Source organism: Bidens hawaiensis, unplaced genomic scaffold (assembly GCF_021521415.1).
Source record: "Bidens hawaiensis isolate Kalapana, Puna unplaced genomic scaffold, B.hawaiensis_p1.1 tig00032538_1, whole genome shotgun sequence".
Classification (NCBI taxonomy): Eukaryota; Viridiplantae; Streptophyta; class Magnoliopsida; order Asterales; family Asteraceae; genus Bidens; species Bidens hawaiensis.
In genome coordinates, this window is record NW_027505257.1 from 1,574 (window position 1) to 145,752 (window position 144,179).

The 144,179-nt window shown below is 37.7% G+C and overlaps 7 protein-coding genes and 4 pseudogenes across 10 annotated transcripts in view; 3 read left to right on the forward strand and 8 right to left on the reverse strand.

The window, feature by feature from the left end:
- LOC143611921 (succinate--CoA ligase [ADP-forming] subunit beta, mitochondrial-like) overlaps positions 1-3,357 on the reverse strand; it is a 4,923-nt pseudogene extending 1,566 nt beyond the window's left edge. The window contains exons 1-3 of the transcript XR_013149865.1: positions 3,249-3,357; positions 2,657-2,767; positions 81-192 (exon numbers count right to left, since the gene is read on the reverse strand). The product of XR_013149865.1 is annotated as a succinate--CoA ligase [ADP-forming] subunit beta, mitochondrial-like (transcript). The remainder of the gene's footprint in view (positions 1-80; positions 193-2,656; positions 2,768-3,248) is intronic.
- An 11,270-nt stretch (positions 3,358-14,627) lies between these two features.
- LOC143611916 (rho GDP-dissociation inhibitor 1-like) lies at positions 14,628-16,768 on the forward strand. Its single transcript, XM_077086023.1, has 5 exons — positions 14,628-14,855; positions 15,553-15,616; positions 15,748-15,969; positions 16,382-16,506; positions 16,607-16,768. The coding sequence occupies exons 1-5, from the start codon at positions 14,628-14,630 to the stop codon at positions 16,673-16,675; spliced, it is 708 nt and encodes a 235-aa protein (XP_076942138.1). The 3' UTR covers positions 16,676-16,768.
- Positions 16,769-17,826: 1,058 nt separating this feature from the next.
- On the reverse strand, positions 17,827-21,195 carry LOC143611915 (phospholipid--sterol O-acyltransferase-like). The gene is made up of 14 exons (XM_077086022.1): positions 20,970-21,195; positions 20,750-20,894; positions 20,126-20,295; positions 19,973-20,049; positions 19,652-19,865; positions 19,400-19,568; positions 19,222-19,321; positions 19,055-19,149; positions 18,851-18,902; positions 18,676-18,747; positions 18,404-18,572; positions 18,223-18,327; positions 18,054-18,138; positions 17,827-17,958 (listed from the first exon to the last, which is right to left on the reverse strand). The coding sequence occupies exons 1-14, from the start codon at positions 21,145-21,147 to the stop codon at positions 17,877-17,879; spliced, it is 1,713 nt and encodes a 570-aa protein (XP_076942137.1). The 5' UTR covers positions 21,148-21,195; the 3' UTR covers positions 17,827-17,876.
- An 8,027-nt stretch (positions 21,196-29,222) lies between these two features.
- Positions 29,223-34,457, reverse strand: LOC143611919 (putative disease resistance RPP13-like protein 1; annotated as a pseudogene).
- Positions 34,458-41,106: 6,649 nt separating this feature from the next.
- Positions 41,107-45,055, forward strand: LOC143611922 (exocyst complex component EXO84B-like). The gene is made up of 7 exons (XM_077086025.1): positions 41,107-41,274; positions 42,085-42,182; positions 42,267-43,317; positions 43,432-43,860; positions 43,957-44,145; positions 44,227-44,363; positions 44,620-45,055. The coding sequence occupies exons 1-7, from the start codon at positions 41,107-41,109 to the stop codon at positions 45,053-45,055; spliced, it is 2,508 nt and encodes an 835-aa protein (XP_076942140.1).
- A 573-nt stretch (positions 45,056-45,628) lies between these two features.
- Positions 45,629-47,062, reverse strand: LOC143611917 (multiple organellar RNA editing factor 2, chloroplastic-like; annotated as a pseudogene). The gene is made up of 4 exons (XR_013149864.1): positions 46,730-47,062; positions 46,028-46,125; positions 45,868-45,933; positions 45,629-45,778 (listed from the first exon to the last, which is right to left on the reverse strand). The product of XR_013149864.1 is annotated as a multiple organellar RNA editing factor 2, chloroplastic-like (transcript).
- A 16,734-nt stretch (positions 47,063-63,796) lies between these two features.
- LOC143611923 (magnesium transporter MRS2-3-like) lies at positions 63,797-66,193 on the reverse strand. The gene is made up of 6 exons (XM_077086026.1): positions 65,560-66,193; positions 64,906-65,082; positions 64,701-64,829; positions 64,472-64,628; positions 64,193-64,386; positions 63,797-64,099 (listed from the first exon to the last, which is right to left on the reverse strand). Exons 1-6 carry the CDS (start codon positions 65,992-65,994, stop codon positions 63,797-63,799), a joined length of 1,395 nt encoding a protein of 464 aa, XP_076942141.1. The 5' UTR covers positions 65,995-66,193.
- Positions 66,194-67,437: 1,244 nt separating this feature from the next.
- On the reverse strand, positions 67,438-73,377 carry LOC143611924 (uncharacterized). Its single transcript, XM_077086027.1, has 9 exons — positions 73,188-73,377; positions 72,425-72,514; positions 71,877-72,322; positions 71,603-71,771; positions 71,333-71,506; positions 71,116-71,219; positions 70,921-70,989; positions 70,793-70,833; positions 67,438-67,499 (listed from the first exon to the last, which is right to left on the reverse strand). Exons 1-9 carry the CDS (start codon positions 73,356-73,358, stop codon positions 67,438-67,440), a joined length of 1,326 nt encoding a protein of 441 aa, XP_076942142.1. The 5' UTR covers positions 73,359-73,377.
- Positions 73,378-89,642: 16,265 nt separating this feature from the next.
- LOC143611925 (plasmodesmata-located protein 2 pseudogene) lies at positions 89,643-91,352 on the forward strand (annotated as a pseudogene). Its single transcript, XR_013149867.1, has 2 exons — positions 89,643-90,346; positions 91,138-91,352. The product of XR_013149867.1 is annotated as a plasmodesmata-located protein 2 pseudogene (transcript).
- A 20,902-nt stretch (positions 91,353-112,254) lies between these two features.
- LOC143611927 (uncharacterized) lies at positions 112,255-115,125 on the reverse strand. Its single transcript, XM_077086028.1, has 3 exons — positions 114,367-115,125; positions 113,458-113,630; positions 112,255-112,387 (listed from the first exon to the last, which is right to left on the reverse strand). Exons 1-3 carry the CDS (start codon positions 115,123-115,125, stop codon positions 112,255-112,257), a joined length of 1,065 nt encoding a protein of 354 aa, XP_076942143.1.
- Positions 115,126-135,812: 20,687 nt separating this feature from the next.
- Positions 135,813-144,179, reverse strand: part of LOC143611918 (DNA glycosylase/AP lyase ROS1-like) — a 9,791-nt gene continuing 1,424 nt past the window's right edge. Inside the window, exons 1-18 of the mRNA XM_077086024.1 lie at positions 143,764-144,179; positions 143,161-143,663; positions 142,064-143,061; positions 141,549-141,895; positions 140,131-140,221; positions 138,581-139,562; positions 138,416-138,495; positions 138,257-138,341; positions 138,098-138,189; positions 137,955-138,023; positions 137,750-137,869; positions 137,221-137,652; positions 137,078-137,114; positions 136,939-136,996; positions 136,716-136,855; positions 136,569-136,634; positions 136,336-136,489; positions 135,813-136,252 (exon numbers count right to left, since the gene is read on the reverse strand). The exon at positions 143,764-144,179 is cut by the window's right edge and continues 1,424 nt beyond it. Coding sequence (XP_076942139.1) covers positions 136,140-136,252; positions 136,336-136,489; positions 136,569-136,634; positions 136,716-136,855; positions 136,939-136,996; positions 137,078-137,114; positions 137,221-137,652; positions 137,750-137,869; positions 137,955-138,023; positions 138,098-138,189; positions 138,257-138,341; positions 138,416-138,495; positions 138,581-139,562; positions 140,131-140,221; positions 141,549-141,895; positions 142,064-143,061; positions 143,161-143,663; positions 143,764-144,179 — 4,783 coding nt within the window. The 3' untranslated portion in view covers positions 135,813-136,139. The remainder of the gene's footprint in view (positions 136,253-136,335; positions 136,490-136,568; positions 136,635-136,715; positions 136,856-136,938; positions 136,997-137,077; positions 137,115-137,220; positions 137,653-137,749; positions 137,870-137,954; positions 138,024-138,097; positions 138,190-138,256; positions 138,342-138,415; positions 138,496-138,580; positions 139,563-140,130; positions 140,222-141,548; positions 141,896-142,063; positions 143,062-143,160; positions 143,664-143,763) is intronic.

The window sequence follows — 144,179 nt, forward strand, 5'->3', positions numbered from 1 at the left end:
TCCATCGGTGATATAAAAGAAACAACTTTTCCTCTTTCACTAGTCAAATTAGTGAAGATGAGAAGAAAATGATATCATACCAGCAATCTCTTCTACTTTATCAATTGTGACAATGTGAACACCACCTTGAAGACCACTTGTGAACTTCCCTAGCCCTCGTCCACCAGCAAGGATTTGGCTCTTAACCACCAACTGAATCAAAAACAAAACAGATATGAACCCACAAACATGTGTGCTACCTAGGGGTGGCAATCTTGACCCAAACCATTTCAAATGGGTCAATATGGGTTGTTTTAAAAATTAAATGGGTTGATTTGGGTCAAGGATTTTAACTAAATGGGTCAAAATGGGTCATTTGAAATTTCATCTTGTAATTTTTGGGTCAAATTGGGTCACCATATTCAAATAAATGGGTCGATGTGGGTTAGTGTCCTAAGGAAATGTGGCAGGTTTTGGATCGGAACGGGTTTCTGCACGAGATAGGTTTCGGCACGAAACGAGTTTGAGATTGGAACGGGTTCGGTTCAGGTTTCAAGCCAACACGAGTTTTCACACGGGACGGGTTGGGTTTTGGTTTCTTTTTGGTCGATTCCGGACTCGTTTTTGGTTTTTTTTTGTTTCGTTTGTGTCCATTTTTTTAGTTTCGTTTTTGTTCGGTTTCAGTTTTTTAGTTTCGTTTTTATCGATTTTTTGATTTCGATTGATTTGGTTCGGTTTTGGCTTTTTGTTTCATTTCCGTCAACTTTTCGGTTTCGGTTTGATTTCTTAGTTTTTTTTTTTAATGGAACGAGGACAACGGAGGAAACATTTTAGTTTTTTTACTTTTTTTGTTTTTGATTTATAATTTGAGTCATGATTTTTTTATTATTATTTTTGAATATTTTTTTGAGGGGTTTTTGTTCTTAATAGGAATCAATCAATCAATCATGCCCAGTAAAATCCCACCGACAGCAAAGCTATAAGTAGGGTCTGGGGAGGGTGGGATGTAGGCACACCGTACCTCTATCCAAAGGAATAAAGAGGTGGCTTCCAAAGAGACCCTCGGCTCTAAGTACATGTGTATGAAGCAAAATAAAGGAAATCAAAGTTTAACAGTTATATAAAAACTACTACTATTTATAATAATATTAATAATAAGATCACAGTTTAACAGCTATATAAAAGCTAATAATAATAATAATAATATATGTAAGGGAAATACCATTATGGTATGTGACCTAAATAAGTTAAGTCTAAGCCCTAAGGTATTCAATTCTCTCTAAAAATCCTTAACTTTAATTCTACTTCTCCACGAATTCCTATCCTCAACCATGTCCTCGGAGAGGTTTAGGTCTATCAAATCATGCCTAATCCTCTCATCCCAAGTCAATTTCGGTCGTCCTATACCCCTCCTCCCCTCTATAGTAATGTTTTCTACGGATCTAACAGGATTCGTCGTCTGTCTTCTCTTTACATGTCCAAACCATCTCAATCTCCCCTCTCTTATCTTGTCTGCTATGTTCGCCACCCCTAATCTCTCGCGAAACACAACGTTTCTTATTCGGTCTAGCCTTGTGTGCCCACACATCCAACGTAGCATTCTCATTTCTGCTACCTCCATCTTCCGCACTTGTGCCTTCTTGATGGCCCAACAATCTGTTCCATATAGCATTGCAGGTCTAACTGCCACCCTATAGAATTTTCCCTTTAGTTTAGTCGGGAAACTCTTGTCGCACAATATACCTGTGGCTGCTTTCCATCTACACCATCCTACCTGAACTCGGTGGGTCACATCACTGTCTAATTCCCCATCGCTCTGTACAAATGATCCTAAATACTTGAACTTCGTTACCTGCGGGACCACCTGCCCTTCAATTGTGATCTGTGCGTCTTCATTGTCGTTTATCCCACCAAAATCACAGTGGAGGTACTCCGTCTTAGATCGGCTAATCTTTAAACCTTTTGTCTCTAAGGTTGTTCGCCACTCCTCAAGCCTCATGTTTAGATCTTGTTTTTTCTCAGCAAGTAACACAATATCGTCTGCGAACATCATGCACCACGGGAGAGTCCCCTGAATCGACTTTGACAACTCATCCAAGACTACTGCAAAAAGAAACGGGCTCAACGCTGACCCCTGGTGAAGACCTACCTCTACAGGAAAGAAATCAGTATCCCCCACTGGCGCACGGACACTTGTTTCACTCCTGGTATACATATCCATAATTATCTCTGTGTATTTCCTGGGCACTCTTCTACCCTCCAAGCACTCCCAGAGCACCTGTCGTGGCACACTGTCGTAGGCCTTTTCTAGTTCAATAAACACCATATGTAGATCACGCTTCTTCTCCCTATACTTTTCCATTAATCTTCTTAATAGGAAACCCCTTAGAAAAAAATTCAAAAAAAATAATAAAAAAAATCATAACTCAAAATATAAATAAAAAAAATCTAAAAATACTAAAATGTTTCTGCCGCTATTCTCATTAAAAAAAAACCCGTTCTAACTCGTTCCGACCCTAACCTATTATGACCCAAACCAAAACAACCTATTTTTAGTTGACCCGTTCTGACCCAAACCCATTTCAACCCAAACCCAATTTGACCCATGACTCGTTCGACCCAACCCATTTGCCACCTCTAGTGCTACCAGACAAAAGGTAAAATAGACAAATATTACCTCCTTTTCATTGGGAAATGTGGTCTGTATGGCTTTTCTTACTTCCTCAACAGAAGAAACAGCAACACCTTTCGGAACATTAATTCCGTATTTGCTCGTCAATTCAGCTCCCTGATTTCACAACTTCATGAGTAAACGATAAAGAAATATATCACAGAATATATATAAAATATCACATAAGAATTTATCCATCATATGAAAAAGAGACAAATATTATGTAGTCAATGTGTCTTAACACATGATAAAAGAGCATAAAGGAGGGATCTTTCAAGCTGATGCAATCTATCAAGATCAAGAAAACATGATTTCTTTGGGCGTCATAGTATTCGGGATAAAATAACATTTTTTTTTTCTACAGATGAGTCCCAAACATCAAAGAAAAGAATGAGATGGCAATGTTAAAATCAGTCATTGATCATCAAGTTACAGCATTTCAGTTTATGTTGCATACTGAGAAAGGGTTGCTTGAGCATCAAGTAACCATACACAACAAAACAATGAATATGCTGCAATTTAACCAAAAACACTACAAAATAAAAGTCAAGATTCAGCAAAATCATTCAAGTTGTATGCTGTAGGGTTGGATTAGAACCTGATACTCATGGATGTTGAGACGGCGGAGTTGCTGCTGCTGCCAGTTTCCGGCAACCTTGATGGATTTACTTGCGAGCTTGTTCAATAATCCTCTCACCATTTTTATCTTTTTTAAACCTAAGAAATTAAAGTTGAACAACACAACAGATCGACTAAAGAATCACAAGTATAATAATAATAATAATAATAATAATAATAATAATAATAATAAGAGAAATCAAGAAAGAAACCTGGTATCGAGAGAGACCGAATCACAGAAAGAAAGAAACAATTGGAATTGGTGAACCTTCTCTTTCCTTTCTTGCACTTTTTTTATATTTTTCGAAGACTTTTCATTTTGCATTTTCTTCAAACAAAATATATTTTTCACATAAATAACTATAATTTTACATAAATAAATATAAAAAAACTATTTTTTAGGGAAACTAAAATCAATTCGTAATGTATATTAGGTTTTGGCTAAATAAAGTTAAATGACACTACTCACGCACCATAGATGCTGAATACAATGTTGGATGCACCTTGTTCAGGTGTGAGTCCATCACGCCGCATATCATCCTCTATTTGGTTTAGCTATAGAGAGAGAAGCATTTGTGGGTTCAATGCGAAAATTGTTTAAATTACATGAAAAAAAGTTTATATAGGTCGTATGAGGTGATGTTTGTCAAATTATATGACCATATGATATGATAGACTGACATATAATAGAAGGGACCTGTGCAACTATTTCTTGCCATATCATATAACATGTAAGATGTGACAGGCACGCTGGTGTACAAATCTAAATGTGATGTTTTTATTTGTAATAGAAACTTCATATAAATTAAATATATCTATCCATGATATAGTGAAAATCGCGTAATATGTTTGAACATGTGATTGACAAGCATGATGTAAGTTACAAAAAGTGCAAACTAGCATATATAACCAACACATGTATCACATTAAAAACAAGTATACAAGTGTATGTGCAGTTTGCGAGTCTTTACTTAAACTAGTTTTTGTAATAAGTAATTATATTGCAATACATCTCATTCACCTGTATAAACTAGCAATATAAGTAAATCTTAAACAAAGAAAATTAAAATTAAAAGTTTTCGCTAATCTAGTACTATAAGGTAAATTTTAACCCATAAAATAGTAAAGACAAAATTAAAACCAAATAAAATGATTCCCATCAAGCATAAGGATTTAAATATCTAGTCACTTTAGCTATATTATAATTCATTTATTTAGTTTAATCTTTCAAAATTTTCCATTAACTGAAGTCCATTCTGTTGCATTGATATTGTTGCAGGCTTGCTCTATGAAGCAAACTGTCTACACAAACAGGCTCTAATTTAGGAAACTGGGTATAATGTTTGGGCCGTGGGCCAAATCTGTATAAATGAAGTGTTAATGAGCCTGTTTATTATAGAGGAGGCCTAATGAGCCTAATATAGACTAAAGGGCTCAGCTGACTGGCTGCTTATGGAGTTATGGGGTGCTTGGGATAATGGGATTCTTTATTTAACCTCCTTATAACTTATGTAAGTCATAAGTTATAAGCTATCAAGTTGTAACTTATGACTTATTCACTCACAACCTTTAACTCTCCCAAACACCTTATAACTTATAAGTCATAAGGAGATAAAATAAGCAATCCCAAACATCCACTGAGAGAGTTTGAGCTGTAGGTGTACTAAAGAAACCAAACCTATCAAACCATTTGGACAGACAATTTTATGTAGCTTGTAGGCAGTAAATCCCTCGGGCTATTTGTCCAACCGGTTACAGGGCAAGTCCACGTGTATGATCTAACGGTTGTGAGATCGGTAGGTGCTAAGACCGTCATCGGTGCAAGGTGTTAAATGCTTTCACAAACGTGCTCAGTTTTTCATATAAGATTTTTACAAATATACCTAAAATATATGTTTCCTTTCTAATCCTACTAGCATTCTTATCAATACTTGCATTTTCACATTTTCACTACCTTTTATATTTATATTTTGGAAATCAAATTCTTTTATCATTTCTGTTACTTTATTTTCGTGTTATTTAAGTCGAAAAGTATAAAATTAAACGTTAAAGTTTTAATCAAAACCCGTTTGTGGATTTCCTATTTGCTGAAATCATGAAATTGAAACTATCCACTGTTTTTGCTTTGGTGGTGTAATTAAAATATGCTTTATTTTTTCTTTAAGATCATTAGGTCGTTTGCTTTTGGACATAGAACTTAAACCAATAAGCCAAAAATTTGAAACTATCACGACTAATGTTGTATATCTTGAAATTGTAATAATCCGTTATTTCTGCTGGATCATTTGCTTGAAAATCTTAGGAATCATATAAGAGAGAGAGATCATAGTTTACATTTTATGTTGTTTAATTACAAGGGTATTTTGATTATTTATTAATAAAAAAATTAACAGACCAATTAACGCATTAGTTATCTTAAATAAGTGGCAATAAATTGGAAACCACGATGTCAAAATAAGATGTCAAAATAACGAAAATGAGATTTTGGGTTGAAATGACAAAATTGACCAAACTATATGGACAGAAAAAAACACTTAACTTTGAATTTTATTAAATTATCATATTAAAACCATACGACCAGATATTGAAGAAAAATTATTTAATTATTATTTTCCTTTTTCATTATGGGATTATCTTTCATCCACTACCTATATATTTATGTATCATTCTCTCATTGCTCTACTAGAAACTCTACAGGAAACCAGAGCCGGCTTAATGAATGCGGAGGCCTAAATCGAAACAAGATTTTGTGGCATTTTCATGACAATTGTTAAGAAAAAAGAATTTGATTATTACAAGTTTTGAACTCATAACATATACTTCATTAACAACCAGGCCTACCACCACACCAATACATCACTTTGAGTTTATTTTACCCATTATAATTATAATATATTAATATATAATGTTTTTTTCTAGACTTAGGGGCCAAACTAAGTGTGAGCCTAAAGCCCTAACTTGTTTTTACTGTCCTACGAGTCACCCCTGCTAGAAACTAGAAACTGATTCTATATCGAACATGACCCGCTATGTATATTCATAAAACATGAAGAAACATCTACCTATATATTATTATATTAAAGCAACAGAATTTTTTCACATGTCATTCAATTAGACCCTCCACATAGGCTCCAAGTGTAGAATTTTCTATTTTTACAATTTTTTCTTCATGAATGATAAAAAGAAAACTATGTTGTTGGTGGGAATTGAACTCACCATTTTGCTTTTAAATGTTTATGACTTACCAACTTAACTAGGATGAATTGATGTTAGTATTCTCTTTTTCTTAATTGGTATAGATTCATAACCTTCCATTTTATTACTTTTAAAAAGCAAATACTAATTATTTTACTAATATATATATGTTTAGAAAATTGTTTATATTTTTATTAAATTTAACTTTTTTATTTTACTTTTTAATTACCCGTGTATCACACGAGCTCTATCCTAGTATATTAAATGTAAAGGATATATCATTTCAAACTTTGAACTTCACAACGCTACCAAAAAAATGTGTGGAATGTGAAGCCGATGATTGCGCAAAACCAGATTCCGTGGGGCTAACATGATTAACATCTACATGTCCCCCAGGATACTGAAGAAACACTAACCGGACCCCGGGCAGATTACTGGTAACCTGGGGGTTAGATAGATGTTTCCCACGAGGGGTTAGACCCAGAGAAGATGGTTCTTCTGATAACCTGCAAAACAGACACCGTGAGCTTGTCACTGAGAAGGGGGGGTTCCTCCTTGTGACCACCCTCCGGCGTGAGAATCAGACTAGATTGCTCTTTAAATATAAGTGTATATTAAGAGATTGCTAGAGCAGATATCAGGTATAATATGATGATACAAGATAAGATGAGATGGTCATACCATTTGGTGGCCACTGTTGGTGGAACAGGAATACTGTTGGTGGAACAGGAATACTGTTGCAGCCGGCCACACCTCCTTGGAAACCTACCTTCGGCTATAAATACCACAAATGGTATGACCATCTCATCTTATCTTGTATCATCATATGATACCTGATATCTGCTCTAGCAATCTCTTAATATACACTTATATTTAAAGAGCAATCTAGTCTGATTCTCACGCAGGAGGGTGGTCACAAGGAGGAACCCCCCCCCCCCCTTCTCAGTGACAAGCTCACGGTGTCTGTTTTGCAGGTTATCAGAAGAACCATCTTCTCTGGGTCTAACCCCACGTGGGAAACATCTATCTAACCCCCAGGTTACCAGTAATCTGCCCGGGGTCCGGTTAGTGTTTCTTCAGATACCTATCAGTATCACCTACTACTTACTACGCAAACTAAATGCCTATAAATGTCACATGTTCTTTCTACGTTTTAAATTAGAAAATAAATATCAAATTCAACCATGAATATATTTATAAAGTTATGGAAACAGATTTCTAAGATGACTTTATTTTTTTTGTAAAATATTGAGCCTTCTACTTATCTTTCTTATATATATGCCCTGTAAAAAAGGTGTGACACTGACGTTTATGAGTGAACTAAATATTGAGAGATGTGGATCGAAAACGATTGGAAATATGATTACGAGGCTGTGGCAAATATCTATCACACAATCATTATTATTACATGACAGAGAAAATTGTTGTTATTTTCACATTTACATATGAGTGTGTCATGCCGGACCATAAGGTTTTATAGAATTGACTCGATTCATATTTGATTGATTAATTTAAGGTTGTGTTAAACTTACACGTACTTCACCCTTATTTTTACTTATTGCGTCCTCCCATTCAACATTTAACTTGTCACATGTGTAATATTATTCATTACGAGACTAAAAGACATAAAACCCTTCATAATTTAATGATTTAGGGTATGATGAATATATAAGACAGTGAGATCCGTTTCGTCAACACTTTCAACTTGTAATAATTTTATGTTTTAACACTAGTTTGACTAATACCTATCAGCTAAATTAGTTACACAAAAATCTAATGATAATTAGGTTACTTTAATTGGTTTACTTAAGTAATCAAACTAAGAAATTATGGATCGATTTTGATTGTTTATTGGCTCAAATAGAACCAAAAATTAAGGGTTTTTTTTTATTTTCTTATTTTTTTAACGTTCCGTTTTGGTTTTCAGTTTGATTTTGATTTTATTATTTGAACTTGAAATTTTTTGTGCTGAGTTTTCATTTTTTCGTTTTTTTTAATGCCAAAGTAATCGTCTACATCCCCTAAATAGAGCAAATTCTGCCCTTATCTCATATTATTCATATATACTCTACAAATAGTTTGTTACAAATAATGTTATTATTCACGCTTTGTAAGGAGGGATGGGGGCGTTCATGGGAAGGGTAACCTGAGTGGCTGCACCATTGCCAGATTTGTGGGTACCCCATCAAAAATGCCGCTGTGTGTGTGCTATACCCGTTGAAAGAAGATGAGAGAGAGAGAGTGCTTGTATGAAGACGACGCATGGGGGCGGGTTCATGGGCAGAGTTGGGCCGGTATTTACAAGTTTTGGCAAGTTCAAATGAAGTGGGTGACTTGTTGGCTGTTGTTTGGATTTTTGTCGTGTTCCTGCCCCCATCCACCTGTAAATAGGTTTGCTATGAATTATATTACACCGAGTATGCTTTGTTTGTTTATTCGTTATGCAACCAACCTGACCCTGCTATGAATTATATTTTACCAAGTATGTTTTATTTGTTTATTAATTATGCAACCAACTGACCGTGTTGACATATGAACAAGTTGTTTTGGGTTAAACATCATATGTTAGGCATATATTGGCCACTTCTCGAATCCAAAGACTTAAAACGGCTCAACAACTAATTACTTGATTTTAAAAAATATATATGTGTAAGTACTTTTTTTATATTTAATATATATTGTTTATCTCATTAATGGCTATTGAATATGTCTAGTAATATAATTAACTTAATAATATTAGGATTATTAACTAATACTTTTTGTACATCAGTAGTGTGAATGTTTGACATAACGTACTGCCTTAGAAAACATGGTCATATGGTTTTTTATTTATTAATGCATGGACAATTCCAATGTTCTCATTGTGTCAAGGCGGGGAATACTGACAAGGCCACTTTTAAACTACAATCTTTATTCTTCTGAATAAAAAACTGCATTAGATTATTGTGGATGTTTAATTTAATTGCAAGTATGTGTGTACATGTGACATAATACAGATGAACTTAACAATGATTTTAAAATAGTATGTTATAGGATAGTGTAATTTTATGTCACACTTAAATTCTATTTGTATACTGGTTATCTGGTTCATACCTTCTTGAATTGAGTCGAGTGAGACGATTATGCCAACTAAAAGTTTTCATGTATACGATAGTTTGTTATGAATATCTCATCTAACCTTTTTCTCCTCTCACTTATAAAGTTCTTGAATAGTTCTTGACTACTATAGAGGGAGGGTAGCAAAGCAACCCACGGATCCTTTATCCGACCCGCAGATCGTCAAAGACATCCGCCACCTACGGATCCATCAACCAACCCGCGGATCGCCAAAAGACATCCGCGCAAGGAACAAGTGGATTGGTAAAGCCATCCACAATCCAAGACACTTCGTGGAACTCCCTCATAACCCGCGGACGGTCACGCGAGCATCCGCGGGAGGAATCCACAAATAACTCAAGGGACTCATCATACATATGATCCCCACGTGATATGGAAGAGCAGTTGTAACAAACTACTTCTAGAATATTCCCTCAAAACCTCCTGATAGCAACATCGGCCAATGGAAAGAAGACACCTGTACACGTAATGGCCATCCCACGACGTGCACAGATAATGGCTACACCATAAACGGGTCCAGGCTGTCACATCAAATAAAGGCCCGACACGTGTCCATTCAGGCAGAGAAGGAATAACCTGATGGTGACAACTCCACCAATCACCTTCCCTCCACCTTCAGTTATAAATACGAAGATCATCTCTTCGAGGTATTCATTCACACTCTCACGCCTTACGCAATATACCGGTACTCGTATTATTTTCGATTAAGATATAGTACTGATTCTCACGCCGGAGGGTGGTTACGGAAAGACCCCTCACTCTGTCCTTCCCGTAACGAGACTCAACGGTGTTCTGTTTTGCAGGTATTAGCTGGGATCTGTTCTCATAGCACTTCAGTATACCCACATCTGGGGAAATACCCGATCAGACTATCCAGTTCGGTCTGGTGTTTCTTCATTGGCGCCATCCGGTTTTAGCTAGATACACGGTTTTTTGCGGTTTTTTCGATTCACTGTGATCTGAAGATGAGTCAGAACCAACAGCCATCTGCTGCTCCAGCAAGACCCCGTCATACTGAAATTCTGGACAAATCAGTCCATGTAGGACAGGTGTCGGAGGAACCTCGCCGGGGCACCAGAACTCCCGTCTTCGAAAACAGGACCGGAGAAGTTCCAAGGTTTGAAGACTTTGCACCCCGCAGGAACACCAAAACCCCGGTCCGGGAAGACCAGGCCGGAAAGTTCCCAAGGCACAAAGTCACTGAGATCCATCGGACCACTCAAACTCCGGCTCTGGAAGACGAAGCCGGAGAATTTCCCTGATACGAAGGGGATGAAACGAGAACTTACAGACCAGATCTGGTAAAAGCATTCTCACCCCAAAAGAGTGGTACCAAGAAGAGAAACATCGACTAAAAGAGGAGTATGAGCGAAGAGTGCGGCGAGATCAAGTCCAAGCCAGAACGTTGACGTACGACTCGCCATCTCCGTCTCTGCCACCAGTACTCCGACGCACGCAAGATCTAGAATTGGAAGACAACTCTCGATCAGCTGGTCGGTCACTTGCAAAGAGCCGCGAAAGAAGTTATCACACTCAGCGTACCCTGTCCCATAGAACTCCACGGGATACTCGACAGAAAGAAACGTTTCAAGAGGAAGATTACGCGAGTGATGGTAGCTGGGACTATGGTAGGGAAACCTCCAGCCATCCCAAGCCGTTAGTCAAACATGCTGAATACTTCAGTGATGCGGAAGAAGACTTCACCAAGCCATACCGTCCCACTGCGTTGGCGGAAAAGTCGAAGTTCATCTCGCGAATAGCAACCGCTCCTTTCCCAACTAATATCAAGATCCCGAGTAATTTGGGAAAATACAATGGGATGACTGATCCGAGTAATCATCTGCTGAACTTCACAGCAGTTGGCGGAGTGAGCGGATGGACGTTGCCCTATTGGTGTCACATGTTCGCATTGACACTAATAGGAGCAGCCAGAGAGTGGTTTGAGAAGTTACCGGACGGTTAAATCAAGAGCTGGGACGACCTAGTAGCAAAGTTTTCACAGCATTTCAGTCAACAGCGTAAACACACTCGGGACCCGTCAGAGATCCTGAGTGTTGTCCGCCGAGACAATGAATCACTGGAAAGCTTTATTACCAGATTCAACAATGAAAGCTTAAACATTGGTGGAATCAGTGAGGACATGTTAAGAGGAGCGTTCCGAGTAAACGCAAAGAGCCCAGAAATGGTCAGATGTTTGAAAGGCCGGGATGGCATGCCACAGACTTGGGACGGTCATGTACGCGGCCAGGGTCTTTGCAGCAACAGAAAAATTGTTAGGGCGAGAGGCGCCTAAACAGCAAACAAGAACCGAGCCACGGAAAGCTCAGTCGAAAGAGAAGGGTTCAATATGGTCAAGGATTAAGCCCCCGGAAAGCTTATCCAAGCAGTTTGATGCCAGGTCACTGATCGGGCAAAAACAAAACGATAGAACTAGGGGCAAGTCCGACCGGCAACATTAGACCCCTTTGAAAAAGACCCCGTTCGAAATCTTAACAACAGAAAACATCGAATTCAGGAAGCCCCAACCGTTGATCAAGCGGGTGAACCTGAATCCGAACAAGCATTGCATTTTCCATGAAGATATCGGACATGACACAAACGAGTGCATAAGCTTGAAAAATGAGATCGAAGTCCACCATCAAATCTGGAAAACTGGACCATCTGCTCAAAAACGTGCAACAAGGTCCACGGAAGAACGTAACTCCCGCAGACAAGGGCCCCCCCGCGAAAGTAGATTAAGGATTTTAATGTACACATGATCCAAGGGGGACCCGCTCGGAAGTTTAAGCGGATGGAGGCAAACGAAGATGAGTGGAAAAGTGAGCCCGTAGTTTTTCCAAGAGTAAAAGGAGGCCCATGCATGAAACAACCTATAATCATCACAGCCTTGTTCGATCACTATCGGTTTCAATATGTCTTCTTCGATACTGGGAGTACGTCCGACATAATGTACGAACAGTGTTTCGAACAGTTAGATGGGGAAGATAAGGCCAAGTTGAAGCCCGTGCACGCCCTAGTCTCCGAGTTTAGATACGAGGTTATGAACCCCAAGGGGGTCATAACATTCCCAGTCACGCTGAGTGACGGAATCCACACAAGGACCGAGGATGTTGAGTTCCTCGTCCTACCCGCGAGATCCAAACACGACATAATCTTAGGACGGGAAGCAATTGGAGACTTCAACGCCAACCCCTCCACAGCACACGGTGCAGTGGGTGTTCCCACACGAACAGGGGTAGCAATCATCCGAGTCAACAAACATTGCTACGCAACAGAAGGATCGAAGCCTGCGAAGGTACCCAAGAAGGCACTGCGGACAGAGCCTGAAAAATGTGTTGTCAATCCGGAATACCTGGAACAAACCGTCACAATCGGGGCAAATATCTCAGAAACAGTGCGCGTCTTTCTAAAACAGTTGCTGATCAAAAACACAGATATCTTTGCCTGGAAGCCTTCAGATATGACAGGCGTCCCACGAGATATTTCAGAATATCGGCTATGGGTCAACCCGGCGTATACACCGATTGTTCAGAAAAAGAGGAAGATGGATCCCGAACAAACAAAAGCCATGAACGAGCAAGTGTAGGATCTGTTGCACGCAGGAATTATTCGCGAGATTCAGTACCAAACTTGGATCGTGAACCCGGTGATGGTCCCTAAAAGCAACGGTTCATGGCGGATGTGCATCGACTTTAAGGACCTAAACAAGGCCTGCCTCAAAGATTGTTACCCGCTTCCAGAGATTGACCTTAAAGTAGACGTAGTGGCACCCTTCAAACTCAAGTGTTTTCTAGATGCTTACAAGGGTTACCACCAGATACGTATGGCGGCCCGCGATGAAGATAAAATCGCTTTCCGAACATACCAGGGCACATTCTGCTACAAGATGATGCCATTCGGTCTAAAAAACGCGGGAGCCACGTATCATCGTTTGATGGAGGTGTACATGGATGATCTGGTCATCAAGAGTGTGAAGGAAGATCAAATGCTTCGGGACATCGAAGACGTTTTCTCCACACTCAGGAAAATGAACATGAAACTTAACCCTTCGAAATGCTCTTTTGGCATGGAAGAAGGAAAGTTTCTGGGAGTAATTGTCGCCGGGAAGGTATTCAAAGCAAACTCGGAGAAGGTACGGGCCATCGCCCGGATTCAAAGCAAACGTATAATAAGATACAAGGAATCAATCTTTTTTATGTGATCAAGGTTAACTAGTAATGTAACTGAAGTAGACATCGACAATAAACATTATCTTCATGTTACTTTGTTTGTATGTAATATATTTACTAAATGCATAAGTTATTTTGCTTAACTTTACCAAATAAGTTTGTTTATATCTTTAATGGTCTATCAAACACGTGCATTAACCTAATCACCTATTGGTTCAGGTGTTTAACAGAAGCTATAGAATGCATAAGTTATAAAATGTTTGCAATTTCCTTATGTTGAGATAGTTGAGAATTCCAATAGTTTGGAGACTTTATTTGGGAAAGATCTTGATGTAATAGACGCATACATTTTTGTATTGACTAATTCAACGATTGTATAGTCTTTCCTAGCGCGTCAGGTTTTGCCAATAAATTACATCAATACTTGTGAAACAAAGATGATCAACATCTTATGATTAATTAAAGATGCGTTTTTTCCACACCGACACGAAAGAAAATATTATAGACATGTATGTCATAATATAACTATAATTTTTTAAAAAAATATTATGATTTAAGTATTTAACTAAAATATTGTTTTTCTATATAGATAAAAGATAAAAGTTAACACATAGAAAAGGATCAATTTCTTGAATTCACATTATTATTATTTTATAAGTATGCGACCAAACGACCGCACATATTTTAAGGCAAAAAGAAAAACATTCAAACAAATAAATATTTGATACTGACTACTGTTACCAGTGTCTATATCATTATCATATCAAAAACCCAAAAAGGAAACAAGGAAAAAAAGAGGGCTTTTAATTTTTTGATTTTCAAAATCAAAACCATATATTTTGTGTGATTACTCTCACAATACAATACAATTGCAGAAAATGGAAGGTGGTAAGGGAGCAGAAGCAGGAACATCATCTGGGTCTTCATCACTTCCTAACAAAGATTTCAAGAACAAACAAACAGAGGATGAAGTTACTGAAAACTTATCAAAGATTAGGGTTCTTGATGATGAAGATGATGTTGATGATGAATACCATGAAGAGGGTTTCTCTAAATTTGTCCCTGGTCCTCTTCTTCCTCTCAAGGAACAGATTGACAAGGATAAGGTTTTACTTTTACTTTATTCTTTGTTTTTTTTTTAAGTTGTTAAATTTATTTATTTATTTATTTTTCATTTGACTTCTATTTAGTGTTGGTTTGATCTGTTTTGATTTAGGGTTTGCATACTTTTAGGGCTTATTTCATATGTAATATTTGGTTTGCTCTGTTTCAATTTAGGGTTTGTGAAAAGATAAGCCCTTGTACACTTATGTGGTTTGGGGTAAAATGGGTATTTAAAGATTTGAAGTAACTTATGCTATTTTGCTTAACTATGATAAGATTCAAGTTTATAAGTAAAAAAGTTAAGATCTTGCTCTGTTTTGGGATTGCTTTTTGTAGTTTCTGCATTTTCAAGAATTGGGTACATATGTTCAATTTGTATTATTGTAAAAATCTTCTGATTTAGGGTTTTGGTAAACTATAACTTGAGTCTTTTGTGAGCCCTAATTCTAAATTTATCAAGTGTTTTGCACTTGGTTTTTGGGGCAAAAGTAGTGTTTGATTTGGCTATGATTTTGTGGTTAACAATGTCAAGATCCAAATTTGGAAGTAAGTAAATACAATTCTTTCTCTGTTTCGTTGTGTACGGCTGTTATTCGTGCATTTTCAACTTCCTAGTTAAGTTTTTGCTTCACTATGCAAGAATCTTGCTGACAGTAATCGAGCATGATGGTTTACTATTTCAGTATTTTGGTTTTACAGGACGATGAAAGTTTGAGGAGGTGGAAAGAGAAGCTGCTAGGTTGTGTTGAAAGTGATTTGAATGGTTAGTTTTTATCACATTGTTATTATAATCATGTTTTTGTGTTGAAAAGTTGTATGTGTTTTGACTATATGACTTGGATTCCAATTTTGAATATTGAATTTTCTGCTTCCCTGATGATGTTTTTTTATTAGGGGAAAAGGATCCGGAAGTTAAATTCCTCTCAATAGGAGTGATATCAAAAGATGTTGGGGAGATCACTGTTCCATTACCGGTCAAAGAAAGTCAAAGTGGCGGCCCACTCTTTACGCTTAGGGAAGGAGTTCAGTATAGGTTTAAGCTAACATTCAATGTTCTCCACAACATTGTTTCTGGTCTCATGTGCACCAATACTGCGTGGAAAGGAGGAATCCAAGGTAATATTTTTAATTTTTTATATATACATCTTGCATATATGCATAATATCACTCACTTTATGTATGTATGTATCATTTCATTCGACAACAAATGGTAAAACTTTTCTTGTGCTAATCCATAAATGGTTACAAGATTCTTCCTTTGTAACTTCCATGACTCACTTTTGAGGTAAAAATCAATACTTTTACCAATAAAAAAAATGAGCATGGGTTTTGTTACGAGTTAACAGTTTTTATTCATGCTTGTATTTACAATAAAGTTATATATGTTTATCATGTTCTCATGAATAGTTACAGAATTCATACCAGCTTTGAATGTGAAAATATCCACATTTGACTTTAAAAGTCAAACCATGCTACAATGTATGAATTATTTAATAATTTTCACGTTATTTTACTGCTTTGATGACAGTGGATCGAATCAAAAGTATGTTGGGTACATTTGCTCCCCAAAAGGATGCATACGTTGAAACCTTAGACGAAGAGACCACGCCAAGTGGCATTCTTGCAAGAGGATTATACACAGCAAAACTGAGGGTAAGTTTTGTTTTTCGTGAGTCCTGTTTTTATTTGCCTGTCATGCTAATGATGTTAAAACAGCTTATCCTCAACATTCTAATCGTGTTTGGTAATGCAGTTTGAAGATGATGATAAGAGGTGCCATTTGGAGCTCGATTATTCTTTTGAAATCAAGAAGAAAAGTTAGTATTCGATTCTTCAAGTCTAAAGATGATTTCCACTCCCAGTTTTTATGATTTTTTTTTCTAGTAAACTGAAGGATGTTTGGTGAGTTATTAGTTTTTATGCTCAATCCAAAACAAGACTGCTATATCAACTTGTATTTTATTCAATGTAAGTTGTACTTTGTGGATTTCATCGTTTGAAAAAGGTTGTTTCTTCACAAAAAAGATTAATTATTTACCAAAGTTTGTATCTTTAATTTACCAAAATATTAGACCTGCCCTACTGGTATAAGTTTTTTAAAACAAGACCTTTACGATCTATCGTATTATTCGTATGAAGTGGTTTTTGGCCACACCTAGTAAAGCTATTTAAACAAACACTAGGACAACTTTGCAATAATTAGGCTGAGAGAATGAGCTTTTCAGAATGGGCCTAAAACTGACTGTGCTACTCTAAAGTTAATGGGTTGTATCGAGCCCAAACAGGTGCACAAACCGGTTCGGGCTTGGTCAAACCCAGTCAACATCAGTTTTTGACTCAAACCTGTCCGGGTTGAAACCAGTTTTGAAGAGGAAGGATCAGTCTTGTCCAGTTTGAAACTGGCTTTTAACCGGTTTGTTTGGGTTTAACCGGTTTGTAAGTATAGAGTTACAGTCTTACATATTGATTTCAACCGTACAGTTAAGATCCACATAGTTTCCAATTCAGGTCCGCTTTGAGTTCAAAACCAGGTTTGGTTCCCAACCTCATTTTTTGGCACCTCTAAGTCTCTAACCGTAGTGTTACACAAAGAACCACCATCATGGTAATCGGATTAGCACACAACAAAATTGATCTATACACAACACATGTACATGCAGTATACAACATATGGTACAAGTATATAAAACATGAGTTTGCTGTGTACTAATTATATCTGAGTAACAAATATCAGAAGTGTAAATGAATGATCCCAAAGTATACAACTAACAACTTTTCACAGCATGTCATAAAAATGACCAAATAATTAACTTTTTTCACATAAACAAAATTCTGACTCAAGACAAAACATGATGAATGATACATCATACATCTAAAAGAAAGCCTGCTCCTGGATGGTTACCAATCTCCTGTATGTATGGTGTGCAGTTCATCATGACACATCAATGGTATTATCCCACCATCATTAATCAAAACCGGATCATCATCACATTTCCTGTTGGTGTTACGCTGCATCAAAGTTTTTATACATAACTCAGAAGGAGATCAGCTGACGAGCTTTTGACCCTGCAACTTTGACCCAAGTGAACATCTCCAAAAACATATCTGCATCATTTACATACATAAACTGTCATTATACACTCATACATACATACATACATACATACATACAAAATCATTATCTTAATGACCAAATTTACCTATATTCACAATACTCAGGCCAAGCACAACGAGCTTTCCCATAATCCCAATAGCAATCTTCATCCCTCAAAGGTCCACGCTTGCCTGTTAAACAGACAAGTCAACTTTTGAAAAGTCTTTGCTTTGACTTTAATGCTTAACAAAGATATACAAAGAAGGAATACAGACGTTTAGTAACAAATTTTGATTTCTTATCAGGATGAATATCATGCCACATCTCAAGCCATAACTCCCGCATTAGAATAGGCGATCGCACAATATTCCTATGATTTGCTGCCACCAGTGTTGTACGCTCGGTTAAAATATTTCCATATGTATTTTTATAAAAATCTAGTAAGTAATTATATACCTTTATCAAGTTCCCAAACAGCTGTCCTTTGTCCTGGAAGGCTTTCAGAGTCTTCATAATAAGTTATGTATTTAACACGAGGAGATCGTGTCATGTTGGGGATTATGTCTTCCCCGAGCTGGTGTTCTACATCTAAATGTACCTGCACGTCTTGACCTTCATGCTCTGACTGAAACAATAACATAATAATTTCTTAACTGAAAATGTGAATTTCTTGCTTGATTATTTGGTAGTTTTACAATAAAGTTAATACTATAGATACTGCATATTACCTGAGGAGTTCTTGTTATGTTAACCTTTGGTCCCAGCCAATTTTTGCAATAAGAAAGAGAATTATATGGTACCTGTCAAAGTAATATTTGAGGGACATTTTCATGCAAAATAAGTATGGTGGTTTTATAAGATATAAAATCCAAATTAAAACATCCAATTAAAATCTTAGCTTACCGTCTCATCACCACTTGCAGCCCCAGGATTTCCTTCAATCAAATTCCCAGACCTAATATGAAAGAAAAGAAGTAACTTGTGAGCTGTTGTCTTGTCCGTTTATTTTCTATGAACTTTATGGATTCATAGGCTATTGATTATTAAATAAAATGATCATGAAAATGGTAAAAATGATCATGAACATGGTAAAAGAGAGTTTGTTACCTGGTATATAAAGATCCTTCAAACTCATAAACAACATCAGTCATAATCCAGTTGTCAGGATAAGGCTTGCCACTTGGCGCGAAATAGTAACCGACCTATTTGAAACAGGTATATAATATTCTATGGTTTATTGAATTGATATTGAGATTTAGCATATTAATCAGTACCTCAGTTCTTGAATCTACTCCATATATACAAAAGATATTCGTCAGAGGCGGTCTTTCCCAAGGAGTCAAAGGGTTTATAACTGGATCACTATGATATAGCCTGAATAATGATAAAGAGTTTGGTATCAATTGAGTACGGAGATACGCCATAAATAACAAACAATTATGCTTTACTCACTTGTCTAATTGGTAAAGAAGCCTTTTGCTATCGGGATCATAATCCTCAATCGCTTTAAAAAACATCCCGTCCGCTATTTCACGAGCAGAAAAGGATAATTGAGTGGGGACCCCACATTCCATATTAGATAAGTTAGCCTGCATTTCATCTCCAAAGGATGGATAAGCTTCTGCAAAAATATTAAAAACATTAATATAGTCAACAATCAACACCAATCAAATTTATAAAACACTAATCAGACTCATTTCATACCTACAACAGACGGGATTTCAATATTGATTATGTTAGTTGGAAATCCAGAATAGTTTATTCGATATTCAAGATCATCACACTGATAAACACTATGTTTTTTTCTTCGCCCACCAGAAAAATGCTTTGAGTACACGTTTTCACTCGTGCAATGCTCTGAAAAAGGTGACATCCATAGTGAAGATCCAAATGAATTGAACATTAATCGAGCCGTCCCCTGTATCTCATCAAATTACCGACAAAGTTAAAACGATAACTTAATTTTCAACCTGCTTGACCCATACCGGTCAAAATTGCCATAAAAAAAAGAAGACAAGGATGAACCTCGGGTATAGGAAGACCAAAAGTGGATCCAGAGAGTGTGGCTTCTACTGTCTGAACCGAACCAAGAAGAGGAGCTCCTGAAAACCAAGTTGCATTAAAAGAACAAAACAAAACTGAGCTATATGTACCTTGACCAAAAGAAGTCAACCGTACCAACAGCAAAGTAAGCATGAATATGATCATGTAGCCACTGGATATATCTTTTTGGGGATATTTCTAGCTTCAACCACTCTAAAAAGTACCGAAAGACATTGTTACCGAGCGAGTGAGCAAATACAATAGACGGGCCACCACGATGTTTAAGAGCTATTTCAAACGTAAGCCTGCAAATAAAAAGACACCACGGTTTTTAATAACTTGGGATAAATGGTTCAAATATTCAAACTCATAGTTGTCAATAGCGAATAGCGGTAAATAGCGACGGGTCACCTATATGCTACGTAGCGAATAGCGGTAAATAGCGACCGCCATTTTATATTTAGCGATAAAGAGGTAGAAAATTTTTAAGCAAATAATTAGGGTTTATATTCACAAAATAAGCTTTTACGGTGGAATTTGTAGAACGTGCAGCTGTTTGGTTGATAAGCAAGCCTAAAAAAATAGGTTACTCCAATTTTTATATTAAAAAATAAAATAAAAAAAAAACCCTAAATACCGCTATATCACGCTAAATGACCGATATTTAGTATATTGCGGCCTATAGCCGCATCGCTACGTAGCGCGCTATAGCGACCGCTATCACCGCTATTGACAACTATGTTCAAACTATGTACAAACTTTAGCTTGTGAAAGTATAAATCCCGCTCCTCAAGCTTTGACGGCGACAGTCTCCAATCATATGGAACAGCAAGAATAGCATTGGCCTCAATCCCAAATTCAATGCACCATTTAATCCATTCTTTCCACACAGACGAAAGCGGCCCTGAAATTAAACAATTTATTATCAACAAAGAAAATTTACAAGAAAAGGTGAAAATGAGAAATGAAAATCCTTTACCTGTTATATACCCTGGATCAAGCTCTGTGATAGCAGAAAGGCCACTATCGGGTCGGGACTTGCATTGGGAGTGATCAGTCTGATTGTAAGGATCCAACATCATGCACTTAAGCCAGCAATTCATTGCAGAAAGACACTGCATCGTAGATTGTAGCCTTCTTCTATCATCCACCGACATTATCCGATAAAAATGAGAAATAGATCCTCATTTAAAACGATACAATATCTAAAGAGACCACAAGGACTCATTCCAATTTACAATAATGAATAAGTTAAACCAAGTACGAGGATAATGGTCCCTAGGCTCAAAATCACGAGAGAAGTCATTTTTCGTGAGAGAACTAGAGAACTCCATACTGTAAATATGCAGTACATCATGCTACACATATGCAGTAAATATTACTACATATATGTATATGCAGTGTATACTGCATATATGTAGTAGTAGTAGTAGTAGTAATATTAGTATTATTATTGTTATATGTGTAGTATGATATACGGCATATATGTAAATCACTTCTTCTCATTCTGAATGAGTGAGTGAGGGTTAGTTGGGGGATTTGGATTGGATTGGATTGGATTGGATTGGATTGGATTGATTATAATTTCCTCGGAGACTTTCGTCGCCGCAGGGGAAGTGAAAGTGTGGAACCGTGGATTTGATTATTGTTATTATTAAACTTTTTAAGTTAGTCACTTTATTTATTACATTTTCTTTCATGTCTAACTAACTAATAAAGATGCTTTTGAGATCAAAATGAAAGTTAAATAAAGTCACTTTCTTTAACTTCCATTATTCCATATATTTTCAGAACTAAACATTTATTTTAAATAAATTAGTTTTTTTACTAATAAACCTATACTAATAAAAGAAAATAATGAGGATGCTGTGACAGTTATATATATGTTTTTTTGTTAAGTTTTCCCACTCATAGTACTAATATCTTTTTTATAAACATTCTTGGAACTTTCCATATCATAAATGAAAATTTTTGTTTTGTTTTTGTTTATATATTCTAAAATTGGACAATTCCTAATAAAACAAATAATGTTTATTGCAATTTAGATGAAAAAATATACAACTAAAAAAATGCAATTGAAATATTTAACTAATTTCAAATTCTAATTTATAATCTTAAATATATATAAAGGAAACTTTTAAAAGCTCTTTGGTTGCTCTCCAGATCCTCTCAAACCACCAGATTTCTTTATTTGTAAATGGAGGCTTCTCATGCATTTGATTCGAATTACAGGAATGGGTCTTACCAAACCCATATAGCCCTTAAAAGGGTTATAGAATCTCATTAAATTAAAAATTAATTTCAACAAATATTTGATACGAAAACTATAAATATAGATATAATAAAAATTAATATTCGTTTTTTTTAAAAGATATTAATTATAATTAAAAAACAACTTAATAGTAAAAAAAATAAGCGGGTCATGGGCCTCACCAAACCCAGATAGCTTTTAAACCGGGTTATAACATCTAATTTATTTGTGAAACCCTTTTATCATCAAATCATGAGTATATTATTAGCTTCTTTACAATAGATAAAATTAAAATTCAAAACATATATAAATATTATAAACGAATAATGTAAAACAACCCCCCTAATACAGGGGATAAAAACTAGTTATACTTATACACGGTCAATGTGCAAATTAAATATGTAAAGAAAACTGTATAAATTGTGTAAACATCATATGCGCAACAAATAGAATTTTTTTAGTTTTAGTTTCACATATTTTACTATATACAAATAGAATTTTTTTAGTTTTAGTTTCACAATTTTTTTAGTTTTTAGTTTTACTAAAATAATAATTTTTTTAGTTTTAGTGTATAATAATGGCTAAAAATTGTCTAATCTTCAAGCGAGCGTGCTAGAATTATTATTTTAGTAAATAATAGGCTTTAGACTTTTAATATTTCTAATGAGTGCATTAGAAAATGTGGGCTTGTAAACCTATAAAGAAAGTTTTATGAAGGCTTAATTCTTTTAACGAGCATGTTAGAAACTATTATTTTGGTAAAATAATAATAGTAAATACGGTTTATATATAACTAATGGTTATAAACATTTGTCTTTAAATGTTTTGACTTCTAACGAGTGTGTTAGAATGGATTTATTTTTATAAACCACAATGTTTTAAAAATGACATGTGATTATTTATTTTCTAACGAACGGTTAGAAATGGGTTATATTATAAACTAAGTAATGTGAAGTTGTTAATCGTCTACCGAGCAACTTAGACATGGTGTTGTCTTTGTACAATAAACTTTCAAAACATTTGGTAAATGTTTATTTCTAACAACCAAGTTAGAAATATGGTTTGTTGCAAACTGTAATCGATAAAGCGTTTCGTAAACATTAGTTTTCTATTATGAAACCGGTTATAAAGTTTTGCAAACATAAAGAGATATTTTGAAAGGAATAAAATATGTGTTTGCAAATATAAATGGTTCATTGCTTATACGAGAAGTGACATGTTGGGTAGACAATTGATGGGAAAACAACTTAGTGTTGTTATAAACAAAATTAATTGTCCAAATATTACTACTAGCGTGTAGAATATTATTTACCATGTTATTGTGGTTGGACAGGTTTTGACTGTTCAAAAGTCTCGGTATGAAATGAGGTAATGACGATATGACTTCATGGAACTCTATTGAGGGAGTACCTTAAGCAAACCACAAGACAATATCATTGCGTTGATCTTGGTCAAACGATGAAAGTGTTAAAGATAATAACACTTTGAGTAGTTGTTGTCAATTTGTCCATTGGAATTGTTGTTTAAAGTGTTGTACACATTATCTTGTAATTTCGGTTGTATTATTTGGTGTTCAATATCTTCGGATAACACGTGCAATTTTACAACAAAATAAATCAATGTGTACTATGACATACGAAATATTATTATAGATTTCATTTAATGGATAGTGCAAAAATACATTTGCACGACAATCAACTTGAGAGTTGTTCCATTGACTATGAGTTCGTTGACAAGACATCAAATATCTAATTACGCCAGGTACAAACGTGACGAGTATATTAAGATGAAACACACAAGAACGAGATATGCCATTAAATGTTGAGAGCATTGACATGAACTGGCACAAGTGTGTTTCGTTGATTATGAACATATGAAAGAAATATATGTTATTATTGTGAATTACTATAATAAATTTTGTAGTATGTATTATAAGAGAATTACAATAATGATGAACATGCTAGTACTTATATCACTATTAATAATACTTGAATTATGGTGGAGGATTTGTTCCCCAATTTAGGCATATGTAACTGCCCTACTGTTGAAAGTCAATTTGAGTGATTCCATTTCAACCATGATTGTAGACAAGTACCATTTATCTTGTGATAAATATGTTCATCAAAGTGACTTGAATTATAGACTTTTGTTTAAGTCTCTATGAGTCAATAGTTAAGGCCTTGGAGGTTAAAGGCAAACGAGTTATAACCTTAGTAAATGAGATTAACTCTGGTGTTAAGATGTTCTAAAAGTGAGGTTTAGGACGGTAAATGAAATAGGATTATCTTGTCTAAACTAAGAAATGAATGTTGGGAAGGCTGTGAAGAATCAGAATGATGCATCTTCTGTTCATAGGCCTAAGTATTATAGTCTAAGCATGCTAGACTAGTACTTGTTAATTATGGTGCTTGACGAAGACTAATTAATGTGGAACATTCATAACATGCATAGACAAGTTAAAACGAATTTCATTTAATCTAAAGGTAATAATATAACTCTTAAGGATCTTGAGTAGATCTCAACTTTCCAAGTTCTCCTAGTTGTGACTAAGTTTGTGATGGCTTGTTAACTGCCATATGATAAGGATTAGCTTAGACACTAGAAAGTGGTCGAAACTTATGATAATGCATGAGTTGGTTTATTGGTAACATTAATGAACTCAATGATACAATGTCGTGGTATTGTTCAAATCATGAGTATCGATGTATGGTCATAAGTAAACTTAAACAAACTATGTCAAAATGCAAGAAATGTGGGGGATGGTAATTGAGATGATATCTCAAACCTTTGACAAAAGCAAAAGCTTTTCTTTAATTGAGATGATTGAAATAAGAGTAAACTTTGGTTTTCGTCCCTATGGTTTGTCCAAATCTGCGATTTTAGTCCAATAGTTTCAAATTTGCGATTTTCGTACATGTGGTTTCATTTCACTTGCAATTAAATCCTAACCCACTAACTCCGTTAAATCTACCTGGTTATGTCCATCTGCTTGAGGGGCAATTTTGTCACTATACTCCCAAAAGAAACCCCAACCAGCCCTAAACACAAACAACGAGATCTAAAACAATCAATCAACAACCAGATCAAATCAATTTCAACATGCGTTGACCACTAACCGTAATCGTAGACCCGATATTCAACACACGTTGACCTCTAACTAGACCTTCAGTCCCATCCATAGCAATCGTCCTAACCATATTCTCCCCCAAATGCTGAGCCACTTCCAGCACCAGCCTTATCGAGTTATCCAACACCTCCAATGCTGTCAGAATCGCCGGAAACCCTTCACTAAACCTCATGTCCACCACCGCACCTGGCACACTTGTTCAATCGCTCCGGCGCCGGTGAACTCGTCGGTGATCTTTCCGGTAGAAGATCCTTCGCCGCCGGTTGTCGGAGGTGGTTTGGCCGAAGCGGCGGCGGCGGAAGTGGAGTGGTTGACTACGCGGTTGTAGAGTGGTTAGGCGCGCGAGATTGAGATAAGGCGCGCGCGAATCTGGTTGTGTGGGTGAATGAAGATCAGGATCGGTGGAGGGAGGAGCGTGGCCAACACATGTATATGAAAAAAGGGTATGGGAATTAGGTATTTAGGGCTGGTTGGGGTTTCTTTTGGGAGTATAGTGACAAAATTGCCCCTCAAGTAGATGAACATAACCAGGTAGATTTAACGGAGTTAGTGGGTTAGGATTTAATTGCAAGTGAAATGAAACCATAGGGACGAAAATCACAAATTTAAAACTATTGGACTAAAATCGTAGATTTGGACAAATCACAGGGACGAAAACCCAGTTTACTCTTGAAATAATATCTCAAACTTGTGTAGAAAGGAAAATCTTTTTTTTTATCCAATTAGTAAGTTGGATAAAACAAAAGTAAGAGCTTACTATGGTAATCAAAAGGAAGATTTTCTTTATACCATCAAAAAGTTGGATGATGTTATCCAATAACACTTCAATGTGGGGGTGTATTGCATTTGAACTTGGAATGTTTGGCAATAAATATTATTGCAAACATGTGGCCTGGTAGAGTACGCAATGGTTAAAATGAGCTAATTGGTAATTAGACTCGAATGCCAATTGGTTGAAATCAGAATCTAGTTAGATGTCTGATATTGGCATAATGGAGATGTGTTTGCCTATAAAATGAAAACTTTGTTCTTCAAAAGACGGTCGTTATAACCGAATTCGGTGTGAATCTAAAGGTTATAGTCTTAGAAGATGATAATAGGCTTGGAAGTTAAGAACACATCATAACAACTCATCTTAATTGCGCAATTATCTAGTATTGACTTGACGGAGTCATAGATAATAATTTTGGATCCAACAACCTGAGGGTTGATGAAAGATGGAGTTGTGGAATGAGACTAAAGCCCATGAATAAAGTGAGTGCAAAGGAAAACCTAGCCTATGAGATTGGAGATCCCATGATCTAGGTTCAATAGGACAAACTAACTGCATGAACTAAGGGTGGTCACTGTAGAGGCATAGCTTACGTATAAGTTGACGCATAAGCTAATATCTATATTCTCCTAAATTACAGAGGGTGTCTAAATAAACATCCTAGTCCATTCCAAAGACAGTTAGTGACAAAGGGGAGGCTAAGCATAACATATGGTTAATGATATAAGGATCATGATAACCATTATGTTTTTAATGATTTGAAGGTCAAATCAACTATGTGATGGTTAATGATATGTGGATCATGGTAACCATAATGATTTGAGGATCAAATCACCTATGTGAGAGAGAAGTGGGGTCGCTTCAAATGGATTTATAGGGGCCCAAATCCTAGAGCTATTGCAGAACCAGGCTAGTGTTCCATGACCAGAACGGACACGACAATGAGGGGTTAACCATACCAGGAAGAATGTTGTGTGAAATGTAATAACGTCTATATCTAAAGGGGATTGGTTCAAGGACACCGCGTCTACCAACCACTAGGGGACTAAGTATGTTTCACAAAGAAAGGTTCAAGGCTAACGCTACCTATCCTGCAACGCTCAACTGCTGTAACTTTATTTGAAACGTGAGTGTACGGATCGATCTCCATTCATGTGGGGGATTGTTGGAAATTTTGGACAATAATTAATATTTATTAGTACTTGTACTAATAAATAAATACATTAATTAAACGTGTCCAAAGAGTAAAGATGAATGCGATATCGATACTCTAAAGTGTATAGTTGAGAACTTGAACATTAGTAAAAATAGAAATGGGTTTGTCCTACATTGGTAGAACGCTTGAGAGCCGCCTTAGCATTTTGGTGGTTGAGCCAAGTGACATGTGTCAATTGTGTAGTATGAACCCGTGATGAGTCAGCAGCTAGGTGTCGTCTTCTAGTTATCCGCGCTCCACGTACTGCCAAGTGTCAAACTCATTGGTGAGTCAGATGACACGTGTCGTCACTTGCTTTATCTTGCGCCAAGTGTCGAACTCATTGATGAGTCACGGGACACGTGTCACGTGGATACCTCTGGATGTGACACGTGTCACGCTGACTCATGACCGGAAATTTCTATAAATAGCAAGGCAAGGAGCTCATTTGGAACATCGAAAACTCGGATAAGTCACATCACTATACACACTCGACCTGACCACACAACGCCAAACCAGCTCGTTTTCTCAATTCCAACTCTCTCTAGATCCCGAACTCTCATTACAAATAAAGTTCGGGTGCTAAGGTAATCCTCGCAGTACATACTGCTTCGGCTGTTGTACCCTGGGAAACAGACGGACTCGCGGAAGTTGCCCGAAATCTGTTTTAAGGGACCTCTGTTTAACAGAAATCCTCAGCCACAACCGGGAATCTCAGTTTTTTCAGTTTTGCAGCTAGAAAGGTGTAGACGTTTTCAGGTAATCAAGACGGATCACCAAGGAAAGAGATGTACAAGAAGACATGACTCGGAGGTGATGCTCGGAACTCGGTGAACACGAGCTAGACGATGTGAGTGCGATTCCGGTGCGGATTCAACACGATGATTAACTCGGCTCCGGCCCGGTTTCAACTCGTCAAAGAATTTGGTGTTAGAGCACAAGTTAGGGACTTCGGTATGAATCAATACATACATATATGTATATATATGTGTGTGCTATATTTTTTGTTATTCTCGTTTAAATTTATATACGGTATATGTACCACAATTTCCCAAATTGTATAAAGAGATTATTTATTTGTTTTGTTAATATTGTTTAATAAAATCGTGACCCATGTCCTACAGCCCACACTACCCTTAGACTTTTTCGTGAAGTACATTTTTAGCGAAACTCTTTCTTCTTCTTATTCTTCGTTTTATGTATCGGCTAGCCTACCCTTGAATAATTTTTTTTAGCACGTGCTAACCTCAAAATTTCTTCAAGATCCACCATCGGAACTCTGGGATTGTCACATGGGTACAAACATAGTTAAAGTGATTCAAATCAATAATAATCCAATAATTTGATCATATAAATAAATGAGTTCAGCACTTGATTTACCAACAAAGCATGATCAAGAAGAATTTGAAAGTGAAAATAATCGTATAATTAAACTCATACTATAATTATTAGTTTTCATTCCACATAATTATTAATAAAGTTATGTATTTAGTATTGTTGTATTTAACTCCTCTTTAATTTATTTGATTCACCCTTTGATACAATTGCTAAACAAGACAAGAATCTAAAGCAAACATGCTATAAATATTAATTACATGTCAAACTGGATTAACAAAACTATATTATTAAATGGTATTCCATGCAAATAAATCCTTGGGATGCCATGTAAGTTTGATTAGTAAGACAAGATTAAAATCAAGTATTAAAAAAAAGGAGGATAACCAATAAGCATGCCCATGTTAACAACCAGACATTGAGATTATATTTTAAAATTGCTCGTTTGACAAAAAAAAAATGCAAAATGAATCTCATATTTAATTTAAAAAATTAAATGGAGGGAGAGAGAAAGAGAGAGACCTTGATATTAACTTCATGATTGAGGGACCTTCATATGTCGATACGGGGGATATGGGAGATGAGGGTCCGGTAATAGCCCCTTTTACTGCATCTTTCTTTTAGTTTTGGGCAATCACCTGATATTGTTAAACTCAAAAGTGAAGGCAACAACGTCTTTGGTAGATCCAACATGCTTTGGCAATTGGAAAAACTAAGATGTTTGAGCTGCTGGGGATAGGACAAGTTATTCAGGTTGGGGCAACCATTGAAAGTGAGATTTTGGAGGGAGGTGAGGTGTTGGAGATGGGTTAAGTTATTTAGATTAGAGCAGTTGCGAAAATGAAGATGTTGGAAGGAGGTGAGGTGTTGGAACCCCATTGAAACTGATTTCAGTTCCTTAAATTCATCTATTTTAAGAGAAGTTAGAGATGAAGGAAGAAGATGAGAAAGTTGACTACAACTACATGCTCCATATTCACCACCGTATAATATTAGATCAACAAGTGAGGCTGGAAATTTATGTGGGCCCCAATCTGAGAAGGGCCTCTTCAGCTTCCCTAAGAATAAGGAATGCAAATTGGGAGGCCAAACTCCACAAACATCCATACGTGGACAATTTGTTATTTCTAGTTCCTTTAACGATGTTAAATTGGCGAGCTCGTTGTCAGGAAACGACTCCAAACTTTCACAATTTATTATTTTCAATGTGGTGAGGTGATCAAAGTAATTGAGATCAATGACTGGTTTTAGATTTGACCAATCAATTATCCTTACATATTCAAGTATTGGCATGTTGTTTATGTGGTTGTTGATCTTTTTTCCACCCCACTCCCTCTCCAATAGTTTATCACAACCAATAATTTCAAGTAACTTAAGCTTCTGCCCTCTGATGGTTAGGTAAAAGTTAGTTATTATTATATATTAATTAGTTATATTTAGTTAAATAAATGAATGAACATTGGTACTTCAAGCATTGTTTACGTGTTTCAGGATATTGGAAGATATGGAGCTTAACGAGGATATTTACGGGCTTGGAACGAAGATCGAGAAGTGTGAGATTTACACGCATCACGAGGCATTCAAGAAAAGAAAAATGAAAATCTGAAGTTTTACATCTTCGCGATACGCGAAGATGCAACGAAGGGCAACTTCGCGATACGCGAAGTTGCAGGATGTCTGCCGTGACTATTTTGTCCTTCGCGATACGCGAAGAAGAATGCTGGGACATCTTCGCGATACGCGAAGATGCTTAAGTCGGCCAAAAATTTAGGTTTTCCCTATTTAAACCCCTTAACCTCCCCATTCGGCTAATCAAGACTTCCAGAGGCAGAAGAGCTGTTCTAGGGCGACTTTTATCCATCCCGAAGCTTCCGGTTCCATCATTGATCATATGTTCATCAAGATAAGTGTTTTAACGATTATGTCGATGCTCGCCTAAATCCCGTGTTCGTTCTAGGCTAAGGTTTTGTGTAAAATACTGTTATGATCAGATTCTTATGCTTAATGATTATAGCTTGATTGATTTTATATGAATTTGTCTTGCTTAACTAGTTATTTGGTTGATTAAAGTTTGTGTTTGCGATTATTGATTTGTGTAACGTTTGTTTGGTTGTTCATCAACATTTAGGGTTTAAGCTCTTGTGTCATTGAACTAGAATCATCAAACCTTATCATCGAGTTTGTTGTCCTAGACATAGATTTGACAATTGTGGAGTCCAGGTTCATTTGTGTCAACAATTCGGTTAGGGTATCGTTTGTCATCATAAATCAAACCATAGGACTAGCAATTATTATAAAACCAAAGACTAAAGAATCTGTGATTAACGTATGGAACACATAATCCGAACCTAGAATGAATGCTTTTTAATTAATATTGTTTACAAATCTTTTTAAGTAATAATTAGTTTTAATTAAATCTTTTTATAAACCGCTTGACATCGTCTGTCCGCTTAGATTAAATAATTAGTTATAAATTAAATAAACTTGTACTTTCCTTGAGTCCCTATGGAGACGACCTTACTTACCCGTACTAGTTATAGGTATTTAAGTCTTTAATTAATTGTTTTTTAGTAGACCGCGACAACCTACGTCACCCTCCTGTTGGTATGGAGATAGCCATAATTGAATTGCATTCCAAGACTCTCAACGTCTCAATGCTATCTGGACAAGTGAAATGAACCATATTGTTGCATGCGTATACTTCCAGCATCCTAAGAGACGCTAGGTGGTTAATCTGCCTCCTGTTTTTCTCCTAAACTCACCAAGTTATCGCAAAAATATACTTTCAAGGTACTTAACTTCACAAGAACATTGCTCACAACTGATTCTGACTCCCACATATATCTTATTTCATTACACCACCATATGCTTAATTCTTCCATTGCAACAAGAGACTCTATAACACCTCTCCACAAAACATCATTAAGCCCTGAAATTGATATTAAGCCCTGAAATTGATTTTATTTCCAACTTGGTGATTGTTGAAGCTACTTGAAGCAACCTCCTCAATACACCATTATCACAACTAACTATTTGCAGAGCACGCAATGAAGGTAATGCCTCAAGTCCGACTTCAACAAATCTAGGACAATTTCCTATTAATTTCTAGAGCAATTAGCGAAGGTAGTGCGCTAAGTGTTACTTCAACCAAATTTGGACACCCTCTTATAAGAAGTTGTTTTAGGCATGGAAACACATCACTATTCATCGACCATTTCTTCCACTCATTCATTTGTGCAAAAATTAGAATTTCAAGTGTAGGAAATGCATGGCTATTCCCAAGTAACTCCATACCCACAACTTTCACCCCATATAAGCCTACAATAAGCAGTTCCTTAAGGGAGGGAAATTACGCAAATGGCGGTAGAGATTCACATTTTCGACAGCCACTTATTTGCACATGCTTCAAATGAAGAAATGAGGGATCCCCAATCCAATTTGGAAACTCTAATCCGCCGAATGACCTAATTTTTCAGTTGTACTAATTTATCATTACGAGGTTTCAGTTCATCTAGGATCTCCTTTTCAAGCACTCCATTTCTTGAATCATCCCACAAGTCACTCCAGGCAACTTCCAACTCACTAAGCCTCTTTTGTGAAAAGTCCGCCACCCTTACATCTATTGCATTGTGCACTTTCTCCAACCCCATAATGGAAACTTTCCCACTAAGATTCTCAAAGTATTTAAGTTTAGTTAACTCAAACCCACTTTTGCCTTCAATCATGATCTTAGAGAGAGTATGCAGGGTTTTTAACTCACAGATTCCTAACGGCATCTCATCCAAATTCCAAGTGTCCCTGATGTCAAGATGCCGCAAGTTTTTAAGCTTAAAGAAATTGTTGGGCAACTTAGTTATTCCACTACATCCGAATAGGATTAATGTTTGTAAATTACATAGATTGCAAAAATTTTCAGGTAAATGTGTGATTCTAGTTCGAGATAGATTAAGATACCTCAAGTGCCTCAAAGTACCAATGGAATATGGTATCTCACTTATATGAGAATAAGCCAAACTTAGAACCCTTAATAATGGTAGCTCACTAATTAAGTCAACTATAATCTTATTCGATAGATAGAATGTGCACCAACTTTCTTCCTCCCCAACGGACGTTGCCAGTAACGTCCTCAGACTTTTGGCTCTTTTGAATATATCGAACCTCTTGTAAGATACATATCCCTCACGTAGAATGACATATGACGGTACTTCATCTCCGACATCTCCCTCCTGATATTATTCTCTGTCTCATTTCCTAACTTTACAAAAGACTCACAAGCGATAATGTGGCCAAGTCATTCATCAGGTCATGCATCACAAACAATGATTCATTATTAGGTGCACGCTGAAAAAATGACCTTGAAAACAACTCATCAAAATATCCATGACCCAATCGTTCATCTGATAAATTGCTTGTAGTTGATTGATGCAGAAACCCTTCTGCTATCCACAATAAAACCAGTTCCTCTTTGTCAAATAGGAAGTCCTTTGGGAACAAAGAGCGGTATGCAAACAATTGCTTTAAACGTGCTGAAAGATCATGGTAGCTTAGCCGAAGGGTGGGGACAATTACATCATCTTTTGACCTCCATATCTCACTTTCTACCACTTCCCTCCAAGAATCTTCATCTTCTTTTGTCCTTAATGACGTCCCAAGTGCAATCAAAGCGAAAGGCAATCCATCACATTTTTTCACAATAGTTTCACCATGTGGCTTGAGTGACAAATGTGAATCAAAATTTTCTACGCCTAATGCATGGAGAGAAAATAAAGAGAGAGCATCGTCATGTGACAGACTAAATAGTTTGGTTATATGATTATAACCCAACTTTTTGAGCAATTGTTCCTTCCGTGTTGTCATGTTGATTTTGCTTCTAGGAGCACATGCATGAAACGGACTAACCAAGGTTTTCCAATCTTCATAACTCTCACTCCAAACATCATCTAATACCAATAAAAGTCTTTTCCCCCTTAGGTGATCTCTAAGCTCTACGTGAAGCAGATTTAAATCTGCAAATTCCTTGTATACCCTTGTCACAGATTGAAATATGGCTTTGCTTATACCAAAGCTGTCAAACTCATCAGAGACACAAATCCATGCCTTGAGTTGGAAGTGATCCTTGACTTTCTTTTCGTCATACAAAAGTCTAGCTAGAGTAGTTTTACTCACCCCACCCATGCCAACTATGGGAACAATGCTAATTGTTTTATCACACTGCTGATCCTCCAATAACTGGCGGACGAATGCCTCTTTCTCAGCTTGCCGTCCAATAATACTAGATGCATTAACCATAGAGGTTTGTAATCTTCTATTATTAAATCCTGGCCTTATTTTCTCTTTCACAATCAAACCAAGAGTAGCTTTATCGCTCGCCAGATCTTGTAATTTGGTGGTGATGTTGCTTAACTTGTTCTTGGCCGTGCTAGTCCTTAGTGAAAACCTTGTGAAACAAGTTGAAATTATCTTTCTTACCTTGCTAGTATGGGTTTCTGCTTCATTGGTCAACTCATGATGCATAGCTTCAGTTGCTAAATCATCAAGCATGTCATCTATGTCATAAGCCAAATGTTGGAAATCATTCAGCTATCGTTTCACATAGTGATTGGTTATCTCTTTCTGAGAAGCATCAACAAGCACATCTTGGATCTGGATTAGAAACCGCTGCAATTTCTCTATCTCAGAAGAATCAATTTCATTATATGGAACAAGTTTTTCCAAGCTGGCCGAGGTGGCAGAGGCCAGCTTCTCAAAGAGCACACCGAGAAAGGCAGAAAGCACGAGCTCAACCATTGTTTATGATTTGTGGTGATTAGATTGTGATGAAATGGGGTGGGTTGTGACTTGTGGCTTCAATTATTGTTTTGCACTTTTGCAATTTGCACAGCCAGATTTGGCCTACTTAATTCCTCTAAATATTCTAACCACCAAGTTGACTTTAGTTTATGCACGACCAACCAGTTGTTGAAACACCCACCCCTGTGTTCACTAAAAAACTTGGTTTTATAATTAATTCATAGATGAATCATGTGATTAACATACAAACAATGACAACACTCCAAAAGCAGCCGTCATTAATTATAATTTAATACACGAAAATAACAGATTTGATGTAATACCCTAACCCGGAACAGGCTGACGTGCCACTATTACAGATATCATAAACCAAACACAATCCATTTAAAAGAAATAAAGAGAATTCAAAGGCAACCAACGAGTCAAGATAAACCGAAAGAAAATTCCTAAGTCCAATTTATTATATGTGAAAATAAATAAAAGTCCTTATTCATGAGCTTCATTTTACTCTCATCACTGATTTCCCTGATTTCCCGCCAACAAAATAAGACAAACACAAACAAGAAAACATAGCTGAGCCAAAAATTGCTTAGTAACGGATAGAACAATAGTACATGTAAAGACGAACTTACGAAAAGCAAACGAAAATATAACTGACATTAAAACCATAACTAAGGCTAACTGAAAATAATACGGATATTGAAGAAAAACTGATGCTGACACTAATACAGAACATAACCAAATTTCTACAGAAACCAAATCAGATACTTAACTATAATCACAAACATATACAGAAAATAGATACAAAAAAACATATATCAAACTACACGACAATGGTATATTAACAAAAATAAGTCGTGTACACAGAAGCACCCAGAGCCAGAAACAGAGGGGTACACATCTAGCTAGTCCATGCACCTATGAGATGGTACGTGTGGCATACATGAATTGTTCCATCCCCCGAAAGTCAGAAGTCATAAATCAAAACCGAACTAGGATCGATCCATACGCCCCTAAGTGGCCCTAATACTCAAGTACTAGTTAGAGACGCCGTGAACTTTAATTACGCACTGTCACGACAAGTGCCATACCGTTGACGCCCCAACGACAAGTCAGAAAATGCTCGGGTAACCGAGTACTAAAGCTAAAAGCATATCATTAAATATATTCAAACGAAAACATGCAACAAAGAGTACAAAACATATGATCTATGGCATGCTACAAAATATATTATATATAATAACTAAACTCAAAATGTAACTGACGCATAACGAAAATCCATACTACAAAGTAACGGTATAGAATACTAAAAGTGAACAAAAACAGAAACCGTACTACGAAGTAACGGAATAGAGTTAATACTATGAGTGAAAGAAACCAGAAACCGTACCTTAATAGCCGATAATCAAGAGAATTAATTATAAGTTGTCCTTAACTAAACACGAGAGCCTTGATAGCCGAACGGACGAATCAAAGACTACGACGATGGCGTATGAGTGCAGCGGCGGCCGGTAGCATCTGATTTGTGATGGCGGTTTGAGTCGAAAAATAGAAATCGGTCACAAACGAAGGCTGTTGTTTCCTTTGCGGAGTGCAATGGAACCGAAGATGAATAGCGATTGATGAAGGCAGAATTGGTTGCAGTTTTTTTTGAGAGAAATATGAGGTTGAGAGAGTATAAATGGCCGAAAGGAAAACGCGTTTGACAAGAGTTTTATCCCGATGAATATGGTATTGTAGCTTAATTGCATTAAAAGGTGATGAGGCTAGTTCAAAATTTGTATCTTGAATAATAGGATCAGGTTCCCTTCAAGGATTTGATTATTTATCTATTAGTTTAAATTATAAAGTGTTTTATCTATTGGAGTTTCCAACGAAATTTTAAAAATATCTTCAAATTCAACCTCTATTAATATGAAACCATTTAACTATTATAATTATTATCTGAAAATTCGGGTTATTACATTTGATGTCCCTAGTTTAAATTAATTCGAGAAGAAAACGATATTAGCTATAATTTTTTTCTAAGGCTAGCTTAATTCTTTGGAAATTGCTTAGAGTGTTGGTGATCGACATCTACTTGCATAAATAAACGGCAAATGAATAAGAGGCTGATATCTGAAATACCAGAAAATGTTCATATTTTGTTATAACATGTATCAACTTTCAAATCCTGTAAGAACCAAAATGTTGTTCGAGGTATTAAATCACAAATATTCAAGTTGCACTCGAGCAACATGTTTAGAAAAACATATAGGCAGTTTCCAAAATAAATTTAAATTGATCATGCACCGAATTTAACATATATGGCTTAGATCCAGACATATAATTAGTTCCTTACTTCCTTATATGTTTACTGATACGGTGTGTGTGTATAATACATTGTGTGTGCATAATACATCATATTACATTTCTAAACTCTTCACGGCGGTGCAACCACCATCTTCAATCGCTAGCAGCTTAGCTATATCAAAAATCACAATCAGATGAAACTTAAAAGTTATACTTAGATTGAAAAACCAAGTCAAACACAGTACCTTGAGTACGTAGCCATGGCCAGTTGTCAGTTTGTAGTGAGCAATGTATGGTCATACTCGTACATATGTTAGTAGGCTGATTTGAGCTTTAAGAATGAAGAGCTATAATAAATCTTAGCTAACCATCCTCATTGGTTGGGGTTGGTTTGCCATAGCGATTAAAAAAAAAAGAAAATCAATTTTTTGCAATCCCAAGTTACAAAGCGTTTACAAAACAACCTAATTCACAACTAGTTCACCTATTTTTTTTTTATTTTTTATTTTTTCACCAATTAGTTTATTATTAAACAAAGCCACATGTTTATATCCTATTTGTTCTTATTACTTTTCTTTTTTCTTTATTTCTTTTTAAGCTTTAATTTCACTAGTAATTTAATTTTTTGTTAATAACTTGTAACAGTTAACTTTTAAAAAATATAAATATACAGCCGCGCTTAACTTTTTATTGTGAAAAATCCGATATAAATTTTATAAAAAACAGACTTACTTCAAAAAAATATTTTTTAATATGGGTTCGTACTTTTTTTGGATAAAACTTATATAGTTTGTATCATTTGTAAGTGCAATTTTATTTTCAGACTACGATTGTAAGTTTGTTTATGCACTTTATTAACGATATTTGATTAATATAAATATTTTAATTGTTTTTTTAAATTAAATATATATTGTTTATTTTTAATAAAGATTTTTTTATATTTTTAGACACTTTTAATAAAAAAGCAACAATTATAAATTTATATTTATTTAATTAAAAATAGTGAAGTTTTGGTTGCTAATGGGTGTGAAAAGATTGATTTGGTTGGGTTGTGATGAGTGGGTAAAAGAATGTGTTTTTAATGTCTAATATTGTATGTTTTAGCTATTTATATATATATCGAACACGATTACTTTGAGATCTTTTATGATTGCAGGTGTGTTGATGCTTAATGGAGCTTAATGGAAGTTATTGGGATGATACTTGAAAGTTAAAACGAAGATGAATGAGGATGATAGTCAAGATATGGAGAAAAAATGAAGAAGACCATACAGGCCGCAAGTTGTGCTGTCAGTGCCGCAAGTTGTGGTCTTGTCTGGTAAGAGAGGCCGCAAGAAGGGCCGCAGATCAAGCAGTTTTGGTAAAGGAGGCCGCAAGTTGCGGCCTAGTTCGTAAAAAGACGCGGATTTTAGGTTTTTGCCTCCATATATATATATATAAATATATAACCTTAGGGTTACGAAAGGGGGACTTCTCCCAGCCGTTTTGGGGTTTTAGGAAGCTATTTTCCACCATCCTAACACCTACCAATCATCACAATCATCCATGCTTTCATCCTTCCACACCATAATCAAGCTATTCAAGATGAAGATGCACGGATAAAGCTTCTGTGACCATCTCCGGGAGTAGGGTTGTGTTTATAAGCAAGATTTTTTGGTATTTTGAACCTTAATATTGGATGTTTGTTTGTGCATTCAACAGTTTTTCGTAATTGAATGTTTTGTGATTTTATCAGGTATTTGGTTTAAGGTCATCAACATTTAGGATTGAGTTCTTATCGTCATTGACCAATTTATCATTAACCATAACATTGATTTCATTCATCAAAACCTGAAACTGGTAATCAATTAGATTATTATTCAACTGTGCCAATTGTTCGGATTAAGTTCTGATAATCAGCAGAGCCAAATATTTAGTCTTTTGCTTATTGATTCAAACAAAGAGATTTCCAAATAGGTTTAATTACTTGTCCAACTTGCTTCACAACCTGAAACCTGGAGATTGGTTGTTTCCTCATAATTGTTTACAAATCAAAGTAACAGTGTTTTCACTTAGCAAATCAATATTTAATCTGCTTGACATCGCCTGTCCGCCTTAGATTAATTAATTAGTGAACAATGAACCATAGTAGCACTTTCCACTAATTCCCTGTGGATTCGACACCTTACTTGTCCTAGCTGGTAAAGACAATTTTTATAAATGTTTTTGATTTACCTGTCGACATCGATAAGGTTGGATGTGTGAAAGAGAGATAAATTAGTTTTAAAATAATGATTTGGTTGATTTGGATTGTGAACGACAATGGTCTAACGAGTTTGATAGATCTTCCCGTTTCCCCCCAAAAAGCACGATGTCGTCCCATTTTGTCTCAAATTTCCGTGTTTCGATTTATTTTTGAAAGATATAACATGCAGAAAGTACTATTTATTAAACAAAATTATTAATAAAAAGTACATAAAAATACTATTCTTAACGGCTTTTAACTTCAATTTTTCCTTCTAGCGTGTACTTAGTACGAACATTAATTTATGTCATCACATTTTTCCACTTTGAATACGTTTAATCCTAGTTATGATCTCTTAGTTCTCTCTCTTGCATAAAATAGTTGAAATCTCATTGTCAAAAACTAGGGATGTGCTTGGTATCATACTGATACCGATCCCGATTTTTAAAAACTTGGTAGAGGTACCGAAAATGCTCGGTACCAATGCGGTGTGGTACGTAGACATAAATTTGATAAATACCGGTACCGATCACGAATTTTCTGATCCCGATTTTCTGAAAACTTGATACCGGTATCAGTACCGAAATGCTCCTTTCGGTACCGATACTGTTTGCTCATCCCTACCAAAGCCAACATTTGTTGGTTCACAACGTCCAAGTCTTTGAAAGCATGGAACCAAGCCTTTGCCAATGCTACATTTTCATAGCTCCATGTTTATGGTATTCAGTTAATTCTCGGGTCAAGAACAAGAATTGTTTGCTCCACTGTGTACAGTGGCGGAGGTACCCTTCGGGTACGGGGGTCGGCCGACCCCTGTGAAAAAAATATATTTTTTAGTGCCATTATAGTGTTAAAATTCCAATCGACCACTGTGGAAATTTGACACCGACCCCTGTGGAATTACGAAATCAGAATGGTGATGAGCATCTGCGGAACCACAAGTGAAACTTTGCCTCGTTTTTCCGGCCTTCGTGTTCTCTGAACAGTGAGGCTACAGAAGAGAGAAAGAAGACAACTTAACCTAATATTAGTTTAGTATGTATTGGGCCTTTTCAAACTCAAAACCGCGGCCCACAAAGATTTATCCCACTAAGTATAAACAAATTAGCTTTTTTGTTATATCTTTTCTTGAACGTGAGCCTTTTTCGTTTTATTTTATTTGTAAATAATTTATTTGTCCGTTAGTTTATATATTGTCTATTAATTTAAATTTTTTATAAAACTTTGGTTTTTATAATATTTGAACAATATTTGTTGGTGTATAAAGATATTGTTTACTAAATATTTTTGAGATAAAACATTTATCAGATCCTAAAAGAACAAATAAAGTAATGCTAAAAGAACTCGATAAGTGATGAGAATCTAAACGACAGTTGTATTTGTTTCATTGAGAAAAATTTATTTACGATTGTTAAAAGTAGATAATATTGTCTTTTAATTATGCATTTCTAATGATATTATGTTGAATTATTTTTTTATACGAACCAACCCGATTCGATCTGATTGGAACGACCGAACCGAACCAGAAAGAAAGTAATACCGATTTGACCGGCCCAAATGACCAAACCGGACTGGAAAAAGAAAACTATATAACTGTGTATCGACCCAAAATTTTCCGGCCCCTGTGAGAAAATTTTCTGGATCCGTCACTGACTGTGTAAAAGTATAATTTAGTGTGAAATTTTTTTGATTTAGAAGGATATATAGTTGAGAGAGTATAAACATGTGAAAATATTGAGTGAGATGAGTGATATATAAAGTTAATTAGGTATTATTTTTTTCATTAGTGGCCATATCACACAAAGCCATCCGTGAGAAACCGGTGACAAATACCCGAACCGTGTGAGAAAAAAAAAAAAAAAAAAAAGATAACCGAACCCAGGAATGGTGTTCCAATTTCATCCCGCTCGGTGCCGGACTTCACGGGTGCACTCCGTATGGACTAACAACATTTCCCGCCAAGCAAAACGACAACATATGGAACCATTTTTACACGTAAAAAAACATACTCATATTAGCGACCAACCGAACGAAGAAACCGAAGATATATCTTTCTTGAACGTTTCAAACCAAACAAAATGGCGCAAACCCCAGATCCGAATCTTCTCTTTGTATCCATCATCACATATCATGGAAACATCTCCTCCTGCTTTAAAATTCCGGTTCAGAGATCACGGTATCGATCATATGGACAACGGAGAATCTGTCGTCGGCGATACGAGTACTGAACTCTCTTCTTTCACCAGCGATGAAGACTCCGACATCGAATCTGATGAGCTCGCTTCCATGACCGCCAAGGTATATTTGCCTTTACTCATTATGTATTCAAATATGATCATGTGCCGAACAAGGCTTTGTTCGTGTTCCTTCATTAAGTTTTTATCAGACAGTTCACTAATAGCTAACCGAACAGAACGCTTCACAAACACTAATTAATTGAACGCGATTCTTTGTTCATGTAATTCGTTCATTTATTAAATAAATGAACTTCCCATGAACCAATTCGTTAAACGCTCGGTTCATTTACAGCCCTACATATTGTTGTGTGAATTAATGATGAATTTTTAAAGGCAAATTGGAAATAAATAATCCTAACTTTTGTGTATTGACAATAATAATCCTAACTTTAAAATTCACTACCAGCGGTCCCAACTTTCAACTATTTTACCTCCATTAAAAAACAGTTAACGCCGTTATGTTTTTTCCCGAGTTTCAAACCGATGTTTTAGGGCTTTTGATCAGAAGAACGATACGATTCGACTGATGTAAAACTTATCTCGAAACACTGATTCAAATGACTTGATTTTTGTTAATTGGAAATTCAAACACCTAAACTGAAACATTGTTTCGACGCTTGGATAACCGTTTCGAGATAAGTTTTCATCGGTCGACTGATATCGTTCTTTCGATCAAAAGCCCTAAAACATCGGTTTGAATCTCGGGAAAAAACTTAACGGCGTTAAGTGTTTTTTAACAAAGGTCCATTGATACAAAAATAGTTGAAAGTTGGGACCGTTGGTAGTAATTTTTAAAGTTAGAATTATTATCCGCCAATACAGAAAAGTTGGGATTATTTATTTCCAATTTGCCATTTTTAAATCATGTTAGGGGATTAATCATCTATGCTTAGAACTCATTGAGCTGAAGCAAGCATCAGAAGTTGATTTTCAGGATAACTTAATTTCCAATTATTCATCCTTCATCAGGTGAACTAAAGCATTTGTTAATAATATAAACTTTTCTAACACTACAGGATTTATTAATTTGCTATTGGCCATCATGTATTACAGGGTTTTTAGAGAAACTGAAGGTATAAACAATGAAGTGATGCAGTTGCAGCATCATCTGATGGCCCAAAAGCAGCTCGTTCGAAACCTAACAGATAATGAATGTTTTAAGACCGCATCAGATGATCAAACTGACACTGTTGTTGATGAATCCATGCTTAATGATTATAATCCTACAACTTTGTTCAAGACTTGTGCTGATGAAGTTTTGGAAACCTTAGATAACCTTCTATTTGAGCATAGATTAGAAGAAGCGTTGACTATTTTCGAAATTGAAGACGGTGATTCTCCAAAAGTGAAGTTTCAAGAAGACATTTCACCAGATGTTTGGATGTGTTATAAATCTGACATGGCGGAACGAAGGGTCATTCTTGCGGATAAGCTGACACTAATGGCTGACAACACAAGGGTATCCGCCGCAGAAATGCAAAAATGGTTAGCGGGACTTTGCAGGCTCTGTTTTGATCGTCTTGCAACTAGGTTACTTTTCAAGTATTATCATACTCGTATAGCCTCAGGTGTAAACAATTTGCAGCCGTCATCGAGATCTCTACCTGGGATTTATGTTCATGATTTAGCAAAATATGTTTTTTCTATGGTGTCTCAAGCAGCAAAGAGTTTTGTTTTATTACATGGAGAATCGTCTGTATACGATTCAGAACTTATGAAATGGCTCGGTGAGGAAACAAAAGCTTTTGCTGATTGTTTCATCAAGCATGTCGGATCGATTTCAAAGATTAACGGTGGGTTGTCTGCAGTGGTTGATTCTGTGCACTTTGCAGTGTCATATTGTTCGTTGTTAAAAAGTCAAAAGTTAGAGTTAAAACCATGCTTGATTGAACATATACTTCCTTGTATGGAAGGTCTTTTTAAGGCTCATTTTGATTATTTTAAGAAAGTCATTAGCATCTTTACGTCTAGTGATGCTTGGGTTATGGGAAGATATCTTGTATCCGGACTGTTGTCAGATGTCAGCTCTTCATTGGTTTTGCAACAACATCCTGAATATTGTTTGCTCACCAACAGTGGTAGGAAGTTTGTGTCACTGCTACAGGTATGTCAAATTAGCATTTGACTTGAAAAAGTCAAACCTTTTCTACTATGTTGTAAAGAAGTACTTACAGTTCTTCATATGCCAAATTTCTTACTTCTGTTTTAACATTTGCAGACTGTAATCGAAGACGTTTCATCTTTGGTTTCTGTTTTCGGAAGCTCAATTCTTGAACAACTCATGGACCTATTTACCGAGTACTGTTTCATTCTTGAAAAAGCCATAACCTATGAAACTAATGATGCTTTAGAAGATGATTCATCAAGAATTAAAAATGCAGAAACACTGTCACAAAAAGTTTCAGTAGTTGCCAATTTATCAATGCTAGAATACTTTTACTCCAATGTTATCAGAAACCTCTTCAAGGGCATTAATCAGTTAAAGATTGTGATTGATGGTCACATGACATCAGTTTCAAACATTTGCAGTAGACTTAGATCTCACTTATGCAAGCAATTTATACATAGCTTAATGTCTAATGACGCCTCGTGTGACCATGTTGGCTTTGACTTGTTGCAAGGTCTTGTGCCTTCTCTTCCTTATCAGGTAACAATTAACAGTTTCTTTATCTAATAAATACTAATGCTATGTGCATGCGAGTGTGCGACTTTTTTTATCTGATCTTTGAAGTTATATGATCAGATACTGTTTCTGGAAATAAGGAAAGTAGAAGAACTTGCTGAAGACAATATTGTTGAATTTGACTGGTTGGTGAGCCTACTTACAGAGCTTATCGAGACAACATTCGACTGGATTTCCAAAAATGGTGAAAGTTGGGTGAACCATCACAAGAATGATGCAACTGATCAGCAATCTGATAGATTGACTCAGGTGATAATAATAATATTATAAAAGATTAAAATAGCACCTTAACTGCATTTTTTCGTGTATTGACTGCTGTTTTGACAACAGTTTGCCCTTGACATGCAATTTCTGGTTGAAATAGCAAGGCGTGGAGAATACTTAACCACCGATATGATCAACTATTCGACAGATCTGGTATCGCAGATGGAATCAGCCATAGTTTCTTCTGGGTTTGATCTAAACAGGTACATACAGAATCACCATTATTAACCATTATAGAACCTCTTTCCTAGATAACATCAATCATCATTGTAATAAAAGTATACTTTTTTATTAACATCTAAAATCAAGACCATGTTTTCGAAATATTTAATAAGAATCACTTCATCCAAACAGTAAGAATTCATTATAAGAAAATCATTTTATCTATGTGAACTAGAATTATGTTAGCATTACAAAGTTATAAACACGTGTTAAAATACATAATTTTGTTTTTGGTAGATATGTTGTTGATTTCGAGAAAGTTGCAAATTCTGCCACGGAAGCCATAAAAAAGCTTGAAACACTGGAAGAAAAAGCCCAACAGTTTAATGAAGACTTTGATGAGGTTGATGATGAAGAATACCAGCCACATTCTCCAATAAACTCCATTGAAGATGAGTGCTCTTCAGAAGTTTCCTTGGAAACAACAGATCTTTTAATTCAGGACCTTGAAGAAGATGACAACGAAGACGAGGTTGAAGATGAAACCGAAACAAATTTTGGGGTAAATGGATCAACAGGAATTAAGAAACTGGCTGAAAATGGTGATGCAGAAGAGGAGAGTGGTATGAAAGATGGTGAGGCAGAAGAGGTTGGTTCAACAACTTCTGACGAGCTTTCGGAGCTGAGAAAGATTAAGAGGGTTAGCAAAGTGATTAAAGATCAACTCTTGTAGGGAAATTTTGGTACGGAGATAATGTTGATTATAATTGGCATTTCTAATGCCTAATACATTATGCATAATGTCTTATTGAATGTTCAAAAGTTGGTTAATATTAAAGTTCCCACAGAAAGGAATTTCAGTAAGGGCCTTTAAAGAGGATTTGAATATCTGACTTGATGCGAAATTTATGGTTTAGGTTTAGCATAGATGGGTTTGGTCAGTTTTTAATCGTACCCACAAAAACGTTTATCTAAACAAGTCATGTTTGGTTAACCTTGTGGATTTACAGATTGACACTTGACATGCTATTGTTTACCATGTTTATTTGCAGTTTGCATTTTATAAAACTTACATCTAGATACCCAAAAGAAACTTTCAATAGATATGATTCAAAAACATAATCAAACTCAATAAACTTTCAATACATATGATTCAAAAACATAATCAAACTCGATATAAATACTTGGCTCAACATACCACATTACTTCATTAACAATAACCAGTCCACCAGTGACATTTCAGATGTCCAGATTCAAGCAGTTCATCACATGTTTAGGATTTGTAGGCATCACAAAGAAATTATTAAATTAAATTAACGACTATTTTCCCTACGCCTGACATATCGGGTTCGGTCATTGTATCTGGGTCTGTCTTGAACTCTCTGTGGAACCGGTTCCACCCTCCTTTGCCTTTCGGGCGACCTTTGAACTATCTCACCATTCACATACAGCTCAGCTGAAATTTCAAACCAAGAATATAATAGTAAAAGGTCACATAAACAAAAGTATACTGATTGCTAACTACTAATTGCACAGTAATCATACCTCCATAATCTTTGTTTTCAGCATCCACATATGAATCAGGTAGCACAAACAGCACACCAGGCAGCCCTATAATAAATATCCATAATTGTAATCACCAATTTCATAAAAAAAAAACAATCAAACTCAGAAATAACAATAAAAACCTAACAAAGCTACAAACCTTCTAGCTTATTTGATGTCTCTTCATCAATTTCACAGCCAAATCCAAAGTACCTCTCACAAGAAACATTATAAATCTTCTTCTTTGCTTCTTCCTCACTAACACAATACATCAATTATAATAGCATAATAACAACTATAACAAGTTTTAATTTTAAGAGTGTGCACAGTTCAATACTTAAATTTGGGTCGACTTTAAGCTAAAACCGTACCAAAAGCTCGATTTTTGAATTTTTGAAAACCATTCGGTTTCAGTTTTTTCAGTTTGCGGTTTGGATTTAGCCTGGTTTCGTTTATTTCAATTTGAGCTTGAAAATTTTGGGCTGAATAAGCTTTTTTTGCCCAAAATAATGAAATTGGTAAACCATTTTGTTCATTAAAACTAATTGACTAATATTCATTTGAGCTAAAATATTTGACTTACATATTTATTAAATTCTTATAAATTACTTAAAACAACAAATTAAACATAAAAAGTATTCAAATTAGGTTCGGTTCTTAACAAAAACATAAAACCAAACCGTTTTCGTATAGGTTCGGTTTTTCCGGCTTCGTTCACATACACGTATTGTCAAAACCAAAACTGTATTTGAAATTTAGAGCTTTGAGAACTAATAACCTCCAGACTCCAGTGATACAAATTAGTGAAAAATGCCTAAACAATACATATAAGCATGCATTTAATAAATTTAAAATCAAGTACCTTCCTAGCACTTTAGCTAGGGTTTCAACATAGCAATCAATCATCTGCTGCTTGGTGGCACCTTCTCCACCAGGCTTATCCATCACAATCAGCCAGTGCTCGTAATCGCATCCCGGATTAGGTTCAGCCGAACGGCTTGTGGCGCGAAGGCGCGGAGTGTGAAATGGATATTGTTGTACGGACGGGTCGAGAGAAGCTGGGAAGAGGTGGTGGTTTGGTGATGGAAGTGGATGATGAGAAGAGGCGTTTGGAGAACATGAGGTATGATGATGATGATGACCGGAAGAGTGATCGACCGATGGCCGTTGTCGCCGCCGCCGCCGCCATGGTGGTTGTGTGTACGGTAGTTGGATCAGACGAGGGTTTATTTTATGGATGTATTCACAAAGAAATCTGGCATATTAAACATTGGGCTTAAAATCATCAAAAAGCCCATTTGGTAAAACGCTTGTGTTCTTTATTATCGAACGATATTAAAATGATTTATTAAACCCAACTAGACCCAACTAGGCAACTTATATAATAAATTAATGCGCTACTTTTATACAATGTTTTCCTAACTTGATTGGACAATGAATCAGACGAGTAAAAGGTTCACTGGTTCAAGCAGCCAAACCGGTTTGACCGACCAAACAACTTTCATATAAAAAAATTATAAGTTAGGGCTAAAAATAAAATTTTTCAAAAAAATAATAATTTTTTATAGTAAAACCGGTTCAACCGGTCCGGTTTTTCGGTCGGACCGGCCGGTTCTTTGAGAACTGAGCGAACTGCATAGAACAGGACCGGTCATGAGAGTGAATCCCGGTCGGACCGGTTTGGTCCAGTCTCAACAACATTGCTTTTATACTTAAGTAAATAAATATCAATGTGGTGGTGGTTCATTGACAAAAACAAATACTTTAAACATCTTGGTTTGGAAATGATGACGTGGGTAGCCTTAGCCACTCATAAGTCAGGGAAGCTTAGGAGTCAAGAAGCAGCAAGCACAAGCTGCTAGACCAGGAAGTTTAAAGTTTTTCAACAAGATTCCTAAGTTAACTAGGGAAGCTTCTCGCTAAAGTAAACCTCAGAGAAGTTACCTCTTATGTGACATAAAGCTGGAACCTGCTATAAAGCAAGGATGTCGACCTGACAGACAAAAGCAGAACATAAGTTACATGAAAATGGTATTACTTGTCTGAACGAGTTGAAAGAGAAGTTGACCATTTCCCTTTAAGAAGCTTAAGCTTCCTTAAGAGAAGCTTCTTATTGCCTATAAAAGGAACACTTCAGTAAAGGTATCATTCATTCTCATTCACCCTATTTCTCTCTACTCTCTTATTCTTCATACTCCCTTATCAATCCTCGTATCATATCACTGATTCTCACGCCGGAGGTTGATCGTAGGAGACCCCCTCCTACGGTGAGACTAACCGATCATGTTTTCTTTGATCTTAGCAGGTTAAGAAGCTCTGCTAGTGACATACTCTTGGACTACCGTACCTTTATTGTTAGCTATACTCGTAGCAATAAGTGGCGCCCGCCGTGGGGTTGGCGCTACTTAGAACAAAGATTTCGGTAGTTTCATTCCCGTTGTTCTCAAGTATTATTCTTGTATGGCTGAAAAGAGTAATCCTAACAAGAGTTTTATAAATCATGTGGACCGGAAATGTTTTACGTAAACATTTAATTATCTAACGTATGCGTTAAAACAATTGGAAATGGTTTCTTTTATAGATTTTAACCTTAGAAAACGTACATGTAAATGTTTAGTTTTATAAAGTGCACGTTATAACATATTTTTTAACATGAGTGCTAGAAACCGTTTTAGTACATGGGTATTAAATCTAAAACATATAAAACTGTTTGATATTTTAGGTCATGATTTTTTATTTTATAAACCCTTATTGATATTATTAATATAACATATTGCAAAACTATGGAAACGTTTTAGAATGATTTTTAAACAAATTTTTGCATATTTTAGATAATTCAAAATGGTTCGGTACTCTTGCTAAAAATTGCATACGTTAAACTAAGATAACGTTCTCAATGATACTCTATGGTGGAAAACAACTTCTTGCTGTGTGAACAAAATTGATTGTACAGCTTCGCTACTTAAATGTAGTAATTGTAACAACTTGATGTTGTTTTGAGTATATTTGTTCAAGGGTATAGTTTCAATATTAGAATGAGGATATGAGAATATGAGAATATGTGTGAATGGAGTTTTATATGAGTTAGTACCTCAATACATTACTTAAAATGATATCATTAAATGATTTCGGTCGGATGATGAGAATGTTGAAGATAATAATAACACTTTGAGATTTGATATCTAGATGTCGTCTATTTATCCATTTGAATATTTATTATTAAAAAGTGCTTTACACTTTATGTTGTAGTTTCAGTTGTATTATTATTTTGTGTTCAACATCTTCGGATAACACATGCAGTTTTACAACCAAATACAAACAACATTTATTGTGACGTATAAATTATTTTATATAATTTTTTTAACAAAATTTTTTTAAGGATAATTTTAAATGGATATCGCAAAAAAGAATTTTGCATAAGAAACAACTTCTGAGTTGTTTCATTGACTAAAGTCTAGGTTGACACATCAAATGCATAACCACATTATGAGAGGGTCATAGAATAACGTGGTGAGTGTATTAAGAAGAAACACACAAGAATGCAATATTCACCTTCTTGGAAATTAGTAAATGCGAATTAATATATAATGATGTATTTAACTCCTTGGAGATTCACTAAGTGTGAATTGTAACATAATATACGTTAATGAGATATCTATATCCTTGGATATTCATATTTGAAAATTCACCGTGTGTGAATCATAAGAGATTTATTATGTTATTATTGTAATTGAATTCAAATAAATCTTAAGAGGTTTGTTATAATAAGCTTACAATAGCAATGAACATGTAGATGTTTCTACTCTCACCCCTTTTGTTTGAATTACGTGAAAGTTTGGCTTTCATTTTGGGAGAGTATCTCAATAAATAGTTTTTAAAGACAACAATGAAATGTATAAATCACTTTATACAAATGTGAATTCCAAGAGTTTGAGTGTCAATCTAGTTGACTTTATCTCAACATAATAGTGACTGTAGACGGGTAAAGTTCATCTTGTTGGTAATGAATGTATTTATAACAAACCATAATAAAGAATAAAATAATCAAAGAAAGAAATGAAGAAATGAGAAAGAAAAGAGAAGAAGTAAAAGGAAGAATTGAAAATATAAAGGACAATTCCATCCCACATTGGTGGAGGAAAGAAAATGAAAGGCTTTCACCATGGTATAAATAGGATTTCTAACTCTTGTCCCACATCGCTAAATTACAAAACTTTTAAGCTCTTTATAAGGAAGAGAGTTCACATGATAATATTCTTATGTGCCAAATCACACCCAGTAGTCCTAGCGGAGGGTGCGATGCACCCGACACGCACGGGCACGAGCTCGGGCGAAGTGCAATGTAGCGCTTTGATGGCGCACTTTGCACTTCGCACGCTCGCATCGCCGCGAGCCGCTTAAGGGCCGCCTTAGTATTTTTTCTCCTTCGCGATATGCGAAGGAGTATGCAACTTCGCGATACGCGAAGATTCCTTCGCGATACGCGAAGATGCTCAAATTCAAGCATAAATAGGGCAGCAATCTGGACTTCACAAACTTGTCCCAAAAATCATACTTTCTCTCATATTTCTTATGTCAGGTTGATATTATACCCGAGTAGTTGTAACGGTACCTCTCCGATCGAAAGGAACTTATACACGAATCCAAAAGCTCTACCTTAGCAAGGTATGACATTGTGCCATCGTGTAAAGTTTCATGTCTTGTGATTATCGTTATAATTATGGGTTTATACTAATATAGATATACTACATTGTGCTTAATCTAGGTGCTTAACATCAGAAGGCTTGTTAAATATAAACTTGCAAGGTGAGACATTCGAGTTTTTGCACAACTCACATTTGCGTGAGACAACTGATTTTCCAATGCTGTCATGATGATTTTCTAAATCCATTAAACTCATGACAGATAGTCCAAATATTTTCAAATGATTTTAAATACATTACAATGATTAAGTCTCTGTAGATTTACGGGATGGTTACTATTGGTATTGTGGAGTTTTGTATACAAGGCTTGCCTACTGGGCTATTACACGTTACTTATTGGACAAGTGTTAGCCAATAAGTAATATGACCACAGTCATAGATACGGTCGAGTGACAAGTACCTTTCGGTAATTTGTAAGCAAGCAGATGTAAAAACATCTTAATGTTGTAACTGTAAAACGTGTCATTTATAAATGAATGTACTCACCAGTATTTCCTGCTGATCAAATATTTTTAAACATGTTTCAGGTGACTTGTTAGAGACAAAGGAATGATGCATGCGGGCTTCCAGCTTAAATAAGTGGCTTGTCACCAAAATAAAGAAACGTGTTTTGTAAATTAGGGTTTATCCCTATAAAACTTATGTTTGTATAAAAATGGGTTTTATCCCAGTTTATGAAATAAGAATTATGGTGTTTTTATAACTCTGATTAATTTTCCTAACTACGGTTCTGATGAAATATTCTGCTGCAAATTATTTTAATAAACATCGATACTACCACTCAATGTTCACAGCTCCCCTCCCGTGATATAGGGGTCGGGGGCTGTGACAGCTGAAGTGGTATCAAAGCCACTGGTTTAAGCAATATAGGTATTTTAACAATACCTAATTAAGTGTTAGGAAATAAATGTATTAACTAACCTATGTGTTAATTTATGTGTTAACTTTATGGATGAAATTTTAACTACACATAAATATAAATAATATGACTTTTCTTTTGGAAGTCGTTGTTTTATTGTTTTTGATTAAACAGCATGAGTGAGCTTATAGAGGCTTTTGAGAACATATCGGTCAGTACGGAAGAGATGGAGACAGTAAACCCAACAACTGAAGAAAAACCAAATGAACCAATGGTATTCACTGCCCAGTCCTCGACTTCAACCCCAAATCAACCAAAACCAAAAAGAAGAAAACGATATATGGACTGGAGAAAAGGGATAAGAAAACAAAAAAGAAAAGTTATGATTCCAATACCAAAACCACAACCACAAATTCAACCACTAACTGAACCACAACCCCCTCCAACACAACCCGTCGCTGAACTTCCCATGGAAGAAAGGTTAGGCCAATGCCTAGATCAGTGTGAGTTCTTCCAACCAATAGCTAACAACAAGGGAGCAGGAACCTCGACCAACCCAAACCAAAACCAAGAAAACCCGCTTCCCCCTGATAACCTCATAAACCAATCTCAGTTTGAGGAATGGTGGACAAACGATTGGCAATTCCATACAATGACCACAAACCCGTACGCACCATACCAGCCGGAAACTGCCAACTACCCCACGATGACACTGGAGCTGACCACACAACTCCGTCATTACGGGCAAGAACTTAATGAAATCGCCAACCGACTGAGAAACATCGGGGATAGCATGATCTAGCGATTTTAGGATAGAGAACCCTATATAATATAAATAATATTATATATATATGTTAATTACCATAATTTCCTCTTTATAAAAAAATATGGTGTGTTATTTAAAATATAGTGATGCATATATATATATAGATTAGATATAGAAGTAACGCATATGTATAAATATATATATATATATATATATATATATATATATATATATGTATATATATATATATATAAAGAGTAAATGTTGCAAAGCTCGACGATTTTGACATATTCTGTGCCTATGTGTTAACATGTTTTGTGCTTATGTGTGGATAATACCTTGCTTATTTTATTATTTGATTATGATATTAATATTCCTTCTTGTTTGAAATTCAGATGTCAAATCAAGTTTCTGTTAACAACCGTGAAAACAATCATGAAAATTCCAATCAAGAAAATGCTCTGAATATGAATTCTATTGACAATATGATAGCTCGGAGAATTGCTGAAGCAATCCCACAAATTGCTGCAGCTATTAGACAACCAGTAACTATCATTAGAGATAAAACTGAGAGCAATAAACGAAAATCTGACACTGGAGCTAGTAATAGTGTGAATGGAGGAAATAAAAATAAACAACCTAAAAAGTTAAAAACTAATGGTTGTACTTACAAAGATTTCTTGGCCTGTAAGCCAACCGAAATTTCTGAAAATGAAGGAGCTATTTCAGCACTACGCTAGTTAGAAAAGATAGAAGCTGTTATAAGAATTAGTAAATGTGCTGAAGAAGATAAGATATTATATGCTTCTAATCTCTTTATTAATGAAGCATTAGAATAGTGGAATACAGTCCTCCAGGCAAAAGGAAGCAACATAGTTTACATTATGACCGGGGGTGAATTCAAAGAAATAGTAGAAAGAAAATTTTGTCCTCCACATGAAAGAGAAAAGATTGCTACTATGTTTTTGAACCACAAGATGGAAGGTGTGAAGTGTCGTGAGTATACGACAAAATTCTTTGAATATGCAAGAATGGTACCGGCTCTGGCTTCGCCAGAAACAGTACTAATTTCTCGTTATATTTGGGGATTAGTAAGTGAAATCCGTGATCTGGTAAAATCGGCTAGATCTCAGACTATTGAGGAAGCAGTTAAACTAGCCAATACCATGACAGGCGGATTAATCCGAACACAGGAAGAAAACAAAAGGAAGGATTTAGCCCAGAAGATTTCTCAAGAATTCCGAAGGAAAGGGGCAGGGAAATCCTATGCTTAGCCTTTCTATAAGGTCTGCAGAAAGATGCATTCAGGAAGATGTGCTTTTAAAAAGACCAAATTCTGCAACTACTGCAAGATGGCTGGTTATACAGATGAAGAGTGTAGAAGAAAAGAAACCTGTGTTTGCTATAATTGCGGAGAACCTGGCCACATCCGTCCAGAATGTCCCAAGTTGATAAAGGTGCCTGACAACAAAGCTAAGAATACAGATGGACCTAAGAGGAACGCACGAGCTTTTCAGCTTACTGCACAAGAGGCAACAATGATTCCGGACGTCATTGCGGGTACCTTTCTTATTAATGACGTTTACGCTAAAGTACTATTTGATTCCGGAGCAAATCTAAGTTTCATAAACAGGAATTTTTGTCAAGTCCTAAACTAACCATTAACCAAACTTAAACAAGTTTGCATAGTAGAAACAGCCGATGGAAATTCTACTTATATTCATGAAGTACTTCAAGGAGAAAATATAGACTTATTAGGTCACAAGTTTAAAGCAAATTTGTTTCCAATGAATTTGGTCAGATTCGATGTTATATTAGTAATGGACTGGTTAGCAGCCAATCATGCTCGAATCCTATGTAATAAGAATTCTGTTGAGATTCGTACGCCAACAGGAGAGATTATTACAATTCAAGGAGACAAAGTTCTTAGACCTACGAAGTTTATATCGATAATGAAAGCGGCAAATTTCTTAAGAAAGCATGGTATAGTATATATGATTTCTGTAATCATTAGCGCCAAAGGAAGGGAGCCAAAAGAAATTTCGGTAGTATCAGAACATTCTGATGTCTTTCCAAAAGATTTACCGGGACAACCGCCTGATCGTGAAGTAGAATTCAGAATTGATGTGATCCCAGGAACAACACCAATTGCTAAAGCGCCGTATCGCTTAGCGCTAGCAGAAATGTTAGAATTGAAAAGGCAATTAGACTATTTGCTAGAAAAAGGTTTTATACAACCAAGCTCATCACCCTGGGGAGCACCAATGCTGTTTGTTAAAAAGAAAGATGGATTGATGCGTATGTGTATCGATTATAGAGAATTAAACAAGTTCACAATTAAGAATCGGTACCGAGAATTGATGATCTATTTGATCAACTTTAAGAAGCTCGATATTTTTCAAAGATCGATTTACGCTCAGGATACCATCATTAAAGGTACAGGAAGAAGATATTCCTAAAACTGCTTTTAGACCCAGATATGGTCACTACGAGTTTACAGTTATGCCATTTGGTTTAACCAATGCACCAGCTGCATTCATGGATATGATGAATCAGATATGTAAATCGTATTTGGATAAATTTGTGATCGTTTTTATAGACGATATACTTATTTATTCCAAAACTAGTGATGATCATGTCAAACATCTTCATACACTTTTAAAACTATTGAGAAAAGAGAAGCTTTATGCTAAATTCTCAAAGTGTGAGTTTTGGTTACAAGAAGTGCAATTTCTAGGTCACTTGATTAATCATGAAGGTATTCATGTTGACCCTGCCAAAATAGAAGCGATCATTAAATGGGAAATTCCTAAAACTCCTACAGAAATTCGAAGTTTCTTAGGATTAGCAGGATATTATAGACGCTTCATTCAAAAATTTTCCCGAATAGCAGTTCCGTTAACAAAGTTAACATGTAAAAATGTTAAGTTCGAATGGGGAGATAAGAAAGAAGAAGCTTTTGTAATTTTGAAACAAAAGTTAACAAATGCCCCAATACTTGCATTACGAGAAGGAACTGAAGATTTCACAGTTTGTTGTGATGCTTCCAAGTCAGGATTGATGTGTGTTAATGCAACGTGAAAAAGTTATTGCTTATGCATCCAGACAATTGAAGAAGCATGAAGAGAATTACACAACACATGATTTAGAATTGGGAGCAATAATTTTTTCCCTAAAAATCTGGAGACATTATTTGTATGGCAGTAAGTTTACTGTATTCACAGATCATAAAAGTTTAAAGTATATATTTAGGCAAAAGGAGCTTAACATGAGGCAAAGACGTTGGATGGAAATTCTTAGCGACTATGATTGTGAAATCCAATATCGTGAAGGAAAGGTGAATGTAGTAGCCGATGCATTAAGCAGAAAAGAGCACGAGAAACCTAAAAGAGTACAAGCTCTAAGATTAGAACTTCAAATCAATTTATTGATGAAGTGAAAAATGCTCAAAAACAAGCAATAGAAGGAAATAACATTGCTAATGAAAAAATAAATGGTATAATTGCCAACTGACAAAAGGAAATGATGAGATCCTCCGATGGGGAATAGAATTTGGATACCAATCATTAGAAAATTACGAGAAAGGATTCTCGAAGAAGCTCATAAATCCAAGTATACGATGCATCCCGGAAAAGATAAAATGTATCAAGATTTAAAGAAAACCTATTGGTGGATAGGAATGAAAAAGGAAGTAGCTAATTATGTTTTGAAATGTATAACTTGTTAGCAAGTTAAAGCTGAACATCAAAAACCATCAGGATTACTTCAACAATTAGAAATGCCAGAATGGAAATGAGAATTAATAACAATGGATTTTGTTACTAAATTACCTACAACGAGAAGAGGTAATGACACAATCTGGGTGATTGTGGATAGATTAACAAAGTCAGCTCATTTCATACCAATGAGGGAAACTTTTAAAATGGAACAATTAGCTAAACTGTATGTAGACAAAGTTGTCTCATTACATGGAGTTCCAGTATCCATCGTATCTGATCGGGATAGTCGTTTTACTTCTCATTTTTGGAAGAGTTTCCAAATAGCCATGGGAACAAGGTTAAAATTGAGCACATCATACCATCCACAGACTGACGGTCAAAGTGAAAGGACCATACAAACGTTAGAGGACATGCTAAGAGCTTGTGTGATAGATTTTGGTGGAAATTGGGACGATCATTTACCACTGATAGAATTTTATTACAACAACAGTTATCATACAAGTATTAATGCTGCCCCATTTGAAGCACTTTATGGACGAAAGTGCAGAACACCAGTGTGTTGGGCAGAAATAGGAGGAAAACAATTATCAGGTCCTGAAATCATACAAGAAACTACTGACAAGATAATTCAAGTCAAGGAAAGATTAAAGACCGCACGAGATCGTCAGAAGAGTTATGCAGATCATCGATGCAAACCATTAGAAAGGAAAGTTAAGTCCAAGGTTTGTCTAGCCGAGATCGTCAGAAGTGTTACTAAAGGTATCTCCATGGAAAGGAGTAGTCCGATTTGGTAAGAAAGGAAAGTTAAGTCCAAGGTTTGTTGGACCATTCCAAATTATTAAAAGAATTGGACCAGTAGCCTATCAGCTGGAGTTACCAGAAGAAATGGCCGGTATACATGATGTATTTCATGTAAGCAACCTAAGGAAATGTCTAGCTGAAGAATCATTAAAAGTACCCCTTCAAGATATAAAGGTAAACGAAAAATTGAAATTCGTTGAGAAACCATTACAAATTGAAGATAGAAAGATCAAGAATCTCAAGCATAAAAGAATAGTTCTGGTCAAAGTAAAATGGGATTCAAAACGTGGACCAGAATATACATGGGAATTAGAATCAGAAATGAAACGGAAGTACCCACACCTATTTCAATAGATCTCGAGGACGAGATCTAAAATAAGGAGGAGAGACTATAACAAACCATAATAAAGAATAATATAATCAAAGAAAGAAACGAAGAAATGAGAAAGAAAAGAGAAGAAGTAAAAGGAAGAATGGAAAATATAAAGGAAATTCCATCCCACATTGGTGGAGGAAAGAAAATGGAAGGCTTTCACCATGGTATAAATAGGATTTCTAACTCTTGTCCCACATTGCTAGATTACAAAACTTGTAAGCTCTTTATAAGGAAGAGAGTTCACATGCTAATATTCTTATGTGCCAAATCACACCCAGTAGTCCTAGCGGAGGGTGCGATGCACCCGACACGCACGGGCACGAGCTCGGGCGAAGTGCAATGTAGCGCTTTGATGGCGCACTTTGCACTTCGCACGCTCGCATCGCCGCGAGCCGCTTAAGGGCCGCCTTAGTATTTTTTCTCCTTCGCGATATGCGAAGGAGTATGCAACTCGTCCCAAATTCAAGCATAAATAGGGCAGCAATCTGGACTTCACAAACTCGTCCCAAAAATCATACTTTCTCTCATATTTCTTATATAAGGTTGATATTATACCCGAGTAGTTGTAACGGTACTTCTCCGATCGAAAGGAACTTATACACGAATCCAAAAGCTCTACCTTAACAAGGTATGACATTGTGCCATCGTGTAAAGTTTCATGTCTCGTAATTATTGTTATAATTATGGGTTTATACTAATATAGATATACTACATTGTGCTTAATCTAGGTGCTTAACATCAGAAGGCTTGTTAAATATAAACTTGCAAGGTGAGACATTCGAGTTTTTGCACAACTCACATTTGCGTGAGACAACTGATTTTCCAATGCTGTCATGATGATTTTCTAAATCCATTAAACTCATGACAGATAGTCCAAATATTTTCAAATGATTTTAAATACATTACAATGATTAAGTCTCTGTAGACTTACGGGATGGTTACTATTGGTATTGTGGAGTTTTGTATACAAGGCTTGCCTACTGGGCTATTACACGTTACTTATTGGACAAGTGTTAGCCAATAAGTAATATGACCACAGTCATAGATACAGTCAAGTGACAAGTACCTTTCGGTAATTTGTAAGCAGGCAGATGTAAAAACATCTTAATGCTGTAACTGTAAAACGTGTCATTTATAAATGAATGTACTCACCAGTATTTCCTGCTGATCAAATATTTTTAAACATGTTTCAGGTGACTTGTTAGAGACAAAGGAATGATGCCTGCGGGCTTCCAGCTTAAATAAGTGGCTTGTCACCAGAATAAAGAAACGTGTTTTGTAAATTAGGGTTTATCCCTATAAAACTTATGTTTGTTTAAAAATGGGTTTTTATCCCAGTTTATGAAATAAGAATTATGGTGTTTTTATAACTCTGATTAATTTTCCTAACTACGGTTCTAACGAAATATTCCGCTGCAAATTATTTTAATAAACATCGATACCACCACTCAACGTTCACGGCTCCCCTCCCGGGGTATAGGGGTCGGGCGTTGTGACGGTATTTATCAAATGATTTGGATTAAGACTTATGTTTAAAGTCCATATAAGTCAATGGTGAAGCCTTGAAGATCAAAGGCAAAAGAGTTATGTCCTTAAATGAATGAAAAAGTTATGAATGTTCTATATGCAATAACTTGTGAGACTTTTCTGAATATTAAGGTTTGGGGATTATGAATAAGTCTTATAATTTTGTCTAAACAAAGGATTGAGTGTTCCAAAATGATATTGTAATTGTTGTGAATGATCAGAATAATGCATCTTCTGTTCACATGCTAAAGTATTGTAGTCTAAAGCATGTTTGACTAATACTTGTTAATTATGGTGCTTTGTGAAGACTAATTAGCTTGAAACATAGAAACATTAACACACGAATGAATTTGTGTATAGACAAATTTAAAGAAATTTTTATTTAATCTAAGGAAATGATATAACTTATGAGAATCTTAAGAAGACCTCAACTTTTTAGATATGTCCTAGATGGTGATTTATAATCCTTCAAATTTGATGGTTTGTTAACAACCTTATGACAGGTTAGCTTAAACGCTAGCAATTGGTGAAAGCTTACACCAAGGCATGTGTTGCTCTATGAATAAGCATCGACGAACTCACTGATATAAAGACACAGTCTTGTTCAAATCATGAGTGTACGTGGATGTGTGGTCATAAGCATGTTAATCAAACTACGTAAAAATGCAAGAAATGTGGGAGAAGTAAGTTAAGAAACAACCCTTTTGGGTTATATAGAAATGGTAATTGAGATGATTTCTCAGACTTGTGTAGAAAGAAAGAACCTTTCTTTACCCTATCCGAAAATTGGATGATGTTCTCCAATAATAACATTTAAATGTGCATGTTTCTTGCATTTGAACATTGGAAGGTTAAATGTGTAGGTTTGCCTTGAAATGAGAATTGTGCTTTTTAAAAGACAATCGTTATAACAAGATTCAAGATCAGTCTCGAGGTTATAGTCATAGAAGATAACAACAGGTAATATTAACTTACAAGTTAAGAACATGCCATAACAACTCATCTTAATTGCAATTCTTTAATATTGACTTGACGAAGTCATAGATAACTGTTTTTGGATCCAACAACCTGAGGGTTGATAAAGATGGAGTTGGGGAATGAGACTAAAGCCCAGTGGCGGATCTAGACCATAATCTCAGGGGTAACGTTAAAAATTTTTTTTACCATATTTTATACAATGAAAACGAATTTTTTTACCGTATTTCATACAATAACCGAATTTTTTTTACGATATTTCGTACAATAGTTTTTTTTTTTAACTTGCCTTGGACCGATGTCATCATTTTCTTTTATTTTCCGTTTAAAAAGATTGCTAATAAGACTTTGTTGTTTCATCTTCCAAGTTCCCTAATTTTAGAAGGGATAAAATTTAAACCATGAATCTATAATAAATTTCAATTTACATATAAACCCTAAATCCCTAGTCAATTAAAATTTCCAATTTATATTATCCGAATGTCTAACAAACCATAATCAATCATTCAATTGCTACCAATGGGGTGGTGCTCTATTGCCAAAGGCAAAAGCTTTAAAACACATGGGTTTGGAGGAGATGTCTTGGGTTCAAATCCTAAAGACAACAAAAATTAAAAGAAGTTCACTGTTAAAAGAATCATTTAATTGCCCATAAACAATTCGAAATTAACAATTTATATAAACAAATAAACAATTACAATTTTAAGTAGAAGAATACATAAATTGAACAAGTAGAATTCAAATTGTTGACGAGGGAGTGAGGGACTGAAGGAGCACCGAGCGTTGGTTACTCGGTTGCAGCATGCAGGGGGTTGGGCAGTGTGGGGAGGAAGCCACGACTGAATGAAACTTTGTTTATTGAATGTTGATGTCTGACCTAAAACAAATGTTTAAGGATAAAGAAAAACAAACAAATGGCTTTGTTTAGTTTGTGCTTAAATTTGGTTGGGCTTTAATTAGTTTCGGCTTTTAATTTTGTTGGACTTTAAACAAACAGGGGTAACGTTCTATTTTTTCAGGGGTAGCGAAATACGAAAACCAACCAAAGCATATAAAATTTGTACTACCGATGAAAAGTTGAGGGGTAGCGGAGGCTACCCCTAACTATATGCTAGGTCCACCCCTGCTAAAGCCCATTAGAAAGTGAGTGCAAAGGAAAACCTAACCTATGAAATTGAAGATCCCAAGATCTAGGTTTAATAGGACAACCTAACTGCATGAACTAAGGTAACTGTGGGGGTATTGCTAATATATATGTTTATGCATAAGCTAGTGTGCATGTTAATATATATCCTCCAAAATAGTAAAGGGAGTGTAATTACTTCCTAGTCCATGCCTATAACAACAGTGACATGTGAGGCTAAGCATAATGTACGGTTAATGATTTGTGTAAGTCATTATAACCTTAATGCTTTTTCATGATTGCGGGGTGCGCATTTCCTATAGCTTTCTGATATAAGGCTAAATATATAAAACCCTTGTATATTTAATATATAATATATATTTTATTAGTTTTCGTTCGGTTTTTATTAGAATTTGTATATTACTAATTTATTTGAATAATGTAGGTTCTGGGACTTGTTCATGGATAAAAAGGGCGAAAAAAGAGCTAAAATAAGCCAAATCGGTGAACCGATGCATCAAAATTGAACCGGGCTGCATCCGGAAACGAACCGGACCGGTCAGCCAACCCGCCGCGCGACCAGGAGGCAAAATCTCGCCGCGGGGCGCGACGGGGACCCAGTTTCTCGAATTTTCTTCGTTTTTTATCAGCTTTGGGCCCAGGAAACTTATATAAACACCCCTAAACTTAACCCTAAGCATACCCTGCGAACCAGAGCCAAATTTGGAGTTTCCAGGAGCTTAGGATTGCAATATTTGGTGGGTTTGAAGGCAAGGAATCAGCCGGCGAAGTGCTTATCATCCAAGGACGAAGACCACGGGTTTTTATCGCCTTTAATCTTCCGTTCTTATTTATTTTCGCCATGAATTTCTTTATTATTGTTTTGTTTTACTTTATGATGCTAGGCTAAACATTATAAACTGCCTAGGCTTATGATAAACCTATTTTGACATTGTGTTTTGATTTGGGATTATTTATCGTTATGGTTTTATGATTTAGTAAAAGGTTTAATCATATTAAATTGATCCATATGGATACTTAGGATTGCTTGATTGTTTGTTATTATTCCATGGCTATCTTGATTATTGTTTGTCATTTTTATAGGTTGCTATTAGGTCATCTACTTTGTGTTTTTGACTATTTTATGATTGACATGCATTAAGATCATAGGAATAATAATTATTAATTAATTAAACCTAAGTGTGCTACTAACCTAGATAGCTGAAAGGTGCTAGGTTATTGATAGATCTTTATTATTTAATCTTGCTAGATTTAGTTCTTCGTAAGGAGTCTGTATAGGTTTGATTATTTATTATTTTCTATTGAATCTATTAAATATATTAAATTGCCTTTGATTTCCACGCTGTAAGGTAGGATTTCGTATAAAGGAACTAAGTCATAATTAATTAGGTGATCGTAAGGAAACTTGATTCTTAATACTGGTGTGCGTTAAAACTTATTAGAAACTCATAGGTGTATCTTGAGAAGGGTTAGGGGTCCTGTTTGGGTTTTCTCTTAAGTGTTTATTTTACGAATCCCAGTCCATAACTAAATATCTTTTCCTGGTTAATTAACAACTGGAGTTTAGAGGATTCTAGCCTAGGTAATTTTCTCATCATCATCTGAAATCAAACTTGTGTTTCCGTTTATTTTACTTGTTTTTCTTAATTAGTTTTAATTTAATATTTTAAATAAAACCCCCCTTTAACAAACAAATAGTCGTGTCAGTATTAGTTGAGTCTAATTAGCTAGTTTACGTAATTTAAAGAGCCTCGTGGGTTCGATATCCGGACTTACTTAGCTGTACTAGAGTCGACCGGTTCACTTGCCGGTTAGTAGTTTTAGTTAAGTTAAGAGTCAAGAATTTATTACTTAGTGTCTAGATTAGCGTGTTTTTATTAGACTACTTTTAGCACATCACTTTCACAGAACCAGGCCAGTGTTCCAGGACCATAATGGACACGACAATGAGGGGATGTGCCCGCTAGGGAGAGTATTGTGTGAAGTGTACTGTCGTCTACAAAAATGGGGGTTTATTCAAGGACATCACGCCTACTAACCACTAGGAGACTAAGTATGCTTCATAAAGGAAGGTTCAAAGCTAACAACTACTTATCCTGTAATACTTAACTGTCGAGGTTCCATTGGATATTTTGTGTGTGTTTGCTGGAAAAATTTTTAATGAATGTGAGATCAGTGCAGATTCTTCATGTACATCTTGTGAAACTCTTCTTAATTTGTCCATAATGAGAATTAAGTTACAATTAATGTACATAAGTAAGAATTATTATTAGACTCTTCATGAATCCTAATGTTTATGTATAAATAGAGGCTTTGTGCCTTGGTTAAATATAAGAAAAAGAAGAGAAGTCTTAAATAAAAGGATGATCATAAAAAAAAAAGATGCTTAGTATATTTCTTTTTCAAAAAGTATTTGAAAGGAGTACTCTCTAAGTTTCATCTTCATATTTCCAAGTTCTAACACATTAAACTATCTGGTGTAAAAATGGATGTGTGACCTTCCTCGGCAGTACATACTGCTTCGGCTGTTGTAGCCTGGGAGACAGACGGATTCTTTAGTAGAGGCCCGAAATCTGTTTTAAGGGACCCATGTTCTAAGCCACAGCCGTCAACGTTAGTTTGTTCGTTCTTATAGCAACCGATTGTACAAGAAGGCATGGCTCAAGCACTCATTATACAAGAAGATACAGATCAAGATCTCGTTGAAGACTATTTAAAGATTGTTCTAGAATACGCCGTTCGAGCTTAGTTGAAGACCAAATATGATGAAAACTCAAGATGAACATATTATTTGAAGACCCTCTAAAGTACCCGCTAAAGATACCAGGTCGAATCAATTTTAGAATATGAAAAATTGTATTTTATATTTACTTGATTCAATTCTGTAAACGGTATCGTACTAGAATATTTATCATTACTAACGAAAGTATTGCTAGCGTTTAATTCGCATTTATAAATAAATGTGAACCATGTCCTACAACTTAGATCATTCAATCAGTTTATTGCCTTTTATGTCATATTCATAAGGCTATATATTAGGAAAGTTGTTCTAACAGTAACTACTGCAGAATCCGTTTGCTCTTGTACCAAAAAATGGCCATAACATACAAGAAGATGCTACCAGTAGTACCACCACCCACAGTCCATAGAAATTTATGCATACCAATTTCCTTGTCTCTATCAGTGTCATTTTTAAACAGATTGATATGAACATTCATTCCGAACACTCCCGCAACAACCACAAATGCACTCACCACCAGAGTCGCTGTTGTCAACATAACACCCATTTGTAGAAGCTGGTTCTGTTTGTCATCCAACACTATTTTGATGTAGTCTTCCGTGTCATCGACATACTCCCCCAGCTGCACCAGTCACCACACAAACAAACAAACATATATCCTTTCCTTTATAGCTTATACTTGAACAAAATATATCAAAATCGTGCACACACGTACCGTGGATAGTTTATTCAGAGTACCCTCGGTTTGAACAAAGTAAGCCTCGACAAGCATTTCCAGTTCCACAACATTAAGATACTTTTTTCGTGTTGTACTAGTCCGAGTCCCACCGCTGTGTGAATCAGCAGCAGCTCCTTCAGACGGGCTATCTGCATCTTGGGTCTCTGGCGTTAAACCATCATTGGAAACATCTGTAAAACAATAACCAACTATATGGCGCTAACTTAATATGACTAAATAAATTATATAAGAAATTTAATCAATCAAAGTTCCAACCTCTCATCATATTTGTATCAAGAATCTCTTCATCTTCGTTATTCACCAAAGAAGAAGACGAGGAAGAATTATCAAATTGTTGATCCAGCTTGTGAGTTAGATACATTTCGGCCATCTCTTCGTCATCATCTAGCAATTTCTCTAACTCATCCCTAACCTGTATCAATAAGGCAATAAGATTAATTAATATGTATTGACTTTTATAGTAACAAAACCATTTTCAACCAACCTTTTGTACGCATCCTGTAATCGCAACTAATCGGCTTTTGATTTGGCGGATGCGTTCCAAATTAAGAGTACTGATCTTTGAGGTCAACTTATCAAGTGCTGGATGAGCTTCTTGCTCCAATGCCCTTGCCTAATTTAAAGATGTGACATGACAAGGATTAACTTTTTATAAATTAATGCGAAAGAAAGGAGGCAGCCATACTGACTTCATTATCCAATGAAGTGCAAGCAGCCTCCAGGCAGGCCTCTAGTGCAATGAACTCAAATGGAAGAAGCTTGGGTCCGTTTCGCTTATCAAAAGAAGAAGCTTGAATGTTTGTTGAGGAGCTAACTTTTCTCAGCCGTGGCTCTCCCGGACCATATAAATGAAGCTCTGGTTGTAGCTACATATTAATAAACCCAACGTAACAATTAAAGAAAATACAATTTCTAGATCAAAAGAACTAGCGTCACACAGCAAGGCGGTTAAATGGCGTTTATTCGCAGGTTGACACGCACATGTACTATCTATTTGACGTTAGCTTTATTTTTTGTATCCTTTTGCATATTAATAATCTAAAATTACAAATTTACAGCCAAATATACAAATGTGTATAAAACATTTATGTTCAAATTATAAAACTTCATTACTCGTTCATCGAATAAATTATGGCATAAAATTAAAGTTATGCCATACTCATTTTTGTTAATCTAAAATAAATGGGCCAGCATGCAAACCTGCTAGGATGACCCGAACATGTCCCATCGAGCTAAATGTGTTCATAGATTTGACATGAAATGTCTTCAAAAATCAAGATTCATGCAGTTTCTTACATACAAAGCTATAAACAAATTAAGAAACAGGATAATATATATACAACCTGAGAAGTAGCCTGATGATGGCGCAATATACTTTGTTGAAGGTGGTCAACAAAGGGAGTAACAGATGGATCTTTAGAATTAAGCAACAGCATCTCTTGAGCAGTAACTATGGCCTTAATATGCTCAAGGTTAACCACGATGGCCCGTTCTCTACCAAAAACGGTAGACGGATATGCTAGAACCGGATCGAGGACACGAAGATCTCTCGCAGGTAGTCCCGTGCGACGCATGATGGAGTGCTTACCCGCCTCAATAATTTGTGCCCTTCCTGTGGAATCGAGGATAAGCCATGTCCTGACTCCTGTAACCTTTTTCCGAAGACCTGGTCCACCGACATTCAACTGTGCAGCAGCAGGTGGGAATGAGTGCCGGATGTCTTCTTCCGGTGTGATGAAGAATGGGGCGGTGGCTACGGGAGAACAAGTGCTGATCATGGCTTTAATGCTGCTGCCTATGATGGCCACTCTTGATTGATTTTCATATTTTATAGGGATAATAAGTAACAAGTAACAACCTCCACCAAGCAGCAGTGAGATGCTATAGATGCAACCAGGAAAAAAGATGATTCAAATATAATATTAGCCTGTTAGGTACCTTCATAGTTTGTACTCATATTTAATTAATAATGATTTTTTTTTCAATAGAAACTCAGTAATTAAAAATACATACAAGTTACAAATAATCTCTTTTAGTGATACTTTTCAATTACCAAAACAACTTTTTTCAAGGTGGATCTGATTATACATAAAAAAACTACTAGAAGCAACGAATCAAAAGCCGATTAGTTGCGGAAAAAAAAACTACTAGAAGCACCGAAAATAAATACGACAAAGATTTAAGCAATCTAACAAGTTTCCGTTTCTGTTCAAGATCCACTAAAGCAATGAGCTTTTCATGAGTCTGGTCTCCAAACCACTCTGACCATTATAACCACTACCCACCCCTTGTTGCTCCCCGCCTGCCGACCATACCCACCAACGTTGGTACTGTAGCCACCATAGTTGCCATAACCATAGGCTTGACCACCATAACCAGAAGCTCCAGTTGCAGATTGACTCATCGGTCTGAGAAACAGCCAGACCACCTCCACCAGCATTCAAACTCCTTAACCAACATTTAGACCACCATAACCAAAATCATCAATATGTATCATTTTCATTTTCTTGCTAACACAAAAATAGTTTAAAACCAGACACATAATTAGGTGGTTAGGGCATTTGGTTAGAGTTTGAAAGTGATAAGCTGATAGTGTTTTGACTGTTTGTTTCAAGTAGATGCTTTCTTAAAATCAAAACCTATAGCATAAAAGGGGTTTTACAAACCCAATTATGGATTTAATACATAAAATGATTTATAGACCATCAAGTAACCATGTGCATCACCAATCATATTATACATAATTATACAATGCCCAATTTATGTTATAACTATACTAAGCACTAACATTTAATGAAGTTAATGTGCTATCCCAACTACATATGACTAATGACATGAATATCTGTTGTATAAAATGGTTGACCAAATACTTTCTCAACTACTTACAGTCGCACCAACACGTCACAACTACATTTACAAGCATAATATAACTTGCATGTTTATTTTTCAAAAAAGTATGCCACAAACATTGAATATGTGCAGTAAACCTCTTAAAAAAGAGGTCTGAACGATATAAGTGACACTTGCCATTAGAAAAAGAAAATGCATAATTGTTCATTTATATAAAATCTCAAACTTATATCAAGATTTGGGTCGAAAGCCACTACATGATCTACATCACCTTTTATATCATTGAATAAAAACCAAAAAAAGAAGACTATAGAACGCTCCACGATTGCATATACACAACAGAAGGCTTACTGGCCAGCTTTCAAGTGACACTACGACTGACCTTTAAATACATGAAACATGTAGAGACACCAAATCCTCTCTACAACTTCACCTGCCACAAGATTTTCACCCTTTAATCTCATATCCCGTTAATTTTTACTTTTGTAAGTTTTCCGTGAAGTTGTAGAGAGGATTTGGCGTCTCTACATGTTTCACGTATCTAAAGGTCACTCATAGTGTCACTTGAAAAGCTGGCCAGTAAGCCTTATGTTGTGTATATGCAATCGTGGAGCGTTCTATAATCTTCTTTTTTTGGTTTTTATACAATGATATAAAAGGTGATGTAGGTGTGACGTGGCTTTCGACCCAAATCTTGATAAAAGTTTGAGATTTTATATAAACAAACAATTATGCATTTTCTTTTTTCTAAGGGCAAATCTCACGTATATCGTCCAGACCTCTTTTTTAAGAGGTTTACTGCAGATATTCAATGTTTGTGGCATACTTTTTTGAAAAATAAACATGCAAGTTACATTATGCTTACATATGTAGTTGTGACGTGTTGGTGCGACTGTAAGTAGTTGAAAAAGTATTTGGTCAACTATTTTATACAAAAGATATTCATGTTATTAGTCATATGTAGTTGGGATGGCACATTAACTTCATTAAATGTTAGAGCTTAGTTGGGCATCGTATAATTATGTATAATATGATTGGTGATGTACATGGTTAGTTTGATGATCATTTTATGTATAGAATCCATAATTGGGTTTGTATAGAATTTGTTCTGTACATGGTTAGAATTTGCCTTCTGTTTCGATGTAATCAAAAACTATAATAAGTTTCATAATATATTATTATTAAAATATATATATATCCCTTTTTATTAATGAGAATAAGTTTCGTATATGCTAAAGACTATATATTATTCTGTTAAATTTAATGAAATAATTAAGTAATCGTACACGATTTCTAATTTGCAAAATTAGGCCAGAATTAAACTACATGGTATTGTAGATGAACACTTCATATCGTTTATAGAAATTGCCGTGGCAGACCATTATTCCGATTAATTAAATGGCTGCTTAGGTTGAATAAGAAAAGGAATGTTCGTGCACATTAATATCTCTAATATCAATCAATTAGTTTTCGTACAAGTTAGTATGTTATGTATGTATAAATAGGCCACGACCATACTTAAACGTCCACATAAATCGAAACAAAACAACACAAGCATACTAAAAACCCGATTCAATGAATCATTTACTTTTCGGTCTTTTGGTTATAACTTCATGGTTACTCATGCATCCGTGTTTCGGTGGCACTTGGACACTGGTCCAAAGGAGCATCGGCATATCCGCCATGCACATGCAGTTAATGCCAAATGACCGAGTGATTATTTTTGATCGGACGAACTCAGGGAGATCAAACATTTCTTTGCCCATTGGTAAATGTTTCAATAAGAGTGATTGCACGGCGCATTCAGTAGAATATAATGTCGCCAGCATTAGCATAAGGACACTAAGGTTGTTAACAGATACATAGTGTTCGTCCAGGAGTTTAACTCCCGGAGGAAGGGTAGTTCAGACAGGGGGTGATAAGCTTGGTGCGCGTGTTGTGCGGGTCTTTGAATCATGTGAAGATACCAAGCATATACACAACAGAAGGCTTACTGGCCAGCTTATCACCCCCTGTCTGAACTACCCTTCCTCCGTTTATTCAATGATATAAAAGATGTTAAGATTGGTATCTTCACATGATTCAAAGACCCACTCAACACGCGCACCAAGCTTATCACCCCCTGTCTGAACTACCCTTCCTCCGGGAGTTAAACTCCCGGACGAACACCATGTATCTGTTAACAACCTTAGTGCCCTTATGCTATTGCTGGCGACATTATATTCTACCGAATGCGCCGTGCAATCACTCTTATTGAAACATTTACCAATGGGCAAAGAAATGTTTGATCTCCCTGAGTTCGTCCGATAAAAAATAATCACTCGGTCATTTGGCATTAACTGCATGTGCATGGCGGATATGCCGATGCTCCTTTGGACCAGTGTCCAAGTGCCACCGGAACACGGATGCATGAGTAACCATGAAGTTATAACCAAAAGACCGAAAAGTAAATGATTCATTGAATCGGGTTTTTAGTATGCTTGTGTTGTTTTGTTTCGATTTGTGTGGACGTTTAAGTATGGTCGTGGCCTATTTATACATACATAACATACTAACTTGTACGAAAACTAATTAATTGATATTAGAGATAATAACGTGCACGAACATTCCTTTTCTTATTAAACCTAAGCAGCCATTTAATTAAACGGAATAATGGTCTGCCACGGCAATTTCTATAAACGATATGAAGTGTTCATCTACAATACCATGTAGTTTAATTCTGGCTTAATTTTTGCAAATTATCAATCGTGTACAATTACTTAATTATTTCATTAAATTTAACGGAATAATATATAGTCTTTAGCCTATACGAAACTTACTCTCATTAATAAAAAGGGATATATATATATATATATATTTAATAATAATATATTATGAACTTATTATAGTTTTTGATTACATCAAAATTGAAACAGAAGGAAAATTCTAACCATGTACAGAACAAATTCTATACAAACCCAATTATGGATTCTATACATAAAATGATCATCAAACTAACCATGTACATCACCAATCATATTATACATAATTATACGATGCCCTACTAAGCTCTAACATTTAATGAAGTTAATGTGCCATCCCAACTACATATGACTAATGACATGAATATCTGTTGTATAAAATAGTTGACCAAATACTTTCTCAACTACTTACAGTCGCACCAACACGTCACAACTACATATGTAAGCATAATATAACTTGCATGTCTATTTTTCAAAAAAGTATGCCACAAACATTGAATATGTGCAGTAAACCTCTTAAAAAAAGAGGTCTGGACGATATACATGAGATTTGCCCTTAGAAAAAAGAAAATGCATAATTGTTTGTTTATATAACATCTCAAACTTTTATCAAGATTTGGGTCGAAAGCCACATCACACCTACATCACCTTTTATATCATTGTATAAAAACCAAAAAAAGAAGATTATAGAACGCTCCATGATTGCATATACACAACATAAGGCTTACTGGCCAACTTTTCAAGGGACACTATGACTGACCTTTAGATACATGAAACATGTGACACCAAATCCTCTCTACCACTTCACCTTCCACAAGATTTTCACAATTTAATCTCATATCCCGTTAAAATTTTTACTTTTGTAAGTTTTCCAATTAACAATTATAATTTAGTAATTAACCTTTTTACTATTGAAAACAAGACTGATACATGGACTGCCAAATAATTAATAACTAATACGTATAGATTCAGATGAAGAACTTACATTCTACATGTTCCTTGTTATCATCAATACAGCTGCAACATCTGTAGAATGAAATTTATGGTAACCCAAATCAAGAAACCGCTCAGCAATATGGAGAACAAGAATAAATTTTATAAAAACATAGATACCCAATTTTAGTGGTTTTCCCTTTGAATTGACTCAATAATTCACTTGCATACACTTCAAATAAATGAGACCTACAAATATCAACAAGCACATAAAAAAAGATTACTCAAGAAATTATATCATAATTTCTGGTTTCTGGTAAAATGAAATAATAATAATAACAATAATAATAATAATAAAACTATAAAAGCATGTACCATGGAGGAAGTGAGGCTGCTGCAAGTGCAGGGGAGAGTTTCCACAAATGATGAATTTGATTGCTTAATTTTAGTTCAAGATACTCAATGATTTCATGTTCCTTCTGCAACATGTTTGAAACATGGTCTTTTTATATAAAAGTAGTCCATTTGCCACACAAATGTAATAATATGTAGATCAACCGAATTACATTAACATTTGTAACAGAAAGACTACCTTAGAGTGTTCATTTTGCTGCATAGAATTGATGTTTTGAAATCTTTCAATGATCAATTTGTGCACTCCTTCATATAACGTGGAGATACTAAGAGGTTGTTCATAAGAATTCGACATGAAATGTTGAACTATATGATTCCATCTGCTTGATATGCATCCTACCAGTAAAAGCTCCTGTCACTATACAGTATGAGTGCATGTAGTTTTAATTTGTAAAAAAAAAACCAAAAAAAAAAACAATTCAAAAGAGGCGTGAAAGAAATGACTCACAATTGTTTCACATAAGTTGGCATTATCTTCTTCTGACACATCTAGCCGTTCAAAAACTTGTGCCCACTGAACTTTAGGGGCAGAAAAAATCATGCTTGCACCAGAAACTAATCTGATAGTCCGTTTATCAATTAGATATGAAAGGCTTGTTGTGCGCCAATGATGCCACCTGATTCAGATAATCAATTACTTTTATAATATGTTGCCAACAAAATGTTATACATCGTGGATCCACCACTATAAATCTTTTTTTTTCAAATACAATATTACTTACACATAAGCTGTTGGATGACTTTGCTGTTCTTGAAGCAAACCGTCATTCAAGTTTACTTGTGTTATGGTCTTTGCAAGAACATCTACACTTGCCTCTATCGATGAAACACATGAAACCGCAAGCTCCCTTTTCTTAATTCCCAGAATAGCAAGCATTGTCAAATCGGCTTTCATGCCATCTTTACCCTTCATGTGTAGGTTATAATCACCGGGACAAGGTATAGGTGAAAAGCCCATAATACCCTCCTCATTTCGCAGCTTCAACTTGTCCATATACACATCTAAGTAGTTAATTTCTGTCTTCTGAAGCTCATCAAGATCCATTTCAATAGTTGCTTTTACAACCGCTTTAATATGTGAATCCCTCATCGGCAGTGTGCGAAATAGATGTTCTAGTATAAAAAACCTTGCTTTACTAAGAGTAACAGATGACAGATGTGTAAGACCCTGCTTCACATCAACGGTGAGGATAGTTAGGTAATTTTACATTTTTCTCAACAAGTATATTGTAAAACAAAATTTAAACGATTGATAGTCTTAAATTCCCACCTGTGGGAAATGAGGATTGGATGTGAGTTCAGAAATGGCTGCATCAACTTCATTCACAGAATCTTGGTTTCCATCTATGCCCTTGAACACCTAAAAAGTTAGATAATCATGGGTTCAATGTAGGGGTGTGCATTAAACTGAAAAAACCAATATGAAACCAAACACACCGAACCGAAAGAAAAACAGACTTTTTGGTTTTATGTTTTTTTTGTAAAAAGTAAAAACCAACCTTACGGTCCGGTTTTGGTTTTGCATGTAATAAAAGCTGAAAAAAAACAAACCGAACCCAATTTAGAGATTTTCGTTTATTATTTGTTGTTTTAAGTAATTTATAAGAATTTAATAAATATGTACCTCAATTCTGAAATAACCCAAAATATATAATAATCAATTAGTTATTAGTTGACAAAATGATTTAGGTCCAAATTCATTATTTTGGGTCCAAATTCATTATTTTGGGTCAAAATTTGTTTTTTCTTATTTTTGCCTCAAAATTTTCAGCTCAAATGGCAAAACCGAAAAACCGAGACCGAACCAAAAAAACAAAACCCAACAGTTTTCTAAAATTCAAAAGCCAAAGTTTCGGTTGTAGCCCAAAACCGAACCTTGCACACAGGTAGTTAGGTCAAATATGTGTCTCATAACCCTAATCCAATGCAACCAGCAATGAAATAGAAACTGAAATCACTTAATTGCATCGATTCATATTATGTAATGAATCTAATTCGTGATTACTTGATTCAATTGGAACAATTTAACTCACATTCTCGAAGAAAAGGCCCCATTGGAAAGCTTTCTTGATGTTTGGCGGATCCCAGTTAGCAAATTCACCAGATGATTGATACCCAGAAGCTAAAATGAGGATATCAACAAACCCTTTGATCAGTTTCAGCAACTCTTCTAGTGAAATCTCAGGGTGAGACCAAACACCCATCTTCTTCTTCTTCTTCTTCTTCTTCTTCTTCTTCTTCTTCTTGCTCTTTTCCCGCCCTTTTTACAAGCCGAGTTTGTGCAAATATTTTTAGGATTAAATAACCAAAAAAATTGTTTGTATCATCGAAGGGGAAGTAGGATACAACATAGTGAGTGAATAAAAACATATTAATAGAATCATAACCGAAGAATAGCGGGCTGTGTTTGATTCCAATGGATTTGGGTCGGTGTGTGGTCGAATGTCAAACACATTTAGCTAAACGGGTTTAGTTTTGGTTGGCATGACGAGTTCATGGTTAAACCTATTTAACTAGCTGGATTTTTTACACATTTTATGTCGTGATTAAGTGTTATAGGTGAAAATTAAATGTTATAAGAGAACTGATATTTTTCTAGTTAAAAGATATTGTTTTATATATTTTTTTTTGCAAAAATTAAATTATAAATAATAAAATACAAAAAAATGATTAAATGGATTGTTGTTTTTGTCAATTCACAAACATTTGTGTCATGTTTACGTGTCCGGGACAATTTTGGGTTTGTGTTGCATTTTTAAGTTTGTGTCGTGTAGACATGGCAACTCTTGACCATGGCTCGTTTACCAACCCAGGTTACGAACACTCATAAATCAGAATTAACTCAACCGAATCAACCCACTGTTTTAGTAAAAAGTCATAAAAAAATATTGTTTTTTTCTTGAAAGGGTCAACAACCAAAGGAATGAATATGGATTCAATAAACACACCTTTAACTAATGATAAATTTCAAAAACATTTAGCTGAAATCCTTTTGAAACTTCAAGGAATCTCTAGTTAAACCTAGTTAGTTGGCTTCCAAAAACACAATCTAATTCGTGGTTTTTTTAAAACCAAAATGGCTACGGTTAAGTATACCGAAGTATCACCTTAGGGGCATTAACCACCCGACTCGGCACAAGAGGGCAGCCCGGAGAGGCATTATGACTTATGCAACAATGGTACCTATAGAGGCGAAGGAGGTGACGTGAAGATGAGTTGATGTCTGTTATAAGTAATAATGAAATACAAATCATCCCCTACCTACCTATACTTAACTATAAATATAAATCATAATTGGGAATTAATTGCATCGCCCAACAACATATATATTTAGGAGAGTTCCTATAAAATTAGCAATGCCAAAGTTCGTAGTATAACTATATTGGGGCCTGTGGGGTCCACATGGTCAAAGAAGAGATCAGAGGGACACAAGAGAGAGTATGACCATATGGGTTTTTAAGCTTTTCACCTTTTATTTTAGTATACATCTTAAATTGTGTTCTCAAATTTAAAGCCAACAACTGTATTTAACTATTTATAATTATCTTTCTTTATGATTTCCTTGTTTTCCTTTACACGTTTTGATCTTTAAAAACAACTTGAAGAAACACTAGGTGAACCCTGGGCAGATTATAGATAATCTGGGGTTTAAGTAATGTTTCCCACGAATGAGATCTAGCTGAGAAGGCTGTTCTTCAGGAGACCTGCAAAACAAACACCGTAAGCTCGTCACTGAGAAGGGGGGGTTCCTCCTTGTGACCACCCTCCCGCGTGAGAATCAGACTAGGTTGCTCTGAATATAAGTGTATATTAAGAGATTGCTAGATAACTGGATAGCAGATGATCTTACCATTCCAAGATGTTGGAGTATTTATAGCCGAAGGTAGGTTTCCTAGAAGGTACAGCCGGCTGAATAGTATTCCTGTTCAACCAACAGTGGACTATGCACAGGCCATACTGGTTGGTGGGTAGGTTACGGCCAACAGTAACAAAGTCGGCTGCACTATTCCACCAACTGTAGATTATGCACGTCCTATGTGCTGTGGATTATACGCAGGCCATGCTGGTTGGTGAATAGGTTACGGCCAACAGTAACACTATTTCACCAACTGTAGGCTGCGCACGTCCTTCAGTAAGGGTTGGTGAGTAGGCAGCGGCTAATAGTGACAAACAGTACTAGAGGGTGCTCCTCCTCGTACTGTTGTCGGTGAGCTGTCACCCTGTGATTGGCTCATGGGCTGCTCTGATCAGATTGTCTGTCCTACCCATACCTTGGTAGGTATAGTACAGATCTTTCAGAATCATACGGACTGGCTCACTTTGGCGGGATTGTTCCCGCCTTGCTCATTCCTTCATGTGACTACTGAAGTATCTATTGTCTTGTGCGTGTAGCCCTGCTGTCTGCGGGTAGCCTTCCCTGATGGCTTGTATCCGCAACTGCGGGAACAGGCGGGGTACTTTACCATTGGGAGGCTTTCCCTGCGTGTACAGCTTGCGTACTGCGCGTAAGGTTCTATGAGCATGGTGGGTCCTGCGGAAGCAGATGGCCTTTGCGCAGACGTCCCTGTTCAAGGTGAGTCTTGCGGGACCAATCTGGTCTCTGCTGGGACCTACCTCTTCAAGTCCCCCCAGTCCAATGTTCTTCTCATGAATGTTTAATAAAGTGAGGTGAACTTTTGGACTTTAAGCAAGGGGTTTTGAAAAGGGTTTTTAGTTTTAAGGTTCTCCGTGGGGATTCTTCCCGCGAGTTTCCTAATGTCACTTGCAAAAATTCCCGATTTTTTTGCTTGATCTTTGGGTATGATGCGGGTAGGTATGTAACCTTCTCGCAAGTCAGGAGCGTTGAGTCTCACTTGTGTGGATTCTCCTTGAGGATTTAGTGGTTTTGAACATAGTGATCAATTATGTTTAAACCACCAATTCCATCCTGGAGCCTCAAAACAATGTAGTTCTCGACGTTCCCGCTATGCGGGGATGTTATTTCCGTTTCCGCAAGCATTGCCCTGAAGATCCTTCTTGGTTTCAATTCCCTGCGGAGTGCTAGGTATGTGAAAGGTTTTGCCTTAACACTGTACCCGCGCTCGTCTTACGGTTATTTTACTTTCAAGGTACCCTTGGCGTCAATTCCCTGCGGGTGCTAGGTATGTGAAGGGTTTTGCCTTAACACTGTACCCGCACCTGTCTTATAGTTACTTTGTTGCCGGGGTATTCTTGGCTTCAATTCCCTGCGGGTGCTAGGTATGTGAAGGGTTTTGCCTGAACACTGTACCCGCATCCGTCTTATGGTTACTTGGTTACCAAGGTAAGGGGTATTTTCCCGCTTACTTTTGAATCTTTTTGAATTTTGAATTTTGAAATTCGAAAGGTTGGTAAGGATAAGAACAGTCCAAACATCTGAAACGTCGTGCGACGGTTTCTTCTGACTGTGTCAGGACGTGCAGGAAGTTATGGTGACGTGACAGAACATGGTCATTCCAGTCGCTTTTTCAGGCGCGTGGGCGTGATTTTTCGGGCGCGTGGCCGCGAAATTACTGGCACACGTCCTTTCAACAGCTGTTGCCAGCTTGCTTGTTGCCACGTGTCATAGTTTCATTGCACCCTTGATTTCTCTCTCCTCCGCATTAAATTCACCGCATTAATTGCGATTACTATATAAAGGGGGAGAGGGTTATTTGCAATTCACACTTTTCACTCTTCTCTTCATCTTCTTAGTGATTTCCGGCAAATACTCCCCTTTTCAGGCTAGCATTTTCCCGAAATCACTTTCTTCCCTGTGCAAAATGTCTTCTCGTGATGCTGAAGCTATAGCTGACGACAGGGGTACTGCTGGTGAGTGCCAGTGTGCTCTGCCCGGCGATCAGTACCGGTATGTTGTCAGGAAGTTCATGCTCGATCATCTCGAGCCTGAGTTTCCTGAATCCCACCAGACCGTGTACGATGCCCCCCGAGGCAAGATCGGGGTTTATGCTGCATTTTTTGTCTATGGGAATCTTAGATTCCCTTTGACAAAATTTGTTTACCGTGTCCTTGAGAGGCACGGTGTTCATTTGACCGAGCTGCACCCCATGGCGATCGCCAAGATTCGCCATTTTGAGTGGGTGTGCCGGATTTTGGGCATCGAGCCCCATGTAGACCGCCTGATGACCTTCTATACCTGGAGGTGCATCCAGGGGTGGTACACCCTGACGACCCGTATTAAGGGTCTGAAGATTTGCGACACCGAGCGCAGTCTTCGCGCGTGGAAGCAGGAATTCTTCTACATTTCTGCCCGCGCCATCCCCCTTGCCATGAAGTTTAAAAATGGCCAAGCGATAACGAGCCTTTACGCCCCCAACTACCAGGAGGCGGATTGGTTTTCGAAGATATCCCGGATCCAATCTCCGGTTTACCGGTTTGCGGAGTCCGGGATGGTCATGTTAGGGATGAGCCGGGTGTGGAAGGATGCGTCTCAGGTTCCCATCCTTCTCGAATACGGTTTGAACTCTATTCCCTATGGTATGTCTCGTCTTTCTTTTTGATACATGTTTGTCTTCTAACTGTTTTTTCTTTCAGAGGGGAACGATTTGGAGTCGCTCCTGTACCCGCGGGAAGCTGACGGTCCTGCGCGGATGGGTACTCGTGCTCTGGATGAGGGCGAGTTGCCCATCCTCGAGCAGACGGCGGATCGTTTTGTGGAGGTCTATCCGCTGGGCCACGAGATCCTGAGCCACCGGCGGCCAGGTAAGGCGATATTCTTTCCTGAATCCCTCAATGCTGTACCCGCTGCTGGAATTCTTGACCTGTCTTCTTCTGAGGAATCCTCAGATGCTCCCCCATTGGTGCGGAAGAAGAAGGCTGCTGCCGGCGGGAAAGGGAAGGAGAAGGCCTCCACCGCTGGTCCGGTGATTCTATCTGACTCGGAGTCAGATAGTGAAGAGGTGGCGGGGAAGCCCGGTGGTGAGAAGACCACTGCTCCGGAGGCTACGACCGTTACCTCCGGAGAACCAACGAAGACGACGGTGACCGGTACCAAGAGGCCGGCTCCATCGGGTTCCTCCCCGCCCGTCCGTACGTTCAGGGTCAAGAGAACCCGTAAGTACAATTATCGTCTTTGTAGATTTATCAATTCATAAATTTAACACTCTCTGTGCAGGCGTGGATGTTGACGCATTCCGGGGTGAACCGCAGGGGAGTATCTCCCCGCCAATGACGGTAGGCTCGGTCAGCCTTCCTGAGGCGTCGACCCAGGCGCCTGCGCCTGCATCCGCTGGTCCAGTTGCTCGTTCCTTTGAGCCAACTGTTCCGGCCGAGATGACGTCACCGCCGTCCGTGAGTGCGATTTTTACAGCATCCTTCACGGAGCCGGCGGTTACTGCTGCTGCTGAGGAGGCGGCGACCAAAGCGTCGACCACAACGGCGACCACGGCGGCTGCCACCATGCCCGCGCCACCGGCACCGACGGGCGGACCATCAGGTACGCGCAGGGCTTCCCACCGATCCTTGCCACCTTCCCGTCTGCCTGACCTGTTGGATGGATTTCCTTTAGGTTCAGGTGATGGGTTTGGCGGCTATCGGCCTGTCATTGACCCTACAGGTGCGTAGGGTTCCTTTATTTTTCCCTTATTTTTTTTTATCATATTTTCCTTACTGCCTTTGTTTCTTTTGCAGTGTCGGATTCCAATGAAGTGTATGTTCCGCGATGGAACATACGCCGAGGAACAACCCTTCGTACCCCTGTGGAGTGCGTGGACTGGGCTCGCCACGCTGCTCCTCATGGTGCGTTGGGGGAAGCCATGGCTAGCTACCAGGAGGGTAGGCTAACCAATGAGCTTCGGGTTCTCCAGGCCCGGATGCAGCCGTGCGTCGAGCTGCTTTGTCGTGAAAACGACAAGTTGAAAGCAGCTCGCGCCAAGGACGTATCTGAGGCGCGTGCTCTTCGGGAGGAGAACCAACACCTGGCGGCAGCTGCCGCCGACAAGGAGAAGGCCTTCAAGGCCCTCGAGGTTGAAGCTCAGGCGCGACTCGAGGCCCGTTCCAAGGCTGCCCAAGCTGTGAATGAACAGCTTCGGTTGGCCAGGGAGACTGCGCGAAATTCAACCGAGAGGGCTGCCAAGGCTGAAGCCGTTGCTGAGCCTTTGCGTGTGGAGAATGAGGAGCTTAAGGCCAAATTAGAGGCTCTCCAACGCGCTCATGATGCCTTGGCAATGGTGGATGCCAAGAAACTCCAGGAAATCCTGGACCAGAGGGGGGTGCTTGACCACACCGAGCGGAAGCTTAAGGGCGTCGAAGAGGCTGCCGCAAAGGAAGTTTTACTTGCCAACCTTAACAAGAGCGAAGCCGAACGCGCCCATAACGAAGCTCAAGCTGCCCTCCAATGGATTCTTCGAGAAGCGTTGCCTCAGGTATGTTTAGCTTTATCTTCACGCTTTTCTTTTGTAAGAAAAGGTTCTAATACTTGTATTTTTCCTTTGTAGGTTGTGCGTCGGGTCTTTTCAGAGACCTCTTACGATGATGCCATGAGCGCAGCCCTCAACGCTTCTCATGAGGATGGGGAAAAGGCCGGGTTCCTGCTTGGTCTAGGGTTTGTTGAGAAAGGCGTCCCGCCTTCCAACTTCCCTTTGTTCAATGTGGATACCGAAGCCATTTACGACCAAGCATTGAACCAATATGCCGTCTTCCCGCATCCAGTGGTGGAAAAGGTGGACGAAGTAGCTGTTGCTGATGATGGGCTTGCTGTCCTTAGAGCTTTCCTTGAACCGTCACCCTCTGTCGATGGTGCGGGTCCAAGTGGGAGTGGTCCTGAAGCATGATCAAAAGATCCCTTTTCGCCACTAGCATAGACATTTGCTTTTTTGTATGCGGGTATATACCCAGCAATGTTTGTAATTTTCAACTTGATGAAATAAAGAATGTGTTTTGTCCTTTTCTTTGTTTATTTTACGCATGTTTACACTTAGCAATTTCTTTAGTACTTAGATAAGTTAACTTTTTGACATGGTAAATGATAAGTTTATTTTTGCTTCCTCTTTCATGATTGTGCGGGTAGGACCGTCACTTGCACTTAGTAGGATGGCTAAACTTACATTTATCCTGCGTGGAAGTTTTCCTTATCTTTTCCTTGAAATTTTCCAAGTTTTCAGAATAAGTTAACCTTTGAACGTGGTAGATGATAGGTTGAAGTTTTGCTTCCTTGTTTGTGATTGTGCGGGTAAGACCGTCACTTGCACTTACAAGGATGGCTAAACTTTACTTTCATCTGACCTGCGTGTAGGTTTTCCTTATAACTTTTTAACATTTTTAGCGTTGTGTTTATGCGGGTTTTGCCGCCTTCCACACGCAACTACTTACTTCTTCTCGCATTGGTGCGGTGAATACCGGCACATGGGAAGTTCATAAGTTAAAGTTAAGGCTATCAACACATTCTGTAAGGAGAATCATTTCCATTAGAAGTGGCTCTAGGCCTTTTCTTTACAAGTTTGGAATTGATCTACATATAACATTTGCGTAATTGAGCTCCATTCCATGTTCTTGGGATAGGAGTGCCATCGAGCCTTTCAAGCCGGTATGCGCCTTTTCCCAGGACTTCTTTGATAATGTATGGCCCTTCCCAGACCGGGGCCAGCTTTCCTGGGCGCTCTTGGTTTGAAGCCTCGTTGTTACGCAGTATGTAGTCTCCTTCATTGAAGTTGCAGAGTTTTACCCGCGTGTTGTAGTACTTTTGCATTTGTCGTTTGTAATTTTCTTCACGCACTGCGGCTAAGTCTCTGCGTTCCTCGGTTAGCATAAGGTCTAACCGTCTTTCTGCATCATTGTCTTTTGGCTGGATCAAGACCCTTGGTGAGGGTAAACCAATTTCGACTGGGACCATGGCTTCAGTGCCATAAGTGAGACTGAACGGGGTTTCCCCCGTACTGGCCTTTTTCAGCGTTCTGTTTGCCCAAAGGACGTGCGGGAGCTCGTCCACCCAGCCGGATCTGTGTTTCTCGAGTCTTTTCTTTATGCCATCGACGATGCTCTTGTTTGCTCTTTCCACCTCACCATTACCTTGCGGGTGTGCCACTGAGGTAAAGGTGTGGGTGATTTGAAGTTCTTTCAGCCACTGCTGTAGCTTCTTGTCAGCAAAGTTGGTGCCGTTATCGCTCACCAGATTCTGTGAAAGTCCAAAACGACAGATAATAAATTCCCAAATAAATTTTTTGATATGTTTTGCGGTAGTTTGGGCTAAGGGTTTTGCTTCTATCCACTTGGTGAAGTAATCGATGGCTACCACTAGGAACTGAACGTTTCCTGCTGCTGTGGGAAATGGGCCTGTCACATCGATGGCCCACTTCTGAAATGGCCACGAAGAAGTGACAGGAACAAGTTCGTTCTTTGGGCGATGCGTGTTGGGTGCGTAAAGCTGGCAAGACCTGCATTTTCTGGTGTATGCCAGTGCATCCATATGCATCCCTGGCCAAAAGTATCCCGCATTGTTCAGCTTAGCCACAACAGCGCGGGGACCTGCGTGAACTCCACAGATGCCCTCGTGTACTTCCCTTAAAAGGTAGTCAGCATCTTGGTTGTCCACGCATCTTAAAAGTGGGCCAAGAAAGTTACGTCTGTAAAGGTTGTCATTGATGAGTTGATAATTCAGTGCTTTACAGCGTAGTTTTCTTGCCTGTGTTTTTGATTCTGGTAGCGTTCCTGCTGCAAGGTAATTTATTATTGGTGTCATCCATGTTTCTGTACCGGTTTGGATGACACAAATTTCCTTGTGCGGGACTGATGGTGCTTCGAGGAGTTCAATGCGGATGTCCTTTCCAAGGTGGGTAAAGGCTAGTGATGCAAGCTTGCTCAACGCATCCGCAGATTTGTTTTCGCTGCGCTTGACATGTATGACTTTACAATCATTAAAATCACGCATAAGGGTTTTTGCTTGGGCGAGGTACAGGGCCATTGTGTCGTTCACAGCCGTGTACGTCCCATTTATTTGGTTGGCCACCAGCATGGAATCCACGTGGGCTTCCATGTTTTTCACTCCCATTTTACGCGCAATTCTCAATCCGGCCAAGAGTGCTTCGTATTCGGCCTCGTTATTCGTACTTGGGAAATCCAACCGAATAGCGTAAGTATACTCTTGGCCTGCTGGGTTGGTTAATTTTAACCCTGCGCCTGAACCCTCGTTGTTGGCTGCTCCATCAGTGTAGAGTCGCCAGATATCGTTAATCTCCTGTGCTGGGGAGGGTTGAGCCTCCTCCTGGCACTCCTTCTCCCGCGTAGCGGGGACTTCTGCAATAAAATCGGCCAGGACCTGGCCTTTTATGGCTGGTCTTGGCTTGTACTTAATTGCATATTCTCCCAATTCAATTGCCCATTTGGCTAGACGTCCCGATAATTCGGGTTTGCCTAGAACGTTTGAGAGTTTGAAGTTGGTGAGAATGGTGATTGGGTGGCCCTGGAAATATCGTCTTAGCCTGCGTGAAGCGTGTATAAGTGCTAAGACTAATTTTTCGAGGGTAGAGTACCGGGTTTCTACGTCTGTTAGTACACGGCTAACATAATAGATTGGCATCTGGATGCCTTTTCGTTCTGTTAGCAGTACTGCCACGGTTGCTCTATCTGTTGCGGAAAGGTATAGGATTAACTCCTCTCCTGCTTGTGGTGCTGTAAGTGTTGGGAGTTCGATCAGGCGAGACCGAATCTCCTGAAAAGCTGCTTCCGCTTCTGGTGTCCAGCGGAAGTGCGTTTTCTTCAGGCAGTTTCTTAATGTTGACACGAAGGGAAACGACTTATCCGCATGGTTTGCCAAAAAGCGATTAAGTGCGACTAATCGTCCATTCAGTGTCTGAGCCTGTTTGATGGTGGTAGGTGATTCCATTTTAACAATGGCTTCGACCTTTTCAGGGTTCGCTCTGAAGCCATCTTTAGTAACAATGACTCCCAAGAACTTCCCTTCTTCCATCCCAAATGAACACTTGCTCGGGTTGAGCTTCATGTTTATCTTTCTGAGCGTGTTGAAAGTTTCTTCAATGTCTTTCAACATCGCTCCCGGTTCGGGGCTTTTGATGACCAAATCATCCATATAGACTTCCAAGTTTCTCCCGACCTGGGCCTGAAACTCTTTGTCCATCAGGCGTTGGTACGTGGACCCTGCGTTCTTAAGTCCGAAGGGCATCATTTTATAACAAAATGTACCATCGGGCGTCCGAAACGCGGTTTTGTCCTGGTCATCTACGGCCATGTGGATTTGATGGTACCCTTTATACGCATCCAAGAAGCATTTAAGGCGAAATGGTGCCAACGAATCCACTTTTAAATCAATTTCTGGTAACGGATAACAATCTTTGGGGCATGCTTTGTTCAAATCTTTGAAATCTATGCACATGCGCCATTGTTTGTCATTCTTCGGTACCATTACGGGATTTGCAACCCATGTTTGATATGTACTAACGCGTATGATGCCTGCGTCAAGGAGTTCCTTGACTTGGGTTCTACACGCGTTAGTTTGTTCCGGCCCCATTACTCTGCGCTTTTGTACAATTGGCGTAACAGCCGGATCGCACTTGAGCTTATGCTCCGCCTTACTTCGGGGTACACCAGTCATGTCAGCTGGTGTCCACGCGAAGATGTCAGCGTTTTTCTGCAGTAAGCGTTTGAGTAGGGTGCGGGTGGGATCAACGATTGTTGGTCCAATGGTAACGGCCTGGTCGGGGTATTTGCCATTGAAGGCCCAATTTTCCGGTTCGGTGATGGTTGGTTTGGTCATTTTTGGTTTGGGTTTAGATGAGACAGATGCGATGCATACCTGGGGAATGCCAGTGATCATCGCTATACCCTCAGCTGTTGGCCATCCCATCATGCCGTGGACCGAAGATACCACGGCGTTGAATCTTGCCATCCCGTCTCTTCCGAATAGGATGTCGTACGTGTGGTGTGGCTTTCTCATCACGACAAAATCCACGTCCTCTGTGCGTGAATGATTCCCATCGGTAAGAGTAACGGGGAAAGATAGGATACCCAGGGGGGTTTCTGTGCTGCCATCAAACCCTTCCATTGAAGCGTAGACCGTTTCCAAGCGTTCTTTGTCTTCATCATCCAGCTTGTCAAAGAACTGCCTGTAGATCACCGTCGACGAAGCGCCGTTGTCAACAAGAGTGCGGGAAGTGATGTAATGCCCCAGCTGGCTTTTTATGACAATGGGGCCTTCTTTGCTGGGGCCTCCTGGCACTCGCGGGAAGCGTACCTCAGCTTCCTTCCACGCGCATGGTTCTGTCGCTCGTCTTTTTCTCCCTGCGACTTTGCCATGAACCATGTTGATGCTGATGTCGACGGGCTTTCGTCCGTTACCTCTGTACCGGTTGTCATTTCTTCCTCCCTTCCTGATTGATGCCACGAGATGTGCAAGTCTTCCATCCTTCACAAATGTCTCAACAATATCCTTCAAGGATGTGCACTCTTCAGTACCATGGCCCTTTGTCCCGTGGAAATCACAGGATTTGCTTTGATCCGCATTAGGTTTCTGCCGGATCAATGGGGCTTTTGGCCATGGCAATTTTTCCGTGGCAAATATCTCTGTGACGCTCTTTGTGAGTGGCGTCCACCGGTGTTTTCGATTTGAAGGGTGTGTGTTGTCCCTTCCGCCAACGAGAGGGCGAGAGCTGGATGAGGTGTCAAAGTTTACCCTTGACTGCCAAATACCTAGCCGCCTCTTTTTGTTCTGCCGGGCGGTCCTAACGTTGTTTTCCCTTGTCCTCTGCGTGTAGAGGTGAGTACTCTGGGGAAGATCTCTTCCCAGCTGCTTCTCTGTCTCGGCAAAGCGCTTGGCTGCCGTCATGATGGCATCCCATGTAGATGGCATGCCGTCTTTACCCGTTAATGTGCGGATAAGTTCTGGGTACTCGGCGCCCTGGATGAAAGCGGCGCAAACGAGATCTTCGCTTACGTTGCCCAGACTCAGTTTCTTGGAGTTGAAGCGGGTGATGAAGTCTAGTAAAGATTCATCCTCCTCTCTCACGCAGTTGAGGATCGTCCACTGCTCTTCAGTATACTTCCTCTGCTGACTGAAGTGCTGGCTGAACTTATTCTGAAAGTCCGCCCAGTTATATATGTGGTGGACTGGTAAACGATCGAACCATGCCCTGGCTGCTTCGACCAGAGTCATCTGGAACATGTAACACCACGTGGGCTCCGTCCAGTTACTGACGGTAGCCCCTGCAATGAACCTGTTCAAATGGTCGTCTGGGTCGGATAAACCATCATAAGTGCCAATATTGGACATTTGTTTGGCACTTCTCGGGGCAATTGCTTCCGCAATGTCCCTTGCAAATTTTGACTTTCCTGCATTCGTAACAGTTGGTCTAAAGGTTTTGGAGAAGTCACGCGGGTTTTTCTCCGCATTCATTGGTTTAAAGGCTTCCCCAAAATTCCTTTTTAGCTGGGGGTCCGTTTCCTTACGCTTCCCTTTCGCCATATGGCGAGGGTTTGCGTCGGTGTCGGATTCCCCCTCGTCATCTGAGTATTCGCCCTCGCTGTTCATAATGAGGTGTTGGCGAGTACTGCCGAATTCGTCTGCCTGTTGAACTGAACGCAAGCGTTCGTCCAATTCAGCTTGGAACTCTTTCTGACGTGCCTCGGCCCACGCCTTCACTTGATCTAGTGTTTGGCGAGGGACCCTCATACGTTTTTCCAGCTGGGTATCGGTGAACCCCAGTGGAATATTTACTCCACTTGCCCCGGCTTGGGTAGCCGGGGTAGTGTTCGTAAGGATTGTATAACCGCCGGTGTTTCCCCCAGTTGCTGGGGTTGTTACCGGGGTTTCTTGGTTGGTTACTGGCATTTGGACCGGAGTAACGTTAACCATTCTTCAGAAAATTCGAAAAAACTAAATTAATTCTAGCTTTTATGCACGGATGGCGCCAATGAAGAAACACTAGGTGAACCCTGGGCAGATTATAGATAATCTGGGGTTTAAGTAATGTTTCCCACGAATGAGATCTAGCTGAGAAGGCTGTTCTTCAGGAGACCTGCAAAACAAACACCGTAAGCTCGTCACTGAGAAGGGGGGGTTCCTCCTTGTGACCACCCTCCCGCGTGAGAATCAGACTAGGTTGCTCTGAATATAAGTGTATATTAAGAGATTGCTAGATAACTGGATAGCAGATGATCTTACCATTCCAAGATGTTGGAGTATTTATAGCCGAAGGTAGGTTTCCTAGAAGGTACAGCCGGCTGAATAGTATTCCTGTTCAACCAACAGTGGACTATGCACAGGCCATACTGGTTGGTGGGTAGGTTACGGCCAACAGTAACAAAGTCGGCTGCACTATTCCACCAACTGTAGATTATGCACGTCCTATGTGCTGTGGATTATACGCAGGCCATGCTGGTTGGTGAATAGGTTACGGCCAACAGTAACACTATTTCACCAACTGTAGGCTGCGCACGTCCTTCAGTAAGGGTTGGTGAGTAGGCAGCGGCTAATAGTGACAAACAGTACTAGAGGGTGCTCCTCCTCGTACTGTTGTCGGTGAGCTGTCACCCTGTGATTGGCTCATGGGCTGCTCTGATCAGATTGTCTGTCCTACCCATACCTTGGTAGGTATAGTACAGATCTTTCAGAATCATACGGACTGGCTCACTTTGGCGGGATTGTTCCCGCCTTGCTCATTCCTTCATGTGACTACTGAAGTATCTATTGTCTTGTGCGTGTAGCCCTGCTGTCTGCGGGTAGCCTTCCCTGATGGCTTGTATCCGCAACTGCGGGAACAGGCGGGGTACTTTACCATTGGGAGGCTTTCCCTGCGTGTACAGCTTGCGTACTGCGCGTAAGGTTCTATGAGCATGGTGGGTCCTGCGGAAGCAGATGGCCTTTGCGCAGACGTCCCTGTTCAAGGTGAGTCTTGCGGGACCAATCTGGTCTCTGCTGGGACCTACCTCTTCACAACTAATAAAGTCATAGGGACTTTTCATGCTAAACAACAAATTAAAAGTGTTTGCATTTTGCGTTATTTGCTTGGATACTTATTTTTAACTAAACAACCTCAAGTTTCAAGCTTATTTTCAAATCAAATCTATATAGCTATTAAAAAAATTCATTTGTCTAATTATTATTGGTTCCATTAACTAATTTTCATATATATCTTACAACCTTAGAATTTATTATCATTTAAATAATTCAAAGTTAAATTCAAAATACCTTTGTAACGGGTTTTCTTTCCCCTAAATTATAACCCTAGAAATTTTCTGAAATTAAATCTTAGCATTATAACATAACAATTACAGTGCGGTTTCTCTCTACGCTCTCACTCCTTTTCTCACGCTGATTCTTCTTCTTCTCCCCTATAACTCCCATTCACAACATCGTTTTCCTTAAATCATGACGCCCACCATCAATTCTTAGTCTCTTCTATGTCGTTCAATTACAGGTAATGGTTTTTATTGTCTCTATTCTTTTACTTTTCCAAACCCTAAATTCAATCTTTTGGTCATCGATCAATTAGTCAATGATTTATGACACTTACATTGTTGCTGCATAAGTTTCATATTTTATTACTTGTATTTGTTATTTTACTGATTTTCATTTTTTTAGTTCAATCAGGTACATGATTTTTAACAAACATAACATTATTCATGAACATCAGGTTAGGGTTTCTTCATTTTCTAACTCTTTTTTTTAAATCAATAAATGAATAAATATAGCATTATTCATGGCATCAGGTTAGGGTCAGGATTGACTCAATATTGGATAGGATTAAGAAAGTAGAAACCGAGCAGTTCGCCAACAAATACCTTATAGGGTCTGGAAGGATGCTAACGGTGTTGAGCAGGTTGAGGTTACTCATTTTAACTTCATTTGGTTAATATAATTTTGCTTAGGAATATACATTTGTTTAATTTATTTAATGATAGGTTGATTTTATATTCTTAGCCCCGCATGAAAAATAATAAAACAAGTTCCACGCTCTTTGATCTTTTTCTAACGTAGCGTTTTATGTTTGTCATAAACTTCCTGATGTGTGTTATTTTGATATAGTCTTTAATTAAAATGCTTTTTAGTTAACTAAACATGATTAAACAGGATTTTATCAGTATAATTATCTGAATTTTCTAATATTCGATTACTTGCGGCCTACCAAGAGACTTCAGGTTTGATCTTGGTCTAGGTAAGCATTACCAACAGTTGAAATTGTTTTAAAAAACCTAGAAACTATATTGGCTTATAATTTATGGGCTGAAAAGTTACTAGGGACAAATGTGATATTTTTAAGATTATAAGCAGGCTCCTTTTAATTCATGTATGCATTGAAAATAGTTAATTAAAATGTCACGTGAATATTTGAGAAGATAATACAAACGAACAATAATATTGTATTATATCATTAAATATTATATTGTAATTGTGTAATTGTAAGATCTTCATGTTGGATTCATCATACTTGCAACGCCCTCCTTGTTATAGAGCTCCATTATAATATATGTTGTATATAAACAACAAAAGGTTTTGTTGTAACTGAAAATTCAGTTTTAAAAAAAACAAAAAAATTAGTCGTCGGTTAATGCTTCGGTTCGGTTTTTTCTGTTCGTTTTTCGGTTAATTTGGTTTCGGTTTGGTTAATTCGGTTTTCTGCCCACCCCTACATTCTACTATGTAACTTCATTTTTGTACGTTTATGATTTCAATACTTTCTTTCCGTATGAATATGAATTGCAATTATAAATCATGTTGTCGTCTCAAAAACGTATTCAAAAACATTTTGTCGTTTTAAATGACATGTGTGTACTCGACGATTTCTATATTTCCGCCCGTGTCGTACACGGGTTAATAACCTAGTAAGGTGTATATAAGAATACAAGAAGTTCTTGAAATGACACTTTATTTGAGTAACGGAAGAGCAAAGTAACATTTATAAGTTTGTTTTGGTAAATAATACCCAACCAGTTTTTTTTTCACATGGCTAGTTTTTTTCTCTCTTTCTTTTTGTTTATATATTGAACTAACCAATTAACCGAACAAGTTATTTTTTTTTTTTTGTGATTTTATCTTTCGTCAAATACTCGCCTCAACTCATGGGTATGATAGTGTTGGTTTGTTTACACCACGACAATAATCTTGGGTTTACTCTTTTGTTTATTTACTTATGTCTTTTAATAATTTTTCAAATGTTTTTCCATTCTCGTTTTTATGCACCGTAACATGAACCGAATCAATACAAACCAAATTCTCACCACGTCTTTGTCATAATGCACAGATTAAACCGTACTACCTCTAGTTTTCATACATGTTCGAATAACGTAAACCCGTAACGCAACGCATACCAGATCTCCAAAGTAGAAAGAAAGACAAATGTCTTTTTCTTTTCTCAAAGGACTAAACATGTAGACACACAAAAAACATAAGGACCAAAATTATAATCCCCTAAAAAACAGACACTAAAATTAGTACTATCATAATATCATTCACCACCTCTCACAAAAACCTCTTGTAGAAATGGTGTGAACACATACACTCACAATAACCCATTAACCCCTCAAATGGACCCACCTCCTCCATCTCATCCTCCTCCACCACCACCACCACCACCACCACCACCCTAATCTACAAAGGCTGCGCCAACCAAAACTTCCAAAACCCACTTGCCACCCAAAACCTCAAAACCCTTTACTCCACCCTACTCTCCCAATCCACCACCACCACCTTCTTCAAAACCACCGCCGGAGACAACGACTCCACCACCTCCACCACCATCACCGGCCTCTTTCAATGCCGTGGAGACTTATCAAACTCCGACTGCAACACCTGCGTCAAGAACCTCCCCGACACCATCCAACGTGTCTGCAACCATGACGTCATCGCCGCTCGAGCACAGCTGGTCGGGTGTTACATGAGGTACGAGGTGGCCGGGTTCCCACAAGCGCCGCCGACGGAGCTGTTGTACAAGCAGTGCAGTTCGCGTGACGCCGGTGGGTCTGGGTTTGACGGAGGTTGGAGGCGGCGTTGTCGTTGGTACCCAAAGGCGTTGGTAACGGACCAAAAGGGTATTATGCTGGGGTGTATCAGATGGTTATGTTTTGGGACAGTGTGAAGGTGATTTGGGCGGCGGAGAGTGTGTCAACTGTGTGAAAAGTGCGGCGGAGATCAGCCGGAGTGAGTGCCGGAGTTCGGTTTCCGGTCATGTTTTTCTTCAGCAGTGTTATGTTAGTTATACGTATTACCCCGACGGAGTCCCTGGCGCCGGTAAATTATTTATTATTTTTCAAGCTTATTATTTATTATTTTACGTTTTTAAGTTATTTTATTTATTTAGTAATTATATATTCGTATATTTTAATGATAATATATCTATATGGTATAATACAAATTATTTATTTATTCTATTGTAATTATTCATATAATAATAACTATTATAAAAGCATTATTAAGTAGGTTGAAATATTTTATTCAAGTAGTAGTCTCGTTTAGGTTTGCGAGACAACTCGGAGTCGGTTACTAAACAAGCTTATTTTCAGGCTTGAGCTCGGGCTTGCTTATTAAACAAATGTATTTTTAGACTTGAGCTTGGGTTCATTTATTAAACAAGCTTATTTTAAAGTTTGAGCCCGGGCTCGTTTATTAAAAAAACTTACTTTTAGGCTTGAGCTTGGGCTCGTTTATTAAACAAGCTTACTTTTAGGCTTGATTCTGGCTCATTTATTAAACAAGTTTATTCTTAGACTTGAGCTCAGGCTCATTTATTAAACAAGATTATTTTTAGGCTTAAGCTCAAGCTCAAGATTGTTCAAGCTAGAGTTAATTTAAGTTTTTAGCAAGCAAATCTCGGATAGTTTAGAAGTGGCTAGTTTGAATCCCCTAACTCTTGTAATTTAAAATAATGAATAAAGTATTTGATGAATATAAAATAGTATCAAAAAGCACCTGGGGAATAAGATAATTATGCAGAAGGTACAAATCGTGATGGCAGGATTTGTTGTAGAAAGACGACAAACACAAGTACAGTTTTAATTAATTTGGCGTGTTGGTGGTGACAGGAGACGACGGCGGTGTTGGTGGTGTGGAGACAAGGGCGGCGGAGATAGAGGACGACGGTGGGGGTGGAAGAGACAATACGCAGAAAACGGTGGCGATTGTTTTTGGTGGGCTAGCGGCACTGGGGATGGTGGTTGCTTTCTTGTTGGTTCTCAAGTCAGCTTTCAAAAAGAAGAAAGAACACTATTCCTATGGAGGTCATTAATATATATGTCTCACTTTTGGGTATTTATATGTATATTTGCATATATAATTATATAGAAGCCTACACATTTCAGGCCAATCATAAGTCTTGGTTTTGGCCAAGGTTTTAACGAGGGACCGAACCGGTTGGACGGGAAACTGACCAACTAGGCATGGAGCTCGTCTGGTTAAGCCTATTTAACCGTTCCCCGGTTTGAACCAATCGGACCGGTTGGTTAAACCGGATTTCCAATTTATTTAGTTTCAATCTCATTTATGAGTTGCTTATTATTCGGGGCTCCATATTTTAAATATTTATTTAAGAATATTTATTTAAGTTCTAATATTTTATCGAAGTTGCACATTCGCACCAAAACATAGGTATTTTCATATATACAGTTTAATTTTTATGTTACTTATGGCGTGATTCGGTTCGACTGGTCCGTCCCGGTGAACTAATTAGACAACCGGTTTGCTATTGGTGCGGTTTTGAAATATAATTATCAAATAAAAAAGTAATTTAAACGATTGTATTTACCTAATGTAGCAAAGTTTTAACAGAAGGATATTAAAATGTTAATGTCATAAATCATAAAATATATTATGAATTTTTATTGGTTAAATATAATATTATATAAGAGGATATATGGTCAAACCAGTCAAACTGTCTTGGTTTGACCAGCTATAATATTTGTTGTTTATTTTTGAGTTTTGGTCAAATAATGCAGTTTACTGAAGATGTTGAATGAAGTCTATGTTAGAAGGCTGTGTTAACTAAGATTTCCTCATCAAAATTTTGGAGCGTGAAGTGCAATTAGATCCGTTTTGGGGGGGATTCGGATTACTATTATCAATTAGAAGAATTTATGGTTGTCTTAGTTGGACTACTACATTGAAGTATCCAGGCTCCGTTAAAAAAAACCAAGTGGTAATATATCTATTTCTATTTTATTTTATATCATAAAGTATTCCTTTTTTTAAAGAAAAATTTTTTTCAAACTATTATGTTAATCAATTGAGTAATATGCATGAATCCGTCAACCTTTTTTACGGAATGCATGAATTGAAAAAAAGGGGGGGATAACAAAAAGAAGTGGTAATGGGAACATTTGTACTATATGTGCAAATCAAAATCGGGCGGATCTTTACCCGGAGTAGAGCATAAACCTAAAAAGATTAAAGAGGCCCATTTAAGAACAAGAAAATGACATCGTGATTTGGATTGGATCTCGATGAAACAATCCATCAATGAGAAGTTAATTGGATAAGTTTAATGAATTCTTTTTTTTTTTTTTTTTACATTCGTTATAAGGAAAGGAAGACAAACTCATATTTAGTGAAAAAAAATCCTTTTATTATAAGTTAGAAGGAACTTGCTATGAAAAAAGAAAAAGTATTGGAATATACACATTGATTTTTTTTGAACCGTATGCGTTAAAAGGCGCCTGTACGGTTCTTAAGGGATACAATTTGACCCTAATCAACCGACTTTATCGAGAAAGATTACTTTTTTTAGGTCAAGAGGTTGATAGCGAGATCTCAAATCAACTTATTGGTCTTATGATATATCTCAGTATCGAGGATGATACCCAAGAGCTGTATTTATTTATAAACTCTCCTGGCGGATGGGTAATACCGGGAGTGGCTCTTTATGATACTATGCAGTTTGTGCAACCAGATGTACATACAATATGCATGGGATCCGCCGCTTCAATGGGATCTTTTATCCTGGTCGGAGGAGAAATTACCAAACGTCTAGCATTCCCTCACGCTTGGCGCCAATGAGGCTTTTATTTATTTGAGAGAAAAAAGAAGACTATGCCTTCGCCATATGAAATATGAATATGAATATTAAGTAATAATAGCATGGCACTTTGAATTCGATATAAAAAAAATTTTTTGTTTTCACAACATTAGCTTATGTATCGAGAGAGTAATATGATAAAAACGTATTTCCTATTTTCTTATTTTGGAAGTCCAGTTCAGCGTCACAAACTTTTTTCACACCAGAGGTCTCTTAACAATATTTCTATTTATGTTATGGAGCGAAAAAAAATTCTTTTTTCCTTAGTTTATTTATTATTTGATCAAATAAAAAGCAACTTTGGGATTGCTGAATGACAGACAAATCACAGACAAAAAAATATAATAAATATATATAGCAACGGAGCCATCATAGTATTTTTGAATTCCTCCGAAAGGAAGGGTGGTAAGTTGATCATTTACCGATCGGGGTCTGATCGATCCTATTTTTTATTTCTTTGATGGAAGGTAAGGGTCAATTTTATTGTAGAGCCGTATGCAATGCATAATGCCCGTACGGTTGTTCGATTCTATCTTTTTTTCTTGTTATTCTTTTATATTTCTTTTATCTTCCCCTCATCATGAAAAAGAGAGAAACCTTTTATTATCTTATATCATCAGGGTAATGATCCACCAACCTGCTGGTTCTTTTTTTGAAGTAGCAACGGGAGAATTCATCCTGGAAGTGGGAGAACTGCTGAAACTACGTGAAACCCTGACAAGGGTTTATGTACAAAGAACGGGCAAACCCTTATGGGTTGTATCCGAAGACATGGAAAGAGATGTTTTTATGTCAGCAACAGAGGCCCAAGCTTATGGAATTGTTGATCTTGTGGCGGTTGAATGACAATAACCTGGATTTCGCGTCAATTCTGAAATGAACCCTGCCGAGTTGAATATTATTATTCTATGGAATCTTTTTTATTATTCTATTGAATAAAAGTAATTGATAATCATCCGGTTAGGATCGATCTAAACCAGCCCATTATGTATATGATTCAACATGCCAACGATTAAACAACTTATTAGAAATACAAGACAGCCAATTAGAAATGTCACAAAATCCCCCGCGCTTCGGGGATGCCCTCAGCGCCGAGGAACATGTACTAGGGTGTATGTGCGACTCGTTCAGATCATGAACTAGAACAAAGGAAAGAGAACAATGTTCGAATATCAATGATCAAATAGGATATAACGGAAAAACAAACTAGATTTCCTATCTAAAAATGGATGATATCCCTTTTATTTTGTATGAAATTTATGGTTTCTGTTGGTGTAAATCCACTCACCTCAATTCAAAATGAGAAGCAATTCTCCATTGGTAGCAAATGGTTATCCATTAAGCGGAGGAAATCTTAGTTAACATAGACCCCTCTTGCAAGAACGGACTTTTGGGGGGGTTAAATAGATGCAGCCATTAAGAATGTAAAGTTATAAAGTAGACTAAGAGGGGAGCTTACTTTGCTTTTCAGCAGTTGGATCTTCCTTCACTTGCAAGTTAAACCACTTTTATTAGGCTTTAATCAATTAACAATAGTGTTTATGTACATCTACATATGCTACAGTTTAATGACTGAAGAGGTAGGTCCCAGCAGAGCCCAGTTGGACCCGCAAGACTCACCTCAAACAGAGACGTCTGCGCAGTCGGACCCGCAAGACTCACCTCAAAGAGGGACGTCTGCGCGGTTGGACCCGCAAGACTCACATAGAGGGACGTTTGCACAAAGACCAACTGGATCCGCAGGACCCACCATGCTCAGAGACACGACGTCCTTACGCGCAGTACGCAAGCTGCTCCCGCAAGAAACGCCTCCCAATGGTCGACGTACTCCGCCTGTTCCCGCAGCTACGGATACTAGCCATCAGGGAAGGCTACCCGCACAGCAAGGCTACACGCACAAGGCACTAACTCTCAAATAATTCAGTAATGTCACCTGAAGAAGGAACGAGCAAGCCGGGAACACTCCCGCCCAAAGCCGGGAATACTCCCGCCCAAATGAGCCAGTCCGTACGATACTGGAGGATCTTTTGTACTGTACCTGCCAAGGTATGGACAAAAGATCTGACCAAAGCTGCGACAGCTCACCGACAACAGTACGACGGGCAGCACGCTCTAGTACTTAAAGTCACTATCAGCCGCTGCCTACTCACCAACCCCTGTCGAGGCACGTCCATAGCCTGCAGTTGGTGGAAAAGGAATAGTACACAGCCGGCCTGGTCACTATCAGCCGATGCCTACCCACCAACCATCAGCATGGCACGTGCGTAGCCCACAGTTGGTAGAACAAGAATACTATTCAGCCGGCTGTACCTGCTTGGAAACCTACCTTCGGTTATAAATACTCCAACACCTTAGAACGGTATCATTATCTTATATCTTCATATATTATCTGATATCTGCTCTAGTCATTTCTCTTAATATACACTTATATTCAAGAGCAATCTAGTCTGATTCTCACGCCGGAGGGTGGTCACAAGGAGGTACCCCCCCTTCTCAGTGACGAGCTCACGGTGTCTGTTTTGCAGGTCATCAGAAGAATAACCATCTTGCCGGACCTAACCCTCGTGGGAAACATCTATTTAACCCCCAGATTATCCGTAATCTGCACGGGGTCGATTAGTGTTTCTTCATTGGCGCCATCCATGGGACCTGTAGGGTCGACAACAGGCCGGTAGCCGCCGAACCCATCACCCGAACCTAAGGGATATCCATCCAAGAGGTCAGGCAGATGGGAAGGAGGCAAAGATTGGCTAGAAGCCCCAAACATACCTGCTGAACCGGCCGGAGACGAGGTAGTCACCGGTGCCGGAGGCACGGTTGAAGCCGCCGCGGTAGAGACCATCGGAGGTGAGCTCACGGGAGGTGAACTCACAACCGTGGCCGCCGCTGCGGAGGAGCCCGCAGAAAAAATCACCGCCGGCTCAGTGAAGGATGCAGTGAAGATGGCACTAATAGCCGGCGGAGATGACGTCACAACTGGAACGGTTGCCTCAACCGGGTGAGCAACTGAACCAACACTTGAAACAGGCGCGGCCGCCTGGGTCATCGCCTCGGGTAGGTTGACCAAACCTACTGTCATGGGTCGAGAGACGCTCCTCCCCGCTCCACTCTGGAATGCGGTAGCATCCACGCCTGCATGAAGACAAGATATTAAAAACAATAGCGGAAAGAATTGCGGGTAAGATTAATTTACACTTACGAGTTTTCTTGAGCTTAAAGGTTCTGACAGGCGGGGACGAACCAGATGGAGGCAGCCTCTTCACGCCGGTCACCGTCGTCGTACTGGGCGGATCGGAGGTGACAGCTGTCTCAACCTCCGAGACAGTTGTCTCACCACCACCAGGGTTCCCCGCCGCCTCCTCACTTTCGGTCTCCGACTCAGACCGGTTTCCCTGATCGGCAGTGGAGGCAACATTCGCCTTACCCTTCAAGCCGGCAGCTTTCTTCTTCCTCACGAAGAAATGACCATCTGTGGATTCCTCATCAGAAGATGACAAAATTAGAGGAATTCCAGCAGAGGTTTGAGCATTGAGAGGACGGGGGTTAAAGAAACCCTTACCTGGCCGCGTGGCGCTCAAAATCTCGTGGCCCGGCGGTTAGACCTCCACGAACATATCCGGCGTTTGCTCCAAGATGGGCAACTCGTTCTCGTCGAGAGCACGAGTACCCAGCTGAGCGGGACCACAGCTCTCACGCGGTTGCAGAAGCGACTGCAAATTGTTCCCCTCTGAAAATAAACAGAAAAGCAGTTAGAAGAAAAACCCTAAATCAGCAAAAAGATATGAAGCATACCGTAAGGGATAGAGTTCAAACCGTATTCGAGGACGATGAGAATCTGTGGCGCCTCCGCCCCAGCATCCTTCCATACCCGGCTCATCCCAAGCATCACCATCCTAGACTCCGCAAAGCGGTAAACCGGAGTCTGGATCTGGGAGATCTTGGCGAACCATTCCGCCTCTTGGTAATTGGAGGCGTGAAGGCTTGGGAGCGCCCTCCCGTTCTTGAACGTCATCGCAATGGGGACGACGCGAGCGGAGACATAGAAAAACTCTCGCTTCCAAGAACGAAGACTGCGCTCGGTAGCGCAGATCTTCAAACCCTTGATCCGATTGACCAAGGTATACCAGCCCTGGATGCACCTCCAGGAGTAGAAGGTCATCAGGCGGTCGACGCGGGGCTCAACGCCCAGAATATGGCACACCCATTCAAAATGGCGAACCTTTGCGATCGCCATCGGGTGCACCTCCGTTAGGTGTACACCGTTTCTCTCCAAAACACGGTACACAAACTTCGTCAATGGGAACCTGAGATTCCCATAGATGAAGAATGCAACATACACCCCTATCTTGCCCTTGGAGGCATCGTACACCGTCTGGTGAGGCTCAGGAAACTCAGGCTCGAAGGGCTCGAGCATGAACTTCCTGACGATGTACTGATAAACGTCGACGGAAAGAGCACACTGGCACTCCCCAGCAGTACTCTTATCGTCCTTGTCAGACGTCGGGTTCTCTATGTACACGTCGGACTCCTCGGCAATAGCCTCAGGATCACGAATGGAAGACATGTTTTGGAAGATGGAAAGAACGATTTCAGGAGAATGCTCGACAAAAGTTAGAGTATTCGCCGGAAATCGCTTAGAAGAAGAAGTGAAACTGTGAATTGAGATGCATCCTCTCCTCCCTTTATATACTCATCGCAATGAATGCGATGAATTTAATGCGGGAGAGACGGAAAAGCGCAGGTGCAATGAAACTATGACACGTGGAGAAAGCAAGCTGACAACAGCTGTCGACAGGACGTGCGCCGTAAACTTCGCGGCCACGCGCCCGAAAACTCGTGCCCACGCCCCTGAAAAAGCGTCTGGAATGACCATATACTGTCACGTCGCCATAACTTCATGCACGTCCTGAAACTGTCAGAAGAAACCGTCAGACCACGCTGACATCCCTTCAACAGTTGGACTGTTCTTATCCTTTCACCAACTCTTCGAATTTCAAAAAGATTCAAAAAGATTCAAAAGTAAGCGGGACTTTACCCCCTTACCTTGGCAACCAAGTAACTATAAGACGGGTGCGGGTACAGTGTCAAGGCAAAACCCTTCACATACTTAGCACCCGCAGGGAATTGAAGCCAAGAATACCTTGGCAACCAAGTGACTATAAGACGGGTGCGGGTACAGTGTCAAGGCAAAACCCTTCACGTACTTAGCATCCGCAGGGAATTGAAGCCAGGAATACCTTGGAAGTAAAGTAACTATAAGACGAGTGCGGGTACAGTGTCAAGGCGAAACCCTTCACATACTTAGCACTCCGCAGGGAATTGAAACCAAGAAGGATCTTCTGGGCCACGCTTGCGGAAAGGGATATAACATCCCCTCATAGCGGGAACGTTGAGAACTAGATTGTTGGAAGTTCCAAAATGGAATTGGTTGTTTAACATAATTGATCACTATATTTAAAACTACCAAAACCCCGTGGAGAATCTACACAAATGAAACTTAACGCTCCCGACGTGCGAGGAGGTTACACACCTACCCGCATCATACCCAAGGATCAAGCAGAACAGTGGGAAATTCTGCACATGACATTAGGAAACCCGCGGGAAGAATCTTCGCGGAGACCTTAAAATTAAACCCTTTTCAAAACCCCTTTGCTTAAGTCCAAAAGTTCACCTCACTTATTAACAATTCATGAGAAGAACATTGAACTGAGGGACTTGAAGAGGTAGGTCCCAGCAGAGCCCAGTTGGACCCGCAAGACTCACCTCAAATAGAGACGTCTGCGCAGTCGGACCCGCAAGACTCACCTCAAAGATGGACGTCTGCGCGGTTGGACCCGCAAGACTCACCTAGAGGGACGTATGCGCAAAGACCAACTGGATCCGTAGGACCCACCATGCTCAGAGACGCGACGTCCTTACGCGCAGTACGCAAGCTGCTCCCGCAGGAAACGCCTCCCAATGGTCGACGTACTCCGCCTGTTCTCGCAGCTACGGATACTAGCCATCAGGGAAGGCTACCCGCACAGCAAGGCTACACGCACAAGGCACTAACTCTCAAATAATTCAGTAATGTCACCTGAAAAAGGAACGAGCAAGCCGGGAACACTCCCGCCCAAAGCCGGGAATACTCCCGCCCAAATGAGCCAGTCCGTACGATACTGGAGGATTTTTTGTACTGTACCTGCCAAGGTATGGACAAAAGATCTGACCAAAGCTGCGACAGCTCACTGACAACAGTACGACGGGCAGCACGCTCTAGTACTTAAAGTCACTATCAGCCGCTGCCTACTCACCAACCCCTGTCGGGGCACGTCCATAGCCTGCAGTTGGTGGAAAAGGAATAGTACACAGCCGGCCTGGTCACTATCAGCCGCTGCCTACCCACCAACCATCAGCATGGCACGTGCGTAGCCCACAGTTGGTAGAACAGGAATACTATTCAACCGGCTGTACCTGCTTGGAAACCTACCTTCGGCTATAAATACTCCAACACCTTGGAACGGTATCATTATCTTATATCTTCATATATTATCTGATATCTGCTTTAGTCATTTCACTTAATATACACTTATATTCAAGAGCAATCTAGTCTGATTCTCACGCCGGAGGGTGGTCACAAGGAGGTACCCCCCCTTCTCAGTGACGAGCTCACGGTGTCTGTTTTGCAGGTCATCAGAAGAATAACCATCTTGCCGGACCTAACCCTCGTGGGAAACATCTATTTAACCCCCAGATTATCCGTAATCTGCACGGGGTCGATTAGTGTTTCTTCAATGACCAAGCTTGAAGGCTCGTATAGATAGTATTATCACATCGCCGATGTATCTAGATGTCATGTGTCGAAACTCGAAAGTGGTTACTTTTTGGGATTATGGATAGTTGATTGAATGAAAAATTATAGGTGGAGTAATGCTATATGTTTTGTTGGATGAACTGTTCGAGTCTTGTGACATGTTGAAGTTTTGTTATGAGAAAAGAGTGAAAGTGTGAAACCCTCTTTTGCTTTTAAAGGGTCCATGGCCCATGGGTTGAGTATTTATTGGTGGTATGTTGGACATTATGGTTATCTTGTATGCATTTGGAAAAGCCTTGTTTCATTGAGACTTCTTTTTGGCTTTCATATTCTTTTTGGTTTGTTGTCACTTTAGACAAATTTGAAATAAAAAGAGTACTTTTTATCTGTGGTTTGTCATACAACAATACCTTTTTAACCTCTCTTATTCTTATTTTAGTACTTGAGTGTTCAAATTATTATTTTTATCTTTATCTTTGATAGCTTTAACCCACAAAATTGCCTACTTGGTGCTTAGTGCTTACATGATTTTTTTTTAGTATGTTGTATTCTATTACAGACATTTTTTAAATATTTGTTTATTAATAAAAATAAAACCACACACGTCTCATCGACAAACACACTTAGACCACGCCTCATGAGGAGTCGAATCAGTCGATGACTACACAGTCTCCTTTTCCATAAACTCCTTGTTTATGCCTCCCTCATACCCGAGTCACTTTTGTCCGACCTTACATATAAATGATACAATTATAACTTCTTTCTTCACTATGAAAGTTGCAATAATTCGCTACAACAAAATGTCGTGGAGGTCTCATTAAAAAGGTGAGACAGGTTTTAAAAATGTGACATTCACATCAAAACTTTCGGTTTAGGAAAAAACTATCGAACAAAATATTTTTTTTTTTGAAATCCGAAGACGTCAAAGTGCGATCTTAGAAATTAAGAATATTAAAAAACAAATAGTCAATGTGTTGTCAAATCATGTTTTTTTTAAGTTTTACAATTAGTAAATCTTTAGAAACATGGGGGCGTTCAGTTCACAATTCTTTTTAAGAAATTGAAATTTGTTAAATGATTTGGAATTTATTAAAGAAATTGGCACATACTAGGTACGCTGCTGAGAAAATAGTCATGTGTGGTTTGATGTTTCTTACAAGAAGTAGCAATGCAGTGGTGGAGGTGAGTGATGAAGGCGGTAGCATGGAGTCGTGACAGTAGCGGGAGTGGTGGTGATGACGGCGACAATGGTATTAGTGAGAAGGCCATAGTTTTTTATTTATTTGGTTTGATTTTTTACTGTTAAAAAATATGTTAAGAATGAAATTCCAATTGTCTCAATACATAATTGCTCTTTTAAGGAAAAATTAAGAAACCTCCACAAACTTTTAATTTGTTGGTCATGGTATAAACCTTCACGATTAATTGTTAGAAACCTACCAGGAGCCGACTCGGTGATAAATTTGAAGTTTCTGACTTTATCCGGCTAGGAGAGTGCTAAAACATAGTTTGATTGCTACCATCTGGCCAAACACAAACGTGACATCACCTTAGCCAAACATGTATACTCCGGCTATATCGTAGCCGAGGGGTGCCATGTGTTGGATGATAGTTGATGTAATGTTGGTTTTGAATGTTATTCCGTGCCGGACAGGATGGACTATAGAGCCTTGTCTATTGAATGAACTGATGTGTCGAACTGCAATTGGTTTTGTATGATGAATTATCGTAAGAGAATAGTCATTGTTTGTTTGTGAAAGCTGTTGGTCAAGATTTTGTCATTTAATGAGGATTATCTTCTTAGAACTATTACTTGTGCTGTTATGCAATGAAGATTTTGCAAGTAAAAACATCCCTCACACTCAATGAGGCGGCATACCTTGTGCCATGTGACTGTCATATTTTTTAGTTACTTTAGTACAATATGATTGTTACTTCTCTTAATTAACATAAAACTATTTTAAAAATATGGCCTATATTTTACCTAAAATATATGGGCTATAATCAAAAGTTCCGAGCCCAATACCAGGGGGTCAAGACTTCTCCCCGCCTATATTAAGCTCCACCTCTGAATACACCGTATGCTCTAAAGTCTAAACAAACGGATTATAATTTTGAAAAAATAAAAAATAAAAAACTGTTATTATATAACTTTGTACCATGAGTTTCATGCCCCAAAAATATTGGTGCAACTTTTTTGCCATCATGTTTCACTTCAAAATCCTATTCCTTAGTTTCAACTCTCAGCTAATTTAGAATAGCCTTTTTCTATGTTTAGTTTGAAATTATAATAATATACTAGCTTTTAAACTAATATGCAAATTACTATATAGTTTTTTCTTCAATCATGATTGCAGACAAGAACTATCAATAATGGCTTCTGATTGTAGCTTTCAATTCTTATGGAAAATGAAGTTTTGTTTTTTCCTTCTCATAAATCCGACGGGGATCCAAAAGTTTGATCTTTGCAACACAACTGATATAAAGGAAGTCCACCTTCGTTGTAAAATAATATAAAAGATATAAAAGGCAAAGGAGATAATAATGTATCTATCCACCAAGATTAAAGCTAGAGCAGCATCACTTATAATTTATGTCAATAAGATATTGTAAAGACGCACAAATTTGAGCTAAGGTTGCTTGTTGCTAAGAAGTTGAGTTTAAACGAGTTTGACACCAATCCTTCACGACTCAAAAGAAGCATAATCTAGTTAAAATATGCATGTGCTTGACCACAATCAATTTTGAAGTCCAAGACTTTGCTAGAGCTTGGTTGAGCTCTATTGTTAGTTAACCATGTGGTTAATTATTGCTCTACAGAAAATGTTTTAACATTGCACAACAATTTTAAGAGCATTGAGATCTGAAGCTACGTACATGACCAACACTTGTTCTAGCATATATTTCACAAATCCTATGATGAGCCATCAACCTTAAAAGAAATAAAGTAATCATTATCAAATGATTAGAATTTAGAATCTAGCTACTATTAATTTATGTGTCAAATCTGCTAAGAGTCAAATATGATTATGATCACTCACCAATGTAATATACTGTATTCTCAATATCAAAAACTTGACTACACATAAGAGACATATAGTCATGCATGCAGGCTGTAACTGTTGAAGATAATAAAGCAAAATCAGATAAGTAGCTATTGCTGTATTACATGTTAATGCTTTATGATCATTGCCAACTTTATTTATTGTTGCTTTATCTTTTATGCTTCATCATTGTGTTATACTTTCCATTGTTGAATGATAGGAGGATGATGATTCCAGGGTCTTCCTTAAAATGTGAAAACTTCAATATTAAATGATTAATTATATATTTGTTTTATATTATATCTTATATATTGAATTATTATTATCATTATTTAGATCGGGATAATCATTATCACTAGTTTCTTAGCTTCATAATTATCATTTTATTGTAATCTCTATATAAAGATATTTTGTTTCGGCTATTAATGATCCATTTCATATGTATAAAATATTATTCATCAAAATATCAAATGCTTCAATTCGATCTCCTTTTGAATTCTATCAACCTAACATTGAGCTAATCAATGACCTAGAATGAATATCCCCTCTCCTCCCTCTTTCGGCTTTCAGCCACCCAATCGTGAGCGGTTTAGCCGCCACAAACAACCATGATCCAACAACCTCATATCTCGATCATCATCAACTTTGCATCTTTTATCTCTCATGGAAGCATTAGATGATGACCATCCTAAAAAAATGAAACATTGGTGAAACATTTAATTTAAACCAACAGCAGATTAATCCGGTAAGAATGGGTATGTGTCTACTTGCAGCAATGCTACTATAGATTTGACACTCATTCAGTCATTCACTTGGAGATATGCACAACATTTGCAACAAATATATGGAAGTCATTGAAGAAAATGTATTTTCAACAAGCCTTTTGCAAACAATTGCTGCCTGAAGAGATATGGCTCCAAAAGATTGGCTAATTTTAAGGTCGAAAAAACCCCATAGGCATTGGTGGAGCCATGAATTTTCTAATATGGGTTCAGAATATTTCGGCACTCGATCTTTTTCCGCCGTCAAAGTTTCCGGACCCGGATGAGTCGGGTTGGTCATTCGGCCAAATAAATAAAACGCAATATCACTATCATAACAAATGGACGCCTGGCCTGAACTGGTGAAGGAGGCTATAGTTTGGGCCTGGTTGATAGAAAAGATATTGATCGGTGTTCTTTTTGATTATTTTTCTATTTAATTTTTATTTGGTATTATGTTTAATGTTAATTGGTTTGGGTTTATTTACTCATATTATTAATAATTTTGGGCATTTTTTATAATCTATATAACATATATGAGTTATTATGGGTCCATTTATAATGTTTATTACTAATTTTTGTAGTTTTTTTTTAAAGGTTTTTATATTCTATAGAAATATTATTCATTACTAAAAAAACTTTTTAACTAAATATTTTATAATCAGTGAGTTCCTATATTTTTTAAAATGATGTTGGGTTCGCTTGCCAGAAATGAATGAGTTCGCTCGTTATATCGTACATATAGATTATATGAAACCAAAAATTAACTGGGTTCGGCCGAATCCGGTGAATTACATGTGGCCAAAGGCTTGGATAAAAAGAATCCAGGTGATGAAGGATCCACTCACTACCTATATATGTCTACATGACAAGGTATGGGGTGCATGCTCAAATGAACACCAGTCATACTGAAGATAAACCCTACCTAAAAACGCACCTAATGGGAGGGAACATTCCTACATGACAATGACATATAACAATACCTAGTATATTGAAGAACACTAAGTTAACCCTTAGTAGACTTAACCAAATATCTCGACCGAGAGTGGACAACATCGATCTAACCCTGGAGGGGCTTAGCTCAATACGTTCCGATGGGAGTCTAACAATTGTTGCGAATTCCGGTGACCGTGACCTACAAAACCGAACACCGTGATCTCGTTACGAGAAGGGGAATGGGGGTGGGGGCTTCTCATAACCACCCTCCGGCGTGAGAATCAGTATCGTAAGTGGAGTAATTCTCATAGAGAACGAGAGGGTTTGTGTCCTTTTACTGTTGGTCTTCTTCACATATTTATAGCCGAAGGGAGAGAGAAGGATTGAGCCAGCTGTCCTACTCAATGGAACCTTCTATTCTCATGGTTGAGCACGATAGTGGCTTCTGATTGGTCGGCCAGCTGGCGCATGAAGATCTCTGTCGTGGGCGGGTACAACGCTGGCCTTTTGTGATTGGTCTAGGGCTGTCAATTTATGACACGGACCTGTTAACACGACACGAAATGACACGGGTTTTAACAGGGTTGGGTTTGAGCTTAACAGGTTTCGTGTCTTTAACAGGTCGACCTGTTTAAGACATGCTAAAATTCGTGTCCTAGCAGGTTAAAGACCTGTTAACCTGTGTAGATTTTTAATTTTATTAAAAAATAAATAAATATACTCGCCTAAAGTCCTAAACCTAAAGACATGCTTATATACGACATTTCGCTCATGTTCATCAAAACCCGCTTTTATATTTTTAATGGATGTTATGATTTGCTTTTATGGTTTTTTGTTTCAAGTATGTTATGGATTTGTGGTTTTTTGTTTCATATATGTTAGGGATTGTGGTTTTTTGTTTCAAATATATTATGGATTATGTAGTAATTAAGACTTTTATGTTTGTTTTGAAAATTTTTGTTATTATTCATTATATGTTTAAACGGGCCCCTTATGTAACACCGTGAAAATACCCCATCTAATTTTGGGCTAAAAGTGCAAATTTTAGAAGTTAAGGGACTAAAAATGCCAAACCTGGAAATAGGAGGACTGAAAATAAAAAAACTTGAGTTTTAAGACTCATCGCGCTACGCGATGGTCTCTGGGATTAAACCATCGCGCTACGCGATTATCCAAATCACACAATTCAAGAAAAAGTGGGGCACCGCGCTACGCGACTGACAACCCACTATGGGCATCGCACTACGCGATACCCCGTTAAGTAATCCAAATCCACGGGTCCAATCACGTGTCACCACGTGGCGCTTGCTGGTCAATTGCTGCGTCGCGCTACCTTGGGAAAAGGCCATCGCGCTACGCGATGGTCTGCGAAACTCAGCTACAAAAGGGCAGCTACGGGATCAGCCCTATTCATCCCAATTTCACACTCATTTCACACACATAACCTAGGAAATCGTGTCAAGGTTGTTCCGTGGTTCCAAGGGCTGTTTTTGTGAAGAAACGAGGTGTTGTTACGCTGTTTAATGAGCTGCTGATCTCGTAAACGAAGTACAAGCTAAATTGCTGTTGATTTCTTAAGTTTTTAAGTTCCGCCTAGCCGACTATGGTAGGATTAAGGTTAAGTTACTTTACTAGTTACTTTAAATACATAGTTATAACTTAGTTAAGGGTATAGTCGTTAAACTGTTAATATTTTCCAAATAATGTTTTATAAAGTAAAGACGTTGCTTCCACATGAGGTAATGTTACCAAAACTATTATTGTGGTAGCTGATGCTTTAAGTAGAAAAGAACATGAAAAGCCAAAAAGAGTACGAGCTATGAGGTTATAACTCAAAATTGATCTATTAACCGAGATTAAGGAAGCTCAGAAGTTGGCACTAGAACAAGAGAATATAAAGGCCGAAAAAGAGAATGATACAATAGATCAGTTGGTAAAAGGCGACGATGAGATACTCAGATTAGGGAAAAGAATCTGGGTGCCGATGATTGGAACTTTACGGGAGAAAATTTTAGAAGAAGCTCACAAATCCAAGTATATGATGCATCCGGGTAGTGATAAGATGTATCATAATCTTAAGGATGATTACTGGTGGATCGGAATGAAGAGAGAGATTGCTTTGTATGTGGCTAAGTGTTTAACATGTTCAAAGGTCAAGGCCGAACATCAAAAGCCATTAGGTTTGTTGATACAACCAGAAATCCCAATCTGGAAATGGGACATGATTACTATGGATTTTATTATGAAATTACCTAAGACGTCACGACAAAATGATGCTATCTGGGGCATCGTTGATAGATTGATCAAATCAGCCCATTTCATTCCGATTCAAGAAACATATAGCATGGATAAATTGGCACAACTATATGTGGAAAACATTGTAGCATTACACGGCGTGCCATTATCAATTATATCCGATAGAGACAGTCGTTTTACCTCCAACTTCTGGAGAAGTTTTCAAAAGGCAATGGGTACGCGTTTAAATTTAAGTACTGTTTATCACCCACAGACAGATGGACAAAGTGAAAGAACAATTCAAACTTTAGAAGATATGCTTCGGGCTTGTGTTATAGATCTAGGTGGTAGTTGGGATACTCACCTATCTTTAATGGAGTTTTCGTACAACAATAGTTATCACACAAGTATACAAATGGCTCCATACGAAGCACTATACGGACGAAAATGTAGAACACCTGTATGTTGGTCTGAAATTGGTGATAATCAGTTATCAGGTCCCTAGATTGTTCAAAGAACAACTGATCAAGTGATACAAATCCAAAAAAGATTGAAAGCAGCACATGACAGACAGAAGAGTTATGCTGACGTAAGACGAAAACAGTTAGAATTCAAAGAAGGAGACAAAGTGTTGCTCAAAGTATCACCTTGGAAAGGTGTGGTTCGTTTTGGAAAGAAAGGGAAGTTAGGGCCCACGTTTTGTTGGACCATTCAAGATTGTTGAAAGAATAGGCCCTGTGGCTTATCGCCTTGAGTTACCCGAAGAAATGCAAGTAATCCATGACGTGTTTCATGTATCAAATCTACGAAAATGTTTAGCTAATAAGACACTTGCTACGCCTAAAGGATGTACAAGTGAATGAGAAACTCAAGTTTGTACAGGAGCCGATACGGATTGAAGATAGCCAAACCAAGTTCTTAAAGCGAAAAAGGTTGAAATTGGTAAAAGTAAGATGGAATTCCCGACGTGGTCCAGAATTTACTTGGGAACTTGAGTCCGAAATGAAACGAAAATATCCACATCTCTTTACATGAATCTCGAGGACGAGATTTCTTTAAAGGTGGGGAGGATGTAACACCGTGAAAATACCCCATCTAATTTTGGGCTAAAAGTACAAATTTTAGAAGTTAAGGGACTAAAAATGCCAAACCTGGAAATAGGAGGATCGAAAATAAAAAAACTTGAGTTTTAAGACTCATCGCGCTACGCGATGGTCTCTGGGGTTAAACCATCGCGCTACGCGATTATCCAAATCACATAGTTCAAGAAAAAGTGGGCCGCCGCGCTATGTGACGGACAACCCACTATGGGCATCGCGCTACGCGATACCCCGTTAAGTAATCCAAATCCACGGGTCCAATCACGTGTCGCCACGTGGCGCTTACTAGTCAATTGCGGCGTCGCGCTACGCGACGGCCTTGGGGAAAGGCCATCGCGCTACGCGATGGTCTGCGAAACTCAGCTATAAAAGGGCAGCTACGGGTTCAGCCCTATTCATCCCAATTTCACACACATAACCTAGGAAATCGTGTCAATTTTGTTCCGTGGTTCCAAGAGCTGTTTTTGCGAAGAAACGAGGTGTTGTTACGCTGTTTAACGAGCTGCTGATCTCGTAAACGAAGTACAAGTTGAATTGCTGCTGATTTCTTAAGTTCTTAAGTTCCGCCTAGCCGACTAAGGTAGGATTAAGGTTAAGTTACTTTACTAGTTACTTTAAATACATAGTTATAACTTAGTTAAGGGTATAGTCGTTAAACTGTTAATATTTTCCAAATAATGTTTTATAAAGTAAAGACGTTGCTTCCACATGAAGTAATGTTACCAAAACTATTATTTTGATGGGCACGTAGTAACTGGAAGGGGGGGTGTCATTAGTAGACTCTTCTTGCCTAAGGAAAGCAATTCGTATACATCCCAATCAACCGCGAGACCTGTTTGCTTACCTAGAGAAGTTTGCCAACGTGATATCCTCTATTAGGGCAAAGCATGCTATTCCAAGCGTCATATGTAAATCCAAAGTATTTTCATAAAACGAATATAACTATACTAAGGTTAGGTCAGACCCAAGAGTCTGCTGATCAGACCTCAAGTCTGCTGAACTGAATCAGACTTCAAGTCTGCTTATCAGACCTCGAGTCTGCTGGAACTGAAACAAACTTAAAGTCTGCTAAATATTACCAACTAGGTACTTATGCAAACCTATTATGACATACAGGTTAATAGCATACTGAAGCCAGGGAGGTTGATATTTCAAACTGATAATATAAGGTGAACACGTTAACCTTTTACTGTCTGAACTGATTTTACTCATGTAATAGACTGGTTGTTTATTACAAAGAGTCTAATAAATGTTTGCATGAGATATAATCTCTAAAATCGTTATAATACAAAATAGATAATAAAAAGCAACTCAGACCGAATACACATGTGTCTGGATCCAAACATAACTGATAATTGGCATACAAAACCAAGTCAGTCATAACCAGTTCTCCATAAGGGTTACATAGCCTAGGGGAAGGTTGTCTCCGAACAGGGGCTATGTACTTGGGGAACCTTTGAATTGTGTGTGTAGGGCAGTGGTACAAATCACGGGAATGGACAGGCGTTCCTGCTGAGTTTGTGAAACAGAAAACTATGTTTGTATGTAACGACTGTTATACATGTTTTATCGAGTCAACGTTTCACCATCATATAGCTGACGTGTTTTTCCCACCCTTGCAGGTAATTAGATGGCAATAGATGGTATACAAGGATTGGAGTCATAGAAGATCGCTCAAGATGGCTCGTTTTTGAATATTATAAATCCTTGTATTATTAATATCACTGTTTTGTAAAACTGAAACTCGGGTATTTAATTCCCGAGTAATTTTGAAAATGTAAATTAATATTTTAATATTTAAAGACTTCCGCTAAAATGAACCCGCTACTCTGATATATTTACAAAACAGGTACCAACTGTTGGTCACACTCCTAGGCCCTGAATCGGGGTGTGACACCTTAACAGGTCTTAACAAGTTAACCTGTTACTAAACAGGTTCGTGTTTCGAAAAAATGACACGATTATTTATCGTGTCGTGTCTGTGTTTAGTACAACATACCATTGTGTCTTATCGTGTCGTGTCCGACATTCTATGACAGCCCTAGATTGGTCCGTTGTGCAATCATGGGCATTATTAGGATCGATCGTTCCTTTCCCTATCACACGTTGTCCTTCCTTTTGTCACGACATATATTCAGCTGAATTCCTTGAGTTGTTAAGTCTTAAGTGTTTCTTCCGCGGGAAGTGTATATCTTCCTGCGCGGAAGGCACTCTTCATGCGGATGGTTAATCATATCCTGTCCGTGGGGAATATATGTTTCTCCGAAGAAGGTCTTCCGCGTCTGCGAAGGATTCCTACTTGTGTCGCGGGTTATTCGGTACCCTACCTTCACAAGTCTCCCCAGTCCATTGTTTATTCCGCGATTGAGTCTGCATGTGGAATATTGGACTTATATGTGCAATATTTTGTGGTTGTCTTTTGTTGCCTAATTATGAAGGTGATTTATGAGGGCATTTATGAATGTAGCTTTTGACTATTTTCTTAGCGTTTTAGTTGTAATGACGTCACCACACGTATCGCTCTGGCATCTATTTACTTTAGGTGTTTATAAATGTTCTGCTTGGCGGCACATTAAATCCTCTGCGTCCACGCTGCGTGCCATCCTTCTATTGGTGCTTCTGGCGTGGTGCCTCCAGCTATTAACTGCCATATTTAATTATGTGGGTATAAATAGACGCTTATTTGCTTTGTTGTACACCATTTCTCTTTTAGTCTTCAACCGTTCTTCTTTTCTTCTTTATGATTTCGTTTGTTTTATGACGGCTTGCTTGGTTGGTATGTTGCCTTTGCCTGGTTCAAAATCATTGCTTCGGTGCTTGATACATTCGTCGTGCTTAGCGTATGTAAGTATGTTTATACATGTATGTAACCATGTATGAATGTATGTATGTATGTATATAACCATCTCTGTATGTATGTATGTAATCATCTATCTATGTATGTATGTACATAAACATTTCATGAGAAACAATGTACACTGACGACACATAAATAATCATTTGAGAGAGAATTAAATGAAAAACATAATTGGCCCGTCATATTTTTGTGGTGATTAGACATATTCGTATTTTTACTCTCAAGGATGATCATCGGGAGATTTCCTAGATTAGGTGATCCACAAGTGTTTGGATTAAGTGATCTACCGTGGAAGTGGGCATCAAAACCACTTGGTGTTAGGTGCTTGCTTCTTTATTGTCGCCATCCTTAGGACGTGACGAACATATGGCTAAAAGCCATATAATCCACATCACAATTCCAATTGATGAAACAAGGCAACTCATATATCTTTTTTTTTCCTATCGTGACATTGCCATGCTCTTCAAATGTTCCAAAGATTAAACTCGGTTTGCAACATTTTGGTCCTCAATATCCAATTAAAACGGACCATACTCGCTTTCTTTTCGCGCGGATGCCCCTCCCGAGTCCTTTGATCCACATATGTGAATAGCCCAACAAGGCCCAATAGTCGGTACCTTCAGTAGGCCGAACAACAGATTTAGTGGATCCAACTTCCAAGCCATCCAACAATAATCATATTCAATGCGCGCAATAAGCTATTTTCTCTTTCTTTATAATTTTAAATTTTAAATCAACTTACCCCTAATTCATTGGCCCTTGGCAAAATTAAGTGTATAATTGACCCGGGCACGAGAATTGTCAATATCTTCAAAGTTCCAACTTCCCAAGTGCAAAAAAAAATCAATGTATAAAGTATAAAATCACCCAATTTGCAACACACGTATTAATATAAAATTTGTCCATTTTAATTGTATAAAGTACTAGGCGAGTAGGCGGTGAAAGGCATAAAGGTCTAGCTCGTCGTAAAAAATCAACATTAAATGTCATTTAATTCAAATACCAACTCATCTTGTAAAACTACTATTTTATCAAAACTTTATAGTAGAAAAAAATAAACCAGACAGAAAGTCACTCAACATGGAATAAGCTCAAAGTAGCCACTTTAGGCTGGTTTTTGGCATGTCACCTCTGGTTAAAATGATATAATTCATATTATGATTATATCTAATTACACCAAATAGTCTAAACAAGTGTTATAATAAATTTTCATCACTTTGCTCTTGGGTCTTTTCGAATTTGATACAACCAAAGGAATATAGTTTTGACAGTTTATTCAGCTAACAGGATACAGTGTCCCATGACATTCACTAAAGAATATGCTACATATTTTGCAACTACCCCTAGGCCCTAGCCTAATATTTGCTGCTTTGATCATCAATGTCACCATTGTAGCATCTAGCAGCTTAAGCAGTTGCAGCAGAAGCCATTGCTCCATTGTTGAAGAGCGGTGGGATATTACTATAATACCCTTGTTCTTCCTCATCTTCCTCCCTTTCTGTCTCCCATAAGAAACTAGCATATGCTGCATGAACATGGCTGAAGAAAAGTACTCTTAAGTTAGATTTATAATGCTTTCAGTATCAAAATAACATTAATAATCGGGAAAACCCCCAAAATAGCCCATCTACAAAATGAGATTCCAACTTTGTCCCCTAAACTTCATATTTCCAAAAATGGTCCTCTCTAACTCATCTTTGACCATGTGTTTGGAAATCTAACGCGTCTTTGATGACATGTTAGCATAACACGTCGTCAAAGACGCGTTGGATTTCCTAACACATGGTTAAAGACACTAGCACGTCGTCGAAAACGCATTAGATTTCCTAACACATGGTTAAAGATGAGTTAGGCCTCCAACACGTAGTCAAAGATATGTTAGCATCAAACGCGTAGTCGAAGATATGTTAGCTTTTTTGTTTGTTTTTTTAATATTATATTTTTATAACTAGTTTTACTTATATTTGTTTTTCTTTTATAACTTTTAATATATAAAATTTTATATTATTTCAAATATACCGACGAGAAATGTTTACTTTTATCTGCGGACCGACATAAATTTTATTTAAAATCGAGCGGGGTCAAATTTTATTGAATATTTCGACATTGATTTGGCACGGCTCGAGTTTGAATTAGTTTATGTCGGTCAGTAGGTAAAAGTAAGCATGTCTCGTCAGTATATTCGAAATAATATAAAATTTTATATATTAAAAGTTATAAAAGAAAAACAAATATAAGTAAAACTAGTTATAAAAATATAATATTAAAAAAACAAACAAAAAAGCTAACATATCTTCGACTACGCGTTTGATGCTAACATATCTTTGACTATGTGTTTGGAGGCCTAACTCGTCTTTAACCATGTGTTAGAAAATCTAACGCGTCTTTGACGACGTGTTGCCGTCTTTAACCATGTGTTAGAAAATCCAACGCGTCTTTGACGACGTGTTATGCTAACATGCCGTCAAAGACGCGGTAGATTTCCTAATACATGGTCAAAGATGAGTTAGAGAGTGCCATTTTTGAAAATATTAAGTTTAGAGGACAAAGTTGGAATCTCATTTTGTAGATGGGCTATTTTGGGGGTTTTTCCCTTAATAATCACGTGCCTGTCTTCAGAAGCTACTTGTATTGCTCTTTCAAAGTAAGTTGTTGCTCTTTCTCTATCGCGATGAAGCTCCCACAATAATTTTGCATATTGCGAAAGAATTTCACCGTCGTTTGCATCCGCTAGAATAGCCCTCGAGTAGTATTGCTCTGCTCCTTGCAGATCTCCCTTTGACTGCAAAAACAAAAAAGTTATAACCGTAAATCCCGAATGATGCACGTTATTTTAAATGTCATACAAATGCGTTCTCACTTTCTAACATACTATCAGTAGGCCTGTAAACAAACTACAACATTCAGTTCCCGTTCGACGAAAAGTTTGTTTATGATACGGAACAACATTCTTTTTTGTTAATTTAGTTAAACGAACATCAACACATGTTTCGTTCGTTCATTTATGTTTGTGAACATTTGTTTATTTATTTTCTTTATGCACGTTTGTTCATTTATGTCATTAGTTATATATATTCATTAAAATTATTTAGAACCATTACAATGTTATCTAATTTTATGAAAATATATATGAACAATTACAATTGAGTATAATTATGTTAATTGTTCAGGCCCAATAGGTATATGTTCATGTTTACTTTTAAATTGGTGTTTTCTCATCTATGTTATGTATGTTTATGTTCATGAACCGTTCGTTATATAGTTAGTTAGTTACCGAACAAACAACATCGAAAACGCTAATTTTCTTAGCAAGTGAACACAAACAAGAAGATTCCGTATATTTAGTTGTTCTTGTTTGATTGTTTGTTCAGTTAAAGATAAACAAATTAACGCACATTCATGTTCGTTCAGTTTGTTTAGAGGCCTAATTACTAGTTCTAAGGAAAGGGCAAACTAACAACATATTGAACCCTAATAAAATGCTGCATTAATACTGTAATTAAATTTATCAAAAGTACCTGATATAGAAATTGGGCATAATTCCCTAGTAATAGAGGATTTCCAGGACATTCATTCACCATCTTTCGGTAATGCTCCTCCACATCATGGTCACCGCCACCGCCACCGCCATCCCCTTCTCCACCATGACAAGCATTCCTACCACCACCGCCTGTACCCGCAGCACCACCATCGACACATCCAAGCCCGACATCAACACCTAACCCTTTTGCAAGATACATTTGATAACCAGCCTCATCTTTCACATCCAAATTCCCAAACCCCATTTGCTTATTCAAACTCAAAACCTTGTTCTCAATATTAAACCCTCGTAACTCACAAACCCCTTCATGCTCTTCCTCTTCTTCATCACTTGATTCATCACCGTCGGATCTAAACCTCGAATTCTGGTACGACAAAGACGGGATTGGTTCTAGCAAAGATCTATGAGCAACTTTCTTCGGTGGACTAAAAAAACTAAAATCATCAGCATCATCATTAGTATTATTACCACCCGACGTCATCAAACTTTCTAGATTCCCCTCGGACTGTACACGTCGTATTCCGCCATTAAACGAAGGCGAAATCGGAGACGAGTTGCATGAAAGAGTGGTGAAATGTTGAGATCCAGGAGATGGTGTTTTGTGAAATGAGAATTTGTGAATTGGTGAGCATTTGTATGCATGGAGAGTGACGTCATGGTGGTGGTTAAGGTTGTTGGAATTCTCTGGTGACAGCAGAGATCCAAGAACTGGAGTTGATGAGCTTCTGATCATCATGTTGTTAATGTTTTGTTTGAATATTGTTTTTGGGTGTTTGATGAATAGTTAAGTAGGGATTAGACATGAGTGATGGTGAATGGGTACAACTACATTTCACATGTGAATTGTGATTGTATGGTGGAGAAAGTTTTATTATTATTATTATTATTAAATAGAAGGTATTAAATATCTTTTTGTTATATTTTTCTAGGACACGTAAGCATGATTGAACGGTTCGTAATGCAATGCATGTGCTAAAAAAGTAGAAAGAGTAAATGAATTGGAAGTATACTAGGTTGGACTCATGACCGTGTTTTCTAAACAATTTTGGACTTTTCTGCTCTTTCGTAGAAGCCCACCGCAACTATATTTCACATACGAATACGAATGTTTAGAGAACAAACTTTTTAATGTTAGTTGATGAATGATGATAGAGAAAGAATGCATTAATCTTTGAGCAAAACGGTATATATTGACTTAATTTATAATTTACAACAAAAAAAAAATCAAATCCGTAATGTGTATATGACGTCGAGCATTTAAAGTTTTCTGGCTAAAAACGTTTTTTCAACGACTAACGACGTTAGGTTCTGTTAGTCGCGAATCCTTGGGAATAAATATGTTAGAAGATATATAGGGAATAAATATGTTAGAAGATATATAGGATCCTCAGCAGACATTTCGTTAGTTGAAACTGTTATTTGACAGCAATCAATAGTTAAGATTATTTAAATACAAATTTTTCTTTTTTCTTTTAATTACAGTTCTTCAATCAATATTTATATTTGTTTTCATATCTATGTTGTATTTTCAATATATTTTAGTAGCATGTTATTGCACAAACTATCAAGTATAAATTACAAAATTATTTTTTTTATTATTATTTTTAGATGTCAGAGGAGTAATTTCTATTTAGGTCAATCATAAAACCTAATTAACAATCATGTGAATATATAGCTTTAGGATCGGATAAGTTCGTTAGGTTGAGTGACTATTTTTTATTTTATTTTAACGTTTTAACATGATCCTTAATTTATCTTTCGACCTTCCTCGTCATTTTTCTGTCTACCTTTCTAACAATTGATTTATCATGATTTATGGTTACCAACAAATGCTTTGAACTTCAAATTGTTCTCAACCACTATTTAATTCGTATCGAGTGGTTTTTTTTTTGTTGTTTTTTTTTTATTTCATTCAGCTTTCGACCTTTTTCGTCAATCTGCTTATATTATATCTTTCCAACAATTGATTTGAATATTGCGATGCACTTGATTTCTTGCAGGTGGTTCGGACTTTGAATTATTCTCGACTGCAATTCAATTCGAATTCAAATCATGCAAATAAGGTAATTTTATTTTGATATCTTGTATCTCAATACATTTTATTTTATCAAAATTTTAAGTAAATACATTCTGTACGTCTAGATATTTTATGTGAGGTTTAATTGAAGCGAGCATACATCTTAATCGACATACAACCTAATTAATCGTCAGTTTTTTTTTTAGTTTATTGCATTATTTATTTAAATTTGGTAATACATTGTTGCTTAACTCCTAATATATGTAGTTAGAAAACACGATTATATTATTATGTAAATTATCTATCACGTGTATCTTGTATTTAAATTTGGGGATATCTTGTATCTTTATACTCTTTTATTTTATCAAACTTCTAAAGAAACTTCATGTTTTGCTTGTACTCTATATCATGTCTAGTTATTTTAGACTATGTGTTATGGTTTGGTTAGTTAAAGTGTCACGTAGGCATCATGTCGTTGTTACGTAGGCAGTAGACTTTAACTAACCAACTCAAAACGTAAGTGTAACGGAAATGGTTAGTTAACCAATATTTAAACAAAAATTAAAAAAATAACAGCCGACATATTTATAAAAAAAGGCAAATATAATAGAAAACCAAAATAGTTTTTTGTTTTTTATAAAAGTCATTCAATATCTTTATACATATAGCATACTTTCTGTTTGGCTTACAAAGGTCCCTTAATAATTTTCAAGCATTTAAGTCCCTTCACGTTAAATTTGAACCAAACTATGACAGAAAAAAAAGTAAACAACTTGGAACCAGTACTAGCGCTTTTCAATTTATCTGGGTTATATGGTTCCTTTTATCAAGTTTGAAAATAGACGTAGAGATTATAAAAAAATTAAGAAAGAGAATAATTTTAATCTCTATAACGCCCTTTTCTTATTTAGCTACCACCCTTAGTCATTTCTTTATCTACGCAGATGCCATTATCATTTTAAAGTATTGATCAAGTTATCCAAGAGTCATAAGTTCTTAAAGTTCTTATAAATATACATTTTCAACTGTTCTATGTTTATATTTGTAATAAACTACTCCATCTGGTTTAAGTTCTATGTTATATTTAAACTACTCCATCTGGTTTAGTACACAAACTATCAACAACAAATCACACAACATGATTTTTGTGTCGTTGAAGAGGTAGGTCCCAGCAGAGCCCAGTTGGACCCGCAAGACTCACCTTGAAGAGGGACGTCTGCGCAAAGACCAACTGGTTCCGCAGGACCCACCATGCTCAGAGAGATGAAGACCTTACGCGCATACGTCAGCTGTTCCCGCAGGAAAAGCCTCCCAATGGTGAAGTACCCCGCCTGTTCCCGCAGCTGCGGATACAAGCCATCAGCGGAGGCTACCCGCACTAATAGCAAGGCTACACGCACAAGGCACTAACTCTCAATAATTCAGTAATGTCACCTGAAGAAGGAATGAGCAAGCCGGGAATACTCCCGCCCAAATGAGCCAGTCCGTACGCTTCTGGAGGATCTTTTGTACTATACCTGCCAAGGTATGGACAAAATAGACAAGATCTGACCAAAGCAGCGACAGCTCACTGACAACAGTACGACGAGGAGCACGCTCTAGTACTTAATGTCACTATCAGCCGCTGCCTACTCACCAACCCTTGTCGTGGCACGTACATAGCCTGCAGTTGGTGGAAAAGGAATAGTACACGGCCGGCCATGTCACTATCAGCCGCTGCCTACCCACCAACCACCAGCATGGCACGTGCGTAGCCCACAGTTGGTAGAAAAGGAATATTATACAGCTGGCTGTACCTGCTTGGAAACCCACCTTCGGCTATAAATACTCCAACACCTTGGAACGGTACGATCATCTTATATCTTATATCATATCTTATACCATCATATATCTGCTCTAGCTATTTCTCTTAATATACACATATTCAGAGCAATCTAGTTTGATTCTCACGCCGGAGGGTGGTCACAAGGAGGTACCCCCTCCCCTTCTCAGTGACGAGCTCACGGTGTCTGTTTTGCAGGTCATCAGAAGAATAACCATCTTTGCCGGACCTAACCCTCGTGGGAAACATCTACTTAACCCCCAGATTATCTGTAATCTGCCGGGGTCACTTAGTGTTTCTTCATTGGCGCCATCCGTGCATAAAAGCTAGAACTAATTCAGTTTTTTCAAAACCTCTGGAAAGATGGTTAAGGTTACTCCGGTGCCAAGGCCAGCGAGTGACCAAGAAACTCCGGTAACCACAACCTCAGCTACTGGGGGGAACACCGGCGAGTACACAATATTTACGAACACTACCCCGGTTACCCAAGCCGGGGCAAGTGCAGTAAATAATCCTCCCCTGGGATTCACCGATACCCAGTTGGATAGACAACAGACGAGGCTCCCCCGCCAAACACTTGATCAAGTTAAAGCGTGGGCGGAAGCACGTCAGAAGGAATTCCAAGCTGAGTTGGATGAACGCTTACGTTCACTCCAACAGGCTGACGAATTCGGAAGCACTCAACAGCTCAACATGAGTAATGAGTGCGAGTATGATAAAGATTGGGAAGAATCTGACAGTGACGCAAACCCGCGCCATAGGGCGAAAAGGAAGCGTAAACAAGCAGACTTCCAATCAAGAAGGAATTTTGGAGAAACCTTCAAACCAAGGAACGCGGGGGGAAACCCACGGGACTTCTCCAAAACCTTTAGACCAACTGTTGCAAATGCGGGAACGTCCAAATTTGCAAGGGACATTGCGGAAGCAATTGCCCCGAAAAGTGCCAAACAAATGTCCAACATAGGAACATATGATGGTATATCTGACCCAGATGATCATTTGAACAGATTCATAGCGGGGGCAACCGTCAGCAATTGGACGGAACCCACGTGGTGTTACATGTTCCAAATGACGCTTGTTGGGGCAGCCAGAGCGTGGTTTGACCGTCTACCGGTCCACCACATCTACGATTGGGCAGACTTCCAACAGAAGTTCAGCCAACACTTCAGTCAACAAAGAAAGTATACCGAAGAGCAATGGACGATCCTCAACTGCATCCGAGAGGAAGATGAGTCTTTACTAGACTTCATCACTCGCTTCAACTCAAAGAAGCTGAGTCTGGGTACCATAAGCGAGGATCTTGTTCGCGCAGCTTTCATCCAAGGCGCCGAATACCCAGAGCTTATCCGCACATTGACTGGTAAAGACGGCATGCCATCCACATGGGATGCCATCATGACAGCAGCTAAACGCTTCGCGGAAACGGAAAAGCAACTGGGTAGAGATCTTCCCCAGAGCACAAACCTCTACACTCAAAAAACAAGAGAAAACAACGTCCTTACCGCCCAACAAAACAAAAAGAGGAAGCTTGGTATTTGGCAGTCAAGGGTAAACTTTGGCACCTCATCCGGCTCGCACCAGCGGTTAGGCGGAAAGGATAACATGCAGTTGTCGAACCGGAACTCCAGATGGACGCCACTTACCAAAAGCGTCACCGAGATATTCGCCACCGAGAGGCTCCCATGGCCAGAGGCTCCAATAATCCGACAGCGTCCAAACGCTGATCAAAGCAAATCCTGTGACTTCCACAGGACAAAAAGCCACACCACGGAGGAATGCGTAGCCTTGAAGGACGTCGTCGAAGCATTTGTCAGAGATGAGAAACTCACACACCTCGTGGCGTAATGAACGCTAAGCAGGCTAATGCGTGTAGAACCCCAGTTGGGGAAAGCACGAATGAAACTGCAGCTTCAATGTTGGAGACTACATACTGCGTAAACAACGAGATTCCGAACCAGGTGCATATCGGCTCGAAAGGCTCGATGACACCCCCATCCCAAGAACATGGAAGGGAGCTCAATTACACAGGCTGCATGTAGATCAATTCCAAACTTGTAAAGAAAAGGCCTAGAGCCACTTCTAATGGAAATGATTCTCCTTATCACATTGACGCTGATGGTCTTACATTTATACTTATGATCTGACCACACTGATATGCCGGTATTCACCGCATAAATAAGTGGGAAGGAAGTCGTTGCGTGTGGACGGCGGCAAAACCCGCATAAACACAAAAAACGGCAGAAATTTCTAAGGAAAAGATGAGGAAAACCTTCACGCAGGTCAGTTATAGGTAAATTTTGGTCATCCCACTAAATGAAAGTGACGGTCCTACCCGCACAATCATGAGAGGAAACTGAACATTAACCTATTGACAACCGCGCGTCGAAAGGTTATTCAAAACACTGATGCCGGTATTCACCGCATAAATAAGTGGGGAAGTCGTTGCGTGTGGACGGCGGCAAAACCCGCATAAACACAAGAAACGGCAAAAATTTCTAAGGAAAACATGAGGAAAACCTTCACGCAGGTCAGTTATAGGTGAAGTTTAGTCATCCCACTAAAGGAAAGTGACGGTCCTACCCGCACAATCATGATAGATGAAACTGAACATTAACCTATTTACAATCGCGCGTCGAAAGGTTAACTTATTCAAAGCACTTGGAAAATTGCTAAGTTAAACTAAAGTATGCATCAGCGAATCATATATTGTTTGAGGCAAAACAAGTGCCAAATTAAACTATAATATGCATGAGCAAGTCATATAACGTTTATAAAGCAAATCAAAAAGATTCAAAAAGATTCAAATATTCAAAAATAAGAGGGAATATACCCCCTTACCTTGGTAACCAAGAAACCGTAAGACAAGTGCGGGTACAGTGTCAAGGCGAAACCCTTCACATACTTAGCACCTGCAGGGAATTGAAGCCAAGAATACCTTGGTAACCAAGAAACCGTAAGACAAGTGCGGGTACAGTGTCAAGGCAAAACCCTTCACATACTTAGCACCTGCAGGGAATTGAAGCCAAGAATACCTTGGGAGTCAAGTAACTATAAGACGAGTGCGGGTACAGTGTCAAGGCGAAACCCTTCACATACTTAGCACTCGCAGGGAATTAAAACCAAGAAGGATCTTCTGGGCCATGCTTGTGGAAAGGGAAATAACATCCCCGCATAGCGGGAACGTTGAGAACTAGATTGTTTGAAGCTCCAAGATGGAATTGGTTGTTTAACATAATTGATCACTATGTCTAAAACTACCAAAACCTCGTGGAGAATCTACAAGTGAAACTCAACGCTCCTGACTTGCGAGGAGGTTACACACCTACCCGCATCATACCCAAAGATCAAGCAGAAAAGTCGGGAATTTCTGCACGTGACATTAGGGAAACCGCGGGAAGAATCCCCACGGACAACCTTAAAACTAAAAACCCTTTTCAAAACCCCTTGCTTAAGTCCAAAAGTTCACCTCATTAACAATTCATGAGAAGAACATTGGACTGGGGGGACTTGAAGAGGTAGGTCCCAGCAGAGCCTAGTTGGACCCGCAAGACTCACCTTGAAGAGGGACGTCTGCGCAAAGACCAACTGGTTCCGCAGGACCCACCATGCTCAGAGAGATGAAGACCTTACGCGCATACGCCAGCTGTTCCCGCAGGAAAAGCCTCCCAATGGTGAAGTACCCCGCCTGTTCCCGCAGCTGCGGATACAAGCCATCAGCGGAGGCTACCCGCACTAATAGCAAGGCTACACGCACAAGGCACTAACTCTCAATAATTCAGTAATGTCACCTGAAGAAGGAATGAGCAAGCCGGGAATACTCCCGCCCAAATGAGCCAGTCCGTACGCTTCTGGAGGATCTTTTGTACTATACCTGCCAAGGTATGGACAAAATAGACAAGATCTGACCAAAGCAGCGACAGCTCACTGACAACAGTACGACGAGGAGCACGCTCTAGTACTTAATGTCACTATCAGCCGCTGCCTACTCACCAACCCTTGTCGTGGCACGTACATATCCTGCAGTTGGTGGAAAAGGAATAGTACACGGCCGGCCATGTCACTATCAGCCGCTGCCTACCCACCAACCACCAGCATGGCACGTGCGTAGCCCACAGTTGGTAGAAAAGGAATATTATACAGCTGGCTGTACCTGCTTGGAAACCCACCTTCGGCTATAAATACTCCAACACCTTGGAACGGTACGATCATCTTATATCTTATATCATATCTTATACCATCATATATCTGCTCTAGCTATTTCTCTTAATATACACATATTCAGAGCAATCTAGTCTGATTCTCACGCCGGAGGGTGGTCACAAGGAGGTACCCCCCCTTCTCAGTGACGAGCTCACGGTGTCTGTTTTGCAGGTCATCAGAAGAATAACCATCTTTGCTGGACCTAACCCTCGTGGGAAACATCTACTTAACCCCCAGATTATCCGTAATCTGCCAGGGTCACTTAGTGTTTCTTCAGTCGTGTTGAACAAATTGCTCGTGAGATTTAGGGCTCAAAATAACATCTAATGTATGGGATAATTAACACGTCATAATTTAAGGATGTATATATGAAAGGGATATTGGATTTTAATAATTCTAATTTTGGCATATTGGCCAATTTTAATCCCAACTTAAGAAATTCTCTAGATTAATTCCAACTTTCACTCTAGTCTATTGGTCTCCACTGAGCTTTTTTCTTAACAGGAACTAACCCGGTTAGTTTTAGAGCAAAACATGTCATTTCTTCAAGTTGAGAGGACAAATGAAAAATGTAATTTAACTTAAAAACTCACCACCACGGTCGCCGACACCCCACCATTGCCACCGCCACCATTGTGACCACCGCCGTCACCGACACCGCCACCACCACCGCTGCGCTGCCACCATCAAGACCTCCGTCGCTACCACCACCGCCGCCCCACCACCACACCTGGTGGCGGCGGTGGCGGTGGCGGTGGTGATGATAGTCGCGTTGTGGCAGCGGCGGCGGTGGCGACAATGGTGGTGGTGGTGACGATAGCCGTGGTGGTGAGTTTTAAGTTAAATTAAATTTTTTATTTGCCCCCTCAACTTGAAGAAATGACATATTTTGTCTTAAAACTAACCGGGTTAGTTCTTTTTAAGAACATGCTCAGTGGAGGCGAGTAGAGTGAAAGCCGAGATTAATCTAGGGAATTTTTTAAGTTGGGATTAATATTGGCCAATTGGCTAAAGTTTGGATTATTAAAATCCAATATTCCTATATCAGAATATCATCCATACCATATTTAATCCTTTAAAGTTCTCACTCGTCTCATTTATACCATTAATCTATGTACATCTTTGAAATTTCTTACACGCCTTATTCTGGCAGCTTTTTTTTATGGGTTATTGGATTTAAATTATCTCAACTTTGACCTATTAGTCATGATTAATCCTAACGGAAGAAATGTTTTCTTATAATCCAACTTTCAACTTATTTTACTCCAACAATCTTATACATATTTTTCATGTCAACAAAAACTAATAGGATTACTTTTCAATTTGTATGAGACAGTTGTAAGAATATAGGTCAAAAGTTATAACTGTTAGATAAACATTTATTCAGTTTGGATTAATCCCGGCTAATAGATTAAGTTGAGATTATTAAAATCCAATAACTTTTTTTTTATTTACAGTTCTTCAATTAATATATATTTGTTTATATAACTATATTGGTATGCCGTATTTTCAATATATTTTAGCAGGATGTTATTACACAAACTATCAATTGCAAATTACATAATTATTTTTTAATAATTTTTTATGTTACATAATTAATTTCCTTTTAGGTCCATCATAAAACCTAATTAACAATCGTGTTAATATATAGCTTCAAGTTCCGATGAGTTTATTAGGTAACATTTAGGACGAGAGTCGGCTATTTCGTATTTTTAGCGTTTTAAAATGATCCTTAATTTTTCTCGACCTTCCATGTCGTTTCTTTCTGTTTACCTTGCTAAGTATTGATTTATCACGATTGGCGATTACTAACAAGTGATTTGAATTTCGAATTGTTCCTGACCACAATTTTATTATATTCCAATAGAGTGGTTCTTTTAATTTTTCGTTCAGTTTTCAACCTTATTCGTCGGTTTGATTGCATAACTTTCCCACTATTGATTTGAATATCGTGAAGCACCTACTTGATTCCTCACGGGTGGCTCGGACTTTGAATTGTTCTTGACCGCAATTCAACTCTTATCTAGATCATGCAGATAAGGTAATTTTATTTTGTTATCTCGTATCTTAATACATTTTATTTTTATCAAACTTTTAAATAAATTTAAATTATGTAGTGCTATATCTAGATATTTTATGTGAGGTTTAAAGCGAGTATATGCATTCTTCACATCTTAATCGACATGCAACCTAATCAACCGTCGGTTATTTAGTTTATTGCATTATTTATTTAAATTTGATGATACATTATTAAATAACTCCATGTAGTTAGAAAACATTCCCAAATCAGATTCAAACCAAATCCACAGGTATGATTATTATTTTGGTTGATTAGTGCTTCCACTTTGAAACATTCCCAAATCAACTATTCAAGCTTTATTTATGATTATTATTTTGTAAAATGAGTTGACACACGTACGTTGTGTTCAATTAGATACCTTCTAACCCGTCGCTTTCTTCTTCATCTATTGCAGGTTCTAAAATTTCAAGCAGGGCTCAAGTCTTTAGGTATCTGTTTCTCGAACCTTTTTAGTATTTTCAATCCAATTATATTGCAGAACAAGTTTCATGTTGTTCAATTGGTAGTTACTATATTTTAGTTGTGTGTAATTGGCGACTTTCATCTTCCTTCGTGTGTTCTTTGTGTCTTTATCGAGTTTGATATGTTTAACATCACAGACGAAGTTTCATTTCTTTTTATTTTATAACCTATATTTAGTTTTAATAAATTCATGGTAGTTTAGTTTTTGAACACAAAATTGGATAGTTGGAATACATTACATGTGGCAATTTTTGACTAATTTACTGATTAAAGGGTTGTATACCAGTTGATCTTTAATGGGCCAAGAAACATAAACAAGAAAAAAAAAGGTTAACTAAAAATGAAATGTTCAAATGGATTGAAGGGGTTGAAAGTTAACAGAAGTCAATCTTTTTAAACATATTTGATATTTTTTTGTTAAATGTGTTTTGGGTGGGTTAATTGCACTAACAAATATAATATGTATATTGTTAAATTCCAGTAAGTGTTATTAGATGTTTGTTACAGATTCAAACGTTGGATGAAATGGAGACAGGTTGTTGGGGCACTATACACTCATCATCATAATTGTGTTAATAGTGGATACAGAATCTAATAAAAAATGCTGGAAGAAATCTGCTTTAATTGGAGGCACGGACCTCTGTGATGGACCCTATGACACACGCCCGGACATCGTTTATATTGTGGTCTATACAACCCTACTTTTTGAGTAAGTACTTGAATTATTTGAACTAGATTTGTTTAGTTTTTATAAGATTATTGAATCATACTATCCTTGTTATCATATGTCTCACTAATATTTTTATGAGAAAACAAAAAAAATTATTGAACAATGACTTTAGAGTCAAGTGACCGACCTGCACAAATAATTATTGTCATATTTGACTCAATCCTTTCTATCATCTTCCAAGTGATGATCCAGCGCTATGTGTGACAAGCGAGGGTGATCCTGAAAGTTGGCATGTTTAGGTTCCTTTTTCATAAATTTTTAACAAAAAGGTTAAGGGTTAACTGTACAAAAATTAACAACCAGTGCGCCAATTTCTAATTCAGGTAAATAGGACAAACTGGATGGGTCAGACTGGTTCAGGTCCGAACGGATTCTATGTCGGGTCAAGACAGGCTGTTTTGAAAAGGTATCAATTTGGTGGATGGGAAAATGGGTTTGGCCTAAATGGATTCGAGTGAAAATGAGTCGTTCTAGAGAAAAAAAAAGAAAAAGAAAGCACACCCTATCCCGCCCTCTAATCCAATTGGGCCTTTTAAAAGTTAATGAGTTTTTTTAATACGTACCTGTTTTAACCTGTTGACTAATTTAAGATAACCCAATTCAACCCGTTGATTAATTGAAGGTGACCCATTTTGACTCGTTGACTACTTTAAGGTAACCCAATTCAACCCATTAATTTAAGGTGACATGTTAACTATTTTAAGGTGAACCAAATGATTCTATATAAAATTTAGATTTTTGCAAACGCCATTGAATATCTGCATACTGAAGGAAAGATCCACGGAGATATTAAAGGTTTGAACTTTATAGATTACATGCTTTTAGTTTCTTTCTTTAGTTGGAATATTGTTAAAATAGAATAACACCAGATAAATTATTTGGTGCACTTTCTTGTATTATAAATGAATGTAAACACAAATCTTTTTTGACAGCTGCAAACAACTTGTTGAATGCCAATTGTGATGTTAAGGTGCTTTGTTTTTGTTCAATTATACCAATTGTGATTAATATTATCTTTGGTTCATATATTTTTTTTATGAAATCGGATTTTGCTACAGGCGGTAGACTTCGGTGTGTCTGCACAACTAACTACACAACAAACCAGAAGAATTTCTTGAAGACGGGTATCTAAGGATTATTAAACAGAAGTGGAGGCGTTGTTCAACAGTTTCGGCATTATTGGGTTGGAACATTGTTTGCTTTAAAGGTTTGGGCTTTATCTTAGATGTTTATATTATTGTTTTATGGACACATATTAGTCACTTTTCGTTTGTCTGCAATGATGGTTTATATTATGTTGGCTTAGCTTTAGGTTTAGCAAAAGAGAAAATCACCAAAATGACCTTCTTGACCAATTATTTTGACAGAATAGCCTTGAATTTTTTAATTTTCGAGCAATTAGTGTTTGATAAGTGTCACTTGATGCAAAGATTTCTATCATACGCAGTTACGCACTTGATCCAGTCTTTTGCGCAAGATGAAAATTAGTTGAACCGTGTCAAAAGTTGGTGTGGCGGCGCAACAAGTTTCAATGGTTATGCATTGATTATGATTACAAAGGTTTTAATATCAGTATATTGCAATAATATTCTAATTTGCTGAAACATAATTTGGTAAGCATAAAAAGTACACTTAGGGGGATATTAAACCATGGTAATCCTTTTATGTTTTACCAATTATTACTTTGAAATGCATTTATTTTGCTTTTATGCCTATTGTAGGTCATTCAGATGAACATACCAGAAGATATACGCAAACAAATTGTTCCAGAACTCTAAATATATTAGGAATCACAATGTCTTCATTTTGTGGCTTGCTACCACTCGTTTAATCACAATGAAGCTAACTCTCCCGTATTTGAACATATGGATCATGGATCTTTGGCAAATATTATAAGACAAATTAAAACGATTGCTGAACCGTATCTTGCTGTTGTTTGCTAACAGGTCACTTTTGAGTTATGATTCATTTGATCTTATATTCTTATTTGATAACTAAGTTGAAATTCTATAGATACATAAAAAAAGTTATAATAGTTTCTTGACAGTCTTTTTTTTGGAAAACATTTAGGTTGTTTCATGCATTAAAAACTATATTTACTGGTTTTAGTAGCCAACTTACATTTTATTACTAATTTAGAAACGGATGATTTGTTCACTCAAATGACCTTTTTTAGCTAAATTTTCAAAAACTTAGAATATGACATTTAGATTTTTACTCTCATTAATATAACATCACGCCATTTCTTAGAACATTGTCTATTTTGGGTAATTTTTCTATTTTATATAATGTTAACAAAAACACTAAATAAACTGATTATGTCAATTTTATACAAAAAAAAAAATAGTCTATTTTGATAATTTTGTTGGATTTCAATGATAAAATATTTCATAGTCATCTTCAACACACATAACTAACCATATTGTCAAATTCCTAAACTCTCCATCCAGAAACTTATGAATAAAAAATAATTTATTAACATCTTTATTGGCATCATTTTGTAAGCCCGAAAGAATTACTGATGGTGCTTCTGATTATAAAAGGGACAGCTGGAGTTTGGGCCTCGTGATTCTTGAATGCGTAGTCTAACGGTTTCCTTATATACAATCTGAAGATCAACAAATTTGGCCCAGTTTCTGTGAGCTTCTAGAAGCTATGGTTGCAAAACCCCCACCTTCTGTGCTCCATAAGATTTGTTTTCACCAGAGTTCTGTTCTTATGTCTATTCATGGTAAGTACTTTGTTTTCTTAATCCTTTTTTTTTCATTAATTTTATACTCATTGAAAAAGTTGTAGGCTTGTAAATGAATTGAACGAACGCAACTGAACAAACGATTGAACATGAACAGTTGAACAAACGGGGTTTGTTGTTCGTGTTCATTCGCTAAGAAAATGAACATCATCATCATCATCATCGTACTCAGTATATCCCACCAATAGCAATGCTATGGTAGGGTTTGAGGAGGGTAAGATGTAGACAGCCTTACCTCTATCCCATAGGGATAGAGAGGCTGCTTCCGGTGAGACCCCCGGCTCGATAGTAGTTTTGCATCAAGCCTTGGACATAAGGCACATAGCACTCAATCATCGGGACACCGACTGATTGGTGCATGTGCCCTTGTCTTTCGGCTATCAACACCACCACATGATGCCTGATTAACCTTCCGCCACTTTTAACGTTATTTTCATGAGATTAGTAAAATAATGTCAAAATTAGTGCAATTTTACTTTTGCCCACCCGAGGGTTCACACATATATACATTATATGCGCGCACCGCAAGCAAGGCGTTCGCTAAGAAAATGAACATGCTCGTTTATGTTGATTCATTAGCAGTATGCACTAATGCTTTACGATCACAGATGGACGCACATAACTGAACATTTATGAACTATCATAACTGAGCTAAAACCATTTAAAAGTAATGTAAAGATGTTAACGAGCATAACGAACATGCTTGACCAAACATAAACTAGCAAACGAATGAACATATGCGAATTGAAATGAGTGACGATAACTTCTTGAGCAGCATGAGCAAGCCATGACTCAAATTTCTGCAAATATTTATGCTTTTAAAATAATTTATACACGTTTGCCTATAAGCACGTTGATTCATTTCAAGTTATGTTCATCTCTAATGGGTCAAAATGGTAAAAATATACAACTTTTGCAGATGTTATAGCGTCTAACAGGTAAAAATCGATCGGATTTGAGTCACACAACAGCTAAAAAATTGATTGTTTATAAATATATCATATGAAGATTGCAGCCCACTACACACGTAACGGTTTTTTTTTTTTTTTTAATGAAACTAAAAGTCTAAAATCCAAAACTTCAGTGATTTTTTTGTATAGTTTATTAAATTTGGTTATAATACAACTCATATAACTGTATAATGTATCCTTCTAAAAAAGGTTCATCGGCTTTTGTCATTCGTGAAGATAGCAGTGTAGGATCTTGTAAATTAAGTATTTATTCAATATAAAATTGTGTATGATTTAACGTGAGTTTTACCCGAAAGGAGCCATAGCGTTGTGTTATTTGTATAGATGAAGTCGAAGCAAGAACTTTATGTAAGAGTGACAAGATGAGACCAGAGGACGGGTTAGGTTAAAGTACCACGTTGTGGTGTGTTTTTTTTCCAAGTAAATATCTTATAAAGAATTGTAATTAGGGTTCTTATACATGAAGCTATGGATTAACAAACAATGTCAAGTGCTAAAGTAATAGAAACGAGGCACATTGCAAATGCTGACGTATAAATTTCTTACCTTTTATATCGTAAACTGTACCGGCTAATTTTTCCTATAAATAAAATGCCAGTACCATAACAAACCGAACCCCTTCTGACTAATTCCAGTTGCATCTCCACCGCAATGGGCCGACGCTACTTTTTCCCTTTTGTTGGCAACATGCTTTATAAAACAAGATTGTAATGAGTTTTGCAAGTGCAGACCAATGACGTAATAAGTTATGATGAAAAACTTATGGGTGATTTCTATGATGTAATAACCATTTTTTTATGCACAAGTATGTAATTATGGTGATGGAACATATGTCACGTTAACAAACTGAAAAGTTGTTTATGTATATTGGGTGAGTATTTTATTTGGCTAAAGCTAAGATGATTTTTAGTTGCTTACAAATTTTATATATGACTAGCATGATTCATCCTGACTAGCATACTTAATTCCTGAATCTGTGACAACTTTAATTATTTTGATGGTTGGACTTTGGTTAGATTTGGAGACGGTTGGTGAGTTTTGTGTGAATTCGGTTTGGTTGCGGACATGTTAAAAAATTTGGAGAAATGTTTATGCTGTGTTGAACGTACAAAAGAAGTTTTTAACATTTTTGGATTTTTTATGGTGTGTTGAACGTACAAACCACACTGAATATAAATTTTGGTATAGCAAACGCGGTACCATCACGAACCGAATTGCTATTGACCTAATTTTGCATCCCCCGCTGCAACGTGCGGGCATTTCTACTAGTTATAACAACTACATATGCAAGTAGAGGTGGCAATATGAGTGGGTTGGGTTGGATTTGGATGATGGGTTAGGATGGGTTTGGGTCAGGATGGATTTTTAAAATAGAGGGTTAGGATGGTATGGGTCAAGATGGGTAAAGTTAATCCATCTTGACCCAAATAAAGGTTAAATGCAAAGGGTTTCAAAAACCCCTCAAAAAAATATTCAAAAAATTTAATGAAAAATTAATAACTCAAAATATAAATCAAAAACGCAAAATGTAAAATAGCTAAAATGTCACCGCCGTTGTCCTCGAATCATTAAGAAAAAAAAAACTCGTTTTTGTCTCGGTTCATTTTTGTTTTTTTTTCGTTTTGGTATCTATTCGGTTTCAATGTTTTAGGTTTTTGTTCGGTTTCGATTTCTCGGTTTCATTCGGTTTAGGATGGATATGGGTCAAGATGGGTAAAGTTAACCCATATCTTGAACTAAGTAAAGGTTAAAATACAAAGGATTCAAAAACCCCTTAAAAAATATTCAAAAAAATTAATAAAAAAATAATAACTTAAAATATAAATCGAAAACGCAAAGATTAAAATAACTAAAATATTTCCCACGTCTTCCTCGTTCATTAAAATAAAAATAAAAAAAAATAAAAAAATAAACTCGTTTTTGTCTCGGTTCAGGTTCGGTTTTTCAGGTTGTTTTTTTTTTCGCTTCGGTTTTGCTTTTTTTCATTTCGGTCGGTTTCGGTATATGTTCGGTTTCAACGATTTCGGTTTTGATTTCTCGGTTTCTATTCGGTTCTATGGGTTTTATTTGAAATAAAATTGGATAAAACTTGTTTTAGCCAATTCTAACCCACCCATTCTAACCTACAACCAAATGTCACTAGCATTTTCCCAAACTATCTTGATCTTTTTGAAAAATTCTTTTGATCCATCCTGACTCATCTCAATTTTAAAAGTTATCAAATTGACCCAAAACAATCCAAATGGGTTTGTTTTGCCACCCTTATATACAAGAGTGTCAATGTGTTTGTTTGTTCTTTTTATTAGAAATGTAAAATAAAATAGCATGAATTTTGTGTTGTGTTGAACAAATCGCACTTGAGATTAAGGGCTCAAAATAGCATCTATGTATGAGATGATTAACATGTCATAATTTAAAGGTGTAAGAGTATTCTCAGCCGCTCCTTTATCTCTATCTAGAAGTGTGTAAATTGGGTTTTTCAAATACCCGGTCAGGTTTGGGTTCGGGTATTATCTCTAAAAACCATATCCTGTGTATCGGGTTTGGGTCGGTTATAAAATCGGGTATTCTAAACCGGGTATTTGAATACCCTATTTTCGGGTATTGAAAAAACCCTATTTTTGGGTTTTTTCGGGTTTTTTTACGAGTATTTTTCGGGTATAGATTGGATTTTAAGGGGTTGCACTTTTTAGGGGTATTTTTCGGGTATTTTAATGCATTTTTTGGGTATAGTTCAGGTATTTGAAAAACCCGTTTTCGGGTATTGGTAAAACCCGGTTCCGGGTATGGAAACGATTCTAGTTTTCGGGTATTATCTGGTACAAATCGGATCCGGTTTGGGTACAGGTTTTGATATTGAAACGCATACCCTATTCATACCCTACGGGCAATGTTGTAAAAGTAGGTCTCCAAGGCCGAGTACTCCCCAAGTACTCGCTCCAAAGTATGGCGCCGAGGAGAGTTTATTCTAGCCCGCCTAGTTACTGAGAATCGATCAAATGTGGTCAACCCCAGCCAGAATCGCATCTAGTCGATTAACTTTGGCCGATTTTGACTTAAAAAAGAAAACATAATTCATAGTTCTATAATATTATAAAAAAATATCACTTTTTTTTAGTTAATGATTAGCAAATTTTAGAATAATTTAGTATATAAAAATATATATTCTCTTATTTATATTGATATTCACTTATTTTGTTACAAGTCTTAGCATACTTATGATATTTGACATATATTTAATATCCAAAAATTAATTTTCTTTATATTCATCATTTCCGAGTACTCTTCGAGTACTCCCCGTGTACTCCGAGTACACCCAACTCCCCAGTCGGCCGCCTAGGGTCTGCCTAGCGACTTTTGCAACCCGAGTAGGGTCAGGTCCGGGTTCGGGTATAAAAAACCGGTTCAGGGGTTTTTTTCGGGTTCGGTTCCGGGTTCGGGTTTTGTGTACCTCTATCTCTATCTCTATAAGAGCATTTCCAATCCATTCTCCAAATTATGTGAGAGAGTTATCCATTTTTTAGAGATGGTTAAAAGTGGTTGTGAGAGGAGAAGAGGGAAAATGTTACTGTTCATGGTTAAACTTGAAGAAACACACTATTCACCTCTATAATTTTTTAATGTTTTTTAAAGTGACTGTGAGAGAAAATGTAAGGATAAAAGTATAAAAAAAAGTATTACTTAATTGAAAATGAAAGATAAAAGATAGTGTTTTTAGTATAATTATAGAGATGAATATGAAGAATTGACTGGGAATGTTAAGAGCATTCCCAACGGGTTCTCCATACCTATCTCCATTTCTTAAATTTAGAAAAATCATCTAAATAACCACTCCAACCCATTCTTTATCTCCAAACTTCATCTCTAAATTTTAGTGAAATAATATAGAAAACCTTCAAATTTAGAGTGGTGACACAACACTCCATTTCCACTACATTTCCATAAATATATATTAAAAATCAATTTATATTGAAAATGATAATAAGACAAAATAGTTAGAGTTAAGATTATAAATAGAAGAAAGAGAAAAAATAATAAAAAAAGAATATAGAGATGGGAATGGAGAATGGGTTGGGAGAGGTTTTCAGAAAATGATGTATAAATTAAAGAAATTGTGTTTTTAGTTAAATTTTAAAGATGGAGATAGAGAAGCCATTAGGAATGCTCTTAACTACACTAAAAATCATTATATTTTTTCTCTTGTATACAATTAAATAATATTTTTTTATATATTTATCATTACCTTTTCTCTCTCCCCCACTCACAACTATTTCCAAATATATTAAAATATAAATAGGTGGTGAACATTGTTTCTCCAAATTTGCTATCTCTTAAAAATGTTCTCACTTCTCCACTCATGACCTCTTAGAACCTTCTAAAAATATTTAGAGATTTCTCTCACAATATTATAGAGGAACTGTTGTGAATGCTCTAAGAGCATTCTCGACAGCTTCTCTATCTCTATCTCTATCTATATAATTACATTAAAAAATACTAGATTTTCCTCATATGCAATTAAATAATACTTTTTATATATTTTATCATCATATTTCTCTTATCCACTTTGAAATATATTAAAAAATAAATACAGGATGAACAGTGTTCCTCTAAGTTTACTCATCTCTTTAAAAGTTTGCTCTCTACTCCACTCACAACCACTATATGTAGTTGGGTGGGGGGGGGGGGGTCTACACATTTGGAGGGATAAGTGACATGTGACCCCAGTCAGCAAAAAGAGGAATTTTTGTTTTAGTGGTGTAATGGTTTTGTAGCCTCATCATTGCCACGTCAGCTTTTTTTATTTTCTTTTTATAATCAAATTAAACAAATAAAAACTCATTAAATTAAATAAAAAAAATTCTTTAAAATTAAAAACAGAAATACCGAAAAAAAATGCATAACAAAAAAAAACCCATAAAACTAAAAACTAATTTCCTAGGTTGTAAATTTCGCGCATTTTTTGTACTTTTCGTTCTTCCAATAATGCGGCCTCTTCGTTAAACCCGTTTGAGACGAGGAAGTCGTAGTCTCGTTCCATTTGTTGCAATTCAAATATAGCGCCAAGCCATTCGTTTGTTTGTTTGGTTTGTTGGAAGGTAGCGGTACGCTCCACACTATTGGTTTCGAAACGACCGAACACATCGTTTAGTCGGCCGAGTTCTTCGTGGGCCCCCACGTCGGCTCGTGACGATGACGAACCCTCCACATTTTTCATATTTTTTTTCTTCCTCTCCTGTGGGGTCGAGCCAACTCTTGTACGTCGTCGCCCCTAATCTAACCGCGTCATCCTTGTCTTCGTCAACGAGGTCGAAGTTACGAGCATCGGAGGGTGTTGCGGGTGTGCTCGGATTTGTCGAAGACGAGGTCCTCGAATTTTTTGTAGCCTGGGATGATGTGCCGGATCGTTGAGTGAGCGGAATGGTCGGTGCCCCGAACTATTTTGGGCAAACCCTAAGTTTCTCTGATGAAGTTAATTACTTAAAACTCCTTCCATTGTCGCTTCTTCAGATTTCCCTTGAGTTTGAAAGTTGGTTAACACTCAATATTGGATGCTCGGTTGGTTTTACGGAGCATCGTACTGCCCAAAAGGGGGGAATGGATGGTTCGGGTTGTTTCTAGGATTCATTTTTGTAGGTTTTTTTTATTTTTGGAGTGAGATGTATTTTTGTATGAAAGATTGAAGTTGTTGGAGATGAAGTTGAAGAAGAAGAGGGTATACGTGTGTTTTTGTGTGTGTGTATTGTTTTTATTATTTATTTATTTATTTTTTAATTTTTGGCCGTTCCAACGGTCCAAATGAATAAAATAATAATATTCTCCATCAATCAACGGCGGCAAAAACCCGTCGCCCCCCCCCCCTCTCCTTTTACGGCCCCTCTTATCTCCGGGTGGTGGGGTGTTCCTCTCTATTGTCGCACAAAATCGCCCGGAATGCCGCCCTATTACACATTGCCTTACAACTCTCTAAAAAATTTAAGGATTTCTCTCACGAAATCGTCCGGAACCGGACCCGACCCTACCCTACCCACGGGTATGGACCGGGTTTTGGGTTTCTCTATGAAACTGTACCTGGAACCGACCCGGACCTGGTGGAACCGGTTCCGCCAATATCCGGTCAAAATCCGGCTGTACCCTACCTGAACCGAAAAAAACCCGATGGAACCGGTCAAATACCCGACTATACCCAGAACCGGTTCCTACCCGGACCCGGTTTTGACTTTTGTTGACAATACCCGGGTTCCGGTTCCTGAGAATACCCGGTTTGTGCACCTCTATGTGAACATATAATAAAATAGCATCAGCAATAAGAGATGATCTCAAAGCATTTCTAAAAATTTCCAGTAAATTTCATGTATGGTACCTAAAGTTTGAAGCAATGGCTTCTAATAGATGATATTATTTCAATGCTGTAGGAAAATACAAACTGAGAAATCCAAAAATAACTACTGTCAACTAAACTCTTCTTTTTTCCTTTAATCTGCTAACCAATAAAAAATCACTTGTTTAAAAAAAAAAAAAACAAATAACGATACCATCAATTGTGTATCAAATAATGGCAGGTGGCTGCGAATGAGACCACTATCACTCAGCTTCTCTTTGTTGTCAAAGGTTACACGCAGACGCATGCGACGGGGTCATGTTAAAAGATGGATAAATGGATATACAATAGTTTGTTAACCAATTGACCTTTTTACCCCTGAACCCGACTATCTGCTCTATTTGTCTTCATTTTTTGTCTTGACTAACTTGCTTGCTGGAAAGTGCAATCTTGCCATGAGAGGTCGTGGAGCCCGCGTTTTCTGATCAAAACCTCTCACACAAACAAACCCTGCAGGTGTTTCATAACGCGTCGTTAGCATATAAATTATGTGACAAAAAACATTATTAATTTAAGCTCTACATACAACATACCTCTCCAAAAGCATTGTTGAATTTCTTGGGTAGTCAGCCCTTTAAAGATTGTTGATACAGAAGTCCCGAAGTAAACGGTTCTTCTTGGAAGGTTCCATATCCATGCCCTTGGAACATCAATTGGATTCAAACTTGATGCATGATCAGCAAACATCTGCACACATAAGTAGATCACATTAAGTCTAATTGAATTACCTCTTACATTTATTTTCATTTGTTAATTTCAAACGTACCTCGTTAACTTGGAAGTAGGTACCATTGAGCGGAAAGCTCCCTCGCGTTGCTGTCCTACATGGCATCTGTAATCAAGGGGGTCACATAAGCAAAACATTAGTGCCATATAGACTTATTTACAGTTTCTTGAAATCAAATGTTCATACCAGAATAGTTCCTCTAACCACTTGTGAGTTTGCTTCTTTTATACAGTTGCACGAGAAACACGTTGTCCTGTCACATAGCATTCCTGATTCTTGGGCTTGACATCCTCTCTCAGGAGGCTGCATGGAATGCGCGGTTTCACCTGCCTCAAAATTATGTCACTTTATGAGATCATAATGCAAAAGTATGCATTTTATAACTAGAAGAAACTTTTAACATGCTGACCTGGCGTCCATATTGCAAGGAGGTAAGGGCTCGGGTCATCAATTTCTCTTTTGTATAACTGAAAGGAAAAAAAAAATTTAGTTAATTTAAGTCGAAAAATGACATGTGTATATTTGGCTAGCTAAACAGAATTACTAACCCCTTCTAAAAGCGGATGCGAGTCTGGAAGCTCATATCTGTCGCAGAATGACAGTGAGTTAAAACTTTTACTTAATCTTGACTTATTTGGTAGTTAGCTATCATATTGTACGATATTTGAATAAGAATATAGAGCAGACTTACACTAGATGTTCGGTCCGTAACCGACTAACATTTTTCAACTTTGGTGTAGGTATAGAAGCGGCTTGTGGATTTAACGCGACTAATGCTTTTGACATATCGTCTTGAATCTCCATGCTATCTTGCATTTTTTGTAGGTTTGCTGTGAATTCATTCATGTCAAGTTTGATAGTCGGGATTTCATCCGCATCTTCATAGTATTGATCTTCAATGTCACTTAATGATAATTCTGCTATTTCTGGCTCTGGAGTTGTTGGTTCCTCAATAATCGGTTCACACGACAGTTGTTTGTTTGTATTGCAGTTACTTTCAAGTGGAGGTAGTTGCATGGGCCCACTTATAATAGGCGGGATTGTAAACGTTGCATTTGTTGAATTTGGTGCATCTGAAGGTACCATTCTTTTTTCTTCTGGCCCTGGTAAGGCAAGCCTTGCACTGCAACATATAGATAAACTCATATTATGTTTATTGCTTAATAAAAGTGTAACGTGAAATTTTTATCCTAAGTTATTTAATTTAACAATTATCATACCTTGCAAAGGCACTTGCAAAGTGTCGGCACTCTGCTCTCATAGGGCATGCATTACAGTTTGGCTTACTCTTTGTACAAAAAACCTTTCCAAATGTGATCATTTGGTAGTGTAGCTCATATCTGTTATTAAACCGAATATCAATCAGTAAAGCTAGCAGCTTTAAGGTAAAACATTATAAGTAAATAAATTATAAGTGTTGGTTACAATGTCAACTGATCCAGCTTGCACAGTCTAGGCCAGAGATATTTCTGAATCGACTCTAACACAGGGTACCTGCATAAAAAGAAATCAGAAACTCTTTGTTAAAAAATACAAATTTAATATACTAAATTAGTATTATTACTTACATCTCCAAGAGATGCAGTTGGAGTGATTCAGGTAACGGTTGAAGTGGGACCCACCCCAGTCTCACTGCTATCCTCCCGACATTCGTGTCAACCTAAAAAGATACTTTTCTTGTAAAAATTGAAATTTTCAACATTAAAAAAAAAAAAAATTTGTCTTACCGGAAAAGCAAGATGGTGAAGCGTTAATAGACGCACACACTCCACACTTTTCAGTCCTAATCCTCGAATACTTAGTAAATAATCCCTGCAATGTGATTTTTATTGTATAAATCTCTATTGATATAAATAATAGTAACAAACTTTGTGTACAGAGCTTACTTTGCTTTATCTGGAGGTGCATCTCGTAACCATTCTAGGTCAATACTCCCGTGGTCTCTTACTAGTCGGTCAAGAAAGTCCTACATTTAAGAATAATATAACAAAAATAGTTACTTACTAATCATAGTTTTCACTCTCATTTTGCTCATAGTGAACTCTTATTACCTTTATTCTATCCGCCAGCATATTATTCATTCCACGTTCTCTAATAGCATCTGAAATCTCATTAACGTGTGCACGTCTTAATGCTTCATAGTCAAGTGAATCTGCTGCATCTTTGCTTCTTTCTTTTTTCTCGCGGTTCAAGAACACGCCCCTTCTTAAACTATCCCAATCAAACGTTTTCTTTTTCTCATTGTCTTGTATTCCCTTTCTACCCTTTGAGACATTTTTATGTTCCCCGTTTAACGGGTCATGAAAACCGTGATTGGGCTCCTTTGAGCTCGCTTCCGGGCCCGCATCCTCACCACACAAGTCCGGTTTCCGCACACCGTTATCTGGTTTGGCTGGCGATGGATGATTGCCGCCATATTGGTGGCCTTGAGGCGGCAGTTTTTGTTGGTAAGTTACATTACTTGAAGGCAAAGAAGATATGTTTTCGCCTCCTAACAACCCAAAATCATGGCCCCCCACATTACGCGAGCCCATTGTCATATTCATTTGAAACGGGCTAGATATTGGCGTTTTTGGTGAGTGATGCGTGTATTGTGACCGGTTACTTAGTGGTGCGGTCCAGTTGTGTTGACTGAAAAGTTCTTTGAACATGGTAACCTTCTCGGGTCGTGTATGCTTAGTTGGGCTGGGCTCCTTACTGGTTTCAAACCCAATTGTTTGGTCTTCTGCTTCTGAGTTTGACCCGGCACTCGATCTGCTTTCATCAATGATTTGAATTGTGGAGGAATCTAGGGAATCTTGTGAGAGAATCAATTCTTCTGATGTCTTGTTTTGTGTATTTGCTGTATAGTTTGTTGATGATCCATAGGATACAAACTGTCTTTCATTGAATACGGGCTGATTTCTTAGTTTTTCAGTTGCTAATATTGTTTCAATCGGCTCTTCGACCAATACACATGCGCCATGTTCACAACGTGTTTCACTGGTGCTTGTTTTGGGGCTGAACTTTGCTGCAAGAGACATGAAGGCCGAACTGCAGTGCAGACAGTGGGAATAAGTTAAGCTATCAAGTTTGACTTTTGACTATTTTAAAGGTAATTAATGTTTTATACAAAAACAATATTGTTACAATAATACTCAAAGTTCTTGAATATGATGATTTAGGAGGTTGTATGCGTTTAAAAACACATACTTGGTAACTTTTGACCCGTCTAAAAAAAACAATCCAAATCTGCCCTTTCATAAGTGAATCGGTGGCAGTTGTGACCCATTCTTAAAAAAATGGGTCAATTTAACGGGTCAAAATGGGTGATCTTAGATTAGTCAACGTAAACTGAAAAACTTAAATTAGTTAACGGGTCAAAACGGGTAAGTATTATTAAACTGCACGTTTTAACCCGGTGCAGGGGTATTGGGTACCATTTTTTATTAAACTCATTTTTAAGTTTTTAACCCGGTGGTTGGGGGATGAATGGGTACTTTTCCAAAACTGCCGGTATTGACCCGAACTCATTTTGTTTGAATCCCGTTTTGACCTGAACCCACTTTGACTCATAACTCCAATCCACCCAACCCGTTTGCCCTGCCTACTTTTAATTTACCTTGAAAGATGATCAGAGACGTTTTGTGTGAGGAAAACACCAATCACTGAGTCGACCACGGATCCTTTCCATCTTGAAAATCGTCTATCTCCTGAAAGATAAAAACATACCATGAAACATGTAAGTGCACTAACATATTCCAAATCTTGACCAGATTTAAACGAGTCAATAGTAATTTACATGTTCTTAATTCAGACTGTACCGCTATACATGATTACATATGAATTGGTTGAGAGACAGATCAAACAGGTAGAATTAAGAATTTTTTTCAAAAGCTTAAAAAAGGATTTTGAATGTGTAAAACCTTTTAGATCATTTATTCAAGAATTAGATTATTAATGAAATAATAATAATGGAAAATGTATGCCAAAGTATTCAGCTTTTTTCATTAAAATTGCATTAAAGGCCACCTAGCTTGTATCTCATATGCCAATAAATTCAAAAAAAAAAAAGCAACGTAGATGATGAAAATGCCCATAAACTTTTTATGAAAAGGCAACATTTTTAACCAGCATCACTTTGACGTCTTTTCAGATTTATTTTTTGTCGTTTCAAAAGGTTTTAAGAGTATTTCTAATATGTTTTTAGCCACAGTTGGTACAACTTGAACCAAATACGTAGTTACATACTTGGGGGCCGGGATGAGATTTCTTTTTCAAATACAGGTATCATACCTGTAGCAATACTGAACCGATACATACGGTATGGTATTCGGTACCCATCTCAAACTCGGTTGGTATTTACGGTATCAATACCGGTATTTTTTCGGTATTTTAGTATTTTGTACCGATCCTCATCCCTACTAAAGAATGGCCAAAACACACGGCATATGGTATCAATTTAGCCTATTTGGTACCCGTACATATAGGTACTCGTACCGGTTTATCCTATTTGCTACCAATATCAATGGAGATTAGGGGGAAAAAACTAAAGCGGGTACCGTACCGGTGCCCGTACCGCACCAATAATTAATTGGTACCCATACCATACCATACCATACCAATTAATACGGTACCCAGTTTTGTTTAGACTTGGTATCAGTATTTCGGTACCGGTTCAATACCGATCTCATCCCTAGAGGCCCCTACAAGATAGTTTCCCAAACTTATCCCAAACTCATAATTCCTCAAATCATATTTGACACTAATTATTACTGGAAAATATTGGACACTAATTTCTCAAAACATACTGAACTCTAATTATATTTGACATATTTAGGTGACCTTCACATATATTATTCGAAAATTATAATTTCTCATTTCATATTTGGCGCTAACTATTTATTAGAAGAAAATGGACGGAAAGCGTTTATGTCCCTCCGTAACAAATAATTACCCAAACCTGACTTGCTATTTACCCAACCCTCCCTGCCAACTGTAGGTCATACTATACTACAAAATTGAGATAATTTGTTTTACCTTGAACAAGATGCATACGAGCAATGAACGAGTCAGCCCGCCCACGAAACACACGTCTTTCCTCTTCCCACCATTTTTCTTTATCTTTATCCATTGCCTCTGCAGCCTCACTCCCTTCATTACCCATCAACAGTCTCCAAAGTCTATCTGTCTCAGGATCAAGATCCACCTTTGGCCTCTGTTTTCGTTTTTTCACAGGCTCAAATGGTATAATGGCATCATTACCCCTGTACGGGACAAGTGCGTTCCTCTCCTTATCTGTTTCTTCATAGATGCATAAACGTTCTAACATACATGTAATGTCCTCAATTAAATCCTCAACTTTCTGTTTCCTCGGCCGACCTGCATAAGATAATTGCTTATGAGAGATCGGTAATGGGTCAAAAGTCAAAACATGCTTTTAGAGTACAAGTTGAAATGGGTTGGGTTGGTTTGACTACAGACACAATTAAGTGTGTTATTATGATTATAAAAATAATATCTTTTCAACAATAATATAAATCTTTGAATAAGTACCTTTTGGTTTTGTGAAGGGTATCTGGTGAGACATATTCTCAGGTTGGTTCGACCATTGACTAGGTGAATATTGAACTGTGGTCCTCTTTTTATCCAACAAAGCAGGAGAAGTTACTGCGGGAGGCCTAGAGTAATCTTTCGGTGGAGTAGCAGGTGTCTGATTCCAGCTAACCATCGCAGTTAACAAGTTAATTTGACCTTGACTTAAATTATGATGGTTCGGTAAATTATGTGTAGCAGCAGCCATTGGTGGTTGGAAATGCCGTCCGTTTACCTGACGAGATGTGTTGTTGACTTTTGTTATGCAAGAGTTTACCAACTGCATAGCTGACGCGTTTCCATAAACGGGCCGCCTTAATTCTGTTCTTGAGTTATCTTCTGGACGAGGGGTAGAAGCGTCATTCTGCATCTTGGTTTTCTTGTGGCTTTCAATGATTCTACTCAACTCGCTGGTACGGTCAACACGATTATCACCCAACAGCTTCTGGTAAACATATAGAGAATCCATAGCGTTTAAATTACACGGATTTATCTGCTCCAAAGACGGCCTTTTAACGCCTCTTCTTTCATCAAAGTTGACTGTTTGACCATTCGGTCTGACTGTTTGACCATTCGATTCTCTTCCTTCGAGATCTATAGGCACGGGACCCGCCTGATTATTATATCTGCTTCTCATGGTCAAATTTCTTGCAAGCACATTCAAAGCATGGTCCCGTGCCTTAGGCATTGGTGTTGATGGCCCATTTAGCTCAGGTTGTATACCAATTTTCGGGCTTTCTCGACGGGTCTTTACACCTCCATTTAGCATAATATTAAGTGTAGCATTCATAGCCGATCTCTCGAGTATGTTGTTTATTCTTCTTTCCTGTTCTATATCTCGAGAGTTTTTCTTTAATTTATTACCCTGCATTTCTTTATTTTGACTTTCGTCTAAGTCAAAATTCAACTGCCTTCTACATGATCTGGCGGGAGTTTCAACAACTGATTTCGTTGATCTCTGCATTTCTATATTCTGACTTTTATCCAAGTCAAAATTCAATTGTCTTCTACATGATCCAGCGGGAGTTTCAACAACTGATTTGTTGGGAGTTTCAACTGTCTCTTGGTTTTTATGTTGACCATCCGATTGGTCAACAGCCTTCTTCCTCACATACTTTCTTTTACCATTTGGGCTATTTTCAACACCATTTTCTTGTGGAGTTTTTCTCACATACTTTCTTTTCACACGGTTAGGATCTTTTTTAGGTGTTGGTGTCTTTTTAGGTTTCCCTTCTCTAATAACTTTCGGCCGGTGCTTTTTTCGCCTTGCTGGCGTCTTCTGATTGGGTGTCTTGTTTAAGTCAATCCCTAACTCTTCTCCCTCCTCAACAACCAAACATTCTTTTTGTGTTGTTGAAACTGCTGAAGACGTTGAGTCCCCGACAAAATGGTTGTCGCCATCTTCGATTCTTTGACTTTCAAGTCTATCTTTTTGTTGAGCATCAGGAGTAATTGGAGCAAATGGTAGTGAGCCTGTGATCCGAGACGAGACCGCATCAAGTTCGGATCTTGGTGGTGAGTTTAGATCATAGCAGGGGCGAGATGGGACCGGAAATCCATCTGTTAAATAAATTAAAATAAAAACAATGATCCTAAAAAATAAAATAAAATTGATATATAACATTTATGCATATGTGTATAATATATAAAGAATGTTCACCTTTCTGACCAAACGAGGGAGACGGTTGTTTTTGAAGCATAGAACCGACTTGAGGAAATGAATTTTGAGCTGGTGTTTCATTTAAATCTTGAATACCATTGTTTTCTGGCCGTTTGTTTAACTGGTCACCAAAATTTTTTGAGCTTGTTTTGGGCCTCACTATAGCCGCCAAAAGATTATAGTCCCAATTTGCAGGGTCGGCCGAGGGGAAGCATGAGACCGGAGGTGAAGAACCAAGGTTTGAACCATGGTTAGAGTTTGGGTTAGGGACTGTGCTCGGAACATGGGTTGAGTTTCGGATTGGGTTGAAGTTCTTATTTGGTGTACTAGAAAACTGATTTTGATTTCCATGGTTGGAAGCGTGGTTAGGGTTCGGGTTATGAATTGTGCTTGGAACATGGATTGAGTTTAGGATT

Bases quoted from the DNA above. Each gene is read 5' to 3' on its own strand.
- LOC143611916 (XM_077086023.1), top strand. From the start codon at position 14,628: ATGGAAGGTGGTAAGGGAGCAGAAGCAGGAACATCATCTGGGTCTTCA. The intron at 14,856-15,552 runs GTTTTACTTTTA...TTGGTTTTACAG, and splicing joins AACAGATTGACAAGGATAAG to GACGATGAAAGTTTGAGGAG. The intron at 15,617-15,747 runs GTTAGTTTTTAT...TTTTTTTATTAG, and splicing joins TGTTGAAAGTGATTTGAATG to GGGAAAAGGATCCGGAAGTT.
- LOC143611915 (XM_077086022.1), bottom strand. From the start codon at position 21,147: ATGTCGGTGGATGATAGAAGAAGGCTACAATCTACGATGCAGTGTCTT. The intron at 19,322-19,399 runs GTGAGTAAAGCA...ATCATTATTCAG, and splicing joins CTTCTTTACCAATTAGACAA to GCTATATCATAGTGATCCAG. The intron at 18,139-18,222 runs GTCTGTATTCCT...TCTGTTTAACAG, and splicing joins ATCAAAATTTGTTACTAAAC to GCAAGCGTGGACCTTTGAGG.
- LOC143611922 (XM_077086025.1), top strand. From the start codon at position 41,107: ATGGAAACATCTCCTCCTGCTTTAAAATTCCGGTTCAGAGATCACGGT. The intron at 43,318-43,431 runs GTATGTCAAATT...TAACATTTGCAG, and splicing joins AGTTTGTGTCACTGCTACAG to ACTGTAATCGAAGACGTTTC. The intron at 43,861-43,956 runs GTAACAATTAAC...TTATATGATCAG, and splicing joins TGCCTTCTCTTCCTTATCAG to ATACTGTTTCTGGAAATAAG.
- LOC143611923 (XM_077086026.1), bottom strand. From the start codon at position 65,994: ATGATCAGCACTTGTTCTCCCGTAGCCACCGCCCCATTCTTCATCACA. The intron at 65,083-65,559 runs GTTGTATATATA...ATTAATATGTAG, and splicing joins ATCATCAGGCTACTTCTCAG to CTACAACCAGAGCTTCATTT. The intron at 64,830-64,905 runs GTCAGTATGGCT...TCTTTAAATTAG, and splicing joins GCACTTCATTGGATAATGAA to GCAAGGGCATTGGAGCAAGA.
- LOC143611924 (XM_077086027.1), bottom strand. From the start codon at position 73,358: ATGGGTGTTTGGTCTCACCCTGAGATTTCACTAGAAGAGTTGCTGAAA. The intron at 71,220-71,332 runs GTAGTCTTTCTG...AACATGTTGCAG, and splicing joins AGCAAAATGAACACTCTAAG to AAGGAACATGAAATCATTGA. The intron at 70,834-70,920 runs GTATCTATGTTT...TTCATTCTACAG, and splicing joins GGGAAAACCACTAAAATTGG to ATGTTGCAGCTGTATTGATG.
- LOC143611927 (XM_077086028.1), bottom strand. From the start codon at position 115,125: ATGATGATCAGAAGCTCATCAACTCCAGTTCTTGGATCTCTGCTGTCA. The intron at 113,631-114,366 runs GTACTTTTGATA...TTGTTTTTGCAG, and splicing joins ATGCCCAATTTCTATATCAG to TCAAAGGGAGATCTGCAAGG. The intron at 112,388-113,457 runs GCACGTGATTAT...ACTTTTCTTCAG, and splicing joins CAAGTAGCTTCTGAAGACAG to CCATGTTCATGCAGCATATG.